General features: G+C 43.8%; 7 protein-coding genes across 10 annotated transcripts; 6 read left to right on the top strand and 1 right to left on the bottom strand.

The window, feature by feature from the left end:
- Window positions 1–11,903: 11,903 nt before the first annotated feature.
- Window positions 11,904–34,419, top strand: LOC149860036 (CUB and zona pellucida-like domain-containing protein 1). 2 transcript variants are annotated; one of them, XM_090057875.1, is made up of 16 exons: window positions 11,904–12,097; window positions 13,467–13,548; window positions 14,880–14,978; window positions 15,904–15,939; window positions 18,092–18,477; window positions 18,961–19,059; window positions 19,165–19,200; window positions 23,617–23,712; window positions 24,417–24,446; window positions 24,777–24,922; window positions 25,731–25,748; window positions 28,302–28,334; window positions 29,054–29,089; window positions 29,553–29,588; window positions 32,248–32,426; window positions 33,982–34,419. In XM_090057875.1, the coding sequence occupies exons 10-16, from the start codon at window positions 24,853–24,855 to the stop codon at window positions 34,357–34,359; spliced, it is 750 nt and encodes a 249-aa protein (XP_089914001.1). In that variant the 5' UTR covers window positions 11,904–12,097; window positions 13,467–13,548; window positions 14,880–14,978; window positions 15,904–15,939; window positions 18,092–18,477; window positions 18,961–19,059; window positions 19,165–19,200; window positions 23,617–23,712; window positions 24,417–24,446; window positions 24,777–24,852; the 3' UTR covers window positions 34,360–34,419. The 2 variants fall into 2 exon arrangements, with proteins under 2 accessions (XP_089914001.1, XP_089914002.1); XM_090057876.1 differs by lacking the exon at window positions 13,467–13,548.
- A 6,543-nt stretch (window positions 34,420–40,962) lies between these two features.
- On the top strand, window positions 40,963–49,444 carry LOC149860035 (EF-hand calcium-binding domain-containing protein 12-like). Its single transcript, XM_090058726.1, has 7 exons — window positions 40,963–41,520; window positions 44,295–44,489; window positions 45,570–45,729; window positions 46,805–46,992; window positions 48,023–48,233; window positions 48,745–48,919; window positions 49,331–49,444. Exons 1-7 carry the CDS (start codon window positions 40,963–40,965, stop codon window positions 49,413–49,415), a joined length of 1,572 nt encoding a protein of 523 aa, XP_089914852.1. The 3' UTR covers window positions 49,416–49,444.
- Window positions 49,445–52,357: 2,913 nt separating this feature from the next.
- Window positions 52,358–56,188, top strand: LOC149860034 (EF-hand calcium-binding domain-containing protein 12-like). Its single transcript, XM_090057877.1, has 4 exons — window positions 52,358–52,512; window positions 53,787–53,861; window positions 54,441–54,581; window positions 55,253–56,188. The coding sequence occupies exons 1-4, from the start codon at window positions 52,478–52,480 to the stop codon at window positions 55,500–55,502; spliced, it is 501 nt and encodes a 166-aa protein (XP_089914003.1). The 5' UTR covers window positions 52,358–52,477; the 3' UTR covers window positions 55,503–56,188.
- Window positions 56,189–56,269: 81 nt separating this feature from the next.
- CUZD1 (CUB and zona pellucida like domains 1) lies at window positions 56,270–67,294 on the top strand. Its single transcript, XM_090057878.1, has 9 exons — window positions 56,270–57,023; window positions 57,835–57,961; window positions 58,184–58,398; window positions 59,850–60,000; window positions 60,629–60,849; window positions 61,804–61,976; window positions 62,680–63,065; window positions 63,641–63,909; window positions 65,664–67,294. Exons 1-9 carry the CDS (start codon window positions 56,933–56,935, stop codon window positions 65,831–65,833), a joined length of 1,803 nt encoding a protein of 600 aa, XP_089914004.1. The 5' UTR covers window positions 56,270–56,932; the 3' UTR covers window positions 65,834–67,294.
- Window positions 67,295–67,315: 21 nt separating this feature from the next.
- On the bottom strand, window positions 67,316–76,584 carry C7H10orf88 (chromosome 7 C10orf88 homolog). The gene is made up of 6 exons (XM_090057873.1): window positions 76,421–76,584; window positions 75,453–75,659; window positions 74,287–74,359; window positions 73,494–73,697; window positions 72,035–72,510; window positions 67,316–69,512 (listed from the first exon to the last, which is right to left on the bottom strand). The coding sequence occupies exons 1-6, from the start codon at window positions 76,582–76,584 to the stop codon at window positions 69,284–69,286; spliced, it is 1,353 nt and encodes a 450-aa protein (XP_089913999.1). The 3' UTR covers window positions 67,316–69,283.
- LOC149860031 (disintegrin and metalloproteinase domain-containing protein 9-like) lies at window positions 76,511–125,701 on the top strand. Of its 2 annotated transcripts, none has more exons than XM_090057872.1 (22): window positions 76,511–76,646; window positions 87,487–87,584; window positions 89,163–89,239; window positions 91,271–91,349; window positions 92,551–92,627; window positions 94,180–94,396; window positions 94,958–95,023; window positions 95,108–95,179; window positions 95,833–96,005; window positions 96,355–96,439; window positions 100,488–100,609; window positions 101,145–101,316; window positions 102,442–102,531; window positions 103,126–103,321; window positions 103,486–103,591; window positions 105,475–105,649; window positions 107,847–107,927; window positions 109,220–109,325; window positions 110,867–110,999; window positions 113,028–113,094; window positions 114,327–114,379; window positions 122,185–125,701. In XM_090057872.1, exons 2-22 carry the CDS (start codon window positions 87,504–87,506, stop codon window positions 122,270–122,272), a joined length of 2,316 nt encoding a protein of 771 aa, XP_089913998.1. In that variant the 5' UTR covers window positions 76,511–76,646; window positions 87,487–87,503; the 3' UTR covers window positions 122,273–125,701. The 2 variants fall into 2 exon arrangements, with proteins under 2 accessions (XP_089913998.1, XP_089913997.1); XM_090057871.1 differs by lacking the exon at window positions 76,511–76,646 and adding an exon at window positions 76,693–79,565.
- Window positions 125,702–128,065: 2,364 nt separating this feature from the next.
- Window positions 128,066–132,633, top strand: PSTK (phosphoseryl-tRNA kinase). Of its 2 annotated transcripts, none has more exons than XM_090058088.1 (6): window positions 128,066–128,366; window positions 130,129–130,360; window positions 130,654–130,852; window positions 131,275–131,350; window positions 131,915–132,008; window positions 132,430–132,633. In XM_090058088.1, exons 1-6 carry the CDS (start codon window positions 128,154–128,156, stop codon window positions 132,624–132,626), a joined length of 1,011 nt encoding a protein of 336 aa, XP_089914214.1. In that variant the 5' UTR covers window positions 128,066–128,153; the 3' UTR covers window positions 132,627–132,633. The 2 variants fall into 2 exon arrangements, with proteins under 2 accessions (XP_089914214.1, XP_089914213.1); XM_090058087.1 differs by having other exon boundaries at window positions 130,069–130,360.
- The last annotated feature ends 9,200 nt before the right edge of the window (window positions 132,634–141,833 follow it).

The raw sequence follows: 141,833 nt of genomic DNA, 5'->3' as shown, positions 1-141,833 counted from the left end.
AAATATTCATAGGAGACATTCAATTAAAAAATAAATGAAAGAATAAATCTGAGAAATGTAGTGACAAATTTGCAGAATGGGAGATAGTATTCAGCCCACTAAATTATCAAGCTTTACCTAGCGAATACAATCTTTGAACCCTAAGATTATATACCAAAGATGGAAAACAGATACACTAAATTTCAGTTTCTGGCATTTTGCTTTCTTTTTGCCTTTAAAAGCTGTATTCCCCATACGACTGGTGAATGGAAGGAGAAGCTGTGAGGGCCGGGTGGAAGTTTACTTCAATGGAACATGGGGAACTGTTTGTGATGATCTCTGGGGCAGAAAAGACGCACAAGTCATATCAGGCAGGCAGGTTGGATGTGGCAACGTCATGTCAGCACCTGGGAAACCCTATTTTGGTCCAGGCTCTGGAGAAATTATGTTGGATAATGTGCGTTGCACTGGAAGTGAAAAACACCTTGATCAATGTAAACATGCAGGGTGGTTGTCTCACAACTGTGACCATAATGAAGATGCCAGTGCCATTTGTTCAGGTAAATTCTCTTTTCTCTCTCAAGAATATACAGCCCGTACTCCCAGGAAGCGACATACTTCACCACCCCGTATATAGGGAGCAGGTGCAGAGAAGGTTTTGTCCATTTCCCTTCCCCCTGCATTCAGCTCATTCCTTCTTTTCTCTGAATACTCCCAGCTAACATTCAAAACTACTATTTGACCTCAGTAAACCTAGTGAAGACACCAAAGGTATGAAACCAGAATTAACCTTAAAAGGCTTATGGAAATGACAGATGTAAACCATAGTGTTCATCACATAATAGGGTTTGGGGATGTTGTGCGGGGAGGGGCGGGGGGGTTATGTGCTAGTCAGTCATTCCAGGGAAGGTGCATTAGTCAGGAGAGCTACACTAGACAGACACAGATGGTAGAATTTGGGCTAACTGAACTTAAGGTTTTGCCCATGATTGCAATAGGTTCAGGATTTCCCTTGGAGCATTAAGAAAACCTGTGTGATTTTTATAAGGTGGGAAACAATGTGAGGACAAATAATAGGTCTAACTTACCTTTCTATATTTTTGCTGCCCAAGATTCAAAGAGCTAGTTTTGATCTATAGAGCCCAAAACTTCCTGGGACCTACATACCTAAGGGACCACATTCTCCTTCATGCCTCAGTGCAATCCCTGAAGTCAGCTGAGCACAATCTCCTGTAAGTGCTGCCATTACACCAATTCCACTTGGCAAAAATGTATGGGAAATTGTTCTTAGCCATTGATCCTCAGCTCTAGGATTCCCTCCCTCTTCAGGCCCACCAATCCTGAGGCTGGCCATCTATTGGAAGTTCTGCAGGACCTTTCTGTTTGGGTGGTCATTTAGGACCCAAAACTAGGCTGAGATATTGTTGACTAGGTCTCTGCTATATTTTGTTTTATTTTATTTATTCGAGTTGCCCTTTTAAATTGTTCTGTTCCACTTGCTCTAAGCAGACCTGAACCTTTACTGGGAAGGCCAACATAAATCCCATTAGGGCTGTGCGAAATGGCACCTTTCCGTTTTGCCTTGAGTGTCGATATTTCGACGGAACAGCATTCCATTTCAAATTGAAACAGCTGTTATATTCCACCGAAACAGAAAGGCTGTTTCAATGCTGTTTCAACATTTTGCTGGGGATGGGAAGTCAGCCCAGCTCCCTAGATAGCACCGGGGCGGGAGGCAGCCAAGCTGGCCTGCTTCCCCATTCCCTAGTGCAATCTAGCGCTGGGGATGGGAAAGCGGCCCAACTGGGCTGCCTCCCAATCCTAGCACAATCTAGCTAGATCCCAGGGATAGGGATCTAGTGCCAGGGATGGAGAGTCAACCCAGCTGGACTCACTTCCCATCCGCTGCCGGATCTTGTGCTGGGGATGCAAAGTCATCCCAGCTGGATTGACTTCCCATCCCCAGCCTGTGGTTGAAACATTTCAACTTTCAAAACATTTCAACTAGCCTCATTTTGATTCGAGGCTATTTTGACAGCCTTTGTTTCATTCCAAATTTTGCTGTTTCAACCTCGAAATTGGTTGAAACCATGTCGAAACGAAATGGCCAGCAAAATTTCACACAGCCCTAAATCCCATAAATAAATAATAATAATAAAATAAAACCACCTTAATATTAAAACAACCCCAAATACAATGTAAGCATTTTCTGTGTTCCCCCTGGAGTACCTTTCATTTTGGAAAAGAAGACCCCACCCCCAGTTGCTTGACTCTCCTGGCATTATTTTCATTTTAATAAAGTACATACAACTGGAATAACTGGATAACTGGAATTAGCATCTATTATTGCATATGGCCATTTTCTTTCAACTGTGCTGGTGACCAGGACAATATTGCCATCCTGTTAAAAGGAAATACTAGAGAGAGATATACAGTGCTATTCTGAGGAATATGTGTGTTTTTCCATACTTCTCCTGTGTAGACTTATCATTTTCCTTTAAATCATATAGCTTTTTTCTTCTTCAAAATTAGAAACCATGTAAATTGATGAGCAATTATGTCTTTTTTCTACAATAACCTTTTCTACAGATGCCAGACACACAACTCCAGTACCACCTAGTAAGTCATGAATTTTCAATTATTTTAACTATTTTCTTGCATTCCCTATAATTTTATAGTTGAATAGTCAGACTTGTCATAGTGTTAGTGTTTTTGTCCAGTCCAGATTTTAAATTTCTCTAGCCATGCACTCTCCCAAATGACTGCTGTGTATATATTATGTATGTTTTGGAGTTATATTTTTACCAGCCCACTTCTTTACAAAGCCACAGGACTCTGATTTTTGAGTTACAGGACTGTTTAGACCTGCAAGTATAACAATGATGAGCTGGGGTTCTTACATTAGGTTTTCAGAAAGATTGACCTAAATTCACTTCTACTTTTGTTCCTTAAGCATTTAGTTCTGCACTCATGATGTTAATAACAAAAACCATCCACATTCACTTAATAATAGTAATTAGCTAGTGCCTTGGGAATATACTTGTGTCTCACTAGAATTTAAGAACTAGTGCATTCATTCATTTTTCCACAAAGCCTAAAACCCAATTTTTTTCACCAGCCCTTTAGTTCTAGCTTTTAAAACTCAATGTTAGTCCCCTCTAATTAATTTATTTCTTTAACCGCCTGACAGCCTCCATGCATAGCACAACACCAGAACCACAAACCTCCTTTACATCCACTTCAGCTCCATAGACGAGTGTAGCAATCTCAACTCTAGAGTTACTGACTACAACTTACAAAGGTAACAAAATATAATGTAAACATAACCTAAAAGGCACGTTGGAATATTATATGCAGTTAAATTACAGGAAACATGGGTAACTAAATTCATTCTGCTAAGTGTTCTAAAATACTGAAGCTGCTATCCAAAAAGTACATTAACCATTCTGATACTTTTTGTGCTACAAATTGAAGACGTTTTTATTGCTCAGAAAAAAAATAAATACAATGGCTATATTTTTATGGAGATTAATCCTTTTCTGAAAACCTGTTATAAAATTTATTCTGCCATAAATTATCAAGGCAGAAATTGTCACTGGCCTAATTATCTTGATCTGTGAAATCTCAGGGCTGCCAGGCATTATGGAATAACACGCATAAAATCATGCACCTACATGGGAATCCAGTCAGAACTGCATGTTCTTATTATACATAATTCATCAGAGCCTGCTTGGTAAATGATCGTTTAGTGTCCCATAGGATACAACCTGCTTAAAATGTAGAAAAATGAATTAAAAAAGGAATAGTGACAATCTATTGTGGAAGCATTTAATAAGAGAAGTTTAGGGCTGGATTTAGTCAGGTTAGCCAAATAAATGAGTCAAATGGCTATCACTACTGAAACTGCATACATACATGCTGCTGTCTTTAGGTGTATTAATCTCCATGATAATAGATTCTTTTGCTTTAAATGACTACGTTTGTTGTTATAAACTGAGTCATTAAGAACCATTCTCATCAATAAATTAAGCGACTGTGGCATTGATGCCTACACAGTTGGACGGGTAAAAAACTGACTGAGGGGCGTATGGCGGGGCACTGTGTGTGCCTGCCACTTTAAGGCCCTGGAGCTGGCCTAATGAAGGCAGCCATTTTAGGTTCAGGGCTGCCCATATAAACAAGGCAGTTTGGCTGCTGGAGGTCAGGCAACAACATTGCCTGGCCAGAGGGCTGCAGAGTTTGATGTGGAGGTAAGGGAAGAGCTGTAGGGGATGGATTGGAGGCTCCTGGTCCTGGGCATGACCTAAAACTGCACCCTGCCAGGAGTGGGTGGCCTGGTGGGGCTCCCAGTGGCACGGGAGCCTCCCAGGAAATGCCAGGCCAGTGATCACCCTGGTGAAAGGCAAGTCAAGGCACCTTAACCCCTAGATCCTCAGCTTCGGGTGGGTTGCGTTCCATTGGAGGTAGTTGTGGGGGTGCAAACCCCAAGAAGGAGAGTGGAGAGTTGGAGGCCAGGTGTGGCCGATGCCACCTGAGCCCTGCGGGGGTTCGAGACCCCAAGAAGGAGAGTTGGGAGCCAGGTATGGCCGAGGCTGCCTGAGCCCTGTGGGAGTTTGAGACCCCGCGGTGGGGAGTTGGGGCCAGGCACAGCTATGGCTACTTGAGCCCGTAGAGGAGGGAACCCCCGAGACCCTGAGTAAAGGGGGTGTGATGAACAGTGAGAAGCCCCCAGTGGTGAGGGGGGCAGTGTGAGAAGCCCCCAGTGTGAGGGAAGAACGGGGGCTCAGCCAGAGAGTGAGAGAGCTGAGTCCTGACCCCAGTAAGTCCTCCAATGCGGGGAGGCAGAGTTTGGGTCAAATATAACATCCATAAGAGCACCACAACCTGCTGCCCAGGGGGGTAGTGAAAGTCCCCTGTGAGACCCGAAGGCACCAGTCGTGGTGTGAGGTACCCCAGCTCCCCATGTCTGTGAAGGAGGACCCAGAGAGGGGGACCCCGGGAAGAAAGTACGGGTCATACAGTGAGGCCTGCCAGAGCTTCCCCTGACTGGCCCAGGTGGGGGGCCAGGACCAGGAGGGTCAGAAGGGCAAGGAGGCCCACTGAGAGGGACGCCCAAGAGCCAGGGCCCTGGCTCCTGGTTGGCCTGGGGATGGGCCGGGGCTAGAGGAGCCGAAGGTCCCAGTGAGGGGACCGCACCAGAAGGGGAACCAGTGGCCAGGAGATATATGGCCTGGTATGACGGTGGCAGACTCCACCTGATACTCCCCCCTCTGTGCGACTTTGGTCAGGCTGCAATTGGAGTACTGTGTCCAGTACTGGGCGCCGCACTTTAAAAAGGAGGTGGTCAGCCTGGAGAGAGTTCAGAGGAGGGCCACCCGCTTGGTGAGAGGGCAGCAGGACAGGTCCTATGAGGAGAGACTGAGGGACCTGAACCTGTTCAGCCTCAGCAAGAGGAGGCTGAGGGGGGACCTGGTGGCTGCCTACAAACTCATCAGGGGAGATCATCAGCAAATAAGAAGAGCCCTGTTCTCCCCAGCACCACCTGGGGTCATGAGGATCAATGGTAATAAGCTGATGGACCATAGGTTCAGGTTAGAGATCAGAAGGCAATATTTTACAGTTAGGGTGGCCAGAATCTGGAACCAAGTTCCCAGGGAAGTGGTCCTCACCTCTACCTTGGGCAAATTCAAAAAGAGGTTAGATGATCACCTGTCTGGGGTCTTGTGAACCCAGCATTCATTCCTGCCTGTGGCAGGGGGTCAGGTTAGATGATCTGTTCAGGTCCCTAGCTAGTATGAAGTGATTAAACTATGAAACCTCGAGGGGAGAATATGTATGTTGATTTTTTTTTTTTTTTTTTACATTAGCAGATATAACCCAGATGTCCTCTGAGTGGAGATTTCTAAATAATTTGAGACAATTATGGTGTCTTTACATGTGCTCCGGGAGGCCAGGGGATGACGCTTTAATTAAAGCAGCTCTGAGAACTGCTTTAATTAAAGAGCCTGCAGCTTTTTGTGTATTCAGTGTCCTAAGCCTAGAAATGGTGGCGGGGGTACTTTAACTGAAGTTCGTTCACTTTAGTTAAAGTGCCATTTTGAAGCATGGGGATGCCGAATACTTGAGACACAGAGGCTGCTGGAGCACGCTGATTAGCACACTCCAGAAGACTGGATTAATTACAGACTCATAATTACAGCACGTCAGAGCAGCATCACCACACATCTGTAGGCAACTCTTACTTTACAATAGTCATGATGTTTCAGACATCACAAGTGTCATGATGTTTTTGACCAACTTAGTTTCTTTACTTCTCCCATTAATGGATCCTCTGAAACTTCCCATATGGACACTGTGTCAACTAGTAAGGCTACAGACAGATGCAAACCCAGAAATAACTGTAAGACTCACAGCCCGCTTCCTTATGGAACCATGCCAGTCCATGGTATTTCAGGCACATGCCTCTCTTGAGCAGGAGAGAGGCAGGCCAATTTGTTGTGTTTATGATGTTTGGTGTTGGGAAAGGTAACACTAGGAAATTTGCTTCTGCTCTCACCCCTGGAACACTCACTCCTATGCTCATTGTGCCATTTTTTAAAAAATCCTCACTTTTTATAATTATAAAAGTAGTTTGTATTTACCTTGAAAATGCAATTTAGAGCTACTACACCAGAAATTAAGGTCCAGCACTTTAAACCATATTTCCACAAACTATAAATTAAGAAAAACCATTGGGTAAATGAATGAAACCAAACTAATTCTAATGAGTGCCCTAAAGAAGCAAAATGACTATACAAAAATGTATTCTTAAAACCTGTATATAGGTTTTGCATCATAGATAAAACATGGTAGAAAAAAATGTTAGCTCATTGCTCAGGAAAAAGGATCTGCATAACATATTTTAATAGCGTATTAATATTTTTGCCCACTAATTTATAGGATGGGTTCAGGCATAAATTGTACAGCAGAAAGAGCTACTATCCTATGTTTTCTTGATCTTTTAAAATATCAGGCCAGCTGGAAATTATGGAATAATTTACATTTAACTATATACCTCAACCACTTATCATGCCCATAAAGTAATAGCAGTCAACTTTAGATAGTTAAATACCTGGTCCTTCAGAAAAGAAATTAATCAATGACAAAAGCAAGGCACCTGCCTGCACTTACAGTACTATTTAGCTCTGAGTAACAGCAGGCAAGTCTAACCCAACACATGAGATGTTAAGAGCTAATGCACTTAAATAACTTTTCCTCAAAACCTGATTTCAAACCATTTCAAAGTACCCAAACTCTAGTTACTATTCCTAATTTCTAGTTTTCCCTAATAATGTATTTTTCCAATCCTCTAAAGGCACAGCAGACAACACAGATACCTTCTCTGCTTCCATCTCCATCACGGAGGAAAGTAGAACAACCTCTACTCCAGGATTACTAACTTCTGCTTGTAGAAGTAAGAAACCATAAGATTGTAAATGTAATTTAGCAAACATGCTGGAATAATCTATGCAAATAAATTACGGGAGAAAGGAAAGATCAGCAATCACCCTGTTAATCCTTCTAAAGTGGCAACTTTCTGACATAAATGTGAAGAAGGAGTCAGCTTTATGTTCAAAGTGGCATCCTGTCATTCTTATGTTTTTACAGAACATTTGTATAATCACAAATATAAGTAAATTATGGTGAAATATTTTCAGATGCTGCTTCAGTTTGCTTCCTGAATGACAAAAAACAGAACTCAGCAAGTCTAGTGATGCTTCCAGAGTACTATACATTAGCGCTATACGACTCAGAGGACGCATCTACATGAGACGCTTACTGTGCATTAGCCTAATAACACTGCACAATAGCGTGTCATGGCAAAAACCATGTTACTAGCCTACTGTACAGTGTTATTAGGCTAATGCACAGTAAGCATCACTAAATAACCATTCACCAGCGCTACTGTGCAGTAACTCTGGGCACTGTGCATTTAATTAGTACTTTATTAACTCCTAACTAAACTAAATGCACAGTATCTAAGATGCATTAATGAACATGTAGTGAGTGGGGGATATGTTCATACTAAGGGTAAAGATCTTGAACTGCTTTAAGACTAAACTGTGCAAGTTTATGGAAGGGAAAGCACGATAGAATAGGACAGGGGTTTTCAACCTTTTTTTGGCCGGTGTACTCCCGGCGGCCGGCTGAGAAGCAGGGAGTCCCCTGGCTGGTTGATGAGCATTGTGGGGGGAGGAGGGGGAGTCCCCAGGCGGCTGATCAACAAGCTGGGGAGGGTCCCCTGCACACGGCAGCGAAACCAGTAGCACCAGCCACAAAATACGGAAGTGCCCCTGTGTAGTTTCTCCACACTGCTGCCACGTACTCTCTGGGGGCTTTCCAAGTACCTCCAAGGGTACGAATACCCCTGGTTGACAACCCCTGAAATAGGGAATTGTGTCTCAATAGTCAGACTTTGATATGTGGAGTGACATATTTGTAGTCCCCAGGTTGAGGTTTAAAAGTACTGCCTGCTGTGCAGAAGATATCTGGTAATCCCCTGCCTCAGGGCTTTTGTTGGTGGCCAGTTGGGGTCAGGCAGGAATTTCTTTTCCCCTCAGTGAATGCACTGGAAAGTTTTTCAGTTTCTTCAGACACAATGGGACTTTGACCACAGCTAAGGTTGGGGATTTGACTAATGTGTGCTGATGATTCTTCCTGTTTTTAGCAAACCTAACGGTTATTATTTTAGAAAGCCTGAATCTTGGAGCCATACCAACCACCGAACTTGGGGTCAGGAAGGAATTCATCCTATAGGTTAGACTGACACAGGTTGCAGGGGCTTTTTTATTCCATAGAGCCTTTCTATAGGCTCTTCTAAGCATATATTAATGAATCACTTCCCTGGCATTGCAGTGGCAGTCCCCCTGTCTCCCCTGCTTTTGTCTGTGACGTGTTATAGGTGTTCTTGGGTGTTGTGTCCTGTATTTTTGTATGAGAATTTTAAGCAGTAATTTTTCATTTTCTTTTGATTAGTAACTGCCTAAGGACACAGGGGACTGGACCCAAAAGCCCAGTGAGCCCCTTCCAGTTCTGTGTTCTCTCCTTCTGCGCCACTTTTCCATCATGGGAGGTGTCGTGAGCAACACGGGGACAACATTCTTCGTACAAACTCACTTCTGCACAGAGCCTAAAAGCTCAGTCTTTACACCAATGCTCTAATTTTAATTTTTCAAACTGATTGCTCATTCTCTCTAATAATTTCTTTCTTCAAACTTCTGACAGCCTCAGTGAATGATGCAAGACAACCAGATCATTTCATGTCCTTCACCTCCCTGCAACAGGACAGTCAAACAACCTCTACTTCAGAATCACAAACCATAGCTCATGAAGGTAATTGAGAACTCAGTGCAAATATGTAAAAAACAAAAGACTCCTGGGATAATTTAGGCAATTTTATTTCAGGAAATATACAGGACAGGAGCAAATTCATTCTTTTAAGTATTCAAAAAGGTATCCATAGGTAGCGAAACTATTATCAAGAATGCACATTTTTCAATATTTATTTTTAAATTTTGCACAACATAGAAAAATCATTATCTAGAAAAACCAATGCAAAAGACTTTCTTTTGTACTTCTTGTACTTTTCTACAAGCCAGTTTATGGACTAGGCTGAGGCATAAAGTATGGAGAAAGAGCTACTGTCCTGAATTATCTTGATCTCCAAAACATCAGGGTGCTGCGGCATTGCTAAACAATTTCCACATAACTGTGCAACTAACGGGTATCTAGTTACCAAAACTATGCTCGAAAATATTTATAAATGCCAATGGCCTGATGAACTTAAACTTGGAGGATAAGTGCAAGTTTGCTAAATTGTCACGGTGCTGAAGTCATTATATAAATAAGATGACATAAGTGACATGTAGCTATCATCTCTGTATGTTGTCACATGCCCTCAAATTTTTGTCATTAAATATATAGAACATCCAGCCAAAAATCATTATTTGAATAGCCTTCATTAGGAGTGCTAGTATATAGTCTACACATGCACTTTAATGCACAGTATCCTATTTTATGGCACATTCAAGCATCACGTAAAAAAAAATGCAGTTACGCAAATATACAGTAAAATAGGCTACTGAGCATAAAGCGTCACTTTAAAAATGTGCTTTTTCACTACTGCACATTAGGGCAGCTTAATGCACATTTATTTAGTACCTCACATTGGAAGTACTAAATTTAATGTACATTAATGAACTTTTCTTAATGCACATGTAGACACGCCCCATCCCATGTACATTGTTGTACAGTACAGCTAGATTCTTCAAGACTCATGAGAGTGTTATTTCATGAAGTATTAAATATTGACGTTTAAGAAAAGCACCCAGCATTTTGTGAAAGTATTACAAAAATTGACAAGAGTATCTAGAAAGAAGCAAAAAAAATGAGGATGAAAAGTTAAAATATGGCTTCTGAATAAAGGCAACCAAAAGGATATTTTATTTCTGCATGTTTGGTAAGAATAATAATACCACATAAAGATCTCAGGAGCTTTTTAATATCCAAAAAAATAAGAAAAAAGTGATGGATTATGTTTTCAGAACTTATAACAAGAAGGTTTAGGCTGGATAAGAAAATTGGCATCTTCTCTGAGGTCACAGGAACGTAAACTAAGATTCAAATTAATACTGTAGACAAATGAAAGGCTAGATAGTCATATACTAAATATTAAATATGTGGCTGGACTGACTAGTAACTTAATTTCCATGTCAAATTTTATTTTTCTTTAAGTAAGTTTACTTTTCCTATTCTAAAATTAGTATCAGTGTGTGATGGCATGAATTGTTTGGGTTTGTAAATATATTCTTATATTAACACATGCTGAATACACAATTCCTGTAGTATGGGATAAGTCAAGGCTCATGAATTGTATCAGACATTTACCTTCCTATATCCATGAATGCCCTAATGTATTTGTCATGGTCAACTTTCTTGCATTACTCTTGCATTTCAGGACCCCCTATTTTCCAGATGGCTACAACATCTGAAATCATTAGGGCATATTCAAATCAAAGACAGGTGGTGATTGTGTATGGTTATCTACCAGTCTACTACTTCCTAGGGCTAGAACCCGCTTGGTGTTTTACTTACAGTCCTTTCTGTAAGGAGCTAAGAATATAAACCACATCAACATGTTGTGTTTTGTGATGGTTTGGGAAGTGCTGAAGAAGAATAAACAAAAATTATTAAACCCACTTAACTCTTGTTCCAGTTCTACGTTGATAGTATGAACAACCTCTGAACTTGCCTATAAATATAAGAGGAATACTAAATGCTTATTAACCTGAAGATACAATTCTGACCTATCTTACCATTAATTAGGGGCTAGCACATTGCCACACATCTCTACAAAGTCTGGAATCTAAAAACTTTTTCAACCACCCAATTCTAGTTTTCAGTACTAGATGCCAGTGATGTCTAACGATGATATTCCTCAAGCTTCTGACAGGCACTGGAAGGGGCCACAGATTCTGCCTCTGCTTCCACTTCCCACCACAGAGGAGAGTAAAGCAACCTCCACCCCAGAGCCCTCGACTACAGTACTGAATGGTAAGAAACGGCGCGTTATTGGCATCCAAGAAAAATGCCAGAATGATGTATGCAATTAACTTGCTGGAAGCAGGCTTTCTGTCAAACACTCTAGTAACTTAGCTTCCATTGTAGATTGCCTAGGAAAAAGAGGGCTTGCTTCCCACTTAGTAAAATTCTTCAACCTTCTAACTGTCTTGTACTCCTCCTGATTGTAGTGCCGTAAGCACAAAGTCTCTTACCCAGTCACCCCCCTTACTAAAAAGGGGCGCGAAAAAACAACATACCATCTGACATCAAAAATGACGAGGGGGAAAGAAAGAGTGAAACCTTTAAAAACCGCGCCCAGTCCGAACCCAGCAGAAGCCATTTTAGGACTCAATCAATCAGTCTGCCATCAAAAACTCCCAGCGTAACCCCTCCCCCTGCGTATCGACCCGATTTATGATCCGTCAACGAAGAGAGAATTACCAGTCTGCTTGTAACTTAGCTAAAACAGAAAGTATTTAATCAAGCTGCTGTGCCTACGCGTCTCCATCATCGGCGTGTAAGTAAACAAAAATAAAAGCTTCTTTTCTACAACTCGTAAATTTTGTACCCTAGCCTGCGATCAACAGACTCCGTGACCCATAGCTAGAGAAAATCTTACTCCCTCCCTTAAAGGCAAAACGAACCTCTGCACAGTGCCTCAGGTTTTAACCCTGCAGCGTGTGACACTAACAGGTGCTACAGAGTCCACAGAGTCTTTCTCTGCTCCTACCGCCACCACAGAGGACAGTGAAACAAGCAATACCCCAGAAATCTTGACCACAGGTTTGGCTGGTAAGGAACAATCAGAATATGAATGCAATCTTAGGACATTGCCAGAATGACGCATGTAATTAACTGCAAGATTCAGGAAGGAATCTAGCTAGCTAACTAGCCAGGCTTCCATCATATATTATCTAGGAATAAAGAAACACAAAGCTCATTCATCTTACATTTTTTAAATAGAAGGCAAGAGCCCCCCCGACCTCCCACTGGCTGGTCAGCACCCCTTCCCCCCTCCCCCCACAACAGCCCAGAGCTCATGCACAGCCCCCAGCCCTCCCTGTGCCTTTCTAAGTAGTCCAAGCTGTGGCGGCAGCAGCTCCTTCTGGCTGCCACCACTGTCGGCCTCAACCCCATGGTACTGGCAGGGACCTGCATGTGCAGCCCTGCCCCGGACAACTTTTTTTGCAGAACACCCCCAAAAGTCAAAGTGCAAGTCAAACCCTGGCTGGAAGGGTTTATAAATGTGACCGTGTCATTCCCAATGTAACTGGGAATTCAGTCACTAAATTTGCATTTGCCACGTAGTGATATTTACATATGCAAGCTGCTTGGATAGACATTTAACCGAACAATCCAACTTGTGCTCCCAAGCTACAACTTTAACATTCCTGTTTTATTTTTTCCCAGAACAGAAATGACCATGCATAAAGGGCAGGATGGTAGGGGTGGGTGTATTTTAGGTAGATACATCCCTCATACAATCTACTAGACACAGGGATTAGCAACCTACAGATCTAGGCTATGAAGACGGTGGATACAGCCTACAGCAGCTTGTGCAATTTGGTGCATGTTCCTGCTGATGCAGCAGAGGAGGTGTCCACAGGGTCTTACCACCTGTCTTGTTCCATATTCTCTCTGCCACATCTGTTTATCACAAGGGGTTGCTGGGATTTGTTGCCCTTGGCAGGGACAGCATTGCAAGTAGCAACCCATGATACACTTCTGATGTACAGCACAAGATATTAAAGGCATTTGCAGCATGCCAGTTTCCCAGAAAATATGAGATCCAAGCTTTTCCCCCAGAACATAGGTTTAGTTTCTATTATTAGAATAGAATAATAGTTCTATTATTCTCTATAACTAGTAAATTGATTAACCTTCAGATAGGCACTACTGAGTCCCCAGATGCCACAGAGGAAAGTGAAGCAACTCCTATTGAAGAACCCTTGTCTACAGCTTTTGGTGGTAAGGAGCAATCAAAGTGTAAATCAAATCTGAAGAAAATTCAGAATGATGGATGTACTTTAATTGCAGGGCGGAGGCAGGATCAGCTGCCAGTCTCTTGAACATAAAGTAGCCAAGCTTTCATCACTAACTGAATTGCTCCACATATTCTTCTGAAGTACACATTTAACTTTAATGAGTCTCCAGAAGAGGTAGTCTATGGGTTAGGTGTACTTTAGGGAAGTATATACTCACATGGTCCCCTATGTTCATTAGGGGATTAATAGGAATTTGGCATGCTATATTAATTGCAGAGTGTAAAAATGGCAGCCGAATATGGAGTAAAATGCTAAGATAGGATGTGACATATTTGAGTGAAGTGACACAACATATTAAAGGTAAAGATGTCTAAAGTTCAATGTGCAGCACTTTAATAAAAAAGAAATAGGTTATTCCGTCATAGTTTGGATTTTCCAAATAAACTGTGCAAACACTAGATCAAGACCCTTGTCTGTTTAATATGCCAAGCAAAGAAATAATGCCAAACAATGCCTTACTAGGAAATACATAGCAGTATGAAAGGCTAAACTAGGACATCCTTTTGAAATTCCCAAAGCTCAGTAATACTATGAGTGGATGTGATCAGCATTTATAAGGGAACTTTGTGCTGCATATGAAACAGGCCTCTTCTCTCTAGTGTGTACAGAACATAAAGTATGACTGGGCTTTGTATTGTATTGTTGTCAGAGCAAAGTTAACATGGTTGTGCATAGAGCTGGCCTTAGGGAAAAGTGACACCCTAGGCAAACTTGTATTTGATACCCTTTCTTTGAGTCTAAGTTTGTAGTAGTATTAGTGAAAGTTTAAGAAATAAAACCCCAGGGGGAGGTGCTGGTCTGGATCAAAAGACTTCTTTCCCCCATGGGTAAGCACTGCTGCTGCTGTGCAGGGGCAAGTTGGGCAGACTGGAGCATGCACCACCCCACCTTCTTGTGCCTGGCCTGACTCCTCCTAGCAGTGGCTGGAGAAGTGGGGTGGACTTGGCTGAGCACTGCTCCTCCTGCCTGGGGCAGGGATCAGCCATGTGGGGCAGGGGGAGAGTACTGCTGTATGTGTAGGCTGCTCACACACATGTGCTTATGTGTGTATGCATGTCCCAGCTTACTAGAACTTATAGTCATAATTTAAAACTGAAAGATACTATTCCCAGGCAGAGCACAAGAAATATAAATGTTGCATTATTTCAGTTTCCCACAAAGCTTGAAACCCCAGTTTTTACCTGAGTTACCCAGTTCTAGTTTCCATGACTAACAGACCACTTTTGAGTAACAAGTTTAACAATCTTCTACCAGGCACTGAAGAACCCACAGATTCATTTTCTACTCCTGTCTCCACAACAGAGGAGACTAAAGAAACCCCTGCTCCAGAACCCTCGCCTACAACTTTAGATGGTAAGGAGGAATTGGCGTGTAAACAGACTAAGGAAAATGCCAGAAGGATGCATGGAGCTCGCTCACAGGAAGTAGGCAGAATCAGCTGCCATTACTTCAAATGTAAAGTAGCCAGACTTCCATCATAGATTATTTAGGAAAAAAGAAACATGAAATTTAACACTTTTAAAATGTTCAGGTTCATACAAACACAGCCACTTCATCTCAATATACCTGAGAATCCAGTTACTAAAACCGCATTTACACGTAGTGATCTTTCCACGTGGAGATGGTTGGACAGAATTTTAATGGGGTGGTTCCAGATGTCCTTCCAGATTGCAAGTTGAACACCCCTAATTCTTCTTCCCAGGAATAGAAATGAGCATGAAGAAAAGGGCAAGATATTGACGTGGGTATATTTTAGGGAGACTTATTCTTCTCCCAAGAGTGGAAGAGCATGTCAGGATATGGTCATATTCTTCAGGTCATATTGCAAAGTGTAATATTGGCACCTAAATGATGAGTTAAAATGCCACAAGTCCTTTGGAGAAAATGAGGCAAGATGTATCTAAAGTTAAATGTGCATCACCTGAAAAAAGCTATCAGGAGGTTGTATACCCAGGGTTTAAGAGGAAAATAGCAACCGGTCTGTTGAATAGGCTAGATCAAAAAATACTGCGAATGTTCATGATTTGCACTTCTTAAAAGGAGCTTGGGGCTGGGTAAAAGATTGCTCTTTCTCTCAGTGGTTAATTGCAACATAAACCATACCTGGATTTTGTATAGCCATGTAGCAAATCAAAGTATTGCATATGGTATGCATTCAAGTAGGCCAGGAGGTCTCCAAGTTAAATCACTTGCACTTCTTTTTGATAGCATTACTTTTGTTCTGCAAATAAAATGACCATATACAAGAATTAGAATTAATGTTATTCTTTTTCCACAGTAACAGAAATTGAATACACAACTTCTGCACCATTTGGTGAGTCAGGATTATAGAGGGTGCTGCTGTAGACTGAGAATTGTCATAGTGTTAGGGCATGTGTAGATGAAACAGGGGCCCCAAATTGAAGTGGTGGGTTTTTTCATAGTTTCTAGGGTTGGAAGGGACCTGAGTAGATCATCTAGTCCGACTAGAAAGAGAAGGTGTACATCTAACCTCCTCTTAAAGACCCCCAGGGTAGGGGCCAGCACCACTTCTCTTGGAAGTTGGTTCCAGATCCTAGCCGCCCTGACCGTGAAGTAGCGCTTCCTGATATCTAGTATAAATCTACCCTCTACCAGCTTGGGACCGTTATTCCTGGTCAGTCCTGGCAGTGCTCGGGGGAATAGGGACTTCCCCAGTGCCTGCTGGTCCCCTCTAACTAGTTTGTAACAGGCCACTAGATCCCCCTCAGCCTTCTCCTCTGGAGGCTGGACAGGTTCAGGTCCTGTAGCGTCTCCTCGTAGGGCCTGCCCTGCTGCCCCGATTGTGCAAGTGGCCTCCTCTGGACCCTCTCCATGTTGTCCACATCCCTCTTGAAGTGCAGCGCCCAGAAGTGGACGTAGTACTCCAGCTGTGGCCTGACCAGTGCCGCATAGAGGGGGAGGATCACCACCATGGACCTGCTCGAGATGCATCTGTGGATGCATGACAAGGTGCGGTTAGCCTTCCTGACTGCGTCCCCACACTGCCGGCCCATGTTCATCTTGGCATCAGTGATGACTCCAAGATCCTTTTCTGCCTCTGTACTGACAAGAAGGGAGTTCCCCAACCTGTAGGTGTGGAGCCAGTTGTTCCTCCCCAGGTGCATCACTTTGCACTTGTCGGTGTTGAATCCCATCCTGTTCTCATCCAACCACCCCTGTAACCTGTCTAGGTCCGATTGTAGCCTATTGCTCCCTTCTAGTGTGCCCACATCCCCCCACATCTTAGTGTCATCAGCAAATTTGAACAGGGTGCTTTTTATCCCCTTGTCCAAGTTCCTGATGAAGATGTTGAACAGCGCGGGCCCCCACTGCCCACATCCCTCCAGGTCGAAAATGACCATCCACCACCCCTCTCTGGGTGCGGCCCTCAGCCAGTTGGCAACACATCTGACTGTGTAGGTGTCAACACCACAGTCCCCCAGTTTCTTAATGAGAACAGAGTGAGAGTCTGTTTTAAAGCACTGCTTCCATTGAAGACCCTTTAAACCCCCATCTCCTGCCTCTCCAGTAGCAGGGAGGGCTAGCTGTTGGCAGGTGGAGAGGTCCCTGGGCTGCAGGGGCGGGTGGGGGCTGGTTCTTCCCTCCGCAGCAGCAGTGCCCCACCCAGGCAGCACCTGCCTGCAGGCACCTGGCTGCGGTGCCCCCTGGGACCGCCTAAGCCATGGAGGGAAGCACAGGGCCCCTGCACAGCTCAGGCAGGCAAGTTCCAGAGTGAGGGAGGGACATAAAAAAAAAATCATTGTTTTTTTCTTATGCAGAGCCTACCTTCCCAGGCTGCCTGCAGGGCTTCCTGCAGGGCCCCTGAGCTGAACGGATCCTGGTGCTTCGCTCTGCGGCTGTAGGGTAGCAAACTAAAACTCCTCAGAGGAGTTTTAGTTTGTTGTGCCCCAAGTCATTTGAGGCCCATTATGCTGGCAAATTTGCTACAGCGGCTGGAATTACTGCGCAATACACTGCCAACGTGTGCAAATACCAACACCAGTGAAAAAGCATTTAACCCGCTTTAAAGTGTCGTGCACACATGCCCCTCACTTCATCTATACACAGCCTTACTGTCTTCCCCAACCTAGTTCCTAAAACTCATGTGGAAATCCATTCTCCACCCCTTCCCAAATGACTACTTGGTCTTTCATAGCAAGACACAACCAAAAGTAAGATCAGTGTCTGAAGGGCATGGTTAACCACATCTAGATGGATCTAATCCTTTCTTCGTATTTAATCTGCAACTCTCTCTTGAGCTAAGAATAAAAATATGCCACCTTGTGGGGCTTTGTGATCTTAAATATTTACCTCCCCCACACACACACACACTTTCCAGCTAGCTCCTAATGCGCCCACTTCTGAGGAAGAAAACAACAAATCTCCAAAGTTGCTTATGTCTCTGCCAGTATGTGATTAATTATTAAAGTCCTGTATAATAATTAATTTCTTCAACCTTCTTACAGACCCTACAGATTCCTCCTCTGCTCTCAGCTCCACCAGAGAGGGGAGAGAAGAAACCACTGCAGAGCCCTTGAGTACAGCAGCACATGATAAGGAAAAACTGCAAGCAATTGCAATCCAAGCAACATGCTAGAAATACTCATGGAATTATTCTTTTGAAAGCCAGCGGGATCTGAATTTTCAATAAAATGTCTCAAATTTGATATGTTTTGACTTAAATTATGTAGGAAGAAAGAGCTACTAAGCTAAGACATCTTCATTTTTAGAATAGCAGGCTACTAAGATCCTATGGATATACTGATACAAAGAAAAGTGCAGTCACCAGATAGTTCAAAATCCTGCATTGAGGAGAAAATTGAATGCAGTTCAGTGTGTGAGTAAACAGCAGGTAAAACTCCTACTAAGAAGCAGTTTACCCAATTCATAACTATGTAATAAATTGGCTTCATGCTGGGGATGGACACAACACTACCTCTCCCAAGGTGAATGTCCTCAGTAAGGCATATTATAGTGTTGGGCAATGTGGTAATGACAGATAATTTCCATATTTAGGAGGGTTGGATCCAGCCTGCCAGCTGATTGGATTCGTCCTGCAGGCAGGCACCCACCAATTAATTGGATCTGGCCCAGATGGAGGCTGACCCAGCTGCACTCCATATGGGGCTGAGTCAGGACTGACCATTTACTACCGAACTACTCCTGATATAACTAATGTTGCATCAAGGTTGAGAACAACCACCAGTGTCTCAACTTTGACTATAGCTAAATTGTACAGTAGTAGTAATAAATCAGTAGAGTATATATTGTTGACCCACATCAGAAAAATGTAAAGGGCCAGTTCACCCTAACAAAGCCCTCCACCTTCTTACAGGCACTCCAGAGTCCACAGATTCCTTTTCTTCTTCCACCACCATCACAGAGGAGAGTGAAACAATCACTACTCCAAAATCACTGACAACTGCTATTGATGGTGAGGGACTGAAAGTGTAAACAAATATTTTAAATTTTTTGTTTTGCTTTTTATAATAAAATGTTATGAACAGAGATGGGAATTGATATTTTTGTTTTTCCACAGTAACAGATACTGGATACACAACTTTGATACCCTCTGGTGAGTAAAGCATTTTTAATGATTCTGCCCATGTGTTTTGCAACTCCCAGAATTGTCAAAGAATTAGTGTTTCTGTCCAACCTCGTTTCTCAAGCTCTCAAAGTGAAGTTTCCCCATCCCCTTCCAAATGATTACTACTTCTTTATCATGTATGATGCAGAAAGTTTGTCTGTATCTATCCAACAATCTGCTTATTAATGGAACCAAAGTGCTCCTTCATATTTTAGCCAGTAACCCCACTTATGCTGAGAATATAAGCCATTGCACCTTTTTGTGTTTTTGATTCTTTGTCAAGGAAGATGAAGCTAAAACAGAACGTATTTCTACTTAGGCTTCTGAAGCAACCAGTACTATCACATTGATGTCAATGATAGAAATCCCCCAACTTTACTTGTTATTTAAACTGTAATTAGTGCTTAATTTTTAACCCCTAGGTAAACTTCTAGGATGTGATTTAAGCAAGACTTCTGACACTCCCATGACATTCTCATAAAAGAGAAATACAGTCCAGCTGAAAGTACTGTAAGGTGGATACAAAGCTGGGGTGGCAGGTAATCTGTCTAGGAAGAATGGGCCACTAACCTAAATAATCTTTATTTTCTAAATATCAGTGTGGCAAAGTAGGGTCCCTGACTAGCCACAGAGCTAGTTTCCCCACCTGCCTCTGGGCATGCCACCCACCTGTCTTTCCTGCCATGCCTTGTTGGAATATAACTGAGTGTTAATTAGGTGGGAAGCTGCCCATTATACACCCCAATATTGTGGGGGGGAGCTATCTGCAGCTCCATTCCTGCCCTACACTGCAGCCCGAGCCTCCCAGATGGCATCTCAGGCAGTTGACTCAACTATCCCCTTCACCCATTAGCTGTGGCCCCTTTCAAAGGGACATTCAGCTTCTGTATAAGCGCTAGCCCCATCTCAGGCTAGTTGTGACCCCGAGCTTCTTCACTTCATATGGGCATCCCTCGCAGTGGACCCCTGGCCCTTTTGACCCTTCCAGCCCTGGCCCCAGCACTGACCACTCAAGTCCCTCAGTTGGGTCTACGGCTTCTGCCTGCACTCAGGGATGGGGGTGCCCCATTCCCGGCTTGGGTGCTTCTTGAAACAAGCCTGGCCCTGCATTGTCACTCCCCCAGCAGGCTCAGGCACTTCCTGAAGCTTACCTGGCCTTCCCTGCTCTGATGGTATGAATAGCCCACCGGAAGGGGAAGGCTGGAGTTAAGGCGTCCATCAAGGTGGTAACTGGCTTGGCATTTTCTGGGGGCTCCCACGCCACTGAGAGCCCCACTAGGCCACCCACTCCCAGCAGGATGCAGTTTTAGGTCATGCCCAGGACCAGGAGCCTCCAAACCATCCCCTTAAGCTCCAGGACTTTGTATTCATCCTAGCAGCCAGGCAATGTTACTGCCTGGCCTTCCAGTAGCAAACCGCTCTGTTTATATAGGCAACCAGGGATCTAAAACGGCAGCCGCAGTCAAGCACCTGCTGGCTGTTTGGCTCTGTCCTTGAAGTGGCAGGCACCAAGAGTGCCCTGCCACAATCAGGCTCTCAGAGACTTACAGAAACAACATCTGCATTTTGGAATCCTTGCACATGGAGTTGTTTGAACAGAGCTCTAACTGGTGTGTATCTCCATATTCTGGCACAACCCCCGCCCCCAGCTTTGTTTATGACTGCATTAATATATATCAGTGGAGTACAGAATTCTGCCCCTCATCCCCAAAGTTGAAAGACTAAGGTATTGTGTCTGAAATCCAACTTTTTCATCAACCACCCACTTCTAGTTTCTATTATGATGTGCTAATGCTGTCTAATAAATTATTTCCTTACCTTCTAACAGATACTTCAGATTACACAGATTCCTTCTTTACTTTCACCTCCACCACAGAAAAGAGAGAAATAATCACTGTGCCAGAAAACCCCAAAATTTCTTATGATGCTGAGAGATAAAAAAATTATTTTCTAGGAAACAGGCAGAATCAGTTGGTATTCAAATCTACTAAGATAGACGAGCTACGACATCACTTCAGTGGGAAGGAAAAACTGCTAGCCTAAGTCATCTTCATATAAGGCTTCTAGGGTCTTATGGACACATGAGCTTATATCCATTACTTAAACTGTATATGGTAACACTTGCACATCCACCGAACAGCAGAATTGTAGCTGGCGGCATCCTGATAGTCCCCCATAACTATCCCTTCTATGTTTCTGTTTCATTTTTCCTGGTATGTGACTGTGTTAAATGAGCATTGAAAGTGCACTGATCCAGTGCGCATGTTAGTGCACTGATCAGGTGCACATGCTGTTCAGATTTTTCCTCAGTCCTTTAGAACAGAAACAGAAGACGAAGCTAAAATAAATCTTTGAATGATATGAAGACATGAATAACTGCAGTCTGTTCTCTGTATCAGTTCACATACAATGGGGCATGCTCCTTAACAGTCGCTGCAGATTTAGGAGAGTACTGGGATACAGGAAATAATGCATTCAGCATGTAATACTGAATGCTAAAAAAGCCAAGGTTTGGGTGATAGAACTGAAGAGGATCAGGAGGCCATCTAGAGAGAAGCGAAAAAATGTTCTAAGAGGGTATAGTTATATTTGCAACTCCTGAATACAACCATCAAAGAGGATGCTTAATCCCAGCCTATTTTAGTTGTGCTATGTAAAGTTCTAGAGCATGGTCTGTTTAATAGGCCAAAACAGGAAATAATGTGAATGAATGAAATCAGCATTTATTAAGGGGAATTACTCAGTTCCTAAGTCAGAGTCCCAAGTCCCACATTTGGCACCAATTGTTAGCTCTGGATTTAGGACCTAGCGGCCATATCCATGACCCTCAGACCGACCATGACCTCTCCATTTGATAATAGGCAAATGTATTGATACACAGTGATAACAGAAAAGAAGTGATACAAGCAATCAAGCAATTCTGTATATCTACCAAATCCTAGAGCTGTCATCAGTACATGTGGCCAGGATGCAGGCTTCACCCTGAGGCATTCTCTCAGTTGTCAGATGTCAGCATGTCAGCAGTCTGGCGGTGGGATGCCGAGGCTTGCACCTCCCCTCCAGCAGGGTGCATGAGACAGGCTGGTGGTGTGCCCTCTGTCCGTGGTGGCTTCAAGGACTCTGGCCAGGGGACTGGGATGGGGAGCAGGTGAGGACAGGGTGGGACCCAGGTGGAGGACAACAGAGGGAGGGCAGAAGGGACCCTTTGCTACTCTCAGTCTCTGCTTTTGTATTCTCTTTCCCTCGTGATGACTCCTGATGACTCTTGATCCATGGCTATCGCTGGTTTGTCTCTCTGTGTTGTTGTCATAGTCCTTGTAGCTTATCACATGTACACGTAGTAACTTGGTCTTTTTGGGCATTCTCCTAATTTTGTCTGTTCCCCCAAAATGGGGACTCAGACCCCCCCTGCTCTGGGGCCTTGTTAGCTGGTGTCACTTTATCTTGTGTTATGGGCACTGTAGTACATTCTGCCAGTTCCCAGACCATTTGTCCTTGTTGTGTTAGCGGTATGGTACATGCCCCCTCAATAATGTGAATGAATGCAATCAGCATTTATTAAGGGGAATTACTGAATAGCACCACTTCTCTTAGAATTTTACTTGAACATAAACCATAATTGTGGCTTGTATATCATGAAGGTTAAGTCTAGATCACATGGTTTCTTTGGAACATGTTATATATGTTGGTGGTGCCCTGCAGGGTGGTGTATCCAGAGCCATTCCTTGGGAGAGGGCAAATCAGGGTAACTACCTCAGGCCCCGTGCTTTGGGGGTGGCCCACCAACAGTCTGTACAGGCTGTGCAGACAGCGCCATTGGCATGTGTCAATGGCGCCACCACTCTGCATGGCTCTGCATGCTGCCGGCTTCATGCTCTGGCTGCTCGTTCCCCCACCCCCGGGACCTTGCACAGGCTGATATGCCCCTAGGATCAGCTCTGGATGTATCATTCTCTTGCCTTTCCACATTGATCTCCTATTTTCCTTTAAATCAGTTTGCTTTTTACAGGAGTAAGATCTGAGGTTTTTCTTTTTCCACAAAAACTGACATTAACAACACAACTTTTGTGCCATCTGGTTAGTTACAACTTTCCTGAACCAATGATGTCAACAGCAAAAATCTGCCAACGTCACTTAAAATTATAATAGGAATTATTATTAGCTAGAGGATGCTATTCTGATACCCAGAACCAAATGTCAAGGGATAATACATATATATTTAACCCATTTTTCCACAAAGTCTGGAATGTAAACCTGTTAACCAACAATTCAGTTTTCAGAGAGAAGAGGGGGTCTTCTCAGTGTTTTTGTTTCGTTTGGTTTGGGTTTTTTGTCTTTTACTGATTGTTGTTCTCTTGTTCTCACTAATAAGTTAGTCCCTCAATTTTCTGGTCACATTTGCAGAAGACGTGACACCAGAACCCAGTATCTTCTTTACGTCCATTTCAACCCCACATGAAATGTTTACTACTGCAGAATCACTGATGACAGCCAATGAGGGTAAGGGACACTCACGGCGTAAATCTAACCTGGAAGAAACATTGAGAGAAATGTACTCAATAAAACTGCTAGAAAAATGAAAGATAAAAACCAATCTATCAGGCACAATACTTAACTTAAAGCAGTAGCAAAACTGAATAATTTTAAATATGTATTTATAAAAAAAAAGGCATTATATTATTGCCCATTGTGAGAAATGCAGCTGATCTGCTTTGTGGCCTATTTACTTTCCTGCAATCCAGGTTATGCAATACATTCACCCATAAATTGTTTAACCAAGAGCCTATGCAATCTTCATTTTCCTAATCTAGGGCTGCCAGTGCATTATGAAATAATGTAGATTCAGCTGTGCACCTAAAGGGGCATTCAGTTATCATGACTCCATGTTTGTATGTCTTGACCTAACTGGTGTCTAACTGGAGGTGGATAAATCCAGTTGTCACATTTTTTTTCTGGAACCAAGACAGCATAGAAGTTAGGCAGGATACTTATTTGTAACTTCAAACCATGTTTATCATTAAGGTATAAGTACATTAAGGCACAATTGTTTAGTGCTGCATGCTGAATATATTTCCTTGGTAGCTGGATTATTTTCCATATGAAGTTTTTGCTGTTTCTTAATGCAGTTGCTTTTGTTGTTCTCACATTTTAGTGTCTATGTCCTGTGATGAGAATTGATGCTTCTGCTTTTTCCACTTTAACAGGTACTGGAAGCACAACCCCTGTAGCAGCAAGTAAGTCAAGGCTTTGAATTATCTTTGGCATATACTTTACAATATTTCTTTTGCTACCTTTTACACTTGACCCTTTTACTCGCATCTTGTCTGGGCCAATTTCTGAGACTCTTCTAGTGGTGGGGTTTGCATTGCACCACTTTTCTCATCGGTTGTGTCCTGGAGTAAGTTTTGTATCCTTATGCATTTGGCATTACCTTGGGTATTCAGGGCAGAATCTGCTCTATCCAGGCAGTGTTCAGGCTCTTTCTAGGTTCAGGAAATCTCTTAATATTGAAAACACAATGAATATATTAACATTACAAATGCTATATCCTGTGCTCTTCTCAGAGGCTAGTGAATTGAAAGTACAGGTGTTCAGATCACGTTGAAGTCTACCACAGAGGAAGCTGGACAACCATCTGTGATGATACCTGGGACAAAAGATGCTGTGGTTGTATGCAGACAGTTTAGGTGGAAAGGCCACTGCAGTCCAGGTCAGTGCTTATTTTGGTGAAGGCTTTTGAAGTATTTTCCTAGGTGATGTGCAGTGCAAAGGGAATAAACCCTCTCTGAAGCAGTGCTCTCACAGATGTTGGGGTCCCCATAACTTGTGTCCACCATGAAGATGCTGGTATCATCTGCTCAGGTATTTTTCGGTTCCTGTTTCATTTCATATAAAACATATACTTGTTAGGAATAACATGCAATCCTTTAAGTGAAAAGCTCAGCTTGAAGGAGAATGCTATGGGCACCTGTTAGCAAGGGAATCTGTTTCAGTGGCCTGGAAATGCAGGCATGTTACAAGGGTAACCAGTTGAAGGAGAGCAGCATGGTCCATTAGCTCATCAGCTCTTTAATCACTAGAGAATACAGCCAATTCTTCCACATGATTCCATGAATTTGAACCCTTCCGGGTTAATCTCTGTTCTTTCTGCAAAGGTTGGAGGTCAAATTTCCCCTCCTGTTGGAGAATTTAGGAGAAATTCAGACAGGGGCAGTGTTACACTGCAGAGCTTTCCTTGCTGTAGGGCTCCATCTGCTGGGCTTCACAGGGTCATTGGCATCACTGTAGTTACCTTTTCCAGCCCACCTGTCTGCACCGGCCACTTCTTCGTTTCGATTTGGAGTTTCCTTATATTCTCTCCTTCTCACTCTTTTTCCTGCATTGAAATTCTACCTAATTTGACTTCTTGTTCCTCAATATCTGATGACATTTATTTCAACATATTTTTACTAAAGACTAAGCATTTCACTTAGTTTCCTGTTATCTTTTTTTATTATTATGTCTTCAACAAACCCCAGAGACACATACTATAAGAGGTAAGCCTTTTTCAGCCTAATTTTAATGAATATTCTCCAGTTTTACATAACGATTTAAAGGGCAGAAAATTCTTACGGAAAGCAGTTACTGGTTCCCTGGTTCCTGTATCCTGTTCATTATATAAACCAGTCTGCATTCTCACTCAAATAGCAGATTTCTGTAGAAGGAAGTCCAGCTTCTCCTCAGTGAGTTTCTTTACCACTTTTTTTAAAGTAATTCTGGTTATGAATATTCTTCAGATTCTTCTAAGCACCCCTGCCATGTTCTGCTATGCTGTAGCGACATAATTGCAAACTGGGATTTGCGTTGTTTTTCAAATGAGAACAGGAATAACTTCCTCCATAATGCAGCATCAGTTTGCTCATACTGCCCTCGGATTAACTTCTCTCATGGGCTAAGTATAGACAGTCAAAAAGCCTGGGGCTGAATTAATTGAATCTTTGCAGGTGTTTGTGAGGAGTGAACCTGTGGGGAAACCATCCCCTTTGCCCCGCACTGGACCCCCAGCCAGGATCTGTCCCATGTAGGGGAAGGGAAAAGGGGAGAAGGAGAAGCCCCCAGTGGGGTGCCTCTTCCCCGCTCTCCCTACGCCCAGAGCCGGTCCCCCTAAGCACATCCACTCTTCAGTCTAGACGGCGTGGAGAGAAACCCTCCTCTCTGCTCAGCGCTGGACCTCCAGCTGGGGTCTCCCTGCTGTGGGGCAAGGGGGGAGAGGGGAACCCCCAGCAGGGTGTTTCTTCCCCCCACTGCTCAACACCCAGAGCCAGGAGCTGTGCTGATCACATAGCCATGCCCTCTCCTTGGCCAGAGGCCAGCTGAGGGGGAAGAAGGGGGATGCCCCCCCAGCTCTGGACACCCAGCTGGGCTGTTACCCCCCCCCCATTCCCTCCTCAGCTGACTGAGCAGAGGCATGGCCATGTGATCCACCTGGCTCCTGGCTGTGGGGAAGCCTGCAGTGGGGGATTTATTTCCCTGCCTGAGCCAGGAGCCAGCCTGGCAGGCTGGCTGTGCCCCCTGCTCAACCAGCCTGGGTGATCACCTGGCCATGCCCCCTGCTCAGCCACAAGCCAGCTGAAGAGAAAGCGGGGGGAAAACAGCCCCAGCCCAGCTTTGGATCCTGAGCCAGGCTGTGCCCGGCACAGAGAGTGGGAAGCCCATGATGGGAACAGTTTTCCCCCCCCACACCCATCTCAGTTGGTCCAGTGGCTGGGGAGGGGGCATGGCCAGGTGATTGCCCTGGCTCCTGGCTCAGGTGGGGACTGCAGGCTTCCCTGCAGCTGGCAGCTGGGCTGATCGCCCAGCAACTTCCTCCCCAGCTGGCAAGCCGACTGAGAAGGGAGAGGGGAGGAAAGGTGGAAACCTCCTTCCCTTCCCTCGTCCCTCCCACCCATTCCCGACCCCTGCTGCCATCCCAGGAGCAATGGAGTGAGCACAGCCCTGGGCACCACCACTTCACTAGAGCTGGCCTAGGGGATCAGAGCATCACAGCTGCCTGGCACCTCCCAGGCAGAGCTGCACCCCGGCACCTCATCTCTACCTGGCAGCTGGGCCCTGCTGCCCCTGCCCTGAGCTCCCTGCGGTCATCGTGCAAGTTCTCGCCACATCTTCTATATTCACCCTGCCCATGGCAAGCCCTGCATGGCTGGAACCAGCGCTCGCTGCCCCTCCGGCCTACCAGGCTCAGCCTCTGTAGCTCCCATCCCACTCCACCCACCAGGCTGCAAGGCAGGATACCAGAGCTCTTAACTTGGGAGGAGGGAGGGGGCTCGCATCATGGGCTGCAGCTCCGCTTCCCCAGACTCCCCAGTAGCATGGGACTCCCCGGTGAATGCAGACCGCAGCCTGGCAGGTCCTGGTGTGTCCAGCAGAGAGCACTCTGCTGCCCTGACTGCGACGTTCCCTGGGGTGGCCAGTCCAGCAGGGAGTGAATCCGGGACTTTACTCCCCAACCCCAGCTGGGAACTGGGCCAATTCTCTGGCCAAGGAAGGGGTGAGGTGGGGAAATCCACCCCACTCCTGGCTGCTGGGGCTGGAAAAGTCCCTCGCTGGAGCGGAGAACACAGCCCAGGCTGCTAAGCATGCTGGGGGCTCCCATTTAACTTAAACCAGGAAGGGGTCTGAGACAGAAGTTCCAGAAACTAGTTTGACCCAAATCAGTTAAGTATGATACTACATTCAACCAGGTTTGTCTTAAACCAGTTTGGGCCATTTTGAAACTGGATTATGTGCACTGAGCTTATGTTCTGTTACAGGTTTAAACCAGTTTCTGATCACTTAAACTGTTTATGTGTAATTTATGTCCCTAGCTATGGAGGGAGAAAGGCACAATTTTGCGGTACCAATGTCAAGTAATAGGCTTCTCCAAACAGTTGAGATTTAATTACTCAACAATTAGAAAATCCCGGTCACAATCTGGATGAAAGCCCAAAATTCGGACAAACCAGCCTTTGCATTGACTTTGTATCCTTGCTTTGGATACAAAGCCTTTAAACAGTCTACATCATATTGTGACAGTTACTAAACTGGGACTTTTCTCTTATGCCTTTGATAAGTTCCTGGAGTGTCCCCTACGTCTGAAAAAGCAGGTATTTATTATTTTATTTTTGTCATAATTATTCATATGTTTAATTGGTAAATTAAAGTTTGGACATGAACTGCTGATTCTTAACCATGCTAAACAGAGCTGTCTGTTTTGTGGCCCTTTCTAATGACAAAGGGATTGCACCAGTAGTCCTTGCTGAGATATTGCCACTGAACTCTATTGTCGTAAGTAAGGGCTATTTAGCATGATGAGGGTCATGAGAACCAGGCTCTGAGTAACTATGATCAAAGACAGGTGACTGATTATTCGGTCAGTGAGAGAAACTCATCACTTCTTGTAAATGTGTTTTTATTTTTTTTTAAATGGATACAATATTATTTTTACATTTTCTTAGAAAATCCATTCTGAACTAAATAAAAAATAAATCAGCTTCACCATTTATATTTATCCCTATTAACCAATAAGCTGTGTTTCCATAAAATCCCATTTGAAATACAGGATTTGGCAATTAACTTAGTGTCACTGGAATGGGGAAATCCAGGCAGTTATGGGGGTTGTAAATTAAGCTTCAGGAGAGGAAAGGGAAACCTCTAGGAGTTATGTCTTCCAGGCCACCAAACTTTCCTTTTCCACAATGACTTAGTTCACTGTAATAGCAAATCCATAGTATTATTTTAATATTCTTAAGTAAGTCATGATGTTTATTTAAGTGTTTGTTTCATATAGTATTTAAGTTGGTCTTTTTTCTTCTCTATTCCCCAGCTCCTCCTATCACCACACGGGAGTCCATTACTATATGTAAGTAGTAAAACATTATCCTGGTTGCGTGACTAGTTAAAGAGAAGCCTATAATCTTACAGTGCACTGATTGGCTTCCTGTTTCCAGTGCTTTCCATGCCCCAAATCCCAAGGATATGGCAGATATCTTCAGAAGTAAATCCATACTCATCTACTCAGGCTGGTCTCATCTACAATACAGAGAATTTGATAGCTTCTTATGTGGATCCAGTTGTTGAAGTCCAGTTTTAGATGTGATGCATTATTGCACAACTACCTGAAGATACCTACTCCGATACCTCCAATACTTTCCAAGCTTTGTACAGTCTTCATGTTTGCACTAACAGATTCTTGTTAAACTTATAGTTTGATATATTCCATATTAGCCATGATGTTATAGAAAATGTTGCTTTTCCAGGGACTCATATATTTAATAAAAAATAGTGTTTTATTTCTGTCTTTCATTATCTGTTTGCATTACCAGCTTTTCCGTCTGCCACCCAAGAGCTCATTACAACCGGTAAGCCTTTTCTTTGTCTTGCTTTAAAAAAATCTGCTTTTAACAGTTGAAACCTATTTACATACCTATGTGGAAGGTAACCTATTTGAAGGGCTTACAGTGGATTTTCTGACTTACTATCTGCAGTTATGCATGAACATGGAAACAGCAGTTATCTGTAGAAGTAAATCGCTTTTACCTTGCTTTCTAGTGTCTCATCTCAAGAAAAAGGTATAAATCACTATGTTGAAAATCTACAGCATCTTTCCCACAAGGTCTGAGGCTGGATTGCTGGACCTTTCTTTTTTATTTATTAATGGCCCCCAATGGTCAGATCTTAAGACAGACTGATATTTTGCAAGTAGGCTAAGAGTTTTGAACATATATATATTCTTTTAAATAAAAAGACTTATGTCTAAACCCTCTGTGGTATTATTCTAACATGTTTAATTATATTTTTTCTCCATCAGATAACTTTTGTGTTTCAGTTAGAAAATACCCAAGTCTCCATAGCTTCAAAATATATTACTGGGTGCAATTCTGGTTCTAATTAAATCAATGACAAGGCTCCATTGTCCTCAGTAGTGAGTCAAGATTTGATTTTATTTTAAGGGCTGTCATCACTTGCCACTTATGGCTAACAATTATTGTGCTGGAGGGGTTGGATATCTGTTGGAGAATACTTTAAGGCACTTTGGAGAGATGCATCTCTGTTCCTCACCTTCTATCATCTATGCTAACTTCGGTTGTTGAACTATAGTTTCTAATTTTCTTGTCTTTTAAATACATTTTGAGGCAAATGGTTAATAAAGCTTAATAAAAAAATATTGTTGTGAGAATGGTCCTTAATTCTAGCCTATTGCTTTATTTTTATATTAACAGCTCTTCTGCCTAATACAGAGCTAGTGCTTGTACTAGTGATGTTGATGTTTTTCAAACTTGTATTATAGTAACACCTTTGAATCCTGGTCATGAACCCTTGCCAAGCGCCATTGAGCTAAGCGCTGTCTAAATACTGAACAAACCATAGTTCCTGCCCTAAAGAGTTTACTGTAAATCTAGCTTGTCTATATGGGCCCTTTATAGTCAATCACATTAAGGGTATCATACTGTAAATCATGTCTTCTTATTGTCCAAGTCTAAGCCTGTTAAACTCAATAGGAAACCTACCGTTGACTTTTGTGGGCTTTGGCTTAAACCTTTTGTTAAGTTTTCCATAAAAACGTACCGCTGCCAGGATAGTCATTTTCAAACTGATACATAATTCCAAGTTTACTTATAAATTAACATAGTATGTTTCATTAGGTGCTTAAAAATAGGCTGGGGTCATCTTTGAAAATCTGGCTTGATGTACTACATACATTTAAAAAGACATCTACCTTGTGCCTATGAATTATGTGCACTTATGTGCAAACAATTAATTCAACATAGACACATAGCTCAGGATTCACAACGGATCTTAAAGCATGACATTACTTGTCCATACGAATACCTGTAGAATTCGGTCTATCTCCTACTGAAGCCGAGTCTTGCCCCTTTCAATTTTCAGTACATTATTTTTTCTTATATAACTCTTTGGAAAGTGATCATAAATGACAGCAGCATCCAATGTATCTGGTAATATTTTCTCATCCTCCATTTTCTAATGTAGTTTGAATTGATGTCTCTTCACCTAAAAGTCATATTTACTGCTCACAGCTTTCCCGTAGCAGTACACTACTAATCACTTCAAGCATAGCACCTAGCAGATTATTAGAACCCAGGAGCTACGATTCAGTTTTGAAGTCTCACGCAGCCTAGGGTCCTGATACTCGGAGCATGAAGGCTGGAAGGTACCCCAAGTATCAGCTATCAAAGCTAGGAAGTTCCATCAGAAAAGACTCTTTCCTGTAGGGACACTTCAGAGAAGACTGTGGATAGTCCTGGAGTGGGAAAAAAGTCAGAGACCATTTGTGAACCACTTAAACAAGGGAGGAAAGCCATAGAGAAAGGAAAGTTAATTGAAAGCTATCACAGAAGCAGCTGTGGAGAGCATCTGAAGACCATGGGGAAGGCAGAGAAGGATGAAGTTTGCCAGTTAAACTGATTCATTTATGTTTTAAGCCATGGCTCAGATGATGCAGAAATGATACAGCTTTTGAAAACTTCATCATTGAAGCAGCTCTGGTAGAAGGAGCTGTCATTGTTAATGTGTGGCAAGAGGATGAGCCAATCTGCCCTCACACGGCTTATCACAAAGCTTGAGTCTGCAGTTTTAAAGTGGGCTTCCCTTGACTTGGAAAACTGCTTAATAAGATCCCTGTTTTTATGTGCTGCTTCAGAGCATGCAGGAAGGTCAAGGTCAAGCAAGCAAATCAGTGGATTATTGCTATGGCCTAACTCTCGGTTTAGCCTATTAGCACAAGAGTTGTAGAGCAGAGCTAATTTGTACAGCCTGTTATCACTCAGTCCTATAAAGGAAGACAGGAAGAAGTAAGAGTTTTCAGTGGTGTTAATTTACTACTAAGAACAGGCATGAATTTGTTTTCTTTCCATCCAGCTTTTATTCCCAGGGTAGTGAATGTTTTGATTGCTTCCTAGTGATGTGCATAGAATAATCAACAGCATACCTACCATATTTATGCTGAAACATATATTTTTAAATAATGTTTACTGATATTTAAATTTCCCCCCTCTGCAGTGACACTTTTATGCCAGCCAACCTACATGCATGCAGTCATTCAAGTAGCTTATATCAGGTCCAAAGTCTACTCTGCATTGTCTCTTCACTTGAATGACCAAAACTGTAAACCAGTCCTGAATCCTTACACTGCAGTATTCTACATACGACATGGTGGTACCTGTGGGACAAGAAAAGAGGTAAGAGCATTTGCATTTGAAAATATTAGATAACAAAATGGTTTGCTAACATTATTTAAAGATGAACACCTTTCAGAGTATCTTTATGATCTGTAAAATATTCCCAATGGGGAACTTAAAATGTAGCTACCTTGTTTCATGACAGCCAGCTTTCTGGGACTGCCAGAACTGTAATTACAATGTAAACTAATTACTTGAGTATTTGGGTAGCTACAATTTGAACTAATTACCAAAGGCTTCTTAACTGTTGTAACAAATGTATAATCTCTCTGTTTTGGGCTTAAACAAGAACCTTTAAAGCATACTAAGTACTGGGCACAGTTGTGTCTAGAAATAAATGTAGGAGTAATAACAGTCTAGAAATAAATGTATGAGTAGTAACAACACAAAGGAAAAACTCAAAGGTCCAGTGCCATTCCAGCTGAAATTAGTGATTGCAGTATGGACTTAAAAAAAAGTAAGATCCTGCTTTCTTTACTTAAGTCTTTTGCTTCAAATGATGGACTATGAGTGGTTTCAGCATTTAGATAGGGTCTTGTCTGCTTATTTTGGAGAGCATATATTGCTTTATACTAAGGAAACAGTATTTTTTTTTCAGTGGTGCCTTAAGTAATTAGGCCCATTTTGGAAATTTTCTATTCAAGAATTGAGAGTGACTTGAGTGGTTTTCTGCACATAGGTGAATGTCATCCTTTATACCTAATACAAAGCTATACACAAAGCATCTTTGTACATAGGCACTACCACACAGATGCTGGAAGAGAACAAGAAAACAAATCAGAATTCTAGGGACAATGGCCACCGCAGCTCAGGAAGAAAATTGTGATCATAATGAAACACATTAGATTCTGCGTAGATGCCTTACATTGTTTAAGAGGTTACTTAACAACACTACTTGCTTCCCTGCTGACCCCCACATATTAATACTACATCCAAACCCGTAGAACTTATTCACTCAAAATACCCCTTGGGCTTAATAGAAGTCTTACAAATGTAAGGTCTTTAGGACCAGGAGTCCTACTTCCATCTCTGTTTTCATTAAAAACAATAGTGTCTTTACCTGATAATGAAGAAAATGAAAACTACTTTATAGTTAAAATTCAGCAATTAATTGGAACTACTTTCATTCCACTTAAAGTAAATGAGAGAGATGAAATGTTATAGGTTGAAAGAGATCATTCAGCTCATTTCTTGCCAGTACAGAGTTGTTCCCTTGAGTATTTTTTCCAGTGTTTTGCCCAATTTATTTAAAATATTCCTACCAATGTGTCTTCCACCCCAAACCTCAAGAGGGTAAGCTAATCTCATCACCGAGGGGTTTTTTTTCTTGATACACACCAGATATTTTCCTTCATTACTTTCATACAAGGTCAATGATCAAGCATAAAAAGTCTAACATTGACATGAAATGTTTTGCCAAAAACCATTTTTACTGGTGTTCAGAAAATTCGCTACTGCCTCATCTGACTTTCTACTGATTTGTAATACGTTTCAATTCTTTAGGTTGTCATATTTCAGCGAGACATATAAAACATTTTTTTCTATTTTTTTTCAGCTACATAATGGAATTATCAGGTATTCCAACACAGTCACAGCATCCACTTTTGGAAGTGATTTCACCAAGAAGAAGAATAACCTGCTACAACTCACCTGCAAAGTGGACCAGAGAACAAATGTCCCTATTAAACAGCCTGCGCCTGAAATAGCTCATCACAAACAGTTCATTGTAAAGTTTTCTTTTTATGCCCCATCATCTTTGTTGCACCCAATGAATTCTCCACCATTCTATGTCAAACAAAATCAGGATTTAGTAGTTCAAGTCACTATCTACAGCTCTGATCCAAACCTGATATTATTTGCAGACACTTGTGTGGCATATCCTAATCTCCGTGACTTTTCAACAGTGGAATATGATTTAATCAGCAGAGGGTAAGGAAACGTCAAACTCAGTTTCAAAATAAACACTTTACATTTAGCTGATCTCATCTGAAAAAATGGCACATGCTTGAACCCATAAGCCACCGACCTCAAAGCCTTAGTAGGTTCTACCACTTTGAGGTAAAGGGTTATGGCCATTAGCATCAATCAGCCACAAGAGGGTAATAAAGACTCACATTCCTATTACCGTGGTTCGTGCAGGAGCAGCACCAGCCTCTTCCCAGTGTGGCGGCTGAGGTGGGCTACACAGAAACTTTGGGGTTGGGGGGCTGCACTATACATCTCCTGGCGAAACATACTTCTTAGGCTGGGCTGGGAACACCATGCCTCTGCAGGCTGTGGGTGGCAGCAAGGCAGGCTCAGCTGCGTGGGGCAGGCGGTGGTGGTCCAAGAGCGATGCTGGGATTGGTGGCTATGGGGAGTCTAAGGTGAATTTTGGGGTTGCTGTAGCCCCACAAGCCCCTCCACTGGTGCCATCCCTGGTTTTATATATGCTTTCATTGCTATATTCTGTTTATGGAAGGAGTAGGAAAGAGAAACCACTCTAAAATCTCTGCAGGAATTTTACATCTCCCTAACATAAGTAAATTGAGGGAAGAGTGAAAAAAAGATTGGGGGGAGGGAAGGTTCTTAGTTTAAAAAAATGTAAACTCAAAATGGGAAAATAACATTAGATAACAAAATAGCACACTAGCTCTTTACGTATTTTTTTCAATAATTCTTTTCAACTTCATATGTTAAGGAGCTTTAAAATGTGAACTGTGAGCTTTATCATCTAAAATATATGAAGGAAAATTTCTATCAATTGATGATGCTACAAAAACATTAACACAAACTGTATTGACTTAAATCTAAACTTTTAACTATTATGACCATTGCTGCAATCTAGCAGGGTTGCTAAGTCAATATGTTTTTTACAAACAATATGCAAACTTTTTTTCTGGGCACATGTGCTGTTAATGAGCTGAAAGCCTACTGTGCAGTAAAATACTGTGCAGTAATTTTTCTCTAGGAACGTATCTGCACACGTACCCATCAGCAGCAAATCTGCTTCTCGTGGGAGCAGTTCAGTGCAGGCCTACTCCTGCCCTTTTCTGCTCCCATACAGCAGCCAGGGGGAGACCTAGGCTCCCCAAGGTACCAGCCCTGGGGTGGCAAGGGAACACTGTGATCAGGCTAGGCTCTGGGGGGTGAGGGGTGGAGGAAGCTGTCCTGCCTATGAGGCAGCTTCCTCCCACCTCACACCCCTACCCCAGGCAGCTGCCGGCTGCCACACCCCTACTCTGATTTCAGAATGAGGGCCGGGACATCATCCCCTGTGCTGACAGCACGCAGCTGCCAGGGCTTCAGACAATGTCCCAGCTCCCACCTAAGATCAGATCAGGGGCCCAGCAGCTGCCTGCTGCCTGGGCAGGGGACAGTGTCCCAGCCCCCACTCTGAGATTGGAGTGGGGACACACAGCAGGTATCTGCCATGGCAGGGGATGATGTCCTAGCCCATTGGCAATGCGTAGGGCGTGCACGTGTACCCCCTGAGATTGGCGGTGCACCCCCTGTGATTGGCCACTGCTGCCACTTCCGGCAACACCTGCAAGTGGTTGTCGCTTGCCAACCCCCCTCCCCCTCGCTGCTGACACTGCTGGCGGTGTCTGCATATGGTCACCGATGGCTGCTGCCAGTGGTACCTATGGGTGGTCTCTGACTGGTGGTCAGCACTTGCCACCGCCTTACTCCCCACTGCAGGTACCACCACAGCAGCCTGTGGGAGCTCCCTGCTCCCTGCCACCACAAGCCCTCTCCACCACCACTGCCACCGTCTGCGTCCCGCCCCCCCAGCCTCTGGGGACATGCATTGTTCATGTCCTAGACCCTGCTTCAGTCTCAGAGTTGGGGCCTGGCAGCTGCTTGCTGCTGGGGAAGGGGGTGATGTCCTAGCCCCAGCTCTGATCAGCTGATTGGGAAGCAGGCAGCTGCCCAGGTGAGGGGACAGTTCTCCTGCCCCCTGCTGCCTGGGCTGACCAGGAGCAATCTGCTCCTGGTCAGTTGTCTACCCATGCACTACTGCACAGTAGCTACTGTGTGGTAAATTTACAACCTGTATTACATTATGTAACACACATGAGTAAAAATGTTTGGTTGTTAGTAAGGTTTTATTGCCGTAAAAAATGTTGGTTGTCAGTAAGAAGTTTGCAGATTATCAGTAAAAAAATTCTTGAGTTGCAACCCTGATTATGATGATAGAAAATATGGTTTTGGATATGTTATAAATACTTAAAGGCTAATAAGAAATTATGTAATCTATTATATGAATCACAGTTTGCAGGCTGCTGGCATTTTAAGAAATTAGAAACACTGTGTTTATTTCCTGAAACAAATTTATAGTGAAAGCCAAATGCAGTGAAATCAATGTTTGTGTATTCCTTTTTGTAATAGAAAAGTGTTAGTTTTCCTCTTGTCTACATAGTAGCACAGTATAAATGGTAATTTTCCAAGAGAGTCTCTTGTATTTACACAGCTGTGCAATACCTGCCCTTTATCTTCAGATGAATTTGTCTAACACCCTCATTTTGCCTTGAATACTCTTACGCACACATCCATCAGGCCCAGGTCAGGGTTATAATTTATTATAACAATACACCTCTGGCACTGGCAGGATCCTAAACTGTGGAAGATTTGTAACAATGACTTCTGGATTTTACAGTTGGAATACCTGGGATTCAAATATTGAGTATGCTCCATAAATCCTTGCACATCAGGAGTATATATGAGTTTAGAAAAATATATTTAAATCAATTTAATAGGCTGCTAGAGTTAAGAAAAGATCAGTTTGTCAAAAGCAATAAGTGTTTTGCCTTTGACATCAGTGGATTTTGGTTTGGTTCAACATAACCAGGGGGATTAAAAATAAAAGCATAGTGTAAAATCAATCATCTACTTGAAAGTGCTTGCAGAATGCATTTAGGGCCCTGAACCTGGAAGTCCCTGCTCTTATCTTAAACTTGTGGTGGTACATCTTTCTCTGCTTTCCTTTTACGTTTCTTGTATCCCCACTTTTGTGCCAAAGGTCTAGATATCCTTTCTTAATGTCATCAGGGACCTACTGTCTTTTCTGATTTGCATTTATATTTGCCACATTTAAAGAGGTCCGCCAAGTTTTAAAGATGCCCCCCATAATAATAAAAATACATGGAAGACATGTATAGGTTGGGTCAAAGGCCAGATTGAAGCTATGCATTTTTGCCTACTACAATGTTGTCATCCTCTGAAGTATCTAATAATTTCAAAGTGGGTGGTTACTTGACCCATTTTACAGTTGGAGAAAATGATGCATAGAAAAATTAGTATTCTGATTCTTCAAATATGCTGAGTATGCACAGCCCCCAAGGGCTTTAGCAGAGGTTTCAGAACCACTGAAAATCAAGTCTTATTGATTTCCCCCAACTCACACAACCGTACCTTTACAAAATATGGCATAACTCCTTAACTCCTGTCTCCACCTTAGGCCTACGCATTTGTTGTGTGCCAAGCTATTTGTTTTAGTTGGCCTTTGCACCATTTAAGTGGCTACCCTTATCTACAGGAGTGATTATAACATAAAGTGATGCTTCAAGAACATCAGGGCTGCAAATAAAATGGGGAGCACTTCAAAATTAAAAATTAGGGAAACATATTTTTAAGCACTAACTCTTAAATACCTAAACACTTGCAATGAAATCTCCTTCTGGATTCAAAGAAATACGAGGCCCCAGATGCTCAGAGATGGTGCCTTAGAAATAAGAGCTACGACAACCTGAAGAAAAGATAAGAAAGACGTGGAAGGAATCAGTTGCCAGATTAAGTATTAGCAGATAGTTAATACGTGACAGGCAACAACTTCTTAGAGTGGTATCTTTTATTAAACTAGCTATGATGTTGAGATAAAGTTGGACAAGCTTTCGAATGCAGACATACTCTTCCTTAGGTCTCGGAGCACGGAGAGCCAGGTACAGTATAGTTAATAATCAGGCAGTGCACCACACATCGGAGATAGGACATCAGTAGACAGGATTGGAGGCCTCTCTTTCTTTTCCTTCACCAAAATTGTTCCGAAGGAAAAGAGCTAGTATCTAACTGCAGGTCCTTTCTGCTTCCTCCTTGCCACCACTGCTGATTGGTGAAGTTATAAAATACATCAGTTAAGATGTTTGCAATTGCCGACTGCTCTGGGCACTGAGAGATGGGCCGGCCCTTCCTGGTCTCCGAGGCTAAGAGGGGACGGAGTAAAGGAAAGGCGATGGAAGGAACATAGAGGATATCACTGGAGCTGGAAATACTCACTGGGGCAGTCTTAAGGCTAGCTGAGGACTCCCTTTTGCCCCAAGTGTCCTTGCACTGAGTGCTCCTGGGTCAGGGACATGGGAAATGCCCAGGCCCAGCTCGCCCTCCAGCTCTGCAGCCAGAGGGGAGAGGGAGCAGGGTGCTAATACAGTCCCAGCCTGGGACGGGCATCTGGGGGCTCCTCGGGGGACAGTGACAAGGGTGCCAGGCCAGGGGGGGCTGCGCCCCATTCCCTGGGCAACAGCTGCTACCGGCCAGCTGAGGGGCCAGGTGGGATGGACGCAGCTGCTTTGTGACCTGTTGCCACACAGCATTCTGATGACCACCCCTCAGCCAATCAGGCGTGAGGCTGTTGCCATGGTCTCTGAACTGCAACACTTCCCTGTGCACCAGCTGCAGAGCAAAGGGGAGGAAGCCCGGAAAGGTCCCTCTCCCTGCTCCAGCACCCTGCACCCCGGAGCAAGCGCTGCTGAGCCTGGCCGGGCTCCAGGGAAATCAGGTAGGGCTTCCCGCACACTGCTCCCCCCTCTCTTCCCAATCACGCTGCCTGCTTGGGGCGTGGGAGCAGCGGAAATGGGAGGTGAGGACAGCACTGGGATGGCTCTTGGCACTGGGCTGCTAGTACCACCTCCTCCAGCTACTCGCAGGCCCCATGGGCCAGGCCAGCCTGGCTTGATTGTGTTCAGCTTGAAGCAGAGCTGGGAATGGTGGCTACAGCAGAGTCCTTGGCCAGTTGATACAGCCTGTTAATGCCGGCAAAAAAATCCCCGATGGTCTTTTGCCAGCAAAGAAGCCCTGTGCATGCCTTGTAAAATAAAGCAAATCTCACTTCCCTCATCCTGCTGTTTGCAGAAAACAACAAATAGGCTGCAAGAGGTGCTGGTGCCATCATTCCTGCTGATGCATGGGGTGTAACCACTGCAGTGTGCGGAAACACCATCATAAGTTGAGCCCCTGCCTGTGATGGGAAGCCACGGCCTATCTTTTATGATCAAACAGGTACTTATCATTGCTAGAGAGACCCAAGACTCCAGGGCCTGCTGCATGGCATGTTATCCCTTTTAAACTAGAATTCAGGATCAAAACACTCCCATTCCATACTGACATCTCTCCCAGCTGCACACCCGCTTAGCGAATCAGGCTAATACCCAGTTGCCAACTGTGCTTTTCATTCCAGGATCTCAGAGTCTTTTACTAAGCATAATTAGCCACATCTTTTTAGCTAGAGAAAGGGAAGCATGAAAGGTGAAGTAACTTGCCCAGGGTCAGTCAGCAGGTCAGTGGCATACTCCGGAGCAAGTCACCTGAGTCCCTGTCCAGTCCTTGTCCAGTGGCTTTTCCTGCCTTTCAAAGCACTGTTGCTTTAAGGCCCAGACTTGTAGCTACCACTTAAGTTCTATTGATTTCCCTGCGTTATCTGCTTTGTCTGCTGCAGAGTAAGGATTAACACAGGTTGTATCCTGAGAGTCCCCTGGTAACTACAACCCGCCATTTAGCCTAACATTAAAAAAAGATGTGAAAGATCATATTGAATTGCAGTCTCAGGCATTCACAGATGGTCACTGTTTCACTCCCAAACACCTAGCATCATTGTGCCACACTTCTGGGCTTTTCTGCTCACGCAAGTAAAATAAAAAATACGTTATCCATCATTTAATTCAATGCAAAACTTTCTTTTTTCTCACAGCCGATCCGGAAGCATAGTTTAGGCTCGCATCCTGTGGATCCTTGTACATAGTGATCCATGCCAGCAGCCAGTATCTCACAGGGGATTTACAAATGGAACTTAGTCAGGCTTGTATTTGCAAAACTGGGTTTGCTTACAGCTTAATTGCCTTAAGCTTTTATATGGCTTCACATTGGCTGTGGCTGAAAAGTTCCCTATTTATCACATTTGTTAAGTGCTTTAGGATCTGTATAGATAAAAGGGACAAGGTAAATGTCTCAATGTAAATGAATGTTTAATCTTGTTGGCAGCAATCCCTCCATTTGAGGATGATCTCCACTATGGCTCATTGATGGGTCTTGAACTCTATCTATCTTGTATTCTGTTCTATTCTATGTTTTTTTTATTCTGTTTTAAGGGTCACTGTGCAGGCAGTGCTGTTATTATAAACACTGTTATATATTCTCTTTCTGGGTATATGCTGTATAAAACTGCAGTGCATTTTTATTTTTTTTAGTGTCGGTTTTTTTTTTCAATTTTCCTTCCAGTAATCACATCCCGTTTCAGCTCACCGTGCTACTTGCTGCTTGGATCACAGGAATATTCTAAAGAAAAATGCATGAGGATTCAGTGGCGTCTTCCCTAGCGATTCCATCAGCTGTTAGTAACGATGGCACCGTGACTGGGGAAGATTTGTTTGAAACTACTGCTGATGCCACTCAGACGCTGATCTTGCCTCATTGGTTTAAACAATCCAAGTCCCGAAAGGCATATTTGAGGTCTTTCCATGCACGTGGATTAAGGCCACCCCAATGCCCCCGGCGTATTATCATCGCCCCACCTATGCCAAGATCACCATATCCACGTTTAAAATTAGCTCAGCCCTCAGTGGTCTGTCAAAAGGAGGAAGCAACACCCAAACAGGAAGCTGAAGTCAGTCCGGGAGCTCCTGAAGACGAGTCGGATACAGAAGAAAAAATCCAAAAATTTGATGCTTGGATATTAGAAAGAAGAAGGTTGAACGCTGAGGTGGAGGGCTCTGAGGACTTTGAAGAACGACTCAAGTACACGGTTCCCCTCAGTAAGCAGGAAAAAGAAAAATGGGAAAAAATCAAGGCGTCCAGAACAGTGAGTAAGGCTGAAAGCCAGCCAGCAGAGCCCGAAGACCTCAAGGTAAGGATGTGCTGCATCCCTCTGTCCGTTGGAAAGTCACACCATGGTGGCTGAAAGCCAAACTGCTCTTTCTTGTTCACTGGGTTTGATTAACAAATGTGGTTGTGCAGCAGGGACCAACAGCAGTGTGGAAAGATTTCCCTGTCTGTAGGTGCTAGTGTCAGTCATGGGTAGGGTGACCATAATAATTTTAGGGAAATCTGGTCTGAGAAGGGGGGGAAGGGGGTCAGCAGATGCACACCATAAACATGCTGTGTGTTTGCACATGGATGCATACACATGCACACACAGCCCTGACCCTGTGGCTCCCAGAAGCCCTGATGGCAGAGCAAGACAGCATGTAGGTCTGCAGCCAGGTTCCATCCCCTGCATGCAAAGGCTGGACCCAGGTGGGAGCAGCCTCTATGTGGTGCCCCCGGGCTCTGCCAGCCTGCTCTATGCAACCACATGGCATCCTCCCACTGCCCCTGGCAGCCCAGGGCCTTGGCAGCAGCCACAGCAGCAGGGAATGAGGCTGGTGGAAGCAGGCAGCCAGTCTGGCTCCACCAGCTCAGCTTGCCCCATGCAGGTACCTGAGACCCAGCCCTAGTCCCCTCCCCTGACACCATCCTGCTGTGGCCAATCCCCACCCCAGGCAGAAGGAGCCATGCTCAGCCTGGGCACTTGCAGGCAGGGTGGCACCAATATGGGACTTCTGCTTCAGTTCTAACCAACCAGCCAGGACAGCCTATGAAATCTGGGACCGGCCCAGCCAAACTGGGACATGTGGTCACCCTAGTCATAGGTCCTTCCATTTTTCTCAATACACACAGAACTCACAGAAATAGTAGGCCAGAAATCCCATTCCCTAACCCTTGACCTTTGCCATTGGCAGTCCCTCCCCTTGTCCCCAGGAATACTTCTTTGGGGTGTGGTAGGTTACCGTCTTGGAACCAGAGGAAAAACAAATCATATACTAAAAGTCAAACATCCACTATAACATTTTAATTTTATTTCAAAAAATATTTTTGTCCTGATTTAGGTGTGTTTGCTTAGCATATATACAGGTGATTGCAAAATAGCTGAAAAATAGAGTCTTACTCTTGTACATTGTGGGGGGGGGGTTGTGGGGGAGTGTGTGGGAGTGAGTATGTGTGTATGGTGGAGTGTGGGTGGGGGTTGTAAGGGGATGTAGCTGTGTGTATATGTGGGAGGGTGGGGGGGTTGTGGGAAGCGTGTCGGTGTGTGGAGGGTGTGAGGGAGTGTGGTGTTTCGGGACCCCCCCTACATAACCCGCCATGGTGCACAGCCCCTCATGCCAGCAGCAGGCAGTGGACCCCTGGGGTGCTCATGGCCTGTGCAGGCACGGCCACAATGTGCTGCATGGCTCCAGCTAGTTGCAGGAGCTGCATGTAGTGGCAAGGAGCGGAGCCAGGCTGTCCTGCCTCTGTCATGCTGGGCTCAGGTGCGGCTCTGGCATTAGTGTGCACTGTGGGGAAGCCTCATGCAATGGAACTAGGTGCTGCCCCCACTCCCTGCTGCCATGTGCAGCTCACGGGACTTCACCAGAAGTGGTAGGAAGCCTCTCCCCCTGCTTCACGGCAGAGTCCCAGAAGCTGCATGTAGCGGCAAGAAGCAGGAAAGGCAGCTGGCTCCATTGCATGGGGCTTCCCACTGCTGCTGCATGAGTGCCAGGAGCTGCACATGAGCCCTGTGCGATAGAGGCAGGCCAGCCTGGCCGTGCTCCTTGCCACCATGTGCAGCTCCTGGAACTGGCTGGAGCCATGCGCCACCCCATGGCTGTGCCTGCACAGGCCAAGTACACCCCAAGGGCCCACAGCCTACTGCTGCTGCTACTGCCAGCAGCAGGGGCTGTGCATCATGGGTAGGGAGTGTGTAGGGGAGTCCCCACCCTCCCTTACACATACACACATTGCCCTCCCAAGCTCTGTGCTCCCACCACCCCACTGGGAGCGGGCCCTGGGCTCCACACTCCCACCAGCCCCATGCTCCACACTCCCACCCATCTGCAGCTTCCCTACCTGCTGCCCGGAGCAAGTGCTGTAGCAGAGACAGGAGTAGGAGCCGCTAGAAGCCGGGGAAGCCAAGCAGGTCCCCTAGCAGTGGCAGCAGCGGCCCTGCTCAGATGCTGCGCATGCTGGCCAGGGCCCTCCTGTGCAGGAGGGTGGGAATGAAGCATGCAAACTGGATGGGGTACAATTAATTGGTTGGCACCCACGGGCCAGATAAAATTGCATAGCAGGCCAGATCCAGCTCATGGGCTGTATTTTGCCTGCCCCTGAGCTATGCCTAAATGCTCGGGCTCTTCAGAGATCCCCGGGGCCTATGGCTGTCCATTTGGACATCCTCTGCCTCCTTACTAAACCCCTGCTCCCCTCATGCTCCAGCCTCATCCTAGCTTCTTCCATCTGCAGCCCTGCACTATTCAGGGTCCATATGAAGAAATAGGGGTGTTGGGAGTAGGCAGGAACAATCCTAGAAATAGGGTTGCTCCCCACGCCAGGAGTTCCCTCTCCTCCTGGAGGCCTCTGAGGAAGGACTACATCCAGAATAAAGTTAACTTGATGGGTATAGGAAAAATCAGGTCAAGTCGTCAGCTGATAGAAATCAACATCCTTCCCATAGCTACAATGGAATGATGCCATTTCCACCAACTGATAACTACATCTCTGCACCCCAGAGCTCTCTCAGACTTGGGCCAGGAAAGCAGGTGAATGTCCTCATGTAGAGGATGCTGATTTTTTTCTTTATTTCCACTTTTCTATCTCTTTCAGTCCCCACCACCCAAGAGACGCCAGTCCTGTCGGAAAGGCATTGTCCCTGTCATCAATGTTCCCTACCCTCATGCCCTCGTACTGCTGCTCTACCTTCTGCGCAAAAAGAAGCTTAGGATGGTAGACTTATTCAAAAAGGCAAAGATGACAAGTAAGAATATCACAAGAGAAGAATTCTTTAAAGTTATACAGGCGGTAAGTAGAGAAGAGCTTGTATACACACCACAGAAATTTTGCTCCAGGTCCACTGATAGAGATATGTTGAAGCCAATGATAAGGGATGAATCCTTAACAGGAAGAGCTCCTCTTCTAGTGGTTCCTCTCCCAGTGCTCCTGGTTAAATTGATATAGATATGATCCCTGGGGAAACAGTCTTCTGAGATCTCAGGGTATGAGTTGGGGGAGTCTGTAGGAGGGGGGGAAGTAGAGACTCTGGGGGATATTTGGATGCCCAAAGAGACATCTAGAGTGCATCTCAGCGGGGAATGGAAGCTAGTCATGCAATCCATAGAAGTTCACAGCTCAGTAGCTGGGCTGCTTGGCTGCTTGTGCTGATTTTCACAGCAGTCTGACTTTGCCCTGACAACAGTAGGCTTCCCAGATCATTGATTAGCCTTCAAAACCCATGAGGTGAGGCAGGTCTGGATGACCAAAGAGGCAAGTGTGTGTCAGGGGTTTGGGGTGGATCAGGATTCAGGCTAGCTGAATTCTATTCCTGACCTGATCTCTGCAAACCACTTCACTTTGTTTCACTTGTTTTCCTTTCCACCTTTTGCCTAGGGGACTGTCTTTTACAAAAGGGTTGTACAGTGCCTCCCACTCCAGAGCCTCAACCCCAGCTGGGAGTCCTCTGGGTATAACCACCACATGGAATAACAACAGAGCCATTTTGGAGATGGAGAAACTGAGGCCCAGAGGTGCAAAAGCCACTTCTTGCACAAGAAATGTACCACACCCAGCAGCAGTGCTCTCAAACATGCTGCTTGAGGCCCTCAGTTGTGCTTATTCACACTGAGGTGCATCTAGGCCTTGACCACCCCTGGGGGAAGCACCTCCGTAACCTGTGTAGACGTGACTACAGTGCATGCACAAAGTCACACAGCATCTCCATGGTAAAGCAAGGACTAGAACACACGGGTCTGAATTCCCACTCCCCTTCTCTTTCCCAGACCACCATCCTGGTCAGCAGGCACTGAGCAATCCCACAACTCTTCCCTGCTAGTCTATAACCAGTCTTTGGAATGCATGTTTATAGCCTCTTTCTGTTGTTGCCAGACTAGCGTCCCTATCACTGATAAGGAGCTGGAAGATGCATTCATCTATCTTACTACATCAGCACCAAAGCCCAGGAACTTTATATGCAGTGAAGATATCGTCAAGTGTCAAAGGATGTGGATGCCAGCCTTGCAAAATTATATCAGGGACAGGCATGAAGGTACAGAGATGGGAGCACTAGTGGGAAGGGAGTTAGCATTCCTGGCAGCATGGGAGCTGCTATATTGGATCTGACAGGTCCATTTAGTCCAGTGGCATGTATTAGATTTGTCAGAGAGAGCAGAAAAGTTTTATAGTGACTCTGTTATACTAATTGCTTTTTTGCTAGCAAAGCAGCATTTCCAAGTCAAGGCCCCATTTAGGAGGGCCTTTCTTTACTTATTAAAGGCTCACTCATACTTTAAATTTTTATGGTATGATCCTTCCTCTCCTTTCTCATATGCTTTGAAATAATTAATAAAGATGACATTTTGAATCTCACCCTTGGTTCCTGAGTTACCAGCCACTGAAATGAACTGACTGGTTCATACTTTAGAGCAAGCATTTCAGGCTCTCTACCAGCTCTGGCAGCCACTTATGCATTGTAATATTTGGGCCACACTTGGATAGCTTTCAGTGAAATCCAAGATGCTGCAAAAATTTTCAGAGGTCTTTTCTGATGTTCCCCCCTCACCCCTTCAAGCACTTAGCTCCTCCCACGCTGGGCATTTTGAGGCATACTCTGTTATCCTGTTAACATGCAGAAATACTCCCTGGTAACATCCTGTTATCTACTGTTAAATGAGTTATCCCTAAAAGAGACTTGGGAAACAACCCAGTCCAGCAGAAAGGGGACTAGACGGGAGCTCAGGAGACACACGTTCTGTTCCTGGCAGCACTTCACTGTGTGACGAGTCAATTTGTCACTGTGACTCAGTTCCCTCACTCCTAGTACATGGACAGTGATGTTTCCAATCCTTTGAGACAGTGAATCAAGTCCTACCATTAGTAGCAAAGTATTTTTCCCATGATTCAGCTACTCCGTCCTTGTTTGCAAAGTAATGGAGCGTTGTGAGCAATCCTTACAGTCTAGAGCTTGGCCCAGGGTATAAAATTGGGGTCTAGTTTCAAACCTGGAAGCAAAACTCCAGGAGATCTGGAGGGTCCCAGCTGAGGGGCCCTCTCTGAGCTTTGATCAGCTCAGCTATTTCTTCCTGCTACATCAGAGCGTTTCCCTGTTTCCTGTCACTCTACAGAACGTCTCCTCAATTTTCTTGAGAAAGCTACTGCCTACACTGTTGAAGTGATCCCTGCCGCAGAGCTGAGCAAGTTAACACTGTTAAAAGTTCCTCCCATCAACACTGAAGAGTGCAGACCTATGACAGATGAAGACATCGAGGAGGTTGGCAAGCACTATCGAGAGTGGAGGCGATTGAAGAAGGTAGTGTGTGTTTGCTGTCCCTTTGATGTACAGTCCCCCTCCCCTTAGGATCTTCATACCCTTTACAATCAACCAAGGTCTCAGACCTGCTACCCAGGACCCTGTGAGACAGGCAAGTAGTTCTGGTCCTCTTATTTTTTAAGATGGGCGCAAGAAGGCCCGGGAAACACTTGAAACATCTCTTCAGACTCTGATTTAGCTCCTCACCCCAAGCTGCATTGGTCCCTGGGAGATGCTCATTAGAGTCCTGGCTTGCAGAGTCCCCTGGGACAGGAGTCATGGCAAAAGTAGCTGGGCATGTCCTATCAAAAGGTAAATGCCAGTGAGTTGAGCTGGAAGTGCTTTGTCTGAAACATCTTGGGTTCAGTAAACTGTCCTGGAAGCCAAGATGAGCATCCCATGGAACCGTGCCTGGATTTCTAGCAGGTACTCGCTCCAGGGTGGGTCTTCTGTTCTGCCAGGTCCACAGCTCCAACACAGACTATATAGTGTCTCAGACCGAGGGGCACTTCAGGGCACTGCTTCCAGGGGCCATGGCTCAGGACAGAACAAATGGACCACCCCAGAGGAGGGAAGCATGGCTCCTGAGCAGAGATGTATGTGGACTTTCAAGCAGAGAAGTCAGGATCCTGGGAGCCCTGGCTGTAGCTCAAGTCAGATTCCCTGAGGACCAGGTAGCTCCTCAATGAAGCTGATCCTGTCAGATTCACACTTTCACTAAGCAGCAGGTTCAGGGGACAGGTTTAGTTTAGGAAACACCAGAGGGAAAAAATCATGGATCACAGAAAACTCTGAACATTTTCTGCTTTCTGAAGACCTAAACCAGCTTGCAAAGCAAGGACATGTCTTGAAGTCTTGGCCATTCTGCTTTCTGGCCAGCAGCATTGTCACAGCAGTGCAAACGGAGTCCTGGCTTCTGTGACTGGTACCAGCACGCATCACTCCCTCTCGGTTCATTTACCTCCTGCTGGTTCATTTACCTCCTTGGGCTTGTCAAGTGCATTAACAGAAACATCCCCTTTAGGTGTGGAAGACAGTGAATCCACTTGAATGGGCAGAACAGTGTCGGCTGGTGAGATGTGGAGATAGAGCCGTTGATGACCACTGCCTGCCATCCATGATGGAGGGGGAAGTAGCAGAATCCATTAACCGCTATCGGCAGGTAGCCCACCGAAGCTATGTAAAGTGTGTCAAGCTGTGCAGAGAGCAAAATATCCCAGTCACTGAGGACACATTGGCAAAAGGTAAAGGAAAACCCAGGGCTAGGTGTGAACGTGCTAAATGATGCAGGCTGAAGTTTCTTCCCCAGCCCAGATGCCTGGTTTACGTGGGTATTCTCTAAGGCAGTGGTTCTGAACCTACCTTTTTTGTACCAGTGTTGTACCACTTTTGTACCTGTTTGTAAACATTGAGGGCCAGTCCCAACCTAGTAAATAGTTTAAATAGAAAACAGCCCCCTGGCCCTGCTGGTTGCACAGCTGTATGGAGGGGATGAGGATCAGAAGAGCAGCTAACTTTGCAGGTGGAAGAAGGAGCTGCACAGACCTGGGCAGAAAGAGGCAGGACTGGCTGAGCAGGAGAGCTGTAGATCCAGACTAAAGTGCTAGCAGAGAGGAGCTTTTTCACAGTGTCTGCCTGCCCGGCACCAGACACCAAGCACTGATGTTAGCCCTCCTGTACCTCTCCCAGCCTACTCAGCACATTGTGGGCCACACTGTTGCTACCCCTGAGGTTTGATTGTGTTTTTCCTAACAGTCCTGCTGCACCCAGGAGACAGAATAATAAAAGAAGGAAAACACATGTTAAAGATCCGGCAGCCAGGAGCTTACTATAACCCTATACCCGGTGGAGGAACCTTCCAGGTGCACCCTTGGACAGGCGGAGGTGTATTAAAACGCTCCTGGAAAGTGGAAGAGGAGGCAATATATGGGTTTGTTCAAAGATGCTTTCTTTGTTGTTTTTTTAAGATCACTCTTATAGCAACATGCAGCCCCAGCAGCTACAGGCTGTAGTGGGGGAAAACAAGAGCCATGAGGCTTGGGGCACAGACAGGAAGACACATCTCCCAGGTGGAGTAATGCTAACCCCCTTTTGGACCGATGAGCAGCTCTTCTAGAGAAGCTCCTGCAGCAGGCAGCTGTTACTACATCTTGCTGCAAGGTGGCAGGGGGGCTTGTAATATCCTTAGCAAACAGCTGCCCTGGGGAGCAGCTATTCTGCTACTGTAGTCACTTGTAGGAAGATGAAGGTTTTCCAGTAGACTCCAGTCTGAACTGCTGAAATTTATACCATGGTGTGTTCATTTATTTGTAAATGGTTGTTGTTTTGCATTCTTGGCTAGACCATATGATACACAGAGGGAAGAAGAAGAGAAGCAGAAGGCCTGGATTTCATCTGAACAAGATGAGCCAGAAAGGTTTGTGTAACAGTGTAAAATATTGGCAGGGAAGGAGGGAGATACTGGCTAGAAGAGAATTGGAACTCATCCTTTTCAAAGTAGTTTCTTCGAGGGTCATTGTCATGGGTGCTCCATGAGAACGGATGGCCTTGACATGGGACATGAAAAGGGGCCAGGTTTTAGACAGCTGAGGTGCTCATGTGCCACCCATCCCTAGAACTGTGAGTCTGTCTGGTCTGTGGACTCTGTTCTGACTTGTTATCCACAAAACTCTTCAGGAGCCAAGTGCAGGAAGATGCTGCAGAAGATGTAGAAGCTCCCACAGATCTAGCTCTCAAGTTCCAGGTTTCACTCTTAGCCCCAACAACCCTTCCATTAGACTGAGCAGATTTGATCTTCATAGTTCATAGCTGGTAGGGTCGGAAGGGACCTGAGCAGATCATCAACTCCAACCCCCTGCCATGGCAGGAAAGAGTACTGGGGTCAAACAACCTCAGGAAGGTGATTGTCAAGCCTTGTCTTAAAGACCCCCAGGGTAGGAGCCAGCACCACTTCTCTTGGAAGTTGGTTCCAGAGCCTAGCCACCCTGACCATGAAGTAGTGCCTCCTGATGTCTAGCCTAAATCTACCCTCTGCCAGCTTGTGACCGTTATTCCTGGTCACTCCTGGCAGTGCTCGGGGGAACAGGGACTCCCCCAATGCCTGCTGATTCCCCCTGACTAGTTTGTAACAGGCCACTAGATCCCCCCTCAGCCTTCTCTTCTGGAGGCTGGACAGGTTCAGGTCCTGTAGCCTCTCCTCATAGGGCCTGCCCTGCTGCCCCCTGATCATGCGAGTGGCCCTCCTCTGGACCCTCTCCATGTTGTTCACGTCCCTCTTGAAGTGCAGCGCACAGAACTGGACGCAGTACTCCAGCTGCAGCTGACCAGTGCCGCACAGAGGGGGAGGATCACCTCCTTGGATCTGCTTGAAATGCATTTGTGGATGCATGACAAGGTACAGTTGACCTTTCTGACCCTGTCCCCACACTGCCGGCCCATATTCATCTTGGCATCAATGATGACTCCAAGATCCTTTTCTGCCTCCGTGCTGACGAGAAGGGAGTTCCCCAGCCTGTAGGTATGGTGCCGGTTGTTCCTCCCCAGGTGCAGCACCTTGCACTTGTCAGTGTTGAATCCCATCCTGTTCTCATCCACCCACCCCTGTAACCTGTTTAGGTTCAATTGTAGCCTATTCCTTCCTTCTAGCATGCCCACATCCCCCCACATCTTACTGTCATAAGCAAATTTGAACAGGGTGCTTTTTACCCCCTCGTCCAAGTTACTGATGAAGATGCTAAACAGTGCAAGCCCAAGGACCGAGCCCTGAGGGACCCCACTGCCCACATCCCTCCAGGTCAAAAATGACCCATCCACCAACCCTCTCTGGGTGCGGCCCTCCAGCCAGTTGGCGACCCATCTGATTATGTAGGTGTTGACACTACAGTCCCCCAGTTTTTTAATGTGAACGGGGTGAGAGACAGTGTTGAATGCCTTCCAAAAGTCTGGAAAGACTATGTCCACTGCTACCCCTGCATCTAAGGATTTGGTGACCTGGTCATAGAAGGCCACCAGGTTGGTCTGACATCTTGAAATGGTTGAGATGTAAAGTCAGACTCTCACTGTGCCATTGGCATGGATCCACTTTTTTTAAAGATCTTCTCTCATCATAGCACACATTTTCAGCACCTATGGGATCTAGAAGGAAGGCAAGAACCAGCAGGCTTGGGGCATGGACAGGCAGGCACATCCCCCAGGCAGTTACATTAACCCCATCCGAGAGAGAGGAGCAGCTATTCTAGAGAAGCTCCCACAGCACGCAGCTGTTATTGCACTTTGCTACAAGGTGGCAGGGGAGCTTTTAGTAGTCTTAAGAAACAGGTTACCCCAGGTTAGGGTGCTCATGTCATCTGCCCACTACTCTGTTTACACTGGTGCCTTATAAACAATTTGTCTGCACAGTGCTCTGGCTTCTCTTCCAAGCCCTGCTGCTGCTCAGCTGTGGGAGCTGGGACAAACCCTTTGTTCCTCTGTGCCTTTATTCCTCTCCTGCCCCTGCCTCTCCAACTATAAGACCCCCTGGGTGCAGAGCCTGTCTAAGTTGTACCTGGCATGTAACATGCCCAACATGAATGGACCCTGCAGCTGGCTGTATAATCATTTTTAGCAGTGCTGATACAAGATGCTCACAGACATTTGGGAGGTTTAGGGAAGCAGGGAAAAATGCTGTTCCTGGGTTCTGTCTTACTGCATGTGGATGCTAGAGCCAGAAGCCATGTTGGTTCCCATGACATTTTCACAGCTGGCCCTCATGGCCCAAGGGGAGACCCTACAAACAGCATGCTCAATTCTCCTGTCGTGGGCAATAGTTTAACCCCCATGCGCTTGCAGTGACTTCTCTGCAGTTACTCCATTCTCATGGATGCAAGCGAGAGAAATATGGGGGCCTCTAGAGTGGAGAAACTGTTGCTGTCATCTTTAAATCCCTTCTCTTTGTCCCTTCTGGTGAGACATGAGATAGCAGCTGATGATCGACAGGGTGGGGGAGAAAGTGCTGGTATGAAACACCTGGACATTCCCAGGGGCAGATCATTATGGTTCATGGACTATTCTTTCCTCTCAGTTACATCAGTGTCGCCGCACAAGATTGCAAATGAAAACTAATGTGACATACCCACTCTCCTTCTAGGAGTAACAGGTCATTAGTCCAGTGCTTTGAACCTGAAAAATGCTGCACAGATGCCAACTCTTCCAATGCAGCATGGAGTTGTGTGCGGTGTGGAAACCTGCCTGGAACAGGATGTCTAGCCCATGTATTTACATATTCAGTATGCTTCCCCAATGCACCATTTTCCATTATCAGTATTAACAGAGGTTCACAGATTCACCTGCTACCATATTAACATGTAGAAAGATTCATGTTTTCCCAAAGATCCACACCCAGTCTGAGCTGTTTATTCTATGGTATGTTCATTTGTTTGTAAATGACTGTTCTTTTGCATTCTTGGCTAGCCTGGAAGATATACAGAGGAAACAATATGAAGCTCAGATCATGTGGCTGTCATCTAAAAGATATGTGCTAGAAAGGTTTGTGCAATAGCAGTTAGCATATTGGCAGGAGAGGAGGGAGATACTAGCTACAAGGAAGTTGGAACTCATCTTCCTCAAAGTAGTTGTTAGCAATAAAAACCTAGGATTCCCAACTAGCCCAGGGATGATGACATGACACCTTGTTCGATAAGTGACAGAAAGGCTTTATTTACTACAAGTATTTAAAATCAAGTCAAGTGAGCCCAAACCAAATCAAAGTCTAGTAATTACCTATAAGGTTATGATTTCTCACCAAACAGGTGACGAAGAGGCAGTCTGTTTCTCTTCAACTTCTCAAGTAAGTCGGGCGCATGGGCACCTGGTGTCAGAGAGATTTCTCACTCTTGAAGCGCACGCGCTATTTGCTGTTTCATCTTCAAGGCATTTTTTAGTTGTGTAAATCAAGAAAGAGTCCCAAGCAGTAATTGACAGGAAAATCCTGCTCATTACTGGTTATCAGAAATTTTTAATTTGAAAGAGTTACCTTCTTCAGTAACAAGAGGTTATCCAGTTTGAAACATATCAAGAAACTGATTAACAGCCAGGAAAAACATACTAAATCAGGAGGAGACATCTATTACATAGGGATAATGTCACTTCCTGCACATAAACACGAGTTAGTCGCAAAAGAAATTATTTACCATACTAATTAATCAAGGATAGAAATTTCATATGGTTACACACCAGACAGCTAAGAGTCTGCTTACAATCATTCTGAATATAGCAAGATAAGCTGGAAGAGATACTTCATTATTCCTTCTTAGATGGCCTAGCAATGAACTCGCATCCTCTTGCAATATGCAGTTAGCATTATTATTCTGGCTTTTAACTTTTGTGAGTAGGCCCAAGCTTAGCATGAGTTTCAGAGTCATAAGTAGTTTCTCCAAGGGTCTTCATCATGGGTGCTGTATGAGAATGGATGGTCTTGGCATAGGACAAGAAAAGGGACCATATTTTAGACAGCTGGGGTGCTCATGTGCCACCCATCCCTAGAACTGTGAGTCTGTCATAACTGACCTGGTCTGTGGACTGTGGTCTGACTTGTTCACAGAATTGTTCAAGAGCCACCTGCAAGATATTTCTTGCTGTGGAAGATACAGAAGCTCTCGCAGATCTAGCTATCCTCTCAAGTCTGGGGTTGCTCTCTTATCCCCAATAGCCCTTCCATTAGACTGAGCAGATTTGGCCTTGAAATGGTTGAAATGATTGAACTTTACATCATGGTGTGTTCATTTATTTGTAAATGACTGTTGTTTTGCATTCTTGGCTAGACCATATGATACAGATACGGAAGATGACGATGAAAACTTATGGATTATACCTGAAATTTACTGGCAATTCCGAAGGTTTGCACCACACTATGTATAATATTAGCAGGGAAGGAGGGAGATACTGGTTAGAAGGAAATTGGAACTCATCCTCCTCCAAACGGTTTCTTCAAGGGTCTTCCTAATGGGTGCTCCATGAGAATGGATGGTCTTGATATGGGACAAGAAAAGGGACCAGGTTTTAGATAGCTGGGGTCCTCATGTACCACCCATCTCTAGAACTGAGTTTGTCACGACTGACCTGGTCTGTGGACTGTGTTCTGACTTGCTATCCACAAAACTCCTCAGGAGCCAAGTGCAGAAACCAAATGTAGGATATTTCTTGGAGAAAGATGCAGAAACTCCCGCAGATCTAGCTCTCTTCTCAAGTCCCGAGTTGCACTCTTAGCCCCAATAACCCTTCCATTAGACTGAGCAGATTTAACCTTGAAATGGTTGAGATGAGTCAAACCCTCATTGTGCCATTTGCATGTGTTTACTTTTTGAAAAATAAAGCACTCTTAAAAGCTAAGCTTGGGGCCTAAACTATCTGATACCCTCTTTTTCAAAAAAAAAGAAGACTCTTTGCTTGCTCTAAGTTTATTCTGAATTTTGCAGTCCCGCTAAGAAGAGGTCTAGAAGGAAGGAAAAAAGGGTAAGATTTCCTGAGATCCAGACTGGGACTGGCAACACAGCCAAGGACCTCTTGAGAACCAGCAGAGCATCAGATGCAGGGCTGAGGAGAAACGGATTGGAAAGGTAACATATACTTTTCCCTTTCTTAATGCCCTCTTGCTTCGATCCCATAATGATGAGCACTGTGACAACCCCTGAGACTGACAGCTTTTCAAATTAGCTTTTCTCATGTTAATAAACTACAGAAAAGAAGGACCAGCCCTATTTTGGCATCAAAATTATATTTGGGTCTACAATGAAGTCCAGACCATTAGTGGTCTAAGGTAAGACTGACTTCAGGGAAGGTAGGCAAGCAGCATACGGTAGAACATTCCTGAGCACCTTCTCACTGGGATCTAACAAATCCATGTAACAATAATTTCACTGGGCATCTGCATGAGTTAGCATAGCAAAGCTCTCTGCAGCTAGGGCCCCAGAAAGCCTTAGGAGTTGCTGACTACAAGTGACATGAATCTTGTCCAACTTCCACCCACCATTGAACAGAAGCAGGGAAAATGACTAGCAACAATTTGGGGTGATGTTCTGGCCATGATGGCCCAGGAAAAATGAAAGAAGTGAGGGCTTTTTGTGGGTGATCTCTCTTATTGGATCAACTGTGTAGTGGGGAAGATCACAGATAAGCTTTTGGGTACCACAGGATCCTTCCTCAGGTCTCTGGGTAGCAGTTTGATTTGGTTAAGTGAAAGGCATTAGGTAAATCTGTAGTTGATGACTGACCATATTTTGTTTTGCAGACAACTGCCAGTGACATCTACCCATTACTGCAAGACTGAAAACAATAGATTCTGGCCAGGTCAACAGCTGGACAAGCTATGTTACCTGCCCCAGATGAAGCCTGTCCAAGGACAGGCCATGTTCAAACACATCCAGCAAACAAAGCCTGCCTACCCCAGCATCTACAACCCATATCGCAGCTGGCCAATCAACGAGCGGGGCTACCTGACCTATGGAGACATTGAGATTCAAAAGAAATATTCCATCTGATATGGTCTGAACAGTGATGCGACGTGTGATCAAAACTTTGTAAACCCTCTGAAATCTCAATTACCTTGTGGTTATCTTTGGACTATTTGAAATCAGGCTAAGGCATAAACCGTGGATTCCTATTATTCTCCATCCACCTCCTGTAGTGCTCTTGCCCCCTTTGAAGTGTGTGGTGCTTCAGGTGTGAATTATGGAAGACCTCATAGACTGTGCCAGGGGCTGAAGGTGCTCTCACAACTTGGTAAGGGAGAAAACATTAACGGCCTGCACTCCATCAAGGTACAATGCCAGCAGGCCTGAATCTGCTCCAGTATCCTCTAAAACAAACGCACCATATACCGCTCAGTGAAGTTTCTCATATTGCCTTTGTGTGTAGTTCCAAGCCAACCTAGAAGAAAGACCTTCAAAAATTGTACTGTCCCTGGTCTCTTTTTAGTTTGGTCCCAGATATACTCTTTCATGATCCCAGGAACCTCCTCATTGCCACTGTGTTTCTCAGTGAGACTTCAGGTAAACTGAGTAATGCAACACTGAACTTAGTCTCAACAGAGTAGTTTCATTTGTACTTACTGTTTTTGTGGGTTACTTCTGGTTATCTGAGGCCTGATGTGGGCTAAGGAGTTTGGTATTGTTGCAGGATCAGAGCTTTAGCTTTCATGTTTTTATGACAATGATAGGGCAACAAAAATAAGACAATCCTACCTGTATTAATACAAAGAACTTTACGTAATTTGTAGCTCCCTCCCTGTCAATGACATTCAGATACACAGTTAAGATAGTTGCAAATGGGAAGTGACAGAAACATCTTTATTCACAAAATTGTCTCTGGTCAAGTAAGATTTCCTGCACTCTAAAAGTTTCTGGACAAATACTCTTCCCCTGCAGTAACAAAAACAGCCAACTGGAAGGAAATGGTGCATTTGTCTAAACCTCTTGGCCTCTATGAACTTACGTCAAAGACCATTATCAAATTCTCAGGTAATTTCTCTTGAACGTGTTGGAAGAATTAGATAATGCCTCCACAGAGAAGTTGTGTACGCATCACGCTTGTAACATTAATGTCACAAAGCCCAGTCCAGTGCTTACCAAGGACAATGGAAAGATGCTTTTTAACTTCAGTGAACCCAGCACCCAATACCAATAAAATTGTGGCCAATATTATAATTTGGTTGCGTAAAGAAGTCAGTATACCTGAACATCTTGGGTTTTGAATAGCAAATATACGTAGCCTCATCAGTAACCATGCCACAATACACAAAAAGTTCAGGACACCTGTTACTTTCACATTGGTATCTACTGCTTATATCTGAAGGAAATAAAAAGTACATAAAGCTACAACATGATGGTTATATGTAACAGAACAGTTACGAAATGGAAGAAGGTATATAAGGAGTTAGCAACCAGATCATATTCTTCCCAGTGTTCTCAAAATGAAGGTGGTCAGCCAATTCATTCTTTTGCTTCTATTAATTGCTTCATCTCTTGCTGAAAATAACTCTCTAGACTTGCAAGGTATGAAAAACTAAAACGGATAACATTTTTAAATCCTCTTTTGCTTAAAATGCTTCAGAAATTTTAGCTTGGAAATCTTGGTTAGATGTTAAATGATGTTTGTTTAATCTGTATTTAAGAAATAAAAAAAATTCCCTGTTCTCCTATGCTATTAGTGATCTGAGTTAGCTGCTCATTAATAGCTAATTGGCTTTTTTGTTAGAGGTTTCAATTGTAAATAATCAGTGAAACAAACCAAACTTATTGTTGCCTATAGCTGTAAGCCTCTCTCCCAAGAAAATCAAATTTCAGATTAGTTTTATTTTTAGATATCGGGCTTTATATATTAATATGAGTATTGTATTCAAGTAGTGGAAGCCTGTACTTCAGCTGTAAAACTCCATGAAGTAAGGGGCTCAGAGTGATGGTTTGAATTGGTATCTAAAGTGAAGTGCTTTGGTCAGTTAGAATCATAACGATAGCAATTGGATTGTCAATTTGGAGATCTAGTTCTGTGATCAGCATTTTACACACAAAATGGCAAATAGGCACTTTAGGATAGCAGAGAAATCACTTGGACACAAAAGACACCTCCCCATTGTCTTTGGGAAGCTTTGGATTAGTCTTTGTGACATGACTGTTACATGTCTGGTGCGTACACAACTTCTCTATGGAGGCATTATCTAATTCGTCCAGTGTGTTCAAGAGAAATTGCCTGAGAACTTACAGAGGTCAAGAGGTTTAGACAACTGTGGCATTGTATAGTGCAGGGTCTCTAAGTTCAAAACAAGATAACTCCATACATGCTGTGTTTTTCTTTTTTTGTTCCTGAATGCAGCTGGGTGTGGCGCCAGTCTTGGGGAAGAGACAAAAGCATTTCCAATTGATCTGTATTCAAATGAAAACTGTACCTGGAAAATACAGAGACCAGAAAACAAAGTCATCCGGCTCATTTTCTCCTATTTTCAGTAAGTAATTGTTCTCAATACCATCCTAGTACTTTGCTCCATTTCATTTGAATCATTATAGAGCAGAATTCTTTTAAATATGTAATGAGCCTAACTCAATAATTTCAGAATATTCAGTGCTCTCCTGTCTCTGAACATCATTGTCTTTGTTGTCACAAAATTGCTTATGGAATCAGTGTTACGCTGAGGCTTCTACTTATTTATTCGTGTGTGTTTTAACAGACTTGACCCTCATGCAAGTTGTGCAATGGAAAATATTAAAGTGTACGATGGCCCCACAAGTAATTCACCTCTGCTAGGACAAGTATGCAGTAATATTGACTCAGTTCCAGTATTTGAATCCTCTTCAAACAGTTTATCTTTTCAAGTTGCAACAGATTCCACGGACCTTAAACGGAGCATCTTTGCATTCTATTATTTCTTTTCAGCAGACTCAGGTAAGTCGTAAGAAAAGCGGTCGAAGTAGCACTGTCTTAATGCTGCCTGTTATCATAATAATGTTCTGCTTTACTCCGAAATGTTGGGCTGATGCAGTGAAACGTATTCATGGGATCACAATGGAATCATGTCCAGATTTCCTCAGCCCACCAAGAGTTGTCCTGATGTAAGGTCTCTGTTAAAAATTAGCAGAGGGAAGTATCGTATGTCCCGGTCTTGCTAATTTACCACATGAATTCTAGCATTAAGCCATAATTTCAAGTTGAACCAGAGAATATCTTTTAGAAAGAAATGTTGTTTTGTTTAAGGGCTTGACCCTGCTTTCATCAATCACATCAGTGGTAAAATTTCCTTTGATTCTTTGGTGCTAGATTAAGACTTTAGTAATTTTCTTTTGCAGAAAATGCACCTCATCTTTAGGCAGATTGTTTTAGGGCTTAGCTATCCATGTTAAAAATGTATACTTCATTTCCAGTTGCAGCTTGTATTTTGGATTTTGATATTTCATTTTCTGCAAAATAAAAAACCTTCAACTTCAGAAATCTTCTCTTCAGGTCCATACATGATCTTGAGAATAGAACATGTCCAGGTCAACTGTTACATTTCTTTGGGGTAGTGGCCATGTACAGATGTTTAGTTGCTACCAGGAGAATCGCAGCTCTCCCAGTAGAAACCACAGGTGTGCAGACACTCCGTCTTTTAATTCTGGTGCAAAATTGACCATGCTGGAACAAAAATAACCTGACTGCAACTACTTTGTCTTCTCATACCAGAGTCACCAGCATAAGAATGGCAGGTTTTCCCAGACAAAGATCAACCCAGTTGCAGGAAACACAAGGAGCAGGAGAGAGGGGGCCATTTCAGCCTGAATGCCTGCTCCCTCTCCTGGAGAAGCATTCTGAGTGGTGGAAATTTTCCACCACGAGATATGAACATGTGTATGTGGCCAGTGTCTCCCCAATCTCCTCTTATGATAGGGTGCATGTGTTTTATTATCCTTTCCCTAGAACTGTGCCCTACATCACAGTCTGTCCTCAATGACATTTTGTTCTTACATACCCTGGATCCTTTTCACTTTAATACTATAAAGTAAATATCAACAAAGCTCTTCGGGAAACAGGATAAAACTAGACCAAGTACTTTGCAGTACACCTCAGCTTAATAAAAATATGCATTGATGCATAAAAGAGAACTCTTCTCCATTAATGAATTGGTCTCCTCACTGAATATTATTTTCATTAAAAGCTTTTGGCTCTTAAGTGATAACATCCTAACAGCAGTTTAAAACTGACATCAAACCTGAGTATGTAGCAGCCTGCATGCGTAATACCTGAACGGGTGCTTTGACCTTGAAAGTAGGATTCCCTGAAATAATACAGTTAATTCCTGTTGTGCCCTGGGTTTTGATTTCTGTTCATTACTGGCTTTTCTATCCATTCCTTCTTTTCAGAAACTGAAGACTGTGGGGGTCTTCTTACAAGTCCTGAAGGAACGTTGACCAGCCCCAACTACCCCAAACCTCATCCAGAGTTCACATACTGCGTCTGGCACATACGAACAGCAGAAAACTCAAAGATAAATTTAACGTTTACTGACCTATTGTAAGTAGCTGCTGTGTACAGCTAGTGACTTTTTTGTCATTCTGTTAAAAATCATCATTTTATCATCAGGAAGTAACAAGTGTTTGCAGAGGTTTAGGTTGTCGTGGCACCTTTAAACAAAAGTTGCCATGATGCAAGTATTAGACTATATTACAATAATTTTCCAAAAATGTTATACATTATCTTAGTGCTGTCGTATGGTTTTCTTCATTATCTAATACCGGTAGGAGTCTTTAAGAGCCAGTGGAGGAAATGCATTGAATATAGCTCAGGCCTCATCAATGTTAAGGTTTTTAGTAACCAGTGTAGCTGCACTGGTGCAGAAAAAGCAATTCAAAACCCTAGCTCCACTGATTCACCTGCACAAATTTAAAACTCCATTTACACAGGTGACCTATATTTCTACTAGGGACTGGTACACTTAGTACCTGTAGTAGCAATTATAAGCTTAGTATAAATAACATTTTAGAGACACGATGTAGGAAAGATGTATGTAACTGAGAATTCTTCTACTTCGCTTGATTGGTAGTCTTTAGATACATTTTCCTTTGTACAGTATTCTCTATCCTGTCTTCATAATATTATTAAAACTCATTATGATTATTATTATTATTCGCTGTGTATACAGCCTAGAACTAGATCCGAACTGCAAATTTGATTTTCTTGCAATCTACGACGGCCCCTCCACAAAGTCTGGTTTAATTGGACAAGTCTGTGGTCGCAGCCGGCCCACATTTGAAACTACTTCAAATACTATGACTATTGCACTGTCTGCAGACTATGCCAACTCTTACAGAGGATTTTCTGCGCACTACACCAGTATTCCCCTGCCAAATCCTAAGCCCAACAGTAAGTCCCATTTTCTTTTGTGCATCTTGTGCCCATTTTGTGTATCTCCTTGAAATGCAAATACACATCTCTCGTGACTCTACCTTATGTTATTTTAGGGATTTTGTCCCTGCTGCCTGACACTCATCTCAAGGGTGTAAAGTTCATATTTGTGTTATATCAAAAAATATGGTGCTAGGTTTGTTCCCTGGTACAGGAGAGGAGGTGACTTCAGAATAGATACTCTATGACTTATTTGAAATTATGATCTAATTTTAGATTCCTTCCTATACAAAATCTCACAGCTGCAAATGCCCTGCTGCCAACTAAACACCTCTGCAATAATGGGAGAAGTTAGCCTGATAAATCCTGGTTTTAATATAGTCTCTGATACATATTGGAGAAAGTTCTATAAGACCTAATCTTCTACATGTGCAGGTGCTTTGCTCTTTAGAAAGGGAAAGGAGCAGAATTCACATATGTGGTTCCTGGAGGCATTAGGACGGTGGGCAACAGAAGAATAACAAATACCCTAGCATACTGCCTTTGCTGTCCTCACTTTTTCTACAGATGAAGCATTTGGTCCATTAGAGCTGCTCTGCTGTTGGTGGTGCAAGGGGAGGTGGGTCCATTGATAGACTCCTGGCTCACCATCAAATCCTGCTGCTGCCTGGAGCTCTGAAAGCAATGCTAGTCCAACTGGCTGCCTCTTACATGGATGCATGGGTGGGTGAGGAAAAAAAGGAGTTCCCTTCGCCTCTTTCCTCTGTGGGCAAATGTCTGACTTCAGTCCTGGACTTCTTAAAACCATGAAATTTGAAATGATGGGTTGCATGCAGGCTGTTGCTCAAGAGGGAGGGAAAGTTTCATATTGTCCTCTGCCAAAGAAGAGATATTTCAGGTCAACACATATGAACTACTGAGAGACATATAAAGCAATTCTACATTAACTTCCTTTGTTCTTTGTTTTCTCAGCATCCCTTACTTGTTCTTCAGACATCATGACAGTTGTTCTAAGTGATGCTTACCTGGATGCATTTGGCTACAATGAAAATAATTTACAGTTGAATGATCCAACTTGCAGACCAGTTTCAGGAAGGCCAGTGGTATTTTCCTTCCCACTAAACAGCTGTGGAACAGTTAAAATGGTAAAGAAAATAAGTGACCATTTCTGAAAGTATGTGTAAAAAGCCTCATGATATATTTACTTTGCTGGATATCTGATTACAGGTTTTCAGACTGGAAGAACCACTCTTCCCTCTACAACTGACCTGGGAACCAAACTAAGGTCCCATCTCAGCCAGGACTGAGCTCAGCTGTGTCCATGACTACTAGACAGTGTTTGATTCTGCCTTTAGTCTGTATTTCCAGCGGTGATACTATATTAGGCAATGGGAGCATTAAATACTCATTGTAGCCAGTATGTATTCCGGCAGGACAAAGACCCAGAATTTGAGGATTCTCCATCAGTTGATGGTTCTGAGAAAGATACTGTTTGAGGATAAGGTTGGGGGTATTCTTTAATTATTTTCCTTTAGGGGTCAGTTCCTCATTTCTGAGACATGGTAGGTTTGCTGCTAGTTATCTTGTATGTTGGTTTACAATGCTTTTTCAAAGTATTGATACCTGGAAGAAGGACATATTTTTCTGTTAGTTTTGTAGCTAACACCTGCAGGGCTAGGTAATGGGGGCACCAGTCCCAAGTGCCCATTTAAAGGGTGTGCAGGAATGGCAGCCACCACCACTCCCAGCCCCTACTGCTGCTGTGACCCGTGGCACAATTCCTAGCTGTTATATTTTTGCACACCTGCATGGCTTATACTAATGCTTTCTATGTATTTTCTTTTGCAGAAGGAAGGTAATAAAATTACTTACACCAACTTCATCACAGCATCACAAACTGGTGAGATCATCACTCGTCAAAAAAACCTGCAGATTTTTGTGAAGTGTGAAATGGAAAACAATTCAACAGTTGAAATTTTCTATGTATCGGAAGATGGTGTAATACAAAACTCAAGCGCTCTTGGTAGATACAATGTTAGCATGTCATTCTATGAATCAGATTTATTTGCCAGGCCTATACTGGACTCTCCGTATTACATAGATTTGAACAAAACCCTCTTTGTTCAAGTTAGTCTTCATTCCACCGATGCAGATCTTCTGGTGTTTGTTGATACCTGTGTGGCATCACCCAATCTTGATTTTGGATCACCCACATATGCCTTAATCCAAAATGGGTAAGAAGCTAAATTAAATTATAATTTGTTTACTAAAATGTAAACATAGGCATGCGGAATGTGTAAAATAGTATTGCAATTGTTTTTATAATTGCATCAAACTATTTCCCTTTGTAAGAGTCATTATGGGGTATAATCAAAATTGAATTTCTGTAAATTATATTTCTGAGATCCTCCATGTATTTTCTTCAGTTGATTTTTACCTGAAACCTCCACTTCAAAAACATTCCTGTATTGTTCACAAAAACAGGAATCAGGGCTCCATGCCCTCTGCGGGGTAGATCAAGAAATGATACATCAGCAATAGGTGAAAGAAGACCCTAGTTTAACGGCCTGATACAGCTAAGCATGCTAAGTAAATGGATTACACTGCCGTAAATCAGGGGTTGACAACCTTTTAGAAACAGCAGGCTGGAGGTAGCACTTGCTAGATATTCCAGCATTTGCATGGGGGAAAACAGTATCATTTTGTCACGCCTGGCAAGCCAGATAAAAACTCTTTGCCAGCTAGATTCATCCAGGTTGCTGACCCCTGCTGTAGATCACTTTAAACAGAATTGCAAATTGTATTACAGGTGTATTAAGGATGATACTTATATGAACTACCCACTGCTTCAGCACTATGGCAGATTCAAATTTAATGCCTTTAAGTTCCTGAGAAACCATGCTTCAGTGTACCTCCAATGTCAAGTTTTAATTTGTGACAGCAATGACAGTAATTCTCGCTGTACTCAAGGCTGTGTGCCTAGACAGAAAAGAGCTATTTCTTCATACAAATGGAAAGCGAATGCCGTGATTGGACCCATCCGCCTGAAACGAGATCGCAGTTCTGTAGATCACTTAGGTAAGCATGATACGTAAACTGAGGACTGTGTGTTGCTGTCACGTGGTAGAAATCAGGAGTAATGCTGCTGAAGTGAGTTGAATCATATTAGTGTGAAATTAGAGTGAGAACAGAATCAGGATGGAAAAGATTTGATGAAAGAAGTATTTCATTTGTGTTTTGAAAAAGCTTGCAGGTACTTTTCAAAATTGAGAGATTGGCTTATCTTTCAGTATAAGACTTGAAAGCAATGACCATTAAAGAAAAAAGAAATAGATTATTTGAGTGCTTAGGTAGACACTCGATCTCACCACAAGGAGCACTTGGTGAGCTATCAATATAAAAATAAGACTTGAGATATTCAAATCAAATCACGATTACCAAGACAACGTTCTTAGACAGAATGAGTGTTTGCGTGCCTCTCATTGCCTGAAAAAGTGTGTGATTAAAAAAACCAAACAAACAACACATTATACATTTCACATCTAATCTCTGCTTTAATTTTCATTAAAAAAGACATCTAGTACTCTACTCACATACACGTGTTCAATTTCTACAGAAAAGCGTTTAATGTTTACAATCAGAATCATATATTATTGAATCCAAAGTGGGTTAAATCTCCTCGAACAACACATATAATAAAGACTACTAAGGACAGGAACTTGTGGGGGGAGGCGGGTAGAGGAACCCATTCAATAACAGAAAGAACTTTTAATTGAAGCTGTATATTTTATGGATTATGTGTGACTCATTGACATGTATCTATCATACAAAATGAACACACAGTAAGGCAAAACTGTTTTTCAGAGACAGGACTAGTACTGAGAGGCAAATGTAGGTCAGTTTAAAACCATCAAAGGGATATTTTTAGGAAGCTTGGCACGACAGTAGCCTATGCTATATGTTTGGCTCCAGCTTTTCATGTGGAAATTTTAAATTTAAAAAAATACTACATGCTTTCCAAGTCTAGATCTCTTTATCCCATATGTTAATCAGTCTTGTTGACAAAGGAATAGTAATATTAATATGTGCTTTACATTATTATAATGACTATTCTATTTTTATTCCAGCAGCATTTACAATGTACTCAATCCTGTTGCTGTTTATTTTTGTGGGTGACTATTGGCCCCCCATCTGTTGGGGAACTGTCAACTGTTTCAGCCCCAAAGAAAGCAGAGAATTTTAAAGCACTGCATAAACACTAAAAAATCCTCACAAAACCCTTCTGAAGAACATTAATATAATGTTGCATTAGTTAATACCATAATCTTACCTTAGATTTTCAGATATACCATGTTAAACCTTCCCCTTAAAACCATTAACAGAAGAAATGACACAAGTATGCATTCATAATATGCAGTTACTATATGAATATTACATAACATATGAAGTCTTACTGGGAACCACTCCTTAAAGGACAAATGTGACACATCAACAACAGCTAATTTTAAATAACTGTTTTGGGGTTTTTTTCAAAAAAGACAAACCATAGCTATTGAGAAACAAGAGAAATGGAGAAAGAGCAATGCTAGAAAGCCTAGTGTAGTTGAGTAACCTTGCTGAGAAATAAATAACAAAGGTTTTTCTGTGTTTATTTTTGCTTTTAAATGAAAAAACACAAGTGCAACTCATTGCAACAAGGTCAATACATGCAATCTATTCCAAGGCACCACTGAGGCATCAAAATATCTGATAAAAAATGTATAATGCATTTCCCTCAAGAACTGGATAATTTTTCCACTGACTTCAACCGTTTTTTGTTTTGTTTTCTGTAGAGTCTCTGTCTGAAGTGCATCCTGGAAAAACCCAGAACCTGCAGCAGAAGAGTTTATATACCTTTTCATTTGTGATATTGGCTATAAATGTTATCTTGGCAGCTGTAATAGTGAAACGTTACATCAAATGCCAATCAGAATACAAATACCAGAAACTACAGGGCTATTAGCATTAGCAGGTGCCCATATTGGCCATAATAGTGCAGTGTGGAGAGAAGTGTATTGTTAACTTTTATTCAGGTGTGTTAGCGGTCACCAAGAAAATATTCAGTGCTAAATAATCATCACACTTTGAATTGTTCCAGTGGTAGCATCTGAATATACTCTACATAGGAGTAAGTCTTAGGACCATTTAGACATCGCAGTAGAATCAAGCTGTCTATTTACTGATGTTTCTTGCACAGAATTCATTAAATTTACATTTTATTACTGCCTATTTCTGGCCACATCTAATTAACTAATTGCCTAATGAACTGCAAAGTAAACAGCTCAGCATCTACACCTGTTAGGGCACACAAAATAATAAACTCTACAGCAAGCTAGTACTTGTATTTACTAATACAAGCTGTGCAGTATGTAGCACTGCAGACCCACCTGCGGCGCCACACACCAGATATTTAGGCATTTCCCACGCTGCTACCTTGCAGGGTAGGGGTGGGTTTTTTTGGTCTCTGGACACAGTCATAGACACTTACCAGCTGGCTGGGGCACAAGGGTGCTAGCCCTGCACTGCAGCACCTTTGTCTCCCAGCCAGCCCCCACCATAGTACATTGAGCCTGGTTGTAGCAGCCCTGGGCTGGCAGGCAAGCCCCCTGCCAGCTGGGGCTGCTCTGACTGGGCTCCATGTGCTGCACATGAATACACTCCAGAGCTATGCTCTGGATTTATTTGCTCCCAGGCACATGTTCAAACAGTGTGCCCAGGAGTAAAAAACTTTAGAACATAAGCTCCAACATTTATTCATGTACACTCATTGCACATGTAGATGCGCCCTCTGAGTAGATGTTTAGATTTGAGCTACAAAGCCCAAAATGCTTAGGGTATATCTTTCAGGAAGAACGGTCCCCATCTAGAACTTCACTCTACATCCTGCATTTTCTTGAGATGCTAGAACTAAAGTTCCTGGTTTTAAGCAGAAGGGTGACTTACTAAGACATTTTCTTTGAATTATCCTTCTTGTGGATCTGACTACCTGGAGTTGCAAACCTTCAAGGAACATGTTTTTTTCTGCCGTGGGAGAGAATATCAGGTATGGTAGAAAAAGAAGAGTATGTGGGAGCAAATACGTGAAGGATCCATGTAAGCTCTGAACATTTTTTTCCTACTTATCCTTCTATAGGTGTTTGTACATACTTTAAAACATTTTTGCTATCTTAACATAATAGTTAAATCAAACTGTCTGTAAATCAGTCAATCTTGTCTGTTTTTTTTCTACATGCTCTCAGATGGATGGGAATAAAAATATTTAACAGGTAGAAGGAAACTAGCACACAGTGTAGGTAAGAACTTCTGCTGTATTTTTTTCTGACCCTCTTGAAATTTACTGCAAACTTAGTGAATCTGGAACTTTAATTAAAAAGCACCTATACACATGTATATTCGAGTCTGCCGGAGCTTTCTAATCAGAATGCTCCAGCATCTCATGCATTCACCCCCATGTTTCAAAATGGCAGCAGGGGCTATAGTTAACAAGCTTTGCTTGTTAACTGCTGCTAACAAGCTTTAGTGCTGCCATTTTGAAATATGGGGGTGAATGCATGAGATGCTGGAGCATTCTGATTAGAAAGCTCCGGCAGACTCGAATATACATGTGTATAGGTGCTTTTTAATTAAAGTTCCAGATTCACTAAGTTTGCAGTAAATTTCAAGAGGGTCAGAAAAAATACTCCAGCATCTCATGCATTCACCCCCATATTTCAAAATGGCAGCACTAAAGCTTGTTAGCAGCAGTTAACAAGCAAAGCTTGTTAACTATAGCCCCTGCTGCCATTTTGAAACATGGGATGCTGAATATATGAGATGCTGCAGGCATTTTAATTAAAGCAGCTCCCAAAAGCTGTTTAATTAAAATGTCCCCCCACTCTGGTGCTCATGTCAAAATGCCCAAAATTACTATTATGAGAAATGGAAAAGGAAGTAACACTTTAGAAAAACATTTGATCTTTTCCCGTTTGTGAAAACAGCATACATAGAACAGCTGTAGTCTACTCCAGGGCACTAGACACCCTCTGGAATTGTAGCCTTTCTTTATTCTCCCAAAATTCCAGAGTAACAAAGAGAAAAACAGAAAATGAAACAGGTGTCTCCAGACAAAGCATGATCTTCAGTCTGACACAGCAGGGAAGGATTTAAATTTACCCATGCGCTGCCCACCTTTGTAGAACTTACACCTATTACACATTAGAGAGACCATCTTTGATAAAAAATACTCCCCTGGCCCAGCATTGCCAAAAATGCAGCAGTCCACACATGAAATGGATTGATTCTGGTACTTTGGTGGTCCGCACTTCAAGCATCTGTATTTGCTGTAACACAGAGCACTATGGAAAGAAACGAATTCATAACTTGGATATTTTTCCATCCACAGGGTGCACCTCAACAGTAGGTTGCACAGTAGCAACCATCCTGTCTCTAGCCTAAGTCTTTAAGTGAACAGCTTCCACAGGAGGCCTTGAGAGTTCCTCTCACTTCATAGCATAGTAATTAAACCTCTAATGAAAGGAGGGAGATAGGGCTTTGAATTACTTTAGAGGAGAGAGACTAGAACTATAAATCTCCCCCTAGTGCTCTAAACACTAAACTGCTACAGAAAGCAAGAGGACAGAGCAGCACCATTTCCTTCTGTGTTTTGAGAAGGGTGACCCAGTTCTGTTTCTTTAAGAAATGGTGAAAAAAAGATTCCAAGCTTGAAGCTCGCAGGATAAAAAGCAGCAGGTGGTAGAAAAGCACTGAATCACATGCCTCTCCAGGGCCTAGGCAAAAGGAATGATATGAATTAAGACACATCTAGTCTTCAGAAATTCCTATTAGCTTCTGAAGAGCAAGCGTGTTGGTTGTTATGGATTCCATTCTTAAGCTGCCTACCTTCCTCGATACACAGATTAGAGAGCCCAGACAATTGACACAGAGCGGTGGCTTCTACCGCAGGAGCCAAGTGACTCATTCCTATTGTAGAGCTCAGCCCAAGAACTGTAACAAGCAAAGGCAATAGAACAAAACTCAGAAATCTCAGTGCAAACATATTACTACAAGATTTAAAAAACCCACACAAAAAAAGGACAATTCAAGTAAACTTAAATAGAAAAGATGCAACTCGTTTTATTTGGAGTGCATCTTTTATAATTCATGCCAAGGTTGACAAAGAGGTGGTATTTAACAATACTTTTTAAATAAATAAGCCAAAAAAGACACACAATTCTTACAATTATGAAAAAATACTGATATTCTTAACGATTAGATCTTTTATAATAATAACAGTTTTGTACAATACTGGGCAGAGTTACAGTAACAAAGGCAAACAAAAAATATTGAGATATTTTATAGTTACATATTTATAATAATAAGCTTATCACAAAAGTTGCCCTTGAGAAGTATTTTTAAGGTCTTCTATCTTCAAAGACTATCTCTCTCCATTTGAGAACCCTTCTCCAGAGTCATAGTGTTCCTGTGAGGCTTTGTTTGATTTTGAGTTCTGAACCAAATCTACCAAGAGAACAATTTTATTATCTATGTGTTCCTGAAGGTTCTGAATCCGCAGATCAATATAATCCATTAGTTTTTTCTCCATCAGGTCCATATTTTTGGAGATGATCTTTTCCAAATATGAACAAATAGGCTGCTGTTCCAGTCTGTAGGAAATAAGTAGAAGTATGATATTAATTTTAGGTATCATGGTGGGTAACATGCATAAATGGGGATTCTAGTATCTCTAGGAAGAGCCCTGGATTTTTAAATTAGCAACTGATTTCTTAGAATGAATAATCAGCAGGAATAGTCATGGGGAAAAAAAATCTAACTTCAAAACTACACCCACACATGACAGCCTGTGTTTTTCAAATTTGGGTTAAGAAATACAAGTAGTACTCTTAAGCCTTCTATGAAATAAGTTTGGATTCATTTTGCCCAGCACACCTTAAAGTTGTGTATATTATTTATACGTGTAACTTGAACTAGTTTGTTACACCTAGAAAAACCATGACTACAAGGGCCCTCATGAAGCCATTTAGTTAGTCCATCCCTCTGCTCCAAGTCAGCATAATCTGCATTGAAACCATATGTAATAGGTGTTTGTCTAACCTGTATGTAAAACACAACTCCGGTAATGGAGATTCCACAGGTTTCCTAGATACTGTACTAGTCTTAGATTTAGAAAGATTTTCCTAGTGTCTAACCTAGATCAGCAATCCTTTGTCTTTTATTAGTGCACTTAAATTCCTAGGTAAGCATAACACTGTGCATTTGTTATTATTAAGCTGAACTCTGTTTATTTTAGGTAGTTTCTCGAATTTGTCAAAATTGGAGATCATTAGAAAACTGCAAATCATCTTGAATTCCAACCATGTCTTAAAATGATTGCAATCCCTTCCACCTTTTAAATTTATTACATTTACAAATGATAGAAAACACATTCTCTGTTCCTATATCCATGTCCTTACTAGAAATTCTCTATAGTGTTGAGCCCAGAGCAGACCCCTGAAAAAACCTACACTCTTCCAGTTTGATAGCGGCCCACTGCTGGATGTTCAGCTTGTACTAAGAAAGCAGCTTTCTGGCCAGCACTCCTTCTCCCTTTATCATTTAATTCAGTCTTCAGATAGTAGATAGGGGTGTATTGATAAAGATTTTCTTGGCCAATACCAATAGCCAATTAACTAGCCATATCTGGTAACTGACTTAAGGGAATGCAGCTGGGCAGCGTGAAGAGCAGCTCCCTGCAGCTAAGTCTGTGGAGGGGAAGGGATGTGGGGTGGGGCAGATCTAGGTCCCCAGTGAGGAAGGTAGTAGGGCAGGAGGCACTGCCCAGCCACGGCAGTGAATGGGACCTGGGGCTGGGAGTGAAACAGATCCACAGGTAGATAAGCATCCTGGCACTTAAAATTGATGGTGGGTGCACCTGAAATAGTCACTGAATGAGCTGTAATTCATGTGCCACTGCCACCACTATTAAGCCCAGGGACACTTAACTGGAGCAGAGCTGAGTGAGGCAAGGGTGGATGCAGGCTGCCTGCTGAGCGAGGGATTGGGAATCTCTGCTCTGCTTTCTTTGCCCAGGGAACCCTGTGCTAGCCGTGTGCCCCCTGCCCACCTGGCAACAGGAGGGACAACTCCCTGTCCTCACTGTTGCTGGGTAGGCAAGGGGCACAGGGCTCCTGAGGGAAAGGTAGCAGAGCTGAGAGCCCTGAGCCCACAGTGGGCAGCCTGCATCTGTTCTGCGCACAAATCTGGGGGAGCACATGCCCCCCCCCCATGCCTCTGTCAGAGCGTGCACACAGTGGCAGGGAGCCACGTCCCCTGGATGAGGTGCCTGCAGCTCTGTTGTGTTCCCTGCCCCAGGCCCCACTCACCACCCTGGCTAGGTGCCTCCAACCTCAGCCCCTACCCCACTCCTTCCCTCACTGTGGGAGCCTTCATCTGCACCACCCCCATGCCCTTTCCCCTCTACAGACTTATTTGCAGGGTGCTGCTCTCCACACTGCCTGGCTGCATTCCTGGCCATATGCATGCATGTGGCAGGACACATGCACGTGGTGTTCAGGGGCCCCCAGACAGAAGGCATACTATATTTAACAGTGAACGTTGGCTACACTGGCCAAAAAAAGCCAATAACTGATAATGTTAGTTTTCCTTTTATCAGTGCTGATCAACTATGCAACCAATATAATCAGTGCACCTCTAGTAGTAGATTTAGTTATTTGGCTAGTGTCTGTCTGAAAATTCAGGGAAGCATAAGTAGGTGGGAAGAGATAACAGGAGAAATAAAGCAGAGGGGAAAAAAGCAGAAAGAAGCACAAGATGGGGAGGAGGAAAGGGAAAAACATCCAGGTTCAGGGAGAAAACATTTACAAAACAGAAAAAAAAAAAAACAAAGAAAAGGAATAATAGGAGTATGTCAACATCTACCAGAAAATAAAAGAAAATGGGTGTAGGCAAATATGAAGACAGGAGTTTGCATTTAATGCATTCAAATTGATACTTCGTTAAATGTTACTATGATAGGTGTTCACAAGTCTCTTATGCCTTTAGCTGCATGGACTCAGAGGGCTGTGGTACAAAGACTGAAGAAGTACTCTTGCTTCTTACTTCAGGGAGCTGCTCTTCAAGTAATCCAAAAGCTATTAGAAGTTGAGTAAGTGTTTAAGACTCAACTTACCTGACATTTTGAATGCCTTCTTCTTTAGCTGCTGTGCTCTTCTCAAAGTGCTTATTCCCATCTTCTAACCGAAGGTGATTAACTTGGCCACACAAATTCTGAAGAAAAGGAAGCAGCAGCCCAGAACTAGGCATATTTAGGACTTCACTTGCTTGATCTGGTATTATTGAAGACCCCATGATTGTACAATCTCTCCCAGGAAGAAGAGTGCTCTGCTGGGCCCTTTTAAGTTCTCCAAGATCAGAGGTATTCTTTCTGCTGGGTCCCTGTGCATTCAGGTCAACTTGTTTTTTTAAATCTTCAGAAACTGTTTCAGTTGGCAAATAACTGTTAAGAGGACAGGGTCCATTGGATGACTCGTCTAATGATCTTAAAGCAGATGTATTGTTCAATCCCCCTATTGTCCCAATGTCTCCAAAAACAGGTTTCTTGTTTCCCAAGATACACTGGAGTTTGTCTCCAAGAGACAAACTGTTCTGATAGAAATAAGAACATATAAATATAAAACTAATTAAGTACATAGAGATATGTTCTCCCCCACAAAAGTTTTAAACGTCTTATAACATGTCAAGTAACTATAATGTTCCCCACAGCTATCTATGTAAAATATTTACTGAGAATGAATGAGATAAGTGCCTCGTCAAAATGGAAATTGTGTACTTGAAGTTTCCTTTAAGGGAAAAAAGAAAACCTAAATAAGATTTACCAGATTTAAACAAAACAAAAATGAAGCTGTGAAAGTGAACGCATGAACTTTGAGAAGGTTAGCTAGCAATTTCTTTTCCGATGAGCCATTTTTGAAGCAGATTTTTACCATTTTAGGTCCTTATTCTGAGCATGTTACTCTGTATGGGAGTATATCCATAAGATAAATTATACTAACAATACTCTTTTTTATTCAGATGGAAACCAGATGCAAGGACTGTCTGCAATGCTAATGGTTACATGGAGGAAAAACAGATGAAGTGTAAAATTAATGGGAAAGAGTTTGGTGCTAGATCGGGGCGGGCAATTATTTTGGGCGGAGGGCCGCTTACTGAGTTTTGGCAAGCCTTTGAGGGCCGCATGACAGGCAGCCAGGGGCAGATAAATATTAATTTTCTAAATTTTTTTAGGGGTCCTGCGGGCCAGATGGAATGGCCTGGCGGGCTGCATCTGACCTGCGGGCCACATTTTACCCACCCGTGCTGGATTCTTAGAGTTCGATCTTCATCTTTTGGAACTCTTTTGCTCCCAGGTCAGATTTAGATTTAGCCATCTTTAGGACATGTCGCAAGTCTCAGAAATGTCCCCAGGCTTTTTCACTGGGCCCATAACATATTTGGGTATAAAGCAGCAAGAAGTCTGTGTTGGAGCTTTACTCCATTAAATGAGTCTGGAATGCAATTAACATTGGCCCAGAATGTGGAGTTCTGAACTAATTCTCATAAATTTAAATAAAAATGATATGGTGACTTACCTTCTGCTGACATTTAACCATATCCATTAGCTGCTGAGCACCTGGAGATAACTTTGACCCCATGGATTCCATTATCATTTGCACTCTGTTTAGATCTATGCTTGATCCTAGTGAAGGAAAATCTGCTGGTTTTGAAGAAGCTTTTCTCACCTTTACTACAATTTTACTGATGAGTACGGTCTGTTTTTCACCAACAGAAACCAGCTATTGCAAAAAAGAGAAAGCAGTGTTTTAAAATTAGAAAAATTTGGTTTTGAAAGTCATTTCCTTTGGGAATGTGCATTCAGTGTAATACAATTTAGGAAGTTAAATCAGCTTCTCTTTTCTACCAGGGTGTTATTTTAAATGCATTTCATCCTGCGCTTAGTCTTAGAAATAACAATACTCCAACAGAATTTGAGCGCAAATGAACTGCAGAATCAGTTACAACCCAAGAGCATGATTAGACCTGTTGACTTTAATATGATTCCACATAGGTCAAGGTAGGATGCATACACCTGTAAGATCAGATTTGTCTATTCAGCCTGTACACTATTTTTTTCTGGTTAGTAATTCTGTTTCTTTAACAGCATATTACTTTTTTCATACATACAAATGACTTAAAGTATGAGATGTCAATCTGAATTGAGAATCCCAAAATTAGAAGCCATCTATATTTAAGGTGCTTGCTCTACAGAATTATAAAAATCTGTTTTCATTTTACATAGATGATAATGCAAAAAAGAAATATTACTCAAATAAAACATTAAAAAAAAAAATTAAGAATTAAGACAATTTTTGTGGAACTTCCTACCTTAATTCTACAAGCGGCTGTGGGACACTCCAATTTAAGATACTTTTTGTATAAAGTAATCCCATCACTTTTACTAGAAAAATAAAATAAATGAGCTGTGAAGTCTCTGTGGCAAAATACTACATAAAAGCTTTATATAAGAGCACAGAAATGGTAGTTAATATATTTAATAACAAGGAAAGAGCCAAGTGTCATATCTTTTAATGTGCTTATCTTAACAATGAAAATCAGCTTGGTTTGAGGAACATAGGATTATGGGGAGGGAGGGGGAGAAGATAGAGAGATTATTACAAACCACCAATGAAACAAACAGATTTGCTCTCTAGAAATAACTAACTGATAGAACAGAAACATGTTACACTTATGTTTTCTTTGCAGACATATTTAATAGAATTTTTTAAATGATGCTTAATGACTTCTGGGAGATGCTACTGAATTAACTTTTTAAGACACTGAAAGCAATAGCTAATGTCCTGGCACTCAGCCTTCCTTCTGTTTAGCATGCACCAGACGGTGGGTGTACAAGCCACCATACTGCTTTGATAATGACTGAAGATGCCCTCAAGAGGGCCAGAAAAGTGTGGTGTTTGAGATCGTTCATTTTTTAGCCTCTGCTGAGGCTGCCAAGAAGGTGCAGATTATGCTAATGGGTTTTCAGAGGCAGCTATCAACATATCAGATTTGGATTAAAGTGGTCACCAGACAGGCTGTTGACAGAAATGGGGGTGCAGAAAAAAATAGTGCTTAATTTTCAGCTCAGCATGCCTCTGCACTGAACACAGCACATGCCCAGAAGGGGCAATGTGTCAGTTTAACCTGGCTGGCCTAGCATCTGTATAGATCATGTGCTTCAGAGGGGCTTTTTGACACTTTTATCTAATAGCCGATTCAATCAGCTATTAGATAAAAATGCAAAAAAACCTCCACTGAAATGCGCGATCTATACAGACGCTGATGAGCTAAGTCAAACTGATGTGGTTCCTGCTCCAGTAAAGTGCTGGGGATTTCTTCCTGCTATGTCTGTCAGCAGTCAAAGCCTACATTTATACCAGCAATTTAAGAGTGTGCTATCTCATTCCCAACCCCCTAAGCTGTCCAGTTTTCATACTGTAGGGACTTAATAACAAAGACAGTGAAAACAGAGCCCATGACCCAAAGCCACTGACCTGTCACCCTGGACGGTGCAGACATGCTCTCCCCTGCTCGTCCCGCAGTACTCTTCTCCCACGTACACTTCCATGTTTCTTGCCTCACTGAGAACCCCAACACAAGCAATTTCCTCACGGCTCCGAGAATCGCAGTGCAGGTACAGCACGCAAGGAGCATCACTTCCGTCACTGGGTAAGCGCCTCTCCAAAACAACTGAGTCCTCACTAGACGGGGCGAAAGGAAGTTTAGGGGGAAAAAAAAAGCACTACAGCATCTGTCAGTTGAGTCAAGCGCTTCTCCAGATAATCTCGTTTACGTGCTGAAAGCTAGACAGTGCTTCATCTGAAAGCCTTCGTCGCTCAGAAGGGACATGAGCGACAACTGGGGCAGCTCCAAGGTCCTCTGCCAGCGTCTCGAGCCAGGCAGGGCGGCCATTCTCCTCTCAGCCACGATGCCAACGCTATGTTGCTAAAGTGAGGTTTCTTCCCCCTTCTCCTCTCCAGCACCATCAGGAAGCCAAGCTCCCGCTGGGATTTGGTCTTCGATTAAACCCGCTCCCTCCCACGGGAAGGCTGGGTTCCCAAGTCTGACCGAAGCTATTACAGATTTTTTTCCTGATGTGAGATCAGGTCGTGAATTGTACTGTTCAACCCCTCTGGGACATCAATCTCCTGGATTGCTTTCAATAGTCACCAGGAGATCAATGCTGATTCTGCCAGCTGGGGAGGGTCGGCAGCCCTAGCGGGCAGGAGACCTCATTTGGCACATGCCCGAAGTACGGGGCTGGCGTTGGCCCGCCCCCTCATTCCCTGGGGGCGCTGTCAGACGTGCGCCCACTTGCTCCGATGCCGGCGACCAGATATGGGGCAGAAGGGTCCCCCCCCAGCCTGGAGTTCCAGGGACAGAGGGAGACAGCGCCCCCTGGCGGGCGCAGCCCCTCACCCCAATGCGCATGCGCCCGCCGCCCGGCGGCCCAAGCCCTCACCTGTGCTCGGGTGGCCCCAGCGCCTCACCCGCCGCCGCGTCCTCCGGCAGCAGCCGCACGAGGCCGGCCAGGTCCCCGCACTCCCAGGAGCAGCCGGCTGCCAGGCGGGGGGATGCGGGGGCATTGCTGCTATAGGCCGCGTCGCCGCTCAACGCCGCCGCCATCGCAACCGTCTCGTCAACTGCCGCCGCCGCGAGCCGCGCCGGGCGGAACTGATTTCCCGCGGGTGCGCGTCGCTTGTCGGATGCTCGTCGGGGCCGGACACTTCCGGCACGGGCTCTTCTAGGGGACGGGACCAACCGGTTCCCGAGCAGCCGGCACAAGGGCGCATGCGCAGAATCGGCGCTCTCCCCTGTGATCGTGGAGGGGCGGCGCGCATGCGCGGAATTTGTGCGCTCTCTTCCGTGTGGGAGTGGTGGGCATGCGCATGGTCGCTTGGGCTGGGTGAGGGGGTTGCAGGGTACAGCTCTGAGGCAGGGGCATGGAGGTGGCTGTGCTGTGGGCGTACCCTGTAGTTTGCTGCGTGTGAATCCTTCCAGTGTTTCCTCTGTGACTGCAGGTGCATGGGGTGAAGCCCAACACTATAAGGCAGCAGCTCCCAAACTCTGACAGGTTGCACACCACCAGTTTAAAACGATGCAAGCTGAAGTACCTCCAGCAAATTTCTATCAAATAAAGTAGTTATAACAAGTCTATTAATGCGTACCACTGACAGGTTGTCAGTGTATCACGAGTGGTATGCATACCGCAGTTCGGGAGCCACTGCTACAGAGAACTTCTAGTGAGAACCTGGATAAATGAACAGAATTCATGTTGTATCATTTGCAAATGTAATATGTTTAAAAGTTGGGAGGGATTGCAACCATTTTAGAAGACAGGGTTAGAATTAAAAATGATTTCCAAATTTCTAATGATCTCCAATTTTGACAAATAAGGAAAAACTACCTAAAATACCTGGGGGGGGAAGAGTCCAACTGGATGCAGCTGCAAGTGCATGACATCGCTGTGCTTGTGGTGCGGGTGGGTGACGCTTTCTGTGATGATGTTTTTGTGTCACGAAGCAGTTTGATGAAGACAAGCGTTTTGGCCTCAGACAGTCAGGGGTATGAAGGGTGCTATGTCTGAGGGCATTTGATGTTGCTGTTGGGAGGGGCGAGATGCTGCTGTTTTCTCCCCTGAGGATCTGTTGCCGTGCATGCTCTGATTGTGCTGCTATTGGGGTCACTGTTGAAACATCTCTCTGCTTGAGTACTGCCAAGTCCTGCAGTATCTGGTCCCAGAAAGAGCCTTGTGGATGACTAGGCTAGTCCTAGTACTCAATACAGCTGTCAATGTTACACATAGTCGGTGACGTTGCAGTCTTAATGCAGGCATTCACAAGATGTAAAGTTAAAGACATGCACTGAACCTCTGGAATATCAGGGCCCAACTGCCTGTCCTGGCCTCCACCCCACATGAAATAAGTTTTATAGGAATTACCACACTTCAGGGAGAGTCAGTGCTGTCTCTATCCTGATTTTTAGGGATTTTAATTTCATAGCAAAATATAAAGATGACTTAATCTCGCCTCTCACCTAATAAGGTAAAGTCTAAGTCTAGACAGCTATCTGGAGTCTCTGAACTACAGTGGGGTAACTAAAAAAAAAAAATGCCAATCTACCTGACACTGTAGCTGACAACACCATAACTGTAAAGACAAAACTACTCTGAGTGCACCCTCAGAGTGTGAGGAAGCTAGCTGGCTTCCTCCAGTCGGCATTTAGGAATGCGTTGCTTTTTGTTAGTTTAAGTCGCCTAACCAGTTTCTGAGAGTGCACTGCCAGAAAGGGAGCCTGGCAGGCCAGAGCTGTGCTCTGGCTGCTGGCTAGTGTCCAAGCAGCCAGCTCAGAGCCGCTGCTGCCCCAGGAGGTCCCCAGGGACCTAGGTAAGATGCTGGCCCTGACCTTCCCTGCCCCACCTGGGTCACTTTGCCACATGCTGGACCGCACATGCAGCAGTGTGCCCAGGGGCAAATAGCAGCAACACAAATATATGCTGCTGCTATTTGTCCCGCAGAAAATGTGTATGTACCCCTGCATGTGTGCGATTGTGGGGATGTGCACTTTGTGTGCCTTTGAAAATGTTGTGTCACAGATGTAGAATAGCCCCTTTTTAAAGTCCCTCTTTACACAGGGTTTATCAGCAGTCAGGGCAAAATGAATCTTAGGATAACAAGTAAAACCTCAAACCAAAAGTATCTCTTTTCCATTAGGAAATGTTGTGGTAAGAAGAGCCTACTGTTTAAACATAAACTTATACATTGTTTTCAAATACTTTGTCCAACCCTTTTCCTTGAAACTTTTAATAAAGATGTGGCATATCAAAGAGATTATTTGCTTTTGGGAAAATAAAAAATGCCTCAAAATCACATTTTGATTAAAAGGCTTTTTTTCCTTTGGAGGGACAAGTAGGTGCACCATAAATATATTTTTTTTAAGATCTCGGGATTACATGGTTAATGCTTAAATGGTTTCAGTGTATTTATATTTTCAAACAGTTTTACTGAAATAAAACTTGCATGCAGCTTTTAATTAGAAAGAAAAAAAAGGCTAGACACTGAATTTACTGGTCGATTTTAAAGGTGCATTTTGATTGATCTGGCTATGAACAATACCAGTACATCTGTCATATCAAGATAGCAATGTACTTTTCCTGTGTCATACTTAGACATTGTTTCTAATCTTCAGCCTCAAAGAAAGTGTTTAAAATGAACTGGTTCAATCTTGTCATCTTTACAATACTGTCGCTAGCTGGCTTCCTCCAATGAGCGTTTAGGAATGCGTTGCTTTTTGTTAGTTTAAGTCGCCTAACCAGTTTCTTGCAAGGTGAACTGAGAAATTTGACTTGCCCTTGCCTTTGGACTGTTGTAATATGCAAAGCACTTTTCCATTGTTTGCCTTAACGAAAGACAGCTCTAGATAACTTTCTTCTTTGTTCTGTCGTTTAGGGGACACTGCTGCTAAGGGCAGTACGCCAGGTATCTAGTATTCCTTAAACGTCTTAGTAAAAGAAATAGCTTCTTGAAGATATTTAACCATGTTAAAATGGTGCCTTCTTGTATTCATTTTTGGACTAATGCTTCTTGGAAAGCGTGTGCTTACAGCAGGTGAGTTCCTAGCTTTGTTTTTTCATTTAGAAAGTCGGTCCAAGTTACGTTGTCATGGCTGAGTCCCGGTCCAGTGCTCTTTACTGTAGAAAAGGTTGTGCAGTAGAAACATATCTAAAAAGGGACTGTGGGATAATGCCCATAGTTTTTCTCTTTTTCTGTGAGACAGGTGTGTACATACAGGATGTTCTTTTGCTGTTTTGTTGGTCAGCGTACATAATTAGCAGGCTGACTTGTTTTACCACTTGCAAGGATGGGAATTCAGAGTATGATGATGCCTGTCAGTGTTATAATGTGAATTTATGATTGGATTCCTTAATTTCACTTTGAATCACAGAAGTGCTTAAATGATGGTGTTCAAATCGTTGTCCTATGTAGTATACAAAGCAGTGTTTGTGAGAGGTGCAGTCGCTGCAAACCTCATGGTATGGTGAAAAGTAAGACATCCTTCTGCAATACGAGGGAAATACCTCTTGAAAATAATTGTGCGTTTTCCATTTATTTATTTTCATTTAGGATTCATAGTAACATATATACATATGGAGTATTTGTTAGAGGGCTACGTGTTTGTGACTAGATTACAAGAATACGTTTGTACTCCCTTCCCCTTCTATTGCCATGGTATAAATTAGAGCAGCATGTTTTAAAAATGACTTCCGTGTATATCCATGATCATATTGCAGGGGGTAAACCAAGGATTTTCCCCTCCAATATCTTGCTGAAAGTAAATTATAAGAAAATTCAATTTTATTTGACTTTTTAGGGTTACTGATGACAAAAGCAAGAATATGCCTAGTAGTTGAAAAGAAATGCAAATGTTACTACGTTCTGTTTAGAGAAAGGTGTTCTTAATGTCAAAGTGTGATCCTACAATCCTGAGTTCTCAAACCTGCTCTCTTGCTATCTCATTTCTTGTATGGCTTCAAATAAGTTACTGAACTTGTCTGTGCCTCACATCCCACATCTGTTATATGTGGACAAAAATACCAATAAATCGTATGTGAGATAAGTGGTTTGCAAAATTTAGTTTATCTTCAGAAGTCTTTCTAAGCAGAAGAGCCCTGTATACAATGAAGGCTAATTACTGGTATTTTGGAAACTGATTTTACGCATTAGATACAAACAACTAATACATTCAAAAATCCTATCAGCAGTATATACCTCAAGCATGTTTCTTCAAACCAGCTGCTTTATTTTCACTGGAGAGTCAATCTTATTTTTGTATGTGCACATTTTGGGCTCACTGTTGTACAGGCACTACAGAATATAGTAGCGGGGGAACCCCTCTACACAAAATACGTTAAACAACTTCTTCCTTTGAGTGAAGTCCCTCTACAAAGGGACTTCTTGGGAAGAACCTCTCCACCCCCCCGTAAAATTTTTAATGACTGGTGTGGTTTTGCCCCATACCTGATGGGGAATCTTGTTTTTGTTTTTTTGGGGGGAGGGTTGCTTTATTATTTATGCAATTTTGGAAAGGGTTGCTTTATTAAAATTCATTTTATAGTTTACTTTTTTTGACTCCACTGATTTCAGTGGTCTTTCTGTTGACATCAGTGGGCATTAGATTAGAGTTGCTGAGCAGACAAGAGGAAGAGAAAACTAAAACCAAGTAAAATGTTACCATTTGTTCCTGTTTGTCATTCTGGGGTCATTGTCAGAAGTCACTGAGATAACTGAAAAAATACACAGGGTGTGTCAGAGTACAATACAAAGGTCATTGGCAGGAAATAAAATGAGCCATTAAGGCTAGTAATGCTAAGTGAGTGAGAGGGAAGGAGGCTATGCAATGGGCTGAGATAGCATAAGTTGCCAGGAGCAGTTATACAGGCTCCTGAAGACAAGGATGAGAGGTCTAAATTTGATCCAGTGCAGAAAGGGACAACTGTAAGGAAGATTTAGATGGGAAAAAGAAATGACCTGTTCTTATTGAGTTCACAGAAAGTTACTTTTATTTATAATCACATTTGATTGATGTCTTCTTTATGCTTACGTCCACTCTAAAGACATTTAGATTAAACTGGTCTATTCACATCTATTTCTATAATGTCACTATATACTCATTCTAGCATATAGGCCTTTCTGGACATACAGCACCCTAAAATCTGAAATTAATAACAGCTTGGAAAAAAAAGTTTCTGCACCCAAAACGCTAACTTTTCTAGTCATTCTTTTTTTCAATTTTCTTTCTATTACTTTCAAAACGGTTTGAGATCACTTGAATTTTATAGTCTAAATGTTCTGTATTTATTAAGATAAATAAATCTCCAAACCTGCCAGGATTTATTTGCATGTTTTAATTAATTCATGTAATTATCACTTTGAATTCAAAGAGATTCAATTGCATAAGTAATAAGGAATATACCTAAATTTTTTACAGATAAATGCCTACATCGATAGCTATCATGTAAAGTTTTCTAAAAGACGCCCTTATACACATGCACACATAAATATAATGTATGTACATACACACGTTTATAAAACAGTGCCCTTTTAAATAACTATCTAGTGTGTTTGTGTGTGTGTATGTATATGTATGTATGTATATATATGAATGTATACATGCATGTTTACGTGTGTGTGTAATACATGCAACAATATCTGTGTACATGATTTGCGGTAGTAATATTTTACATCTCTACCACAAATACAAAATTGTATACAGCTATTTCCAGGGTGAAGTGGCAGCGAGGCCTAGTAGTCCTTTGACTTGGGAAGCATTATGGAAGATTTTTTCCCCTGTAGATTCAATTATTAATCAATTTATTTGAGTTAATAAAATTGATGTATTTCAGTATCCTAGCAATTTTCTGCTAAGTTGGAAAAATTAAATATTTTTTTGTGGCAGTAATACAGATTATTTTTTATTATTTTATTTGAATTACTATAGTGCCTAGGAGTCCTAATCATGGGAAGGACCCTATGATGCTTGATGCTCTACAGTGGAATAAGTAATTTGATGAAATGGGCAATTTGTGAAGAAAAATTATCAATAATGTTGGTAATGGCATCTGTTCATCAGCAAGTGATGGTGGATATTGCAGCTATTCTACTGACTGATGGTGCATTTTCTCTTGTGGCTGTAGAGACCGATGTTAGACTTGCACGTCCTGCCACAGTAGTCAGAGGTGTACCTAGCATTTAGGACTACTGTACTGACAGGCTGTTTCCTTTGGTCACATTTGTAATTTGAGTAACCATTTGTCATCATGATGTTGGACTCCATTATTAAGAAGGGAGCGCCACCTTGTCCTGTCTCCTACTAAGGCTTCCCAAAAGTTTGGGGCAATTCCAAAAGCCTTCATGTCCTGCTTGCAGACGTCTGTGAGGCACAATTTTGGGCAACTTACTTTTCTCTCCTCACCTGCAATTTGCCCATACAGGATGTCCTTTGGGATACACCCATCTTTCATTCTGTGGTGATGGCCAAGCCAGCATAGGTGCCGCTGTTTGAGTAATGCAGTGATGGTTGGCAGGTTGGCTTTGAGGTCTGTGTTGGTAATTCTGTCCTGTCACTTGATGTCAGGGATTTGCCACAAGCAGTGTAGGTGGAAGCTGTTCAGCTTCTTTTCTTGATGTGCATATGTTGAGCATGTGTCACTGCTACATATAAAGACACTGAGGATGCAGGCTTTGTACACAAGCAGCTTAGTTTTGATTGTGAGTTAATATATTGTTCCAGACTCATTTGGAGAGCTTACTGAAAGTGGTAGCAGCCTTTCCAATGTGCACATTTAGCTCTTCATCCAGTGATAAGTTGTCACTCGCTGTGGATCCAAGGTAGCAGAATTTGTTCACTGCTTTGAAAGGTGTGTTGTCCAGGCTAATAGATGGTGACTGGTGAACACCCTGTCCTAAGCCTACAGTGTGGCTGGCATGGAAGGAGCGTATTGTACTGAGTAATGTTGCAGGGTACGCAGTCTCTACCAGGACTTTGAACAAACCTGTTCTGCTGATAGTGTTGAAGGTTTTTGTCAGGTTGACAAATGCTATATACAGTGGCTTATTTTGTTCTTTGTGTTTTTCTTGTAGTCGGCATAAGGAGAATGTCATGTCCACTGTTGATCTCCCTGCTCTAAATCCATACTGTGATTCCAGGTAGATGTGGTTAGCAAGTTATTGCAAGCATTTCAGGATGACTTTGGCAAAAGTCTTTCCTGTGACACGGAGGAGAGAGATGCCGCTGTAATTGTTGCAGTCACCCTTGTCTCCCTTGTTCTTGTAGAGAGTGATGACGTTACCATCTTGCATGTCCTAGGGTACTTGCCCTTCCCTACAGCAGCACACTTGGAGTTGATGAAGATGTGGTAGCAGGCCTTCCCACACTTGAGGACCTCAGCCAGGATGCCATCCTCCCCTGGTGCTTTTCTGCTTGCTAGAGAGTCTGTGGCCTTACAAATTCTTCCGCTGTAGATTCTTTGTGTAGCTGTACCAGTGCACTTAGAGTTGGAAGTTGATCCACTGCCTCTTCTGAAATGTCTGTTTCATGGGAATGAAGCTCTAAAAAATATTCAGTCCAGTGTGACATGTTAGTTCTTACCAGTGATTTTTACTTTGCCGTCTCAAGACTTGAGGGGGGCGACTTTAGTGACAGTTGGGCCAAGGGCTTTATTCTGGCTGTGATACATAACTCACAGGTTTCATGTGTCTGAGGCAAACTGTATCTCTCAACACAGGTCACTCCAGTACTGATTTGCTCTGTGTCTGGCTGTTTTCTGTACCATTGCCCTGGCATGCTTCAGCTTAGCCTTGAAACTTTATATTGGATTCTGATTGTCTTTTAGGTAGGCTGTGTTCTTGGCCTCAACAAGTGGTAGCATCTCTTCCAAGTGTGCCTCAAATCAGTCTTTATTTGATAATTTCTTTTTCCCAAATACTTCTGTGGCTGTTTCCTGGCTGACTGCTCTTAGTCCACTCCAAGTTCCTTCAGCATTTGCAGTTGATGCTTTCACAGACATAGCTAGCTCAAAGATCATTTGAAAGTCAAGGCACTTCTTTGGACTTTTGTCCTGTGTAGAAGTTATCTGTATCATCTAAACTTGCCTGTAAAGTTGGTGCATAAGTGCTAATGATGTTAACAAAACCATCAGTTGACTGTAGTCAGAGTGAGATGATGCAATCTGGTGTTGCAGGAGGGTCTCGATGGTTTTGACCAACCTGTTGCAGACTGCGAATCCGACCCCATGTAGGCAAGTAACATCTGCACTCCTGCCTTCCCAGAAAAAGGTGTCGTTTCCTCATGAATGGAGTCTGAGTTGCCCAGTCTTGTCTCTTGCAAGGATGCACTGTCAATTTTAAGTTTTTGCAGCTCTCAATCAATCTTCCAGACATTGTCCATCATTTATAAATTGTCATTCATGCTAGGACACATGGTCCTGACACTCCAGCTTCCCAGCTGAAAGGTTTTAAAGTTTCTTGTCTTGTTGCTTGGTACTTCACTTGCCATCTGTTTTTCGATTTTTGGTCTAGCCCTGCTCACCAAATGAGGCAGACGCACCATGGTGGATCAGCACCTTACTGGCTGAGGGCTATCCATCTTAAGGCAGGTGGTAGCTGACTGGTGGAACACAATTGATGCCTCCCACCAATGAAGGTGACCCATGGCTCTCTACTCTATGCCAGTTGAGTTGAGCTTATAACCTGTGACTGCCCCCTTCTGTGTTGTACCCATGCAAGTAGCAAAGATGGGGTATCCTCCCCGTTCCATTTTGGCTGCAATGGCCTGGGCAGTTGGTATGGAGACACTTGAGTTACCCATAGTATCAGTGTTCCCCTCTCAGCCAACTGATTGATCCCAAAGGGAAGGCATAAGCCAGTATATTTGGAGCCAGCTTGGCTGCAGGAGCTGCCGGTACGAAGATCTTCAATCAGTCTGCCTTTCGGGACTCCGCTCCTAGACTGGTTGCCGACCAAGGCTGGAGAACCCAGTCCATCCTGCCATGACATCTGCCTTTTGGTGTCATTTCCTTCAGCAGGGTTAAGGACTACTACCCCCCTCTGGATTGCTCCTTCACCCAAAGCTATCGGCACCATAGAAGTTGCTTGTTTATTTCCTGCCACCTAGTTCTCAGCGATGAAAGCTGCAAGTAGTATCATTTACTGTCATGACAGTAGCAGATCTAGTCTGGTCTGAACTGAGAGTGTCAATAATATTAATATTTAGATAATAACATGTAATGTGGTTAAAATATTCTAAATGTGCAACCATAATTTGGATTGCTAATCACTTGGATAATCACAGAAACCCATTAACCGATAGAGAAACAATACACATAGTGTATTCAATTAGGAAAAATTCACATATTCAATTAGAAATGGAGGTGTAATGATTGTAACTACATAGCTGAAAGGAAAATTCAGCACAGATTCAGAGTGAAGGAACATCTAGCATTCATATTCTCCTGTTTCATACATTGCTTTCTGTTCTGGTGCTATACCCACTGATGAGAAAAAGGCAAAATCGCAGCAATGCAAGCTGTAATGCATTGTCCCAAAGATTGGTAGCACTTTCAATTGTAAGACCTTGTTTTCAGGTGTTTGTTATTTTGCAGATTTAAACCATTTGGTCTGACATTTTCCATGCTATTTCTGAGAATGAGATTGGGGGGGGGAAATCATTATTTTGCCCATGTTAGGAAAAGCAATCCTTACAACTGTTCTATAGAGAAGTTTTATTATCCCCATAATCTCAGTGAAGGTGTTGACATTTGGCTGGGACAGATCACCCTGATGTCAGGAAACAAATGGTTTTCCTTCTTTTTAATCTACCTAAATTATACATGTCTCAGAAAAATCAGAGTTTTAACATGCTCTGTAAAGATTTGTTAGATCTGGGTAGCTAAATTATCTGTGTTGTCTTCACTGAGCATGCTATGCTAAGGACAAAATGGTAGGGGGTGGGGCAGGGACAGAGGGCTTTGGCACTTGTCCTCATTAGTAATGGAATGGACACCTTTGTTAAAGTTACGTGGCTGTCACAGGCAGACAAGATTCTTTGGAGAAATCTGATATCTTTTATTAGAATTTTTTAGTTGGTCTAATAAAAGATATCAGATTTCCCCAAAGAACCTTGTCTGCCTATGCCCTTAGATCAACACGGCTACTACCTACACCCCTGTAACATGGCTGTCACAGTCATTTTTTAGTAGGTTTTATGGCAGAAATGTTTGCAGGGAAGGAGGAAATCCATAGAAAGTTGACCAAGGTGACTTGCTGCTTGCCTACAGCGCTAACTATATTACCCCAGTTGGAAGTGCCAGCTCACAGGAGCTGCAATGCCCCCATTCTTTCCTACAGACCAATAGTTGAATTACCTATTTCCTGTTCTTGTGCAAGCTCTCTCCCTCCCACTACTATATGAGTAACAGGGTGCTTTATAAATCAAAGAGTTTTTTGGGATTCATGGTGACCCCTGTGACTGCTGTGACTAATCTGTAGCCTCACTCATCATTTCTGAGCCTCAGCATTCCTTTGCTGTCCTAGGAAATAGCTCTACAACTCATAGCTGAAACAGGTGTCTTCATCCACTTCAGTGGCCGGAGAGCTGCGTTATAATACTACCAACTCTGCTTGCAATGAATCTAAAGCACATAACCCAATTGTTGTTTTAGTGGGGGGGAGGGGGATGCATGCAAAATGCTTCTAGATGATGACATTTCTGTATACAATGTTTTTAGCATTGCTTTTTAAATAGAAATTCCTATGTTAAAAAGATGATGGTTACAAAGTCAGCTACTCAGAAAGTTTACTGTGTTTACCACCAACTTTACTATGGCCTTAACCATGAGACTGTCCTTTCTTTTCCTGCAGATAATTTGCCTCTGATGAAAACTAATTTTCTGCAGGTGCCATTGTGAATTTGAAAGATTTGTGCATAATTTACCCTTTCTGTTAATTTAGAGATTTTGAATTTTGTTTTCAGGTGCACTTTCCCATCAGATGTCAACCGTTTCTGCATTTGAAATCATCATCCCTCAGCGTTTGATGGGTAGAGAGAAACGTAACACACATTTCCCTGAGGTTTGTTTCTCCATCCAGACTTTCCTTTTGATGACTTTACCATTAATGTCATACTAGAGTATATATGTGAATGTTTGTGAAAGCATAGACTCTTCAGTACAGAATAATTTGCATTATCATTCTGATACCTCTTGTCACACTTCATAGTTGTAAATTCTGTCATGCTGAGGAATCAGCTTCAAAACAGTCCTGATGGTGATCTTAATAACACACAACATGCCTACAAGTGTTTTGGTCAGGTTAAGCAAGTGACGGAAACTGAACTGACATTTTCCAAACTGTTCGTGTTTGATAGTTAAACAAAGGACTTCCACTAGTGCCTTTTATCAATGCTAAAGGCCAAACTGCTTGTCTAACGCAAACAGTCACATTTAATGCAGTGGGGCTAAATGAGTAAGGTAGGTGGGATTTGACCCTGAATGTCTAAGAAATATTAACAGACAGCTGAGCTAGCTAGGCCTATGTTAGAACTGGAATGTTCCCAAGGCGATGCAGATGTACTGATAAAGAAACTATTAACCAGTTCAGCAAAATAAGTTTTGCAATATTAATCATCTGAATATTGTTCATTTGTTGATTTGTATATGGATGCCAGAAGCCATTCTGTCATAGTTAAATATATAACGCTATCCAAAGAGCCAAACCTGGCTGTTTATTGTTCCAGGTTTAATTTTTCCATTATCTAACCAAGATAAAAGTAAAGGCATCAGTTCTTCAGAGTATATAACTGTATATTGGCAGCCTGGGTTTGAGGTTAATAGTTATTTTCTGTTTCCTTTTACTAGCACAGCTTTTCTGTACATCTGGCTTACCAAAGATATCTAATATCTTGTGAAGCTTACTTTCCAGTTGTTTTATTATTTATTTGTATGAAGTTTTCCTAGCTGAACAATATTTAACATTTCAACAAAAAGTAAGGGAAAGAATGTTGCCATTGTTTGGAATATAGAAAATATGACATTATAAAAATAACTCAAACTGGGTGCATCTACATGTGCATATTAATGTGCAGCAATAAACCTGTGCATATCACGCTGGAGTTTACTGCTCCTAGGTGTCTCGTTTACACATGCTTTCGGGACCGTAGCACATTGAGCCAGGTCGGAGCAGCCCTGGCTGGCAGGGGGTCCCAGGAGTCAGCCTACGAGCCTGGGGCTGTTCTGACCTGGCTCAACATGCCGCAGAGGAATGAGCTGGGGCACAAGGTGCTACAGTGCGGGGCTAGCTGGCAGGCAGCCTCTTCACTGAAGCACCCTCGTGCCCTAGCCAGCCAGGTCAGTGTATGTTGCTGGGCATGAAAAACCTCAGCAGCAGGATAATACTTGTATTTAGAAGTACTAACCTGATGCAGAGTTCATTAGTTTTCTACGGCCTAATAGGGCCACATGAATAGATGTCAAGATGTTTACTACAGAGGTAATTAGGCAATTCCGCAGGAAACATGTAAAGACACAGTAAAGATGCACCCATACCTATGTAGTAGAAATAGTGAGATCTGAAGTTTTAGAAAACATGGAATTTATGCTTTGGTGGAAAACTAAATGACCAAGCGATATTTCTGTTTTATTTTGCTTTTAGGAACATTCAGATGACAATCTCTCTTATTCAGTTCAAACTGAAAATGGAACATATATCCTACAACTAAAGAAAAATAAGTAGGCTACATGATGGATTAAGCAATGTTTCAATGTTTGATTTTACCTGGTACTGACTAATGATTCTGTTTTGTACTGAAGGTGGTTTGGAGTAGGCCAGGGGTTCCCAAAATGTTGTACATGTACCCCTTGTGATACGCAAGACATCTCTAGGGGGATGCGGGAGCAATTGCATAATGGTGGTTTTCATTTTCATTTTAATAGTAATTGGCAATTAAGGGGTTAAAATATTAAATGTATGCTGGTAAATCTGGAAGGGAGTACACAATGAGAAAAAGTTTGGGAACCTCTGGAGTAGGCCATTTAGAATAGTATGAGAGAGAATTAAAGTGAGGATAATGAAGAAATAGAATTTAATGACAATGAATAAACATTGTATATTGGTGCTGCTTGAAAATGTAAAAAAAAAGTGGGAAAATGTTTCTTGTTTTCCTTAAAAATAAATTCTGATGAAATTTTCATTAGTACCACTGTATGTAAAAACTATATATTTCAAAATTTCCTTTCTGCAAAATATAAATTAACGGAGCAGTGGGATTCTCTCCCCTTACCACAAGGGACAAGAGTTAATGTTATCAAAGGCCAGGCTAGAAGTCTGTCAAAGCTGAGTGCCACAACAAGGATATGTATACCTTGAAATACATTTTGTTAACCAATCTTCCCCTTTTATTTCAAAGGATTTGTCTAATTTTGCTATTATATACCTCAAATATTCTTTAACAGTCCACCAATTCAGCCAATAACTTAAATAATGCATAAAGTAAAAACAAAAAGATGGCTGTATATTTTTACCAAAAAAATCCTTTTTAAAGGTAACTTATTCTCTGAATGATGCATACTAGGGCTGTGCAAAATTTCGCCAGCTGTTTTGTTTTGACGCTGTTTCGACTCATTTCAAGCTCAAAATAGTGAAATCGAAAACGAAGCAGAGGGCTTCAGAACAGCCTCAAAATGAGACAGGGTGAGTTTCAAAGCAGCAGCCAGGTGGTGGGAGGCAGGGGAGAGCCAGGGCTGTGCTCTGAGTGGCTCTGTGCAGCCCCATGTGGCTTAGCCCGGTGGGGAGCGCAGCCCTGGCTCTCCCCACTGCTGGGCTGTACTCCCTGGGGCTGGCAGAGCCGATCGGAGTGTAGTGCTGGTTCTCCCTGCTTCCTGCTGCCAGGCTGTGCTCCAGTCGGCTCCACCAGCCCCATGGAGCTCAGCCCGGTGGTAGGAGATGGGTAGAGCCAGGGCTGCATTCCACCTCCTGCCACTGGGCTGAGTTCCATGGGGCTGTGAGCTGCTGGGTGCTGAGCCCGGTGGAGGGAAGTGCAGCGTAGGCCCCGGGGCTGCATCCCTCCTCCCTCCACCAGGCTGCAAGCTGCTGGGAACCCAGCCTCCACCGGGCAGGGGAACCCAATGGCTTGTAGCCTGGTGGAGGCGGGTGGGGTGCAACCTGGGGGCTGCGCTTTGCCAACCTCCACCAGGGTGGATTCCCAGAGACTTGCAGCCTGGTGGAGAGAGGTAGGGTGCAGCCCGGGGCTGCACTTTACCTCCACCTGGCTCGGTTTCCAGCCACTTGCAGACCCGTGAAACTGAGTCCGGTGTGGAATAGCAGAGCACGGCGCCAGGGCTGCACTATCCCTCCCTCCACCGGCTCAGTTCCCAGGGCCAGTCCCAGGCAGCAGCAGTGGCAGCCTCCCGCCTGGGTTGCGGGGCTCTGCCGGACTTCTCCCCCAGGTGTGAGGCTGTTTCTCCTCCAGTTTCATGCTTCCATATTATAGCCTGGACGAAATGTCAAAACATCAAAACTGTTTCAATGAAACAAAATGGATCAGTGCCTTTGAAACAAAACAAAACTCGAAACGAAACACTGTTCTGTAGAAACAGAAGTCGAAGTGAAACGGTGCTGTTTCGCTAGCCCTAATGCATAATCCTGTCCTTTGCCACGTATACTACTCGGGTACTTAATATATTAACAACATATTTTCCTAAAGTATTTTAAGTAATTTTTTAAAGACTTTTAAAGCAGTAAAAGTTTATTTGTGTTTCCAGAAAGCTTGTTAGCGAAGACTTTGTGTTAAATACGTATAGCAAAAATGGGCAGTTGGAAGCTACCCACTCAAAAATCAAGGTACTGTACTTTTAAAATTTCTGTGTTAAATTCGCTTTCCTTGCCACAAGGGACAAGAGTTAATGTTATCAAAGGTCAGACCAGAAGTCTGTCAAAGCTGAGTGCCACAACAAAGATGTGTATACCTTGAAATACATTTTGAAACAAAGACTAAAAATATGCAAACATTCATTCTGGTTGTAGTTTATTTTTCATCACAGAGAAGTGAAAACTGCTTGAGTTTGAGCACCAAAAACAAAACAAAAATTTAAGATGTACAAAGAAAACCTAGGGAAGAATAATAGCTTTCTTAGAATTTGGATCACAGAGATCTCCTTGATCACTCCTTACTCCTGTAGCAACCAGGGGGAGCTCCAGGCTCCCCTGGGGGCTGGCAGGGAGCATGAGGGTTGGTCCTGATGTGCACAGGGCCAGCAGAGCTTTGCCAGCTGCAGCAACAGCTGTCTCCTGGCCCTGTGAACATTGGGAGGGATCCTGATGTGTAAGGGGTCAGGAGACAGCTGCTGCTGCAGAGCTTTCCCAGCCCATGCACATGGGAGCAAGCCCCATGCTCACTGGGGTTTCCCCATGCAGGTTGGGGCTGGCTGGGAGCTGTCCTGCTTCTGGGGCAGCTCCCAGTCAGCCCACAGCTGGAAGGAAAGCAGAGAGCTCCCCAGTCCCCGCACTGCTTAGCTCCTGGCTTCTATGGGGAGCCAGGAGCTGAGCAGGGGAGAGAGGGGCAGAGAGCTATCCCATCCCAGAATCCAGGAGCTGAGCAATGCCAAGACCAGGGGAGTTCCCCATCCCCTGTGGCCCCCTGATGTTGGAGCTGACTGGAGGCAAATTTGCTACCAGTCTGTCTCTACAAAAGTATTACTATGCAGTATCTACTGCGCAGTTAGTTTACTACCTGTATTTACAGGTAGTAGCTAACTGGACAGTAGACTAATTAATGTACAGTAAATAGTGCACACATGTAGACGATGATGCTTTACAGTGCAGTTGATTAGTCTACTGTGCAGTAAAGTGTCTCATGTAGACATGCCCACTGAGTAAGAAAGACCAAATCCTATTTATTCCAAGTGCTGTCCTCCAAGAATAATCCCATGGAAAAAACTGGGACTATTGCAGGGTAAGGCAATCTCTAGCCTCAGTAAAATTAAATATTGTACAAATAATAGGTTTGTTATATTGTTAATTATGTGGTTTCATTATGTTTCAGACACACTGTTATTATCGAGGTGTTGTTGAAGGAGCTGCTGAGTCTATGCTAGCCCTTAGCACATGTGATGGCCTTAGGTATTATTGTTTCCTTTTGCTTTTCAGTGTATTATTGGCTGGACATCAGGGCAATTTATTGTTGCTCATAGTTTCCATTTATATAAGAATGAATAGACCTATACATGCCCAGAGTGTAGCTCAAACAATTCTACAGACCTGGTTTTCAAGGGCAGGGGTTGAGTTTTCATAAAAGCACTTAGTATTAGCCTAACTGTTTGCATTTAATTCACAGGTGAGCAGGTTTTGGAAATTTCCCCCTAGAGCTCACAGCATACAGTGCTGCATTTTGTGGCAAGTAGCACAAAATGTTGCACTGAGGCTGTTGCAAATGAATTGTGTGCAGCAGAAAACATGTATAGGCATTAGATTTCTACCAGGAGAATCGCCATTCTCCAAGTAGAAATGACAAGCATATGAGTATGTGTTGATTCAGTTTCTTCCAGGAGAAACATGCCCCTTATGTGAGATCTTCCAGGGGTCAAGTTGGAAGATCTCACTTGTAAGACAGTTTCTCTTGCAAGAATGATCATATGTATGCTGCCCTCCTGGTTTAGTCCAGGAGGGGAAGGAGACAGCAGAAGCTGACCAGGACTTGGGGTTTGTACTGTTGCTCCTCTCCTCTCCCACACTGGTCTGGGAGGGGAGCAGTGAGGCAGTGCTCTCCACCTCTTCCCCAGACAAGGGACTTCCTGGTGTGGAGAACAGGATGAGGGCTTTGGCCCACTGTTCCCTGCACTCCAGGAGAGGCTGCAGGCACCATCTTTGTAGTGCTGCACTGGCAAAAAGCTCCTCACGGCATGGGCGCTTTGAGATATTATGTCATTTGCCCCATTCTGCATTAATACGTGCTCCCCACTGGCTCGCAGTCTAGGAGTCACTCATGTTGGAAGTAGTGGGGGGCTTTGCTGCACTACTTCAGACTGATCCTTGGTCTGGGGAAGGCACAGAAACCAGGGGAGAGGGGCAGCTGCAGGCTGAATGCCTCTACTGTTCCCTTGCCTGGGATGATTTCTAGCAGTGGAAATTTCTCAAAAATGTCCACCACTGGAAATGAACATCCATAGGTAGTGTTCCACTGGAAGGTAGAGCAGCCCACAAAGGTGAGGTGAGACTAGATCTGGTACACATCACATTTGTGGTATATACCCCAAGGGTGTGCTTGCCTCACATAGGTACAGAAAAGAGGGCACTGAGCACTTGGAAGAAAGGGAAGGGGGAAAGACCTGTTACTGGCCTGTTCCAACCCTCCACTATCCTCATGAAATGGGTGTGTAAAGCATAAGTTACTAAACTGGAATAGTCTTTTTTGGAGCAGCTCTGCAACTGTTCTACATGCTAGCCTCTTATTAACTTAGTAATTCTCAGGCTTATTTAAAAAAACAAGTCCCATTTTGCCTCTTGAGAAACTGTTTTACATAAAAAGAATGCAAGGCAACTGTACACATCTTTTTAACACAATACTAAGAATGTCATAGTTATGAAATATTCAACTGTTGCTTATTCAGCTACTAGTACCTTTAAAAGTGGGGGAGGTTCTGTTGGATAAGTTGTCACGCCTTTATGTTTTTAGGGGAATCCTCTATGTTGGTGACAAATGGTATGGAATAGAGCCATTTGATGGATCAGCTATGTTTGAACATATGTTTTATCAGTTAGAACATGCTCAGCAAACCTCTTTCCTGTGTGGTGTGCCCAATGACAACCTGCACCATGAAGTACATGTGAAGAATTTTCTTCTGCATTCAGAAGTTTCACATGCAAATTTTAGTAGTAAAAAGCTTCTTAGGGTAAGACTCTGTGTTTCTCTTTTGGACCTGAACATTTTTAATAACATTCCTTGGGGCTGCTTAGATGGCCAGAAGAGCCATGTTAGCTGACTTTCTGGTGTTTATTTCTAGTGTAGAGTCATTTCAAGTGACATAGGTATGTCTGTCAAGCAGTCTATCCCATTTCAGGGACCCCAGCACAGGTAGAACACATTTGGGCTCTGGGAATCCTCAGAGAAGGAAAAGCAGATTCTGTAGAGACTGTTGCTGTTAAGTCTGATTTAGGACAATGTTTGAAGCTGATTTAAGATGTACCAGAGGGGAAAAATGGCCCCAGTTAGTCATGAAATTGGACATAAAGGGGACAATAAGAGACCATCCTCTGAGTTTGGCTGCGTCTAAAGTACTTAACTGCAGAGTTAAAGTTTAAAGCTCAGAAAAACTGACTATTGAGATTGCCATTGAGATACCGTGGGGGTCATCACCTTATAAATATATGCAATAACTTGGCAATAAAAATAGTAACAAAACTATTGACTAACTAGTGGTTAAAATAACCAATTGCATGTTTCTGACTTGCAGAAAAAGCGATCTGCGTTGCCACAGAAAAACTATGTGGAACTCTTTGTCGTTGTGGATAACAACAGAGTAATATTTTTTCTATAATATAAAATCATATTAAATGTATTTATTTATTTACTCTCTCTGACATCCTGATGTTGAATTTTACAGTACTTGCAGAAGTTGTCCAATGCTACAGCTGTGCAAAAGGAAGTAATTGAGCTGATTAATTATATTGACGGGGTAGGTCAGTTCTATCACCTCAACATTCAGTTATCTGCTTTATCATGCTTTACAGAAGAAATGCAAGTCATTGTTCTATTACTGTGGTCTGGGTTTGTGTTTTAGTTGGATGTTATAAAACATAAGACACAGATGTGTAAGTAACGTAAAACAATTAATTTACATGGAGACAGACCTCTGATAGGCAGGAGACAGGGCTTGCGGATAGGGAGGAGCAATTTTAGCCCAACTCTGACACTCTCCTCTTACTTCCGTCTTATCCTCTGTGACTAGGGTGTGCAAGACCTTCTTGGAGAATAGCTGAACAGACTGGGCTAGGGCCTGTGCTGAGAGAATTCTTCTTTGGCATCATATAGGGTTTTTAAAGCCCAGTATCAAGGGGCTACAAGAATATATCTATGAGTCTCCATTATTATAGACAACCTTTATTTACTCAATTAAAACTCCTACTCATGACCATATAGATTGTGACTGAGTAAACGTAGCAAGATTTTGCCTGACTTGCACTGAGCACTGACTGTTTAAATTAATTGCTTCTTACATTTCTATTGTTTCAATTATCAGAATGCTGAACTGCTAATTGTGTTATCATTGTTCATAACCCATTTTAAACTCATTGGCATGTATGCACAGTAACTATTGTGTATTTTCAGATGTACAGTGCACTAAACATCCAGATTGTCTTGGTTGGGATAGAAATCTGGTCAGACAAAAATCGCATAGCAGTAATGGAGGGTTCAGCTGGAGATGTGCTGCAAAGATTTGTTTCTTGGAGAGAGAAAGATCTCCTTAAGCGATCAAGAAATGATGCTACCCATCTCATAATGTAAGTTTTGGCCCATTAGAAAACTTGTTTTCTGACTGCCAGAAGTGTAATATTGTCTGTGTATGTGAAACTTTAATGCTTATTTCATGCTTTGGTTCCAATCGTATAATTCATTTTTAATTAACTGAGAAACAATATCTAGCCAGTATACCACACTCACAGTTCTCTGATCAAGGACCTAACTTCCCAGTTCTGTTGAAGTCTGTGAGAAATTTTCCATTGACCTTGATAGGACCACAATTTCTCTTGGAATGTTTGGTCAGAGTCATTGATACCCTTTTCACTAGAAACTGACACATATTCTGGTATGGTCTCAGCACAGCACATATGTTCTGTTCTTATTTTGCAGAGGGAGAGATTCCTTTGGTGGAATTCTTGGAATGGCTTTTATAGGTACAGTCTGTTCTCAGGTCCATGGAGGGTCAATCAGCACTGTAAGTACGGCACTTCTCAATTCCTAAATGTAGGGCTCTCTACAGAAGATCTATTTATCCCTTTTGTTTGGAGCATAGAGGTTTATTATGATGGTTTGTTGGGTTTCCTGTGCACAGACAGAAGCATGTGAGGCTGTTCATATGGATTCCCCTTGCCAAACCCCTCTCCCTCATGCACCAGTTTGCTTAAGTCAGATATACCTTAAAGCATATTTCAACTGTATTTTTAAATGTGTCTGTCTTAAGATGATCTAGAAGAGGCTTGTTCTCTAAACTGTACATCTGAGATAGACAGTACTTTTAGATGGCAATTGTGGCAGGACCATCCCTAGGGGTGCCGTGACCTCCCCTAGTGCCCTTGCCTACCGTGCCAACTTGGGCCTTGAATGCACCCTCCATCTTGCCCGCCACGTCTTTGCTCTTATTATTATTAATGGGAGGCTGCCTTCCTGCCCTCCTTGGCACGGGGCTGGTCTCGCTATACCGGGATTCCGTTCTAAGTAGCCCGCTCCTTCTCGGGCTTACTCGATATACTCGTTCCTTCTCTCCAGGGCCTTCCACAGGGCTCGCCCCCTTCTGGGGCTTTCCCCTCCTAGGCTGTGCCCCACTGGGGCTCTTCCCAATGTAATATACACGACCTCTCCCGGGGCCTGTCTGATGTCCAATATACACGCCCTCTCCCGGGGCCAGCTCCAAGATACTCGTGCTCTCCCCCCCACCGAGGCCTTTGCTCGCGCCTCGCGCGCTCCTCTGCCCGCACTGGGGCCCTTGCTTGTGCTCGTTGCCTGCACTGGGGCCCTCGCTTGGGCTTCTCGCGCTCTCCTCCCACACTGTGGCCTTTTTCGCGCTCCTCACGCTCCCCGGCCCACACTGGGGCCCTTTCTCGCGCTCGTCGGCCGCACTGGGGCCCTTGCTCGCACTTCTCGCACTCGTCGCCCGCACTGGGGCCCTTGCTTGCGCTTCTCGCGCTCTCCACCCGCACTGGGGCCTTGTTCGCGCCTCTCGCACTCCCCTGCCCGCACTGGGGCCCTTGCTCGCGCTCGTCGCGCCCATCACCTGCACTGGAGCCTTCTACGCCTGACATGGGCTTCCCAAGGTTGGGGCTCAGGCGGGCTCAGCCTCACCTGGCCCCCAGACCCGCCTTCTCGGGTCTATGCCCCACTGGAGCTCTTCCCAGTTGGGGTTCCCAATTGAGGCTCGTCCCAATATCGCCCCACTGGGCTGGGGTCGGGATCCCCCCCACTCTCAGACCCGCCTTCCTGGGCCTGTGCTGCACTGGGCTTCTGCCTCTACCGAGCTCTTCCCGAAGCTGCCCACACTGGGCTGGGGTCGGGACACCCCCACAACGCGGCACCCTTGGTGGTGCCAGGAACACCCCCACTTTACTGGGGAACTCCTGATGAGGCCTCCTCCACCCCTACAGCCTCGCCCGGTCCTCCAGTGTAATAATCACAACAACCCGAAACAGAAACTCAAAGCCCCTCGGCTACAACGTAAATCTTAAGCCAACCTGGCTAACCTTCTATCATCCCTGTCAGGGTCCTCCTCTCCACCCTGTATCTGCACGCTGGCGCACAACACTGCCCTGCTCGCTCTAGCAGAGCTCTTGCTCCTTAGGCTGCCAGAGGGGAACTGCCTCTGGTCTCAGCTTTCTCTGTTTATGAAGGCCAGGCCCTGCCCCCTGGCGGTCAGCTGACACAGTTGCTTTGGCAACTCACAGCTGTGCTGCCCTATTGGAGTGGCAGCTAAGCCTATATCACCATTATCAGTAGCAGGCTTCTTAGTACCCTGCTACGCACCATTATCTAGTAGCAGGCACCCTGGTGCCCTGCTACACAATGCAACATCACACTCATTTGATTTTTTGACCATTCTCAGAGACTCACATACTCAATACCCTATACCCCGAATCCTTTGGTGCACTAGAGCTTCACTCCTTGTGCTTTGCAGGGGATGGGGCAAGGCAAGCTGTTAACCACTTTCACCATCCCTCAGCTTAAGGCAGGACTAACAATAATTCACTTAAGATAATGGGTTATAACAGTGCTATAACAACAGAAAATAAGGGCTGACGCTGTGGACCTTATTTATTCTGAGAAGTACTTCATACTGTGAGGAGCCTCAGCAAATCAATGGAGTAAGGTATTCTTCAGCATGATAAGTGGTGACAGAAGTGGGGCCTCAGTTAACCAATACATAAATAAATTACATCTTTTGCTAGATATGCTTTTTCTTTTTAATAGCAAACACCATCATCATGGTTGGTCTTTCATCAGTCCCATGGGACGCCCATACCTGCTACAGGACAGGGAGGTCTGGGTGAGGGAGATCCCCTGCCCTCCAGTAATGCTGACCTTGTGAAGGGACATTTTGAGAAGCTGGATACCTTCAAGTCAGCTGGCCCTGACAATCTACACCCCAGGGTACTAAAGGAGCCAGCGAGCATCACAGCCCAGCCTCTGGCACGGATCTTTGAAAACTCCTCGCGCTCTGGTGTAGCGCCTGGAGAAGGCCAATGTGGTGCCTATCTTCAAGAAAGGGAGGAAAGTGGATCCGGCTAACTATAGGCCTGTCAGCCTGACTTCTATCCCAGGGAAGTTCTTAGAAAAGTTTATTAAAGAGGCCATCCTTAATGGACTGGCCAACGCCAACATCCTAAGGAATAGCCAGCACGGGTTTGTTGCGGGTAGGTCTTGCTTGACCAATCTCATTTCCTTCAAGACCAGGTGACCTATCACTTGGACAAGGGAGAAGAGATTGATGTCATATAACTTCACTTCAAAAAAGCCTTCAATTTGGTATCCCATGATCACCTCTTGGCAAAACTGGCCAGTTGTGGCCTTGGCTCCACCACGATCCACTGGCTGGAAAATTGGCTCCGTGGTCGGTCCCAGAGGGTAGTAATTGATGGAAGTCACTCATCATGGTGTCCTGTGACCCGTGGGGTGCCCCAAGGCTCTGTCCGTGGACCCATATTGTTCAGCATCTTCATTAATAATGATGTGGACATTGTAGTCAGAAGCGAACTGGCCAAGTTCACCGATGACACCAAACTTTGAGGCAAAGCATCCACGCCAGAAGACAGGCGGGTGATCCAGGCTGACCTGGACAGGCTCAGCAAATGGGCGAATGAGAATCTGATGGTGTTTAACACCGAAAAATGCAAGGTTCTCCACCTTGGGAAGAAAAATCTGCAGCATCCTTATAGGCTTGGCAGTGCTATGCTGGCTAGCACTACGGAAGAAAGAGACTTGGGGGTCATCATTGACCACAAGATGAACATGAGTCTGCAGTGCTGCAGCTAGTAATGTGACCAAAATGCTGGCTTGCGTCCATAGATGCTTCTCAAGCAAATCCTAGGACATCATTCTCCCCTTGTACTTGGCCTTGGTGAGGCCACAGCTGGAGTACTGCATCCAGTTTTGGGTCCCACAATTCAAAAAGGATGTGGACAAGCTTGAGAGAATCCAGAGAAGAGCCACACGCATAATCAGAAGTCAGGAAAACAGACCTTACAACGACAGGCTGAGAGCCATGGGACTCTTTAGCCTGGAAAAGCACAGGCTCAGGGGTGATCTGATGCCCACGTATAAGGTTATCAGGAGTGACCACCAGTATCTGGGGGAACATTTCTTCACCAGAGCACCCCGAAGGATGTTGAGGTCGAAGGGTCATAAACTACTACAAGATCATTTCAGGCTGGACATAAGGAAGAATTTCTTTACTGTCCGAGCCCCCAAGGTCTAGAACAGCCTGCCATCGGAGGTGGTTCAAGTACCTATATTGAACACCTTCAAGAGCAAATTTGATGCTTATCTTGCTGGGATCCTATGACCTCAGCTGACTTCCTGCCCTTTGGGCAGGGGGCTGGACTCGATGATCTTACAAGGTCCCTTCCAGCCCTAATGTCTATGAAATCTATGAAAATCATATTTGTAGAGTGACTCATTTTGAATAAAAGAGGTATTGTCAGTGTAATGTTTTCTTATGATTTTGTCATTTCTTGTTTCACTTTTCTGTTAATTTCAACATTTCTTCTCTTTATTAGTTGAATCATGACAGAGTGTTAGGTCATGCGACGGTAGTTGCTCATGAACTTGGACATAACCTGGGTATGAAGCATGATGATGGAAGATGCCCCAAATCCTTCATTATGTTCAGTGTAGCTAAGTAAGTAATATTATCTTCTTATTTTTATCACTATTAAGTATTGCCACTGGATTATATTAATTCTGAGTGAATACTGAATTTCAAAGAATCTTAGTCAGTGGACCTTGTATGGAGACCTAAAAGAGCAAAGAGAAATGGAGCCTAAAAAGTCAAAAGGATTTATGCATCTATGTCACTTAAGCAGCTTTGAAAATGTAACTTAGAATCACCTCCCTTAACCATTAAGAGTTATTTTTACCATATGGCAGATGCCTTCTCTATGAATGTATGGTTTCATGTAAGAGAGACAAAAACAGAATGGAAGAAAAGAGCTTATGGCTGGAGACTTAGCTCAGACTCTTAAGGGCTTTTCAATCTTTTATTCCCAGAAATTCCTTTCCCCAAATGCAAAGACAGATCTATAAATTAATGATCTCCATTATCTATTAACATGACAAAAGTAATACATAGAATTTACTATGGCTTAAATAGCTTAACATTGTTATATACTAGGAAAAATATGTGTATCAATCACAGGTAATATTATGCTTTCTAGTGGATCCCAAAATTTCAGCACCTGTAGTGCCAAGGATTTTGAGAATCTGATTCTGAACGGTGGAGGAAACTGCCTTAAAAATCCTCCAAAACCAAGTGACATATACACAGAACCTAACTGCGGCAATGAAATATTGGATAAGAACGAAGAATGTGATTGTGGCAAACCAGAGGTAGTGTAATTTAATTCATTTGGAAATGCCTGGTCCAATACCAGCTTTCCTATATGCAGAATATCTGTTAATATATGGGAATTGTCTTGACAGCTTTCTTTTTGAAATAATAAAAATAAAATAAAGATGAATGGCAAGACTAAAATCACACTTTCATTAAGGGTGGCATCCAACTCTGCTTGAAGATATTATGAATAGGCTTCATGCAAAGTTTAACTGAGACCTAAGGGACTGGCTACTGCATTGCAGAAAACATATAAGTTGCAAGTGTAAGTTCCAGCATGCAAATCCCTCCATTACACAAATGTAGACTGTTTGTACAGTAACTATTCAGTGGCTATAGTTTTTTTATTGGCACCACAACCAAGTTCTTCCAGCAGGAGGGAACTAAGTAACACCCGATTTCTTGCATATAATTTTGTCTTCATAATGATCCTCTTTCAAATGAGTGAAGATTGATCCAGTGGAGTTAGTTTTATTGATTCTGGCTGTGTAGCTAGGGTGGGGGGTGACCAGGGCACCAACTCAGCCACCACCACTGCTCTCTTAGCTATCATTGTTGCGGCAGTTGGACTATGGACACTGCCTTGTGTAACACTTGTCCAGGGTGCAGAACTTCCGACTTGTGTCTCTGAATGATTCACTGTTGCAGGAAATCAGAATGTATGCTGTCAAATGAAAAGGGGAGGAGTAACCCATATTCAGTTGCCCAGGCTTTTTCTGCCATTAAAAATCCTTTTTCCTATGTTGTTCTGTTAGTGGAAAAAAGGAATATGATAAGTGTTTTGAATTGTCAATAAAAAACTTTAGATTGATTCTTTTTAAAAGCCATATCACAACACAAACAAAAATGAGCTGTACCAGAACATGGTTGATGCTTTACTTGCTCTTATCCCTATACATTAGTGAGCGATCAATGAGTTTTTTAGATGATTTCTTACAGGACAACACACCCTGAATTGTATGCTTGCTTCTAATAGAACAAGGAACTATACACTTCAGACATTGAAACAGAGACAGAAAATTGAAAACTCAGCTTATGGTCATAGTTTAGTCTGACCGTGTTAAAACCCCTGACTACATTGACAGATAAAATCATTTCTCTAATTCATGTCTTTGCTACAGGAGTGTACTAATCCTTGCTGTGATGCTGCAACCTGCACACTTAAGTCTGGATCACAGTGTGCTGATGGGCTGTGCTGTGAAAATTGCAGGGTAGGCTAAGGAAGCCCCTCTTCATTAAGTTATAGACCTAATTTAGAATGCTACCAAGTAGAAGTGAATAATTTTTGTGGGGTTGTTTTGGAAAAGCATCTATCACTCTCTTTAGGCATGTGTACGATTTGGTAACCTATGTGCAAAACTATATTCAGCAGTGCAAAGGAAATGGGACAGCAGATGAGCAAAGAATTTGTGTCTGATAAATCACGGCGTTAAGTGTGTTTTTCAGTTGCAGTATTAACTGTGGGTTCCCTGTTAGCTGTATTCCTGCTACTGTGCTGAAAAATTAGGTGAATTAGCAACAATCTCAGGAGTACAGGATCAAGCTACTCTGTATAGTTATAGTTTTTGTTTACTTTGTGCGACATTCTGCATCAGTGCTATCCATGATTATAAGCTATATCAGTGAAATACATGAGACTGACAAGGATGCTAGATTTTGTGGGCATTAATATGGAAAACTATTTTATTTTCCCTAAAATTATGAGTGTATTTTCTTCCCTAGCCTACTATGGTTGTTTTATTCCTTTATGTTCAATTTTTTTCTGTTGAATAATAAAAGTGCGTAACAGCCTATTCTGTTTCTAGTTTAAGGTAGCAGGAGTAGCATGCAGACCAAAAATGGATTTCTGTGATCTTCCTGAACACTGCAATGGAACATACCCATATTGTCCAGATGATGTCTATATCATGAATGGATACCCATGCAACAACATGAAAGAATACTGCTATTATGGGGTTTGCCAGGATTTTGATTCACAGTGTAAATCTTTATATGGAAAAGGTATTTTTAATTATTTGTCTGTGTAACAAAAGTCTTGTCAAGAAGAAAAAGGCAACTTATAAGCTTTGCTATATACCCTTAAAAAGATATCTGATATCTCTGATTTTTTTTTAATTTATTTTTTAAAATAATATAATAGGTGATGTTTGTTGCTGTTTTTGTAGGGGCAAGAAAAGCACCTGATGATTGTTTTAAAATAGCCAATATTAAGGGAGACCGATTTGGAAACTGTGGATTGTCAGGAGGACAGTATAAGAGATGTCCAGATGAGTAAGTTAACAGCAAGTATAAATTGTATGAACTTTCTTCTTTTCATTTATGCATGTTAAGAGAGTAGTTATGCTGAATTGTTGTACTATGTTGGCCGTAGCTGAGTTATCAGATACATCAGCAGCCCATTAAAACAACCCCAAACACTGTTTTAAATTGTTGTTGATTATTTCTTAGAACCAATTTAGACAATGAATACCAAACACAACACAATATTTAGTTAAATGTTCCTCTAAGTTGAGCCAGATTCTCTTTGAAACTGGTTCCTTTACACAGTTGAGGAACCACTGCTGTCTAGTACTAATATACCTGGCTGCTGTAGCGCACACATTCTCACCATGGCACATATGGTAAAAGGTGTATCAGACTGTGAACACATGTAATACTAAACTGAGACAGCGGTGGCAGGAGGATTAGTTGCTTGAGGGTGTGTTAGCTGATCTGCTGTAACTTTTTGGCCTTTCTATTCTCATTTAAAATGATGAACTTTCAGGAAGCAAATTCCAGCACCCAATAACAGATGATGCTCCACAGAAAACTGATAGAAACAATGAATTTGATTCAGCCTTGGGCTTTCTGGCTGTCTGTACTTAGCCATAGTGCATTAGAGATCTGTAAACTGCTCTAATTTAGATAGAACATATTTCATGTTGGCCCCTAGAGTAATACATAGCTCTCCTCCTCTGTCACCAGCTGTCACTCTCCTGTGTCAAGCAAAATACAGTCCTACAGCAGGGGCATTGTAACATAGAAATGGGTGATTTTGCCCTATGGGCTATCCTATCTTCTTTGAGACACCAGTTGTAATCCAGTAGATTCCCTAAAACTCTTACTTGCATAATGATAGTCAAAGCAAAGGCCAGGGGATCACACCTCAGCAGAAAAGCAGAACTATTTAAAGTAGAAAGGAAAAGGCAAAACTATTTTAGGTCATCTTAGATGTTTCTAAAGTACAGTCATCCTTGTGTAAGGGTGACCTTGTATTGGCCCACCACAGATTGAATGTTATCCATTTAGAGGGCCATGCTGTTGATACTTGGTTTAACAGTTGGAAGGGTAGAAAAATAGTTCCAGTAATACAATGTAAACATCTGCATTTTTTCTTAAATTTTCTTTATCTGTAAAATATTTGCTATATAGAAAATACAGTGATGACTGTGGTATAGAGCAGTGCTTCCCAAACTTTTGCGCAGCATGACCCCATTTATGGCCTCGTTTCCTCAGCATGACCCCATTTCTTCAGCATGGCCCCTCACTCCCAGCCCACAGCCCCTCATCCCCGCCACCCCATCTATTGATGTTGTGACTCCATTTGGGGTCACAACCCACAGTTTGGGAACTGCTGGTATAGAGCTTGCTTGCACTCACACAAGATGATTTGCATAATTCACTGGGGCTTTCATAAATCATGATTGGTATGCACATCATCTGATCTCACCCTTTGTCATATATGCTTTCTATGTGAATTCTGTTAGGCATATATGTATACGTATATGTATTTAGAAAGAAGATCTTCTATGTGACTAATGTATGCTGTTACAAACTCTGAATATATGAAACGTCTATCAAGAGAAAATGATCTGCTTATAGTGTAAAGCAAGGGTGGCCAACTTGTGGCACAGGCTGTTTTTGCATATGATACATGGCAGGTCAGAGTGGGGATAGGCAGCAAAGGGCAGATGGAGCAGGGAGCAAGAAAGAGAGCATCAGATCAGCTAAGGGAGGGGGCTCAAGGGGGCATAGCATGTGGCTTAATTTGTGGCATACCTGCCCAAAAGTTTGGCCCTCACTAGTGTAAACTGTGATATGTTATTACTGAATAATATTTTTCTAACGGTTCTATTGTTCCCAATTATGTTACATTTGTATTTCATTAATTACAGACACAGTTTGTGTGGCAAACTTCACTGTACATCTGACAGTTTACAAAATCTTCCTGCTTGGACTCTTTTCAACAATTTGACTGGTGTGCTATGTCTGACTACTGACTTTGATCTAGGCTCAGATTTCCCTGATCCAGCTCAAGTTCATGCAGGAACTGCATGTGGAGAAGGGAAGGTAAGAATTGTCATAGTAGTTATTGTAGAATACATCACATGTAATAGAAAGTTTTCTCTTTAATACACCTTTACTTTCAAAAGCACCTCACTGCATTTCATTTCATTTAACCATTATAAGGTACCCACCATAAATTTCCAACACATGCCTTATAGCTCATGTACCCTCTAGTCAGGGGAAGAAAACTAATGCCTCCTGCCCCCACCTGGCCACCTCAAGACCCAGTAATCCAGACCCTCATATGGGAAATGTTTTTCTGGTAGAAAATGTGGTAGTGGCAGTCTGTGTTGCCTCGTGGTTCACGCTCAGCTGCTTATACCTGTTGTGGGATTGGACCTAAAAGATTTTGTTTTACTTTTTTTTTCTTCAAAAAGAACTAAGAACTTACCAATATATTCTATACAAACTCAGCACTAAGAGAACTTTGTTTAGATTACAAAAATGAATAGTAGAAAGTTAGGAAACACCATATTAGCAGCTACTTCTACAACTTTAATTTGGTGTCCTTGTGTACTTGCATGATTGATAATTTTGAATTATATGGCTACCTATTATTTATAAGGACCCCTGCCTTATTCAGTGCCAGCAGCAGGTGCAGTGAGGCTTAACAAGGCGGTCACATGACCGCAAGCAGGCTCCTGGATTGGAGGAAGGCCTGGGCAGCCTCAATATAAGGCTTGGCCATAGGAGCTGAGCTGGCAGTTCCATCTAGGGAGCCAGAGAGACAACATTGCCTGACTGGAGATCTGCTGCTCCTAGAACACCTGGGGGCCAAGGGTAGGAACTATGGGGATGCAGGAGGTTCCTGGTCCTGGGGCATGAAAATGACCTAAAATTGCACCCTGCTAGGGCTGGATGGTGCGGTGGGGCTGCCTTTGGCCCAGGAAGTGCCATGCTTGTGCCTCCCCAGTGAAAGGCGAGTATAGGGCCCTGGAAAGCCTCCGCCTCCACTGCCTTGGGGGTGACCCTGGGGAGGGGAAAGGCTAGGGGAACACACCCCAACAGAGAAGCACAGGGCCAAGGCCCACAGGGTGGGGCCTGAGGCCCATGGGGCATAAGGCCCAGAGGCCCCAGTGAAGGGGTGTAATTAGAGCCAGAAACCACATAGAGTAGGATCCATGTGGGGGTCTGAAGGACTGCTCATAGACTGGCCAGAGTAGAGGCCCAGTGAGGGGCAGAGAGCAAGCGAGCCCAGTGAGGGCGGAATAGCGGGCCCAGGAGGAGTCTAGAGAAACTATGTGGTCCACAAGCTCATGGAGTGAGAACAGGGTTTGGAAGGGCCCAAGAAGGCAGACCTGTATGGGAGAGAGGGCTGGCTGCTCAAGAACATACCCAGAGCCGCTTGACTGGTCAATGCTGGGGCCAGAACCATGGTGGTCAAAAGGCAAGGATGCTCAGCGTGAGGGAAAGCCAGAAGCTAGAGGCCTAGAGTCCCGACTGGCCTAGAGGCAAGACCAGGGCCTGCAAAGCCAACGGTCCCAGAGGGGACCACTGCTGAGAGGGAAAGGGGTCTAGGGAGTTTTGCAGCCCAGGATGATGGCAGAGGTTAGGCTGCCTGAGTAGGAGGGATCCAGAGTAGGGTTTGAATGTCAGTCTGGAATATAGTGAGACCCAGTGTGAGGCCAGAGCCATAGAGTGATACCCTCTGCGAGGCATGGGACATGGTGTAAGGTTGGTACGAAGCCCTGCATGACGCCCTTGGCATTGGGCAATAAATGGGCAGCCTCCCGCCTTATAAACAACTACTTAGATACATCAAAGGTGTGGCAGACGAGACGGGTGACCGGGCCAATGATTGAACCAGCCTCGCGACGGCTCTCTTTTACATATAACCACATACACATACACAGTAATATAATACATACTACTTAACATACATGTATGTACACAGACATGCACACAGAAATGCTATTTTTAGCTCTGTGTTATAAAGCATGTTGTGTCATTAAACAATGCTGCAAAACAATTAGTTATATTCTGATGTCATCATTTTATGACACCACGTGAATCCAAGTATATCTTCATAACTGGGAAAGCATGTGATATCCTAAATGATAAAGCTAGGATGTATGAAGTCTTTTCGCCATCCCTGTTACTGAATATTTGTTTGCAGTATTACTGCTTATACATATTATGTTTATAAAATAATTAGAATGTATGAAGTATTGTTTCTGAAAGTGATTTCATATTTTTTTAGGCCTGCATAAACTTTGAATGTGTTAATGCAAGCCAGCTGGGTTACAGCTGTGATGTAAAGCAGAAGTGCAGTGATCATGGTGTAAGTAGATTTATTATCCTAGAGACAGCTGGTAGGTAGAATATATCAAACTGAAATAAAAAAGGAAATAGTTGGGGTTTGATATTTTTGTGATTGTAATTAATACAAGTAATCAAGTCCATTGTAGTTCATATTAGTAAGTATTCTGTAAGCTGTTCAGCAGAACATTGGTCCTGAATTTTAAACAACATAGGTTGAGTGAATCTGGTTACCTTACCAAATGATCTCTCCAGTTTTGAAAAGAATATAATTTGCTGTGCACTGAAGTCTTGCTTATATTTCTTGAGAGGAAAATCAAGCTGGGATCAAGCTATCCTAAAACCCAACAGCTCACCTTTGAAATGTTGTCATTGGCCTTGCATAAAACACTAGGAGCTACTTACTCTAATGGCTCTGCTACTTTGTAAGCCATTCTCTCCCAGCATTTCAAAATTCCTACAAGAAAAAAAGTTGCGCCCAGCATTTGCCTTTCAGCTAGATCCTTCTTCCTGCTTTCATACTTGGTTCCTCATATGCAACTATGAATGACATATATATTATTAGCGATTCAGATTTGTTTCACCTGTTAGCCCATAGTCATACAAATGGAGCTCTTTGCAGTGCTGTAGATGTGACCCTCTGTGAGAGTAATTGTATAACCTGGTGTAGCGCTCAAGTGGACCAGCCTTGTTCTGGGCTTGGTGACAATTGTTGGGGTGTCCCAAAACTTGAGTCCTTCCTGGTGCTACTTAGGTCACTTAGGCCTCAGAAGGACATTTAAAGACAACAGCTACTGGTGGATTCCAAATAAAACACCTGCCTGCATGTGCAGTAAAGTGAAATCTTTAGTAGGAAACAGTGTAGCTACTCTGGGTATAAGGTCTTTGTCAGTGATAGACAGAGAAAGAGATAGATAGATCAATCATATATTGTATATGTATGATTTTTATATCTATATATATATATTGAATAAATATATACACTATAGATGATTTATATATGCACATGATTTATATATATATATTTTATATACATACATACACACACTATATATTTGTGTGTGTGTATGTATATGTTTCACTTTTAATCATTCTTCCAGTAACTTCAATGGAATTTGGATTATACCCTAAGTTAGTATCTGGCAAAGAACCCTCCTTTTTGTCCATCTCCAAGAGAAATGCCTGAAATGAGATCAGAACTAGTTAAGAGGAAAACTAAAACCCAGATAATTAAATAATTCACATGCAAAAAAGGATTATTTGTTTCATTGCAAAACAACATATACTTCATTGTGATGCTTTGTATAATTATAGGTGTGCAACAACCGTGGCAACTGTCACTGCAACTATGGATGGGCTCCCCCTTTCTGTGATAAACCAGGTTATGGTGGCAGTATTGACAGTGGTCCAACTCATATAGGTAGGATGCCAATGCAGTCTGGCTACACCTTGTTAAAAAAAGCTATTACTGTTGACTGTTCTCTTACCTTCTCCTCCTCTTTATTTTCATTATGGTATTGCTCAGGAGACCCAGTCATGGCTTGATTGACTTCAGAGGAGGTCATCCAACAGGGAACTTGGCCCAATGCATATTCTTCATTAGTAAACTTCCAAAAAACAATCTTATCTCTTGCCTCCAGAAATATACTGATTCTTTACATCTGATAGCTATAAACTTGCTGAATGCTTACTTATGTCGAAAGAGATGCAGATCTGTTTACGTCACAGATATTCATGAAGATTAAAGTTTTGGAACTAATCCTGCACTCCTTAGTTACTGAAGAGTCCCACTGAAATTAGTAGAATTATACAGAAGCATAAAGCAAGCAGGATTGAAGCACATATCAGAAATGGGATTGGTGATGGAAAAGATGGCATTTTTGATTTATTTCTGTAGACTTCATTCAACACATTAAACAAAACTTTTCTTCTTTTTATATACAAACAGTTGTGATCCATAAATTTTTTAGAAATCTATTGATTTGTCAATTTGAAAATAAAAGCTCTTGATTTGTTCGTTTTCTTTAAAAAAGTGACTCTCAAAAATAATGAAAATGATTATATTGATGCTATTGCCTATTTACTTTAAAAATGAAATAATATTCATAATTCTTTGAAACAAACTTAGAGAAAAAAGAAAATTTGCATATTCCTTTTCTCTCTCAGAAGAAAACAGCTTCTGACTTTTTGTGGCTAAATTCTAAATTTTTTATTAATTGTCTAAGTTATATCAAATTTAGTGAAGCTTCAAATAATTATCATGATCTATGATTAGGATCAGAAGAACATGGGCCATACTGAGTTAGACCACTTGTCTGCCTCTCCTCGTATTGTCTGTCTGGCAATGGCAGAAGTGGGTGTTATACAGGGAGAACACTGAACTGGACATCTTTAGAGTGATCTGTCCCCAATTCAGTAATCTTCCTGACATCCACCTTGTATTGGTTTAGAGATGCCACGGGAAACATCTCCAACCCTTTTTTTCAATAGCAATTAATACATGTATCTTCCATGAATTCATCCAGTCCCTCCTTGAGTCTGGCTATGCTGTCTGCCTCTGCCACCTCCTGTGGCAATTAATTCTACCAGTTAATTATGCATTGTGTATAAAAAAAATACTTTCTCTTGTTAGTTATAAACCTGTCACTTACTAATTTCAGTGGATGTCTCCTAGTTTCAGTATTCTGGCAGTTGGTGAACAACAGTTCCCTGTTCGCTTGGTCCATACCCCTTATGATTTCATAGACCTCTGTCATATCCTGCCTCAGTCTCCTTTCCAAACTGAAGAGTCCTAGCCTTTTTCATCTTTCCTGGTATGGCAACTGCTCCAGGACCCCGATCATTTTGGTTGCCCTTGTTTGTACCCTAGATTATTCTGAAGATGCTTGTTGCAGCAAAATGTTTGTGTAATGAAGTTACATACATGTGTTAACCTGTGTTGTTTGCATTATTTTTCTTTAGATACATCACTTCGAGATGGCCTGCTTGTGTTTTTCCTACTTGTAGTTCCAGTTTTGATTGGTATTGTCATAGCATTTATCAAGCGAGATGCAATTAAAAGGAAGTTTTGCAGGAAAAGCAGAAGACAACCCAGGTATTCCAAGTGTGTCCTTGTCACAACTAGTGCTATGTTTGTTTCAATTTGGGTCTTAGAGTGGTTCATATTATGAATGCTAAATGAATTCAGCATCGGTGGAACTATTCTGGTTTGAGCAACAATAGAAAATGATTGTCAGAATACCCAATATGAAAACTGAGGCAGTGTCAGCATTCTCTCCAAGCTATTAAATTAGTTTCCCCAGATTTTGCAGCTTGTGATGGGATGACACAGAATTCTTGGGGCAATGAGACATCATCTGTGTAAATAAAGTTAGCTTAAGAAAAGGTCAATAATATTCTTCTATATTTTGTCATTTAAATATGGCCTTTTGTCTGTTTTTAAGTGCAACCAGTCCCAAATATACCTCACTTTTTCTGCCTATATTATATAATGTTTTAGTAAGGAAAACTAGATCTCCCATTGCTTTTTATTTCTTTGGGATAATAAAGAACTAAGTCTGGGTTTTTGACTAGACAGTGATATGGTGATCATCCAGAAATCTCCAGAAATAAGTGGAAATCATACCAATATTTGGAGATCTAATGTTATTTGTTAGTGCCTTCATTCAAGAAAGTCTTTGTTAGTTTAGGAAGGTGATCAGTATGTGATGGAAGAAGGTAGAAACTTAGACTCCAGATCTGACTGTAGAGCCAGCACATCTCCACATGGGAGCTTCAGTCCAGTCTTCAACAAGTTGTAATTTGCCACTCAGAAGGAACTGTTATTTAAAAATTGGAGCCTTTGCTTTTTTAAATGAAAATTATGATTATCTATGAAACAGCCAATTTTATAGAAACATCTTAAATTGTGCAATATTTAATTTTTATCTGTCCCACACAATGCTCCATTGATGATGCTTTGAACTCTTTCACAAACTGCTGTTCAGTTCTTGATATGCCACTTAGATACGTGCCTAACAAAGAGCTACATGAAATCCACACATGTAAACTCTGTACCTCCAAAACACTGGGCCAGATTTTGTCCTAAATTATACCCCAAGATTTGATGCATGGAGATGTTTGGATTTCTTATGAAGCATAAGTCTGTGACTCTTCTAGGAACCTTTGTTTTAATTAACACTAATCCATCTCCTCTAGTCATTTCCCCAGTGTCCATTTCTAGTAAGTTTTGTATTTACTTATGTGTGTATTTGTGTTACATTAGCAGCTGGATCCAGGCTCCATTGTAGCGGGCACCGTAAAGGGTGCAAACAGTAGTGAGAATTTTCACCCAATCTGGCCACAGAACGCAGTTTATAACCAAGACCAAACACAAGGGCACGACTGCAGACGGCTGCAAAAACGGCCATTTGGGTGAAAATCTGCATTTTTATTTCTTTGGGATAATAATAAATTGCATGAGCGGTCAGATCAAGATGTTTCAAAACAGACCATCTTCTGTAACTTCTGTCTACCCTGCCTGCCAGCCTCAAGCTGTTTTCAGAATGGGAATGGGAAAAGGGAGCAAAGGGAGTTTGGTTTGGGGGATTTTCAGCCCCCACTGGAGAGTAGGCAGGTGTACTGGGACCTCCACCTTGGGGGGAGCAATTCACTCACCTTACCCTCCAGCACTGGGAACCCCTAGAAAAAGCTGTTTTTCCCCCTTCCCATTCTGAAACAGGGACAGGCTAGGAGAGAGGAGGGGCTGTTGCTAGGGGAAACTGGCTGCAGGCTCCCAGCCACCAGCTAACTTCCCTTCCCCCTGAAACCAACAGTAAACTTACTATAAAACATTCTCAGTTACAGTGGGGAGTTGCACTTCTGTCTGCACCCTGTGTAAATATATGGTAGAAAGCAATCTCTGCTGCGAAGAGCTTACAATCTAAATAGGCATCCCAGACAAAGTGTGGGAAGGGAAACAGAAGCCCAGAGAAGTGAAGTAACCTGCCCACAGTCACAGAGGAGCAGTGCCAGGAATAGAACCCAAGTCTCTGAGCTCTGCCTCAGCTACTGCAGGGCTGATTTGCACTATACTTACATGTATTTAGGTGATTTTTTTCTGATGACATGAATTTTATTTTAGGACTAACAATACACAGCAAGCAAGACAAAGTAACGGACCAAACCAGAATGCCACAAGAAATGATTGGGTAAGACTCCACATGTGATGATCATGATGCCTCCTGCTGACTAAATTTCAGGGGGAAATTGCACCATTTAGGGCAAAAGAAAAATGAACAAGTTCACACACTGTCCATGATGCTGGCTAGAAGTGCCTTCTAGAGCCTAAGTTGGAAGCATTTAAGGGCACATCCACATGAGTGCGCACATGTGCATTGCAGGATCTCAAATGCACCCCTCACACATGATTTTTGTGCAGAGCCAAATTTAGATACTGGGAAATCCTGGTATCAAAAAAACCTGTATCAAAGGAAAGTGGGATGGCACACATGGCATCGGCATGTGCTGCTCGAAACTAGAGCCTGGCTGGCCAGAGCCACGCTCCAGCTGCTGGCCAGGCTTCATGTGCCTGGATTGCCACCACTGCAGCCCCCAGAATCCCCAGGGGCCCAGGTAAGGTCTCAGCCTCCCCTGCCTCATCCAGGGCAGTTTGCCCTGTGTCAGAGAATGTGTACAGGGGTGTTTCCTGGGGACAACTGGGAGCAGCACAAACACATGCATGTTCATCTGGATGTGTCATCAGGTGTCAAGCTAGATTTTGCCCAAAGTGATTTACCTTGTTTCTGAAAATTAGGTAACAACCTGAACTAGTGCCTAGATAGCCTAACTCCTGGTCCTGTACTTAGAACAAAACCCTTGCTTAATTCTCTTCATGCCAGCCTTTTTTTCTCTTACCATCTTTCATGTCTCTTTTTTTTTAACTGCCATACTTTCTTCAACTGCACTTTCTGTTACTACAGGTTTTTAGAGTGCCATGGGGTTGCTTGAATAATAACCTAGTCCGAGCCTACTTCTCTACTTTCCCTATAGATTAGCATGAAAATCACAAGACTGCCACTTTCTAATTACCCTTGTTTCACAGCAAGTCATAGTCTAACAGGAGGAAGATCTAGTGGACCAATAGATCTGGATCCTATTTCCACTAGCATTGCAAACTCTGTGTGAGACTTTGGGTCCTTTTTTTTCCTTATCTGTATAATGGGAATGATGATGTTTTCAGATATCAAGTGGGAGATGTGGGTCTCAGTGCATTAACTTTTGCAAAGCACTTTAAGATCCATGGAAGATCCTACATAGTTGCAAAGTAGTATTAAATCCTGCACTATTTTAAAAATTGTATTTTGATAAACCTGACAGTGCTTTATAATATCACACTTGTGACATCTACTGCTAACCTGATTTTCTATAACTTGTTTTTCAGACTGCAACTTCAAATTCTGCAATGTTCACAATATCACATTTCCCTAATCCAAGGTTTGTATTTTTTTAAAACCACTTATCTATCATATCTAAAATATGGATGTATTATAGTGTTGCTGAAAACACAGGACCTAATATTTTTAACATGGGGCTGGCCAACTGGTGGGCCACAGATGGAGGGATCAAATTAGAATAAATTCTACCCAGCCACTTCTCCCCTACTTGCTCTAGCTGCAGAAGCAGACATGGTCTTTAGGCCTCTTCTTCCTCCAGCTTATCCTCACCTGCCTCAGGTAGCAGGAAGGTGTAGTGCGGAGCAACCCATGGCTTGGGGTGCCTGAGAGGTGCAGTGCAATAGGAAGCCTGGAGCTGGGGAGCTAAGAGTGAGGCAAGGTTTCATAGATTTCATAGACATTAGGGCTGGAAGGGACCTCGGGAGATCATCGAGTCCAGCCCCCTGCCCAAAGGGCAGGAAGTCAGCTGGGGTCATAGGATCCCAGCAAGATAAGCATCCAATTTACTCCTGAAGGTGTTCAATGTAGGTGCTTGAACCACCTCCGCTGGCAGACTGTTCCAGACCTTGGGGGCTCGGACAGTAAAGAAATTCTTCTTTATGTCCAGCCCGAATCGGTCTTGCAGGAGTTTGTGACTTGTTCGACCTCGTCATCCCTTGGGACGCTCTGGTGAACAAACGTTCCCCCAGATCCTGGTGGTCACCCCTGATAAACTTATAGGTGGCCATCAGATCACCCCTGAGCCTACGCTTTTCCAGGCTAAAGAGTCCCATGTCTCTCAGCCTGTCATCGTAAGATCTGTTTTCCTGACCTCTGATCATGCGCGTGGCTCTCCTCTGGACTCGCTTAAGCTTCTCCACATCCTTTTTGAATTGTGGAGCCCAACACTGGGCGCAGTACTCCACCTGCAGCCTCACCAAGGCCGAGTAGAAGGGGAGAACGATGTCCTCGGATTTGCTCGAGAAGCATCTATGGATGCAAGCCAGCGTTTTGGTCGCTTTACTAGCCGCAGCATTGCATTGGAGGCTCATGTTCATCTTGTGGTCACTGATGACCCTCAAGTCTCTTTCTTCTGTAGTGCTAACCAACGTAGCACTGCCGAGCCTATAAGATGCTGCAGGTTTTTCCTCCCAAGGTGGAGAACCTTGCATTTTTCGGTGTTAAGCACTATCAGGTTCTCCTCCGCCCATTTGCTGAGCATGTCCAGGTCAGCCTGGATCACCCGCCTATCTTCTGGCATGGGTGCTTTGCCCCAAAGTTTGGTGTCATCGGCGAACTTGGCCAGTCAACTCCTGACTCCAGTGTCCACATCATTAATGAAGATGTTGAACAGTATGGGTCCAAGGACAGAGCCTTGAGGGACCCCACTAGTCACAGGGCACCACGATGAGTGACTGCCATCAATTACAACCCTCTGGGTCCGACCATGGAGCCAGTTTCCCAGCCAGCAGATCGTGGTGGAACCAAGGCCACAACTAGCCAGTCTGGCCAAGAGGTGTTCATGGGATACCAGATCAAAGGCTTTTTTGAAATCAAGATATATGACATCAATCTCTTCTCCCTTGTCCAGGTGATAGGTCACCTGGTCATAGAAGGAAATGAGATTGGTCAAACAAGACCTACCCGCAACAAACCTGTGCTGGCTGTCCCTTAGGATGTTAGCCTGGGCCAGTCCCTCAAGGATGGCCTCCTTAATAAACTTTTCTAAGATCTTCCCCAGGATAGAAGTCAGGATAATGGGCCTGTAGTTAGCCGGATCCACTCTCCTCCCTTTCTTGAAGATAGGCACCACATTGGCCTTCTTCCAGTCTTCGGGCACTACACCAGAGCACCAGGAGTTTTCAAAGATCCGTGCCAGGGGCTGGGCTATGACGCTTGCCAGCTCCTTGAGAACCCTGGGGTGCAGATTGTCAGGGCCAGCTGACTTGAAGGTATCCAGCTTCTCAAGGTGTTCCTTCACGAGGTCAGCATTTATGGAGGGTAGGGGATCCCCATCACCCGGATCTCCCTGTCCCATAGCAGGCATGGGCGTCCCACGGGACTGATGAAAGACTGATGCAAAGTACCTATTTAATAGGTTGGCTTTTTCCTGGACGTCAGTTGTCAGTTGCCCCATCTGGTTTAGCAGGGGTCCAACATTGCCCTTGCTTTTCCTCCGGCTCCCCACATAACTGAAAAAGACTTTTTGTTGTCCTTGATGCTTGAAGCTAGTTGGAGTTCAGTTGCAGCCTTGGCTTTCCTGGTTTGCTCCCTGCAGGACCGGACCAGCGCAGAATAATCCTCCTTGGAGGTGAATCCCGTCCTCCATCCTTTGTAGGCTTTCCTTTTTAGCTGCAGGAGGTCCGCTAGGTCCCTGGAGAGCCAGGAGGGCTGCTGTGTCTTCTTGCTGCCTTTCCTCCGTGTTGGAATAGATTTAGCTTGTGCATTGAGGATCGCTTCCTTGAGAAGCAACCACTCTTCTTGAACTCCCATCTCCCTGGGGTCATGGTCCCTGAGGGCCTGACCGACAAGCCTCTTGAGCTTGTCAAAGTTGGCTTTTCTGAAGTCAAGGACTTCTCTGTTGCTGACTGACTTGCCAGCTTTACAGCGGATGGTGAAGGTGATCAGCTCGTGGTCGCTGTCACCCAGCTTCCCATCAATCACTAGGTCACCGATTCAGTCGTCCCCTGTAGCCAGTACCAGGTCGAGCAGCGCTTTGCCTCTCGTTGGCCCATAGACTTCTTGAGTCAGGTAGAGGTCATCCACGCACGAGAGAAAGCTTTGCGACCGCTCGGATTTTGCTGAGTGATCTTCCCACGAGATGTCCGGGTAATTGAAGTCACCCAGGACCACCAAGGTCCTGGAGCAAGCGGCCTCAGTCAGTTCCCAGGCGAACTCCTGGTCAAGCTCGGGACTTTGAGTGGGAGGTCTGTAGTAGACTCCCACCGTTGTGTCCCCTGTGCCGTGTTCCCCACGAATTTTTACCCAGAGGGTCTCTAGCTGTCCATGCCGGTCGCCAACATCAGCTTGCAGGGACATGTAGCTTTCCTTGACATAGAGAGCTACACCCCCACCCCTTTTGCCAACACGATCCCTCCTGTACAGGGTATATCCCTCTATACCCGTGGTCCAGTCATGGGTGGAGTCCCACCAGGTCTCCATTATCCCAATGACGTCATAATCCTTTGCACTGAGCAGGAGGACAAGCTCCTCCTGCTTGTTACCCAGGCTCCTGGCATTAGTGTACAGGCAGGCAAGTGTGCCCTTGGGGGCTCTTGCCTTGCCCACAGATTGTGCCAGGGCTGGGGCAGGGGTGGGCTCCCTTAAGTGCCTTGGTCTGCTGGCTTTGCAAGGGTCGTTCAGCGGGCCAGCAGGGGCAGTAGTCCCCCCATCCCCCAGCGGGCTTAGTTTAAAGCCCGGTGGAGCAGGTCAGCCAGCCTGGCTGAGAAGAGCCTCCTGCCCAGGGGAGAGAGGTGGAGGCCATCTCTTCCTAGCAGCTCGCTGCCTCTCTCGCCAAAGAGCGGGCTGTGGTCATGGAAGCCAAAGCCTTCCCGATAACACCAGCTCCGCAGTCTTTGGTTCACTGCGTGGGTCCTCCTCTCCCTCCTCAGCCCATAGCCCGAGACTGGGAGGATCGACGAAAACACCACCTGAGCTCCCAGACCCCTAAGCCCCGCTCCCAACTCCCTGTAGCACCTCATGACCTGGCTGGGGGTGCTCCGAGCTGTGTCATTGGTGCCCACGTGAATAAGGAGCATGGGGTAGTGGTCTGTGGGCCGGAGGAGCTGCGGGATCCTCTCTGCAATGTCTCGGATGCGGGCCCCCGGGAAGCAGCAGACTTCCCAGGCTAAGGGGTCGGGGCGGCAGATTGCCCCTCAGTGCCCGCAGGATGGAGTCTCCCACAACAAACACCTTTCGCTTTGACTTGGGGAGAGCGGGGGCAGTAGCTGCGGTCGAGCCTGGGTTGCCTGCAGGAGCTGGCAACTGAGCAGGCTCTGCTGGGGCTGCAAGAGGTGCGAACCTGTTGCTAAGCTCCGGCGGGGCAGGGGCCTTGGTGCGGTGGGCCTTCAGGCCCTTGACCATCTTGGTCCATGCCCCTGACTGGGCAGAGCGGGAGGTCCCAGAGTCCTCCTTAGTCCTGGAGGGAGACGGTGCTCTACCCTGCGGCTCCCGGGGGAGAAGGGCCTGGCAGTAGGAGTCTATCTCCTGCTCGCAGTCCCTGATGGCACGCAGTCTCTGGACTGTGGCCTGGAGCTCCTCCAGCTGGCGCGCCAGAGACCCCAGTAGGGAGCAGACCCCGCAAGGGGAGGTGGCCATGCTCCCGGGCCCCAGAGCCTGAAAAAGGGACAGGCAGCCCCCGCAGCCAAGAGCCAGGGGCTCCGTCTGCGTGGAGCCCGGAACCATGGGCTCCGTCTGGGTGGCTGTCTCTGAGGTGGCCAATGAAGGGGCCACAGAGCCCGAGGGGACCCTCGGGGTGCGGCGCATGCCCATCCGTGTCATGCCTCTGGTAGGCTGGCTACGGCTGGGGCTGACTACTCTGACGGGGTCGCAGGCAGGGTCTCGTGCCCTCCCGCGCCCTCTCCCACGCGAACTCTGCACTAACTCGAGCGCCTGTTTACGCAGCCTGTTCGCGCGGCTCCGGTCATGGGGCTCCCTGGCGGCTGGGCCAAGTAGGAGCCTGGGCGGGGGCTTGACCAGGCCGGCACCAGGCAGCGGCCTCCTCCCAGGGAGCGAGGAGTTAACCCCTTCCCACCACGAGCCCGCTCACCTCTGGCTGTGCTAGGGGTCGGCAGGGGGCTCTGCGGCTGCTGAGGGGGTGTCTGGGGGGGCTTCGGGGGAGCAGGGGCGCAGCGGGCTTCACCCGCACGTCTCTCACTGCTCCGGAGCCTAACTCCAGTGTCTTGACTTGCTTGCAGCAGGGGAGAAGGAGGTGGTGGGGGAATCCAGGCATGCAGGTACACGGTGCAGTGGGAGAGGGACATGTAGGGACACATGCAGTGTACAACCCCGGGTACCATGGCCCCTGCTAGTGCAACCTGCAGGGTATGGCTTGGCTTCTTAGAAGCTGGATAGTCCTTGTTTAAGAAATCCAACTTACACCCAGTCCTCTTGTCTTCGGGAACTTTTACTGGCTTCTACAATAGCCTGAATTATGAATTTTTGGTGTATCCAACTTTATATCAGTCCCTCTCTTGAGCAAGATTGCACATGGCTACAGAGCTAAGAAGTAAAATGTTCTTTAGAACTCTCCTAAATGTCCAGCACAAAGTTGGCCCTGAAATGAAAGAGATAGTATATGACCTCATTACCCCTGTGGGACCAAGAGAAAAGTTCATTGAAAGACAATAATTGCTATAGATTCATAGATGTAGGGTCGGAAGGGACCTTGTAGATCTTCTAGTCCAACCCCTGCCATGGGCAGGAGAGAAAACTGGGTTCAAATGACCCCATCCAGGTAAACGTCTAGCCTCCTCTTAAATACCTCCAGGGTAGGAGCATTACCACTTCTCTTGGTGAGAGGGCAGCTGGACAGGCCCTATAAGGAGAAACTGAGGGACCTGAACCTGTTCAGCCTCAACAAGAGGAGGCTGAGGGGGACCTGCTGGCTGCCTACAAATGCATCAAGGGAGATCAACAGCAAATAGGTAGAGACCTTTTCTCCCCAGCACCACCTGGGGTGATGGGGAACAATGGTAATAAGATGATGGAGTATAGGTTCAGGTTAGAGATCAGAAGGCAATATTTTACAGTTACGGTGGCCAAAATCTGGAACCAGCTTCCCAGGGAAGTGGTCCTTGTCCCTACCTTGGGCAAATTCAAGAGGAGGTTGGATGATCACCTTTCTGGGGTCTTCTGAACCCAGCATTCATTCCTGCCTGTGGCAGGGGGTCAGGGTAGATGATCTGTTCAGGTCCCTCCTGACCCTAGCAACTATGAAACTATAAGTTGGTTCCAGATCCCAGCCACCCTGACTGTGAAGTAGTGCCTTCTAATGTCTAGTCTAAACCTACTCTCTAGCAACTTATGGCCGTTATTCCTTGTTACTCCGGGAGGCGCTCGGGGGAACAAGGTCTCTCCCAAACCCTGCTGGTTCCCCCTAGTAAGTTTATAGACGGCCACCAGGAACCCCCTCAGCCTTCTCTTGTGAAGGCGGAACAGGTTCAGGTCCCATAGCCTCTCTTTGTAGGGCCTGCCCTGCTGCCCCCTGATCATGCGGGTGGCCCTCCTTTGGACCTTCTCAATGCTGTCCACATCCCTCCTGAAGTGCAGCGCCCAGAACTGGATGCAGTACTACAGCTGCGGCCTGACCAGTGTTGCCTAGAGGGGGAGGATCACCTCCTTGGCTCTGCTTCTGATGCACCTGTGGATGCAGGACAGGGTACAGTTGGCCTTACTTACTGTGTTCTCGCATTGTCAGCCCATGTTCATCTTGGTGTCAATAATGACTCCAAGATCTCTTTCTGCTGACGTGCTTTTGAGAAGGGAGTTCCCCAGCCTATAGGTATGCTGCTGGTTTCTACTGCCCAGGTGCAGCACCCTGCACTTGTCAGTATTGAATCCCATCCTATTTTCATTTGCCCACCCCTGTAACCTGTCCAGGTCCTGCTGTAATCTGTCCTTCCCTTCTAGCATGCCCACCTCACCCCAAATCTTGGTGTCGTCTGTGAATTTAAACAGGCTGCTTTCACCCCGTCATCCAAGTCACTAATAAGGAAATTGAACAGTGCAGGCCCAAGGACCAAGCCCTGGGGGACCCCACTGCCCACTTTCCTCCAGGTCAAAAATGACCCATCCACTACCAATAATATAAGGTTATATAATACAGAACGAGAAAACCTTCTAACTGCAGACAGAACCACCTATATAAGGTTAATCAATTTGTTGCATCGTAATAATGGGGAAAACACTGATTCCTTCTGCTGGGATTGTTGGAAATGGGGACATGTTATAAACAAGGTTTGTAATACTGAAGCTATACTGTAATTCCAGAAAAATGACTATGTACACAAGTGGAATTGGGGATCTTTTATTAAGTTTAATAGGACTGATTCCATGTCTGAGCTTGAGATGCTCCAGCTTTTGCAGCCAGTTGTGATTACTTGTAGAGCGCAGTGTACTAGGCAGATCTAAGACCAAGTTATAGCCTTAAGCCTCAAGCATCTCTCTTCATCTTTGGCTCCCCTCTATTTTGTGTCTGTGGTTTCCATTCAGACTATAAGGTTTTATGAGAAGAGAATCTCTTTTTGTGTATGTACAATGCCAGGCACAAAGGTTCTGGGAAAGCAGCTGGCTACCAAGGCACTTATGAATGACACCAAAGGGCATCTTTACATGTGCTTCAGGGGTGGGTGTAGGGGCACTTTAATTAGAGTGGCTCTTGGGAGTTGCTATAATTAAAGCGCCTGCAGTGTCTCATGTATTCAAAGTTGCATGCTTCAAAATGGCAGTGGGGATGCTTTAATTAAAGCTCAGTGAATGAGCTTTAAAGTGCCCCTGCCATTTTGAAATGTAGAGACGCTGAGTACATGAGACGCCGAGACTGCTGGAGTGTGCTAATTAGCATGCTCCGGCAGGCTGGATAAATTGAGTCTGCTCTGATGAGCTGTAATTACAGCATGTCATCCCGCATGTCTTGAGGGACCCAAAGTAGGAATAAGAAATGACCTAACAGTCAAAGTATTTTAAATCTGGTGGTTCAAGACTGTTGTAACAAGCACTTCAGAAATAACTTGGGAAGGTGGGTTTGAGGGTGGAGACATTTTCCAGAAGCATTTATCAGCATTAGATACTATTAACCGAGTGTGTCATGTTTCCAAATATGGTATCAAACATAGATACAATGTGCATTTCTCTCCCACTTTTTAGGCAGCAAATACCAAGTCAGTTCTCTGCAGTTCCTCCAAGACCTCCAAGACCTCCAAGACCACCAGTCCCACCTAGACCAGTTGTCTGAAAAATCTGTGTGGTCCTCATGAATTCATCCAGGTGTCTTGACCAACATGAAAAAAAATGTGTCAAAGGGAAATTAATGAAATCTTGCTATTTTTCTTATCCCTGTTTCCTATATGAAGGTCTCAATCCTGCAGTCCTTACAGTTAAGTCTCGCATTGAAACACTGTCCTGTTTCATTAGAAAAGGACTGATTCTGGGATGCAGGGCATGTAACATGCAAGTACTATTCACTGTAATGAAGGAGTTGTGTGCACTCAGGTCCTTCCAGGTATTTTTTGTCAGAAGACACAAGGGCCAGCACTTCTTAGGTTATATAAAACTACAATACAAATAATAGTATCTTCCAAAACCTAACTTCTTGAAAGCACAGCACAGAATTTGCAGGCCAGAGTGAGAAAGTTATGGTTGGTATTAGCCACCTGGAGTATCATCCTGCTTTTAAACTGCTCTTCGATTCCTGATATAATTTAGGCAGCAGAGACTTAACTGCCTCCAAGCAGCAGTACTATCTGGAATTTTTACAGTGTCAGTGCTCTGTGTGTTATGGCTAAACTCCCATTCTATTGAGTTTTCCAACATGAATCTTGGCCTCAGAGCTGTCTCCCCCAGGACCCATTATAGGCTGAATCCTCCCAACATCCAGCTCAAGGGCCTTTAGGATGGTCCACCCTCTCTCCACTGTGTAAAGGGACCAGAGCAGAGGTAGGGACCTCATCCCTTTCCTTTCTTATTAGCAACACTACTGTTAAATTCACCTGTTACAAGCAAAAAAGATCCTGATGAAGGGAATAAGATGAAGGACTACTGCTCTTTAAACAAACTGCTATAAAATGAGCTAGGCTAAGAGGCCTTAGCATTTCTTTTTTATTTATGTTTTTTTCATATATTTGTGTTCAGTAGATACCAGGAAAAATCTGTAACTATACTAAATAGTTTCTGGCAATTACAGATCATTTTTTTCCTAAAATAAATTCCTTTGTCATCTGAAAGAGACATAAATTTGCAATTCTTTATCTGATAATCAGCAAAGGGCACTGACTTAAAATAACTGAGATTACCTTGGCAAAATGACAGCTAATGGAATGGAAGCCATGGAGAATCTACTATGTATAATGAAAGTGAAAACACAGTGGAGAAAAGAGAATATGTTACAACAGAAACCTTCTCTTATATTTAAATATGCAATGGCTCTATGGATGGTGGATGATCTTCACGTGTGAAATTTGGAACCATGAACTAGCATTACAATTTACTGTATTCTAATCTAGACCAATCTCCTAAGGGAAGCCCTTTATATCAGCGGTTCTCAACCAGGGGTCCAGGAGTTACAAGCAGTTTTCAGAGGGTCCGCTCAGCTGGCCCTGCATGAGGAAGAACCTCCTTAACTCCCCAGGGCTGAGGCAAGCCCTGAAGAAGGGATGGGCCCCACCACCTCTATCTTGCAGGTGGGCAGACCAGGCTCCTCACTGCTGCTGCCCAGGTGAGTAGGGCCCCAGGGCTTCCCACTGTTAAGACCCACCTTCTGCATCTGGGACTGTGCAGGTGGGGCTGGGAAGCAGGGCAGTTGTTGTGTCACAGGTGGGCTGTGGAGTTTTTATAGCATGCTGGGGGGTGCCTCAGAAAGAAGAAAGTTGAGAACCACTGCCCAATATTATCATTTTACAACTGAACTGAGCAGATCACCAGAAAATCTGTTGCAGGGAAAAATTCTGCACTGACAAGGGGTTGGAATGGAGGAGCAAATGTTTCTCTCCCACCCTAATTTCTCAGGCTCTAGGGAAGCTGGGCATGTAAATGTTTGTTTATTTCAGCTTTTAATAGTATGAAGTAATATTATGCTGCCAAGATCTTAGCACCAATTATGTCTGCAGGATCATGTTATGAAATAGGAAATATAAAATTGACTGAAGACAGTTCTATACCTTTGTAATATTCACAGCAGGAAATCTTAACTTCACACCAGCACTGGTGTGAAAAAAAATGGTTCTGTGTAAAACTAACACTATGTTTTATTTCAAAACGGAGAGACAGAAATGACAATTTTTGCCCAATCTGGCCACAGAAGGAAGTTTGTAGCTGTGACTAAACACAAGTGCATGACTGCAAACAGCTTCAGAAATGGCCGATCAGGTGAAAATCTTACTCCTCGTTGCATGAGGTATCAGATAAAGATGTTTCAAAATGTAGTGTCTTCTGTGACTTGTGTCTACCCGGAGCTCCCAGCCTGTTGCTGTTTGTAAAATGGGAGAGGGGAAAGGGAGCACAAGTTCAATCGGAGGGGTTTTCAACCCCCTCGGAAGATGGGGTGGGTGTATTGGAGCCTCCCTTCCCCACCCCCAAAGTGTGTGTGGGGTGGGGGGGTGCCAATTCACCCAACCCAGCTTCAGCATCAGCTGGGGAGCCCCAAGAATGAGCTCTTTTGGCTGCCTTTCTTCTCTCCCATTCTGAAAACAGCGAGCACTGGCAGAGAGCCCTGGCCATTGCTATGGGAACCTGGTTGCAGGCTCCCAGCCCCAGGTAGATTTCCCTCCCTCATGGAACGAACAGAGAACTTCTCTTTGGTCCGGGGGTAGCCTTGTAACTCAGAACGCTTTGCAGAAATTGTTGAGTTACAGCTGGGAGCTGCACTTCTGTCTGCACCCAGAGTTTGGACAACAGTTCATGTAGTTCAAATTCCTCCTTTACTGTGACACTTTACAAAAAGCTTGACAATGGTTAGGCTGCCAATATGCTGCAATAACTGCTCATCATGCCAAATGATATTGGCATGCAGTACCTGCTGTCAAGTACAGAAGAGTGCCAGGGATACAGTGTAGACATACACTAATTTCCCTGTTCTCACTCTGTGTCTTTCCATTTTTTCCGTTAGTCATCTTGGGAAATGGTTTTGGTGGGCTTTGGGGTGTTTTTTTTTGTTTTTGTTTTTTGCATTTGTACGTTACCTAGCACAAAGTGGTCTTGATTATGATTATTAGGTGCTACAGTGATTCAGGCAGTAAATATTGTATTTATATTTCTATTTTATGTGAATAATTGTGTTTTACAGGATTATCTTAAGCAATTCTGTACACATAGAGATGAGTGTATTTTTGAGGCTTTCAGTGGCTTTATTGTCAAATGCAAAAAATACTACACAGTAATCCTTTCAAGTGTTATAGTTTACCTTAGCACTGCATTGTTATTTAAAACAAAATGTACTTTTTTGTTGTTCTTAAGTATAAGACGTTTAGCATGTGGAGATATGGATGAGTATTTAAATGCAATATATGAGTAGGGAGCGTGCTATTGTGTCCACTCTAACTCAGCAACCAAAATATACTTGTTAATTCATGTACAAAGTGAATAAAATGTTTGAAGTAAAATGGAAGAATATTTTTAAATTACAGAAGGAAATATTTGTTCCTAGTTTAAAAAATAAAGTTCTGTGAAAGCCTGGCTTTTTCTGTCAAAGTATGTATTGCATGTAGCAACTTGCTAGACATGAACCCAAACTGAAATTTTATGCAAAGACTGCAAATATATTTATTCATATAGTTTGTAGTAGTGTTTAAGGGCCCTGTTACATATTACATTTATGGCATGATTAACATCTTAATTAGTACTCCATGAATGTCAAGAGTGCTACATGTGTACCCAATATAAAGCACCATAAAAATGATCCCTTATTTAATGAGGAACACTTTTATGACTGCTTTTATGGTGTCTTAAATTGAACATAGATTCATAGATTGTCAGGCCGGAAGGGACCTTGGAAGATCATCAGGTCCAGCTCCCTGCACCAAGCAGGAAAGATGACTGATGGTCAGGTGACCCCAGCAAGGTGACTGTCTACTCTCCTCTTGAAGATCTCCAGGGTAGATGATTGCACCACCTCTGAAGGGAGCTTATTCCACAGTATGGGTGACTGGTGCTTCCTTAGTTGCGGGGACACATGCCCCCCTCCACGACCAGTCCCACCAATTGGGGAGGGGGGGTTCCCCATGGTCAATCCTGCTGCCCAGGGGGACCAACTGCCAGCGGCCACTTCTGGGAGCGGCTACAGCGATCAGTCGGTGCTTGCAGAGGGGGGTACTGGTGCTTCCGCCTGCTCCCCATGCCCAAAGCCTAATTGGCGAGGACAGCCAGTCAAGGGGTGCACTGGCACACTCAGGGAGTGCACATTTCACCACTGTCTGGACACTCTGCCAGGTCATATTCATAGAGGTCTGTTATGACCCCCAGGTCCCTTTCATTCGTGGTGCTAGTCAGTTTGGTGCCACCAACCCTGTAGGTGTGTTGGAGGTTGCTCATCCTGAGATGGAGCACTTTACATATCTCAACGTTGAACTTGATCACATTCCGATCCGCCCAACCTGCCAGCCTGTCTACGTCCAGACGCCTGTATCTGTAGCCTATCTTCAAGCGTGACCATGCTTCCCCATAACTTGGTGTTGTCCTCAAACTTGGCCAGCAAGCTCTTCGCCCCCACATCCTAATCATTAATAAAGATGTTGAAAAGTACTGGAGCAATACATGGCACATCTACACACAAAGAGCTAATTTCTGACAGTCAGCTGATTGTTGGAATCAATTCTGGACAGCCCTGGGTCCTCAGGGCTGGGGCTACCCTAGGACCAGTGCCAAAAATCATGGCCACCCTGTCCTCCCCAGCTGAGCCATTTAAACTCCCCAGTGAGGCTGCCAGGCATGAGGGATCAGAAATTTGAAAGGTCTTCCCCCACCAAGGAGAATTAAACACTGTGCTGGGCATCTCTGCCAGGGCTGCTGGGTTCAGGAAATCAAAAGTTTCCAACGGGAGGGATGGTTTCACCCCGTTTTCCTCCCCCCTGCACCCCAGCCCTGCTAGGAATCTCTGCCGCCCTGTTCTTTAAAACTCTGCCAGCTGCCAGCAGCCACGGGGTTTGCATCTATCCTCAATACCCAAAACTGCACATCCCGTTTTGTAACCATGGTGCAGCAGGACATGCAGTTGTTGGGGTGAGGGATCAGACCCCATCCCACAATATTTGTAATATTCACCGGTGGCCTAAGTAACTTGTTTCTCTTCACTGTCTCCGTCTGCGGGCCTTGCTACACATTCTAATTAAAACGAAATAGAAACCCGCTATGGAGTCGTTACACATTTTCAAGGACTAGCTTTCTAGCCAGCTGGCTTTTCTTGCAGCCGGATAGTCGTATGTATCCTATGATAATTACTTCGCCTGTGTGGCTGCTCTAAACCGATTGCGCCGCTAATGGGTTAATTTGTGTGAGAATACGCTTTGCGCTTGTGGCAAGTCTTGCTATATGTGGCGATGCTAAATTCCCCTCAAAATGGACTGCGCAATACACGTAGCGTGTAGCAGGGGGGAGGAGGGCGCTGCACTTGTTGACCAAAACTCTTGAAACCATGCGAGATTCACGGAGTGAGAGAGCCTGGCCCCCACCTGGCACGCTGGGTATTTTTGAATGAGTCAAAAACCACATTTCGCACACAGTTGTGTCCGTTTAACGGCCATGCGGGCCAGCTTGACTGCATCTGTCTGAGGACTCCGCTCCTCTGAGGCCAGCGTTCCCTCATAGAAATGGCTGTGGCAAACCACAGGGGCTGCTGCTGTTGGTGTAACTGGGGGGCAGCGAGCCATGTCAGAGTGCGCTTAAACGGTTGAGGTACATGTCCACCGTTTAACAGAACACCGCCAAGGCGGGAACGCGGGTAGCTGCAGCGAAAGCTCCGACGCCCCCAACAGCTTGCCAAGCCCCGCCCCTCAGAACCCCGCCCTCGCAACGTCACTGAAACGTCACAAAGCAGGAAAGACCACGGAGCGCTGCAACAATCTGCGCTGCAACAATCTGCGCATGCACACGGGAGCACCCTGGCCGGGACTCAGACGCAGTGCTGGATGCAACGGCCAGAGCCCGGCGGGGCTTGGGGCCGGGGCTTGGGGCTGTGCGTGTTATGCGGGCTGCCCGCAGCGGGCAAGTCCACGCTGACGCAGCGCCTGAAGCAGCAGAGGGACTGGGACTGCTTCCTCCTTCCCTACGATGACCTCATTCCGCTGGAGGCCTTCAGCCAATCAGTGCCGGGGGCGGGGCTTGTAAGAGATCACCCATTGGTTGGTATCAATTTCTTCCCCGCTATTGGGTAGCGCCTATTTCCCACCACAGGGCGGCTCCTGCAGGGGAGGTGGGGGGAGTGCAGCTCCCCTGTGGCCTCCTCAGTTGTGTGGGGCAGGGGCAGGGGCAGGGGCAGGGGCGGGGGCGGTGGCATGTGACATGTGACTAGCCTCCAGACCTGTGATGCGGGGCGGGTTTTTGCATGGATGTGACAGGACATCCTTGAGACACCTGCCAGACTTGACCTCTGAAACTTTTCTTCCCCCACTGCCTCTCCTTTTCTAATGTCTATTTCCTAATTCCTATTTCCTAGTCTTCCTGATTTCCAGCTATTTCCTTTTTCACAGACAGCCTCTTTTCTGCCTTGCATTACTGTCACTGTAGAGTCTCTTTTTGCTCACCATTGGCTTCCCTCCCCGCCCCCTCTCTGCTCTACCTTTTGTTTTCCTCATTTCCACCCATTTACATCCTCACTGACATCCTGCCACACTTTTCAGTTCTTTCATTCTTTGGAGTCGCAGACTAGCAGAAACTCCCCATGCCTGAAAAAGGGTGATTGCACCCAAAAGCTTGCTAAGACCCTTTTTTCCGGCTACTCACACGGTTGCCAACCCTCCAGGATTGCCCTGGAGTCTCCAGGAGTTGGATATAAATCTCCGGGCGACTGCTGAGAGTCACCTGGGGGGATAAATAATAGAGCATTCATTAGAATAATTAGTAAATGTTGAATCTGATTTATACAGTATTCCAGTGGGTTTTTTAAATATAATAGGATCCTGCATTTGCCTTCCTGACGTGAAGTTTCCTGCTTTGTTTCCTGCTGCAGAGAACAAGGATTAATATCTCCAGATCTACCTGATGCTAAATCTTATTATGTGATCAATGCCACCGCTTCCAGACCACTGTAATCCATAAATGATATATGCCAGCAAGTGGGCATGTTCGTGTTGTGTGTTGCGGGCATGGCGCTGTTCTGGAAAATGGAATAGATTCAAACAGGGTTGGCAACCCTAACTACTCAGTTGGTCTAATAAAAGATATCACATCTACCCAAAGAACCTTGCCTGCCGATGTCCTTAGACCAACACGGGCACAACCAAAAACCCAGCATACCTGTAACCAGTTAGTCTGTAAGCTGGGCTATCTCTACAGTAAATGGTGTCTTGAGGCTCGTTCCAACCTTGAAGCCACTGAAATCCTAAGAAATATACTGATCTCTACCTATACAGAATTGTTTAAATGATTTTAACAAGATAACCCTTTAAAACACAGTTATTATTCACATAAAATAGAAGTGTAAATGCAATATTATTGCTTGAATAATAGGAAATAAAGAGGGAGTGAAAAACAGCCTTCATCTCCTGCCGTAGAAGTAGGCACCAATATTGCCTGCGCCTGGTACTTTGCTGAATTGGGGCCTTTGCCACACAAGTGGCTGGGATGGAGGTGTAGGAGGGGAGAGCTTGGGACACTGACTGGATGGGCAGCAGGTGATTAGGGGCACATGAAAGGTGTGAAGCCACAGAAGAAAAGGAGATGCAGACTGGTGTGTGGGTTGGGCACAAAGCCCCCAAGGTCCTTTCCACCTCCCTGGGGCTGTAATAAGGGTGAGAGGAATGGGCTCCCCCCTCCCAACCGCCACTAATATTTTTGTAAAGTAGGTATTCATATTAAACATGCACCATTTTGTTTGTTTCCTAGCTGTCACGCTGGAAATCATACCGGCAGGAACTGCTGGTTTACCTTGAACATTTCCTGCAGGCTCTTCTTAATGGGGATCCCCTGTGTGCCCCAGCAAGCAGGATGGAAGCCACCTGGGAACGTTTTATTTCCTGCTTCAGAGAACAAGGATTAATATCTCCAGACGTCCCTGATGCTAAATCTTGTCGTTATGTGATCAATGCCACCGCTTCTAGACCACTGTGTTTTATTTTGGATGACAACTTTTATTATCAAAGCATGAGATATGAAGTATACCAGCTAGCTCGCAAATGTAATTTTTTATGGTCTTTCTATGCATTGATGCAGTGTTTGAATACTCCAGACATTCTGTAGTATGGCAGAATAATGACACTGCAGTTTCAGTGAAGTTTAACTGCTTTGCTTTCCCTTTACTTAATAGTTCAGTATTTTGCCATTTAAGACCATCGTTATCTTTTTGCATTGCGGTATGAGTAACTTCTACTTCATGTAAAGTCTTCCTCGCACACGTTTGAAATGTATTGCTTTTACACTTTAAATTTCCTGTTTTCTTCAAAACAAAAATACTTGTTTTCATTGTTTTAGATTCATTAGGCTTCTGCCAGTTATTTTTAGACTGTCCACTTGAATGCTGTTTACAGAGGAATCGTGCAAGAAATCAGCCCTTACCTGACGAGATCATATGTCTAATGGCAAAAAAGATAGAAGCACCAAATCTTGATAAAAATACCTGGGAACAAAATAGCCTAACTCTGAAAGGGCTTGAATACACTTCAGAAGATAAGTATGTTGTTGTGTTGAAATTCTTGTATACATATCAAAACCTGGTAAATTATATAATTCGATAGTGTATATTTTGAAAGGATTTATAGGCGTGTAGACCAGGGTTAAGACTATTGTTAGGAATGGCTGTTGTGTGTTTTCATATGTCAGCTCTAGCATTAACTGAATTTCTGAGCTGGAATACTGATAGAATATTTATGTAATTTACCTTAACTAATGATTTCCGTAATTTTAAAGCTTATGTTTTATTAATTGTAATATTGTTGTCATCTGTCTTTCATTATAAGGATTATGTACTTTACTTGGCAGTCTTAACTGAGCATTAACTAGTTTGTGTGGCAGTATATTATCGTTTGATTTTGCCACATAAGAAAAACAGTTTTAGTAAAACTGCTTTGATAACATTTTAATTTTTGTTCTTAGTTTACAGGTAATCAGCCTGTTGGTTACTGCTTTGAAAAATCCAGTGAAACAAATCGAAGAAAATATTGAGCAAAAGGTACACTACATGTCTGTAAATACATGGCCCTCTGAATAATATACTGAACTATGTGAAAAAATGATACATATAATAAAATATTATATGGAATTAACTTACTGTTCATTTATAAGTTATACTGTGTTCACTCATGGGCAAAACCTGCAAAAATTTCTATCTCAGTTCTTACTAGCAAAAGCATAGAGTTAAAGAATTGTATGTGTAATGAGTTGTTTTTTCTGTGGCATGAAATACATGGTCTGTATCACAAAGTCTTAAATTGAAACATCTGGCCAGTATTTTAGCATCCTTTGAATGTATTCTGTTATAGATCTGTCTGGCTGCATTAGGAAGTTAATAGCCTCCTGGCCTCCCGTGAAATGGGTATCATCAATTGTTGTTCCTTCCTTTTTTCCCCAAGAGCAACAGTAGTACTGCCTCAGCTTGCCAATTTGTAATTCCATATTTCTGCCAAAACAGGGCTGTTGCTAAAGGCCACAGCCTATCCCTGAATAATGAATACTTCAAACTACTTAGACTTTTTGCGTTTCTACTCTTAAGCATAACTGTTTTAATCTTGAACAGGCAGCAGATCGAGCAATTTGTGCAGCTAGTATCCTCCATCAAGCTGATCAGACTTTCAGACGAATGATTTCTCAAACAATGAAGGATGCAAAAGGTAATTGTTCTAACTGATATTTAGCTGAAGCTGTGTCTGCTTCTTTTCTAGAAATGTGGAAAGCCATGTTATACTTAAAAGCTTGTCTAACATCTCTCCTAACTATAAAGTTTCCAATCTAAGATATTATTTCATCTCACAAACCTTGCCTCTTGCCTGTTGACCATCATGGCTACAACAACACTACTACAAAAGCTTGCACTGGCATTCTTCCATGCAGGTAGCAAAGCTGGTAACAACAGGCTAAAACTTGAAATTCCCAGAGATGTAAATGATAAAAAGGGTCCAGGTTTGTTAACAAGCATGTATAACTTTTCCGGAGAGGCCCCATTAAAGTTTGGCATTTGTAAGATCTTTGAAGCTTACAAATGTGTGAAAATACAACTAGAGTTTTGTCATTTTTTTCCTTTTCCCTTTTTAGATAAAAATGTTCTCTCAAGTGAGATGAAGATTCTAGCAGAAGAACTCAACAAACTTAAAGCAGAATTTTTAGAAGATTTACGACAAGGAAATAATCAAAAATATCAAGTTTGGCTAACAAATAGTGAATTTCCTTCCAAAGTCACTACTTCTTTCCAACAAGAGTCAGATAATATAGTGAAAAAATATATTTTTTAAATAAGCATTCTGTGTTTTGCCATTGTAAAGGACGTCAAAAATGTGGTAAAGTTTTAATAGCCCCGCTGAATACTGGCTAAAGAAGAGACATCTTCCGGTACATGGAGTGTAAGGATAACATGCCTTCTCTTCTGTGACGATATGAAACTAAAAACAAAGTCAGCTCAGTTATTAACTGATCCTTTTAGGCCAGAGCTAATGTAAGGAAAAATGGATAACAAAGAATCTGAATTTATAATCTGAGATGCTGGACATGCATCTACACATTTTAAGTAAAGCAAGGTGCAAAAGATTTTGAGGTTTATTTTTATAGTGATAAAGGATCCAGTAAGAATGCTAGGCATTGTACAAGCACAGAGCAGCACAAGACAAACTGGATGAATTAAAGACACACATAGAACAGTGCAATGACAGTAAATAGTATGTAAGGTTCATCATGTGGGGAGGTGGGAGGAATGCATGTTGAGTTAAGAAGCTGTAAACTAAATGGAACGAAAAAGACGCAACCTAGATCCTCATTGCCTCGTGCTGGATAGTCTACCTTTCACACCTCTGAATCACAAGGGGGTACTGGGGAAAAGGAGGTCCCTGCTGGGCACTTCTTCTCTCTTTTTCTCCAAACACATCAATCCCTTGCTATGGCTACTTCTCTGGTTCCTCCAGCCCCATTTTCTCTTCTTGTTGCTTTTGTACTTTTTCAGTCTTCTATTTCTCCACATTTCTCATTCCTTCCCCATCTCAATACCCCAGCTTGCTTTTTTTTCCTGTATGTTTTGCCCATTTTCTGTAGAGTACATAACAGAAGCCAAGAATTCCAAAGTTTTCCCCTTTTAAAGTATATCATCTTGCTAGAGAGCAGGATGCTTAGTGGGACATATCCTGGTTTCAAATGCTGCCACTACTGGTCATTAACCTCCTGCTCTATCACTAAAGTCAACATGCCTGTCGGGATAGGCAGCCAGTCACATGTCATCATCCTGCGTAACTGTGGCATGTAGCATTGGAATGAAGTATGGAAAAGGGAAGGAGATAATAATATTATTACCTGTTTTATGTATCAGTCATTACATACAAGATGGATGAACTGGGTAATGGCTGTATGGCACTTTTAAATCAGTAAAGTGTCAAGCAGTATTTATAAAGAGCAAGTATTATGATTTCATAGATTTCATAGACATTAGGGCTGGAAGGGACCTCGGGAGATCATCGAGTCCAGCCCCCTGCCCAAAGGGCAGGAAGTCAGCTGGGGTCATAGGATCCCAGCAAGATAAGCATCCAATTTACTCCTGAAGGTGTTCAATGTAGGTGCTTGAACCACCTCCGCTGGCAGACTGTTCCAGACCTTGGGGGCTCGGACAGTAAAGAAATTCTTCCTTATGTCCAGCCTGAAACGGTCTTGCAGGAGTTTGTGACCATTCGACCTCGTCATCCCTTGGGGCGCTCTGGTGAACAAACGTTCCCCCAGATCCTGGTGGTCACCCCTGATAAACTTATAGGTGGCCATCAGATTACCCCTGAGCCTGTGCTTTTCCAGGCTAAAGAGTCCCATAGCTCTCACCCTGTCATTGTAAGATCTGTTTTCCTGACCTCTGATCACGCGCATGGCTCTCCTCTGGACTCTCTCAAGCTTCACATCCTTTTTGAATTCTGGAGCCCAAAACTGGATGCAGTACTCCAGCTGCGGCCTCACCAAGGCCGAGTACAAGGAGAGAATGACATCCCGGGATTTGCTCGAGAAGCATCTATGGATGCAAGCCAGCGTTTTGGTCGCTTTACTAGCCGCAGCATCGCATTGCAGGCTCATGTTCATCTTGTGGTCACTGATGACCCCCAAGTCTCTTTCTTCTGTAGTGCTATCCAACGTAGCACTGCCGAGCCTATAAGGAAGCTGCAGGTTTTTCCTCCCAAGGTGGAGAACCTTGCATTTTTCGGTGTTAAACACCATCAGGTTCTCGTCTGCCCATTTGCTGAGCTTGTCCAGGTCAGCCTGGATCACCCGCCTATCTTCTGTCATGGATGCTTTGCCCCAAAGTTTGGTGTCATCGGCGAACTTGGCCACTCCACTCCTGACTCCAGTGTCCACATCATTAATGAAGATGTTGAACAGGATGGGTCCAAGGACAGAGCCTTGAGGGACCCCACTGGTCACAGGGCACCACGATGAGTGACTACCATCAATTACAACCCTCTGGGTCCGACCATGGAGCCAGTTTCCCAGCCAGCGGATCGTGGTGGAGCCAAGGCCACAACTGGCCAGTTTGGCCAAGAGGTGTTCATGGGATACCAGATCAAAAGCTTTTTTGAAGTCAAGATATATGACATCAATCTCTTCTCCCTCGTCCAGGTGATAGGTCACCCGGTCATAGAAGGAAATGAAATTGGTCAAACAAGACCTATCCGCAACAAACCCGTGCTGGCTATCCCTTAGGATGTTAGCCTGGGCCAGTCCATCAAGGATGGCCTCCTTAATAAACTTTTCTAGGATCTTCCCCAGGATAGAAGTCAGGCTAATGGGCCTGTAGTTAGCCGGATCCACTCTCTTCCCTTTCTTGAAGATCGGCACCACATTGGCCTTCTTCCAGTCTTCGGGCACTACACCAGAGCGCCAGGAGTTTTCAAAGATCCGTGCCAGGGGCTGGGCTATGACGCTCGCCAGCTCCTTGAGTACCCTGGGGTGCAGATTGTCAGGGCTGCTGACTTGAAGGTATCCAGCTTCTCAAGGTGTTCCTTCACGAGGTCAGCATTTATGGAGGGTAGGGGATCCCCATCACCCGGATCTCCCTGTCCCATAGCAGGCATGGGCGTCCCACGGGACTGATGAAAGACTGATGCAAAGTACCTATTTAATAGGTTGGCTTTTTCCTGGGCGTCAGTTGTCAGTTGCCCCATCTGGTTTAGCAGGGGTCCAACATTGCCCTTGCTTTTCCTCCAGCTCCCCACATATCTGAAAAAGGACTTTTTGTTGTCCTTGATGCTTGAAGCTAGTTGGAGTTCAGTTGCAGCCTTGGCTTTCCTGGTTTGCTCCCTGCAGGACCAGACCAGTGCAGAATAATCCTCCTTGGAGGTGAATCCCGTCCTCCATCCTTTGTAGGCTTTCCTTTTTAGCCGCAGGAGGTCCACTAGGTCCCTGGAGAGCCAGGAGGGCTGCTGTGCCTTCTTGCTGCCTTTCCTCCGTGTTAGATTTAGCTTGAGCATTGAGGATCGCTTCCTTGAGAAGCAACCACTCTTCTTGAACTCCCATCTCCCTAGGGTCATGGTCCGTGAGGATCATGATCTTGTGCTCTGCTTCATTTCTCTTCTACAGTGTCTGTTCTGACAATGGATTGTATCTGGATCTTTCTTTATAAACAACAGGGTCAATGTGTACCATGTTTGCATGTTCTTTCCTTTGCAGTATTTCACAAAATGGATCCATCAAGGCACTGTATATGCTAGAATTGATGCTTACTCTCTGTAGAGATTTGTTTTACTACAGCAGTGTTATTCTCCCTCCCTGAAGAACAGATAGCCTCCAGTTGTTTTAACACAAGGTAGAGGCAGTAAAATGTTCAATAATAAGCCAGGCAAGACCCCAGTCCCGTAAGACTTTCCACTTGCCTATGTTAGTCCACATTTCATTGGCACTAGGTTTCTGAGCAACTTCACTTGGCTCTAGAACAGAAAAGTCTGCAGTGACATGCAGTGGTTGGAGCACATGGCTGGGGATTTATGCAGCTGTCTCATGGCATGACTTTGCATTAAACACTTAAGGCTAGTCCAAATAAAGGATTTAAGTGCCTAAAAGTATTGTTATGTCTTACTTTCACATATGTGGCTCAGAGTAGAATCCAGAGTCCTAGAAAGTGCCTAGTTTTCCTAGACAGTATGTGGAAAAGGTAGGCACCTCACTGGGATCCACAACAGCTAGCCTACTGAGTAGGAAGCTTGCTCAGGGTATAGCTGCCAAGAACTAGGAAAAAAGGAAATGCTGAGGTCAGGTGAATTTTAAATTCTATTCCCTGGGGCTTATGGGCTTCACCTAGGGCTTCATGGAGGTGCCTCAATTCATTTGGGACCCAGTGTTCAGAATGCTCTTAAGGTCCAGTGAACTAAGCTGGACTTGCTCTTTCCCTTTTGAGCATGGCTGGTGCTGCTGGAGTTGCTGCTCACCCCTTACATAGTAGTCAAGAGTACTTATCTAGATAGATAGAATTCAAAATTTAATCCCCTCAGCCTGATGGAATTCAAACCCAGATTTCTCATCCCACTCCACCCCAGAGAACACCTGAACACCCAAGTGTTGGGCTGTTTGGAGGAAGGGTGCACACTTCAGTATTCTTATTGATGCCCTGCCACTGTACAGAAAAGCATTTCAGAATCATCGAGCTAGGGTGAGGGTGTGAGGGGAAAAACCATGACTGTAGCCTACTGGTTAGGATGCGTACACTGGGGATGAAGGAAAATCCTGGGTCTCAGTACCTGCTTTTCAGTAACTCTGTATTTTATTCAATAACTGTTGCATGAAATAATATTGGAAATGAAAGGTCATATTTTCCATTTCCCAGGTGAGTGACCTAACTCCTAAGCTGCAGTCATGCTCTGTCTTGGGTTTTCTCTCGTTCTCAGTCTGAATTCCCTTCTGCACAGTGTCACAACTTTAAAAGTTGGGTAGAAATCATCCTCCATACAAAATAGTCTGAAGCTTGGTTAAGGCACTGTTCTAGAAGGTAGGTGTGTGTTTCAACCCTTTCAGATTAAATAGAGAATTTAACCTGTGTCTCCCAATTCCTGGTTGAATGCTTGCCAGAGGACATCTTCATCACTGTATTTTATTGCCCGTTGGTATATGGTCAACGTTCCTTAAGAATCCCTTTTGGATTATGCCCCTCAGGGCAATTAAGCAAAGGAACACCTGTCTGGATCTTGTTTGTGCTTAGATGTGAAATATGTGCCAAGCAGTGCAGTCCTGTTAAGACTGAGACCGTTATGGACATGCACAGAGGCACAACCTCTGGCCCACAGTCTTGACAGAAGTTCTAGCGCAGGGTGTGGCAACATATGGCCCATGGGCCAGATCAGGCCAGTGGAGCCGTTTTATCTGGTCCATGGAGCTGGAAGGCTTCTGTAGCATTTTGGTAGCAGGTGGCTTTGGTAGTGTCTGGATGGGAGGCAGAGGGGAGGAAGGCTTTTAACTGCATGGAGGCCAAGCACTGCAGGGAGGAGCAGCTACCGTGGCTCCAGTAGCAGTGGCATGGGGCAAGTTGGAAGTGACCTGCACTTAGAGCTAAACTCCAGTAAAGTAGCAAAGTGTTACCACCATGCTGCAAAATGTTGCTGGCCCCTATTAAGCAGGTGGCTTAGGGGGCTAAAGAGTCTCTCTGCTTTGTTCCTTTTTTTTTTTTTTTTATAGTTCTGTACCTGAGGGTAGCTGAAATGACCTGGAGTAACTAAGGACAGGTCTTTAGTTACAGTTCTATCTGCTTTTCCCAGCCAGCTCTTCTAAGATAGCCCCCTTTTTAACTGGGGCTTTTCTTCCAGAATGGATGAACTTCTTCAGACCAGCCTGCTGCAGAAAATGTTGGCCAGATCAGGATCTTGATATTCAGTGCTGCAATGCAAATTCAGGGGGCTCGCTTCAAACTGTTTACCTGAGTCTTCTATTCAGGTTCAGTATTTCCTCAAATATTTGTTACACAACTGCGCTTGACATCAGTGGGACCAGAATTCATTCTTGATCTCAAGAATATTGTTTATCGTTGTTTGCTTATTGCAAATGAGTTCAAATATACAGACAGAATTATGTCTTTAACTTCAGCTGAAGCATTGAATCAAAGCAATGGTTTGAGTGCCTATGATTGTGCAACAACCACTGAGCTCTCCAGACCTTTCCTGGCATGCTTTTGTGGTAGGTGGTTCTTTAAAACTAGGTGAGGCAAACAAGCGCAGCCCCAGGAGAACCATTTTAATTCTGGCCACTGCAAGTGTAACTGAAGTCACATGAAGTAGTTGCTAGGGGAAGGATTTCTGTTTCAGTGCATGGTGATTTGAGACTGTACACACCTTAAATGGTTCTTCATAACTGCTGAGCAACAACAGAAATGCCCTGAATTACAGGTGATATTTAACACTCCCACCCTAGAAATAAGTAACACCACATTAAGCCAGAAATCAGACACAAAAGTGCTGGCAGACTTCATATCCTTATGTGAAATGGAAGTTTCATAGTTGTTAGGAGCTGGAAAGGAGCTTACAGATCATTGCGGCCAGCCCCCCTGCAGTTAGGCAGGAAAGACTGGTGAGGGCAGATTTCATAAATATTAGGGCTGGAAGGGACCTTGGAAGATCGAGTCCAGCCCCCCGCCCAAAAGGCAGGAAGTCAGCTGGGGTCATAGGATCCCAGCAAGATAAGCATCCAGTTTGCTGTTGAAGGTGTTCAATGTAAGTGCTTGAACCACCTCCGATGGCAGGCTGTTCCAGACCTTGGGGGCTCGGACAGTAAAGAAATTCTTCCTTATGTCCAGCCTGAAACGGTCTTGCGGGAGTTTGTGACCGTTTGACCTCGTCATCCCTTGGGGCGCTCTGGTGAATGCCCCAGATCCTGGTGGTCACCCCTGATAAACTTATAGGTGGCCATCAGATCACCCCTGAGCCTGCGCTTTTCCAGACTAAAGACCCCCATGGCTCTCAGCCTGTCATCGTAAGGTCTGTTTTCCTGACCTCTGATCATGCACATGGCTCTTCTCTGGACTCGCTCAAGCTTCTCCACATCCTTTTTGAATTGTGGGGCCCAAAACTGGATGCAGTACTCCAGCTGCGGCCTCACCAAGGCCAAGTACAAGGGGAGAATGTCATCCTGGGATTTGCTCGAGAAGCATCTATGGATGCAAGCCAGCATTTTGGTTGCTTTACTAGCCGCAGCATCGCATTGCAGGCTCATGTTCATCTTGTGGTCACTGATGACCCTCAAGTCTCTTTCTTCTGTAGTGCTATCCAACGTAGCACTGCCGAGCCTATAAGGATGCTGCAGGTTTTTCCTCCCAAGGTGGAGAACCTTGCATTTTTCAGTGTTAAACACCATCAGGTTCTCATCCGCCCATTTGCTGAGCCTGTCTAGGTCAGCCTGGATCACCCGCCTGTCTTCTGGCGTGGATGGTTTGCCCCAAAGTTTGGTGTCATCGGCGAACATGGCCAGTCCGCTCCTGACTCCAATGTCCACATCATTAATGAAGATGCTGAACAATATGGGTCCAAAGACAGAGCCTTGGGGGACCACAGCGAGATGGGCTTTAAGACACTTTGAAGTTCTAGCTTTTTGAAAGCCAGAGCACTCTATAGAGGCCATCACCAAGATATCAAAGCTGGAGTGTGGTGAGTTTGAAGGAGCCTGTTACTGTTTTCCTGTTATACTATGTTTTTTTAATGAAATGATGAAATTGAACCTTTTTTTGTTGTTGTTTGTTTTGTTTTTTAAGGAACTACTTATACTCAAAGTTACAGCTTTTTTGTTTTGTTTTTTAAAAAGGCTTAATCTGGTTCTGAAATGTTGTAAAGGTTGTGTTGGAGGCATGAATAGTGTTCAGGTCATTTTGAGCGCTGTGTGTTTAAGCGATTCCGTGTCTGACTTGCTCCTTGGCTTTTGTTTTTCCTTTAAAATGGGAATAATATTTACCCAAGTATATCACAAGAGTGTTGAGTTAATCTTGTTCGTTATGTATATTAGCCATCTGATATGCTTATTTTTTAAAAAAGGCAAAAAGAAGCCCCCCCAAAAAAGCCAAAAAACTGCCAAACCAGCTAATCTATATAATTTGAGAAGAATGTAATCACTATTCTGTGTAAACCTAACATTGGCAGCAGAAACATCAAGGAAGAAGAGTCTTGGGAAGAAAGAAAGAGTTGTTCCTAGGAATCTGTCCAGTCAATAGGCCAAATGTGCAAGGACATATTCCTTTATCATAGTGTGATAGCAAGTGCAAATTCCTAGCCTGGTTTGATTATCAGTGAAAGCCAAGTTAAATACATTCCAGCTCATGCAGCAAGTGTGCTGTGTTGTCCTTCCAGATTGCTTACTTGTAGAACTACTTGGGTCTCCATTCAGACTCACGAAGTCTGAAATCTTGGGAAAGAAGTAAAGGCATTCACAAGTATGTAATGCAGCTTCACTGATGTCATACAGCTCCCAAAGCTTAAGGGAGAAGAATGGTGTGCATGAAAATATTAAAAATGCCCGCAAGGTAGTGTAAAGTTTGAAATTACTAATCCTGCTTTTGGGGAGGGTGAATACTAAATGTTTCTGTACTTCTAACTCCATCTTTCAATGACGAGTAATGATGCTTTAGGGTGCATTAAGCGAGAATGTCTTAAACAGATGGTTAACTATAATGGTTCCAAACAACAATGGTTAAACATTGGTGGTTTCTCAGATCATTGCTAAATTTTCCTAAGCCTCTTTCTAAATAAATGACATATCTTTTGCTGGATGATTTACTATTGGTGAATTGATTTGATTGTACAAAAATGTTCTGAGGGAAATGTTGGAAACCCTGTTTCTTGGGTCACTCAAAACTGGGCCACATGTTAATAAAACCCCTGTTTTTGCTGCCTTTCACTGGATCCTACTTCTCTGTCACATCAGTCATGAACTACTTGTCTTCATTTCTGAAACCCTTCCTAGCCTGTCTGCAGACTACCTCTGTCTCATTCGGTAGAGAGGTTGACCTTTGCCCCTTCTCCCCACATCACCCGTGATGCACTCTCTTGTCATTCTGGTTGAAAATGTGATCAGTGCCTTTATACCTGGTCCCATGCTGCCCTTCACATTTCTTATAAATGCATCCAAAACCACACAGCTCTTCACATCCCACCTCTGCTTTAGTACCTGCACAAACCTTGACAAACACTATGGGGCCCTGTAGCAGGGCACTAGGGTGCCTGCTACTGAATAGTGATGATATAGGCGTAGCTGCCATTCATTAGGGCAGCAGGTGCTGGTTATTATGGATACTAATTGGGTCAGCTGACCGCCAGGGGGCAGGGCCTGGCCTTCATAAACAGAGAAGGCTGAGGCCAGAGCCAGTTCCCCTCTGGCAGCTGGAGGAGCAGCAACTCTGCTGCGGAGCAGAACATGGCATGGCCGTCTGACTGACTGAGAGTCTACATGATGGAACGGGGGGGAGAGAACTCTGACAGGAGTGTACGTTCTAGCCGGTAGGCTTATTGTTATGTTAC

The sequence above is a fragment of the Crocodylus siamensis genome, chromosome 7 (genome assembly GCF_052110815.1).
Source record: "Crocodylus siamensis isolate JL-2025a chromosome 7, ASM5211081v1, whole genome shotgun sequence".
NCBI classification, from domain to species: Eukaryota; Metazoa; Chordata; order Crocodylia; family Crocodylidae; genus Crocodylus; species Crocodylus siamensis.
The sequence above is the reverse complement of the archived record's forward strand: the minus strand, read 5'-3'. Positions and strand labels throughout refer to the sequence as shown.

Bases quoted from the DNA above. Each gene is read 5' to 3' on its own strand.
- LOC149860036 (XM_090057876.1), top strand. From the start codon at position 24,853: ATGATACCTGGGACAAAAGATGCTGTGGTTGTATGCAGACAGTTTAGG. The intron at 29,589-32,247 runs GTAAGCCTTTTC...CCCCCTCTGCAG, and splicing joins CCAAGAGCTCATTACAACCG to TGACACTTTTATGCCAGCCA. The intron at 32,427-33,981 runs GTAAGAGCATTT...ATTTTTTTTCAG, and splicing joins CCTGTGGGACAAGAAAAGAG to CTACATAATGGAATTATCAG.
- LOC149860035 (XM_090058726.1), top strand. From the start codon at position 40,963: ATGCATGAGGATTCAGTGGCGTCTTCCCTAGCGATTCCATCAGCTGTT. The intron at 41,521-44,294 runs GTAAGGATGTGC...TATCTCTTTCAG, and splicing joins CAGAGCCCGAAGACCTCAAG to TCCCCACCACCCAAGAGACG. The intron at 48,920-49,330 runs GTTTGTTCAAAG...ATTCTTGGCTAG, and splicing joins GAAGAGGAGGCAATATATGG to ACCATATGATACACAGAGGG.
- LOC149860034 (XM_090057877.1), top strand. From the start codon at position 52,478: ATGTGGCTGTCATCTAAAAGATATGTGCTAGAAAG. The intron at 52,513-53,786 runs GTTTGTGCAATA...ATTCTTGGCTAG, and splicing joins AAAAGATATGTGCTAGAAAG to ACCATATGATACAGATACGG. The intron at 54,582-55,252 runs GTAACATATACT...TTTGTTTTGCAG, and splicing joins AGGAGAAACGGATTGGAAAG to ACAACTGCCAGTGACATCTA.
- CUZD1 (XM_090057878.1), top strand. From the start codon at position 56,933: ATGAAGGTGGTCAGCCAATTCATTCTTTTGCTTCTATTAATTGCTTCA. The intron at 58,399-59,849 runs GTAAGTCGTAAG...CCTTCTTTTCAG, and splicing joins TTTCTTTTCAGCAGACTCAG to AAACTGAAGACTGTGGGGGT. The intron at 60,850-61,803 runs GTAAGTCCCATT...TTGTTTTCTCAG, and splicing joins GCCAAATCCTAAGCCCAACA to CATCCCTTACTTGTTCTTCA.
- C7H10orf88 (XM_090057873.1), bottom strand. From the start codon at position 76,584: ATGGCGGCGGCGTTGAGCGGCGACGCGGCCTATAGCAGCAATGCCCCC. The intron at 75,660-76,420 runs GTGAGGGCTTGG...CGCCCCGTCTAG, and splicing joins CTGGGGCCACCCGAGCACAG to TGAGGACTCAGTTGTTTTGG. The intron at 69,513-72,034 runs GTAAGTTGAGTC...TATTTCCTACAG, and splicing joins GAAGGCATTCAAAATGTCAG to ACTGGAACAGCAGCCTATTT.
- LOC149860031 (XM_090057871.1), top strand. From the start codon at position 79,496: ATGTTAAAATGGTGCCTTCTTGTATTCATTTTTGGACTAATGCTTCTT. The intron at 96,006-96,354 runs GTAAGTTTTGGC...CTTATTTTGCAG, and splicing joins GATGCTACCCATCTCATAAT to AGGGAGAGATTCCTTTGGTG. The intron at 96,440-100,487 runs GTAAGTACGGCA...TCTCTTTATTAG, and splicing joins ATGGAGGGTCAATCAGCACT to TTGAATCATGACAGAGTGTT.
- PSTK (XM_090058087.1), top strand. From the start codon at position 128,154: ATGCAACGGCCAGAGCCCGGCGGGGCTTGGGGCCGGGGCTTGGGGCTG. The intron at 130,853-131,274 runs GTATGTTGTTGT...TTTTGTTCTTAG, and splicing joins GAATACACTTCAGAAGATAA to TTTACAGGTAATCAGCCTGT. The intron at 132,009-132,429 runs GTAATTGTTCTA...TTCCCTTTTTAG, and splicing joins AACAATGAAGGATGCAAAAG to ATAAAAATGTTCTCTCAAGT.